Source organism: Lithobates pipiens, unplaced genomic scaffold (assembly GCF_037356315.1).
Source record: "Lithobates pipiens isolate NorthernLeopardFrog02 unplaced genomic scaffold, aLitPip1_a1.2 Scaffold_10, whole genome shotgun sequence".
Lineage (NCBI taxonomy): Eukaryota > Metazoa > Chordata > Amphibia > Anura > Ranidae > Lithobates > Lithobates pipiens.
The window spans coordinates 167,463,700-167,607,878 of record NW_027507686.1 but is presented as its reverse complement, the minus strand read 5'-3'; the positions used below and the strand labels follow the sequence as shown (position 1 = coordinate 167,607,878).

The 144,179-nt window shown below is 45.1% G+C and overlaps 1 protein-coding gene and 1 long non-coding RNA gene across 2 annotated transcripts; both read right to left on the bottom strand.

The window, feature by feature from the left end:
* Positions 1-12,382: 12,382 nt before the first annotated feature.
* Positions 12,383-30,297, bottom strand: LOC143942229 (uncharacterized). Its single transcript, XR_013264732.1, has 3 exons — positions 30,188-30,297; positions 14,641-14,686; positions 12,383-12,461 (listed from the first exon to the last, which is right to left on the bottom strand). It is a non-coding gene; the product is annotated as an uncharacterized LOC143942229 (long non-coding RNA).
* A 44,131-nt stretch (positions 30,298-74,428) lies between these two features.
* Positions 74,429-143,062, bottom strand: BATF2 (basic leucine zipper ATF-like transcription factor 2). Its single transcript, XM_077459481.1, has 3 exons — positions 142,644-143,062; positions 99,355-99,459; positions 74,429-83,032 (listed from the first exon to the last, which is right to left on the bottom strand). Exons 1-3 carry the CDS (start codon positions 142,701-142,703, stop codon positions 82,829-82,831), a joined length of 369 nt encoding a protein of 122 aa, XP_077315607.1. The 5' UTR covers positions 142,704-143,062; the 3' UTR covers positions 74,429-82,828.
* Between the last annotated feature and the right edge of the window lie 1,117 nt (positions 143,063-144,179).

The window sequence follows — 144,179 nt, the reverse complement described above, 5'->3', positions numbered from 1 at the left end:
TTCACAGCCTTTGCATGTGTTTCCTGTCCATGCATTACTAGAACAGCTTATTTATGCTGAATGGGTTCACCAGGATAATCATTTTCTCCCTCCAAAGAGATTCATAGCACTCTATCCCTTGAAGGAGAAATTTGCCAAAAGATGGAACATACCAGCAGTTGACAATGCTATATCCAGTGTGAATAAAATTTTAACTTGTCCAGTAGACAATGCACAAATGCTTAAGGATCCAACAGATAAAAGGTTGGAATTCCTTTTAAAATCCCCTTTTTCCTTGGCAGGTGCCATTACTCAGCCTGCAGTTGCTGCAATAGGCATCTGTCAGTCCCTAAAGGGCCAGTTTAGACAGGCCCTTAAGGAGGTTCCTGTACAACAAGCCCGGGATTTGGCCGAACTACCAAAAGCATTATGTTTTTCCATAGATGCCATGAAAGAATCTATTCACCAGGCGCCCCCCCTTGTGCTTGTGCTAGTACACATGCGCAGGATCCTGTGGTTAAAAAATTGGTCAGCCGAAGCACCATGCAAAAGGCTCCTGACTGGTTTTACTTTTCATGGGGATCGGCTATTTGGGGACGATTTGGACAAATAAACCCAAATGATTTCTAGGGGGAAAAGTACTCTTTTGCCAGTCAAAAGAAAGTATAAACACCCTTCATTTAAGCGGACTCTTCCTCCTACGCCAGGGGCATCCGCCTCTAGGCAGTGGTGACGGCCTCCGCCTTCAGACTCTAGAGGAAATTCTCAGGGTCAGGCCCAGGCACAAAAGAAGTCCTGGGGCGGAAACCTGTAAAACAGAATTCTAAAGCCTCACTATGAAGGGACGCCCCCCCCCCCCCCGCCAGAGTGGGGGGAAGATTTCTGCAATACTCAGAAGAGGAAATTCAGGACGGATGGGTCATCTCCATGGTGTATATAGGGTACAAACTCGAATTTCTGGAGTTTTCACCGTCTCGTTTTCTGAGGTCAAACATTCCCAAAGATCCTGGGAAAAGGCAATCTCTGTTTCGGGCACTAGATTGATTACTGGCTCAGGGTGTGATCATACAAATCCCCACAGAAGAGCAAGGTTTCAGATTTTATTCAAATCTCTTTACGATAGTAAAACTGAATGGAGATGTCAGACCTATTCTAGATCTAAAAAATCTAAATCGGTTCCTGAAGATCCACTCCTTTCGCATGGAGTCGATCAGGTCAGTGGTTTCTATCCTACAAGGAGGAGAACATCTGGCATCTATCGACATCAGGGATGCATATCTGCATGTCCCTATATTTCCCACTCACCAAGGGTTTCTGCTGTTCAAGGTAGAACAGTAGCATTTTCATTTTGTAACCTTGTCGTTCGGGCTAGCTACAACACCCCGGGTGTTTGCAAAAGTTCTGGCCCCACCTCTAGCCAGGCACAGGGCATAACAGTCTTGTCTATGAGTAAGCACTGTTTGTAGTGTGAAACGCATCAGTTCTCTGTCCGTTCTGCTGTGGCATGTATTTTTGATTCTGTGTTTTTTTTTTAAAAAGGCAATTTTTTTCAAAGTGCAGCTGTCCAGAAATACTTCCTATCTATTGGCATAACAGTCTTGGCGTACCTAGACAATCTATTGCTAATAGACCAGTCGGCTTGTTTAGAGCAAAGCGTGCACATTACAACCAAATACCTGAAAAATCTGGGTTGAATTCTCAAACTAGAGAAGTCTTCCTTAAAACCGCTAAAAAGGCTGGAGTGCTTGGGTCTGATCATAGACACACCCCAGAAAAAGGTGTTCTTGTCCCAGGCAAAGATCAACTCCATAAGAGAGCTGGTGCGAATGGTCAGTTCAAAAGGAGATCCCTCCATTCGCCTTTGCACGAGGTTGTTAGGAAAGATGGTGGCTTCATTTGAAGCGGTTCCCTATGCCCAGTTCCATTCGAGACTGTTGCAAAACAGTATCCTGTCTGCTTGAAACAAAATGATTCAAGCTTTAGACTTGCCAATGCGGCTGTCCCCAAAGATGTTCCAGATCCTCAGTTTGTGCTCGGTATCCGGGAATCTGCAGAAGGAAAAAACCTTCATACCAGTTACCTGGAAAGAGGTAACGACAGATGCAAACTTTTCAGGTTGAGGAGCAGTACTGGAAAAGACAACTGTCCAGGGTCAGTGGTCCAGATCCAAAAAATCCTTGCCCATTAACATCCTAGAGATGCGGGCAGCGCGTCTGGCTCTGAAGCCCTGAACATTCAGGTTACGGGATTGTCCTGTAAGGATCCAATCCGACAATGCCACAGCTGTGGCCTATATCAATCGCCAAGGGGAAGCTAAGGGTCAAGCAGCTCAGAGAGTGGTGGACCATATTCTAGCTTAGGCAAGGAGCATCCTTTTCTGCCCATCGGCAGTCTTCATTCCAGAAGGGAATGTAGAACACAGAAGGGAATGTAGAACACAGAAGGGAATGTAGAACACGGAATAAGAAGGAAAGGAAAAAGAAACACTGAAAATCAAATGAGGCAGTAAGAAATAGGGAACAAACAGTGCAGAGTACAACATGAGGCTGTGAGGAATAGGGAGCAGACAGTGCAGAGTTAAGAAAGAGGTATTGTATATTTTGTGTGCCAGATTTACATAAACTTACAGTGCAGATTCAAAAACTAGCATGTCCAATAACTGCTCTTTTCCTCCCAGCCTCCACTTCCTATTGTGCACACAAGTAGTAAAAAGCGAAAGGTGGTGTTACGATTTGGAGACCTGGAAAGTGGTCCTTCCTAAAAGTGCATGGCACTCCTGAAACCAGGCAGCTGTCAGCAACCAGGATTATAGTCTCAGGCCCAGTACCAGCACTGCTGCCAGCAATAGGCCCCGGGAACAAATGCCCAGTACCAGCGCTGCCGCCGGCGATATGCCCCAGGAACAAATGCCCAGGCCCAGTACCAGTGCTGACACATCAGGCCTGAGTACCAGCACAGGGAATTCAAATCCCCTGGAGTGTCATGTCACCCAAGAGCCATGCCCTCTACATACATGCCAGATGGTCTTGCCAACCCAACATGGCTGCCTTCCGACTCGGGATCACCAATTATTCCCCCTTTCACAGCACAGCCAGGTGTGCAGGCCAACACCCAAAATTTCACAGCGATTGATTGTTTTTATGTGTTTTTGCCCGACACTTTGCTGCAATACATTGTGGACCAGACAAATTTATATGCCCAGCAGTATATTGCCAACTACCCCCAATCATCATATGCCCATCCATTTGAGTGGAGAGATCTGAATTTGGAGGAGTTCAAATTGTTTATGGGCTTCACCATAAACATGGGGATTACAAAAAAAAAAATTAAGGACATGCCTATTGGTCCACCAACCCCATCCACCACATGCCAATTTATTCTGCCGTAATGTCCAGATCCCGATACGAGATGATAATGTGTTTTCTTCATTTTAGTGACAACACCCAGTGCCCTCTCCACAATCATCCAAATTACAACAAATTACAGGCAGTCCCCTAGTTACAAAGATCCGACTTACAAACGACTCCTACTTACAAACGGAGGGAGACAACAAGAAGTGAGAGGAAACATACCCCTAGGAAGGGAAATTCACTCCTGTAATGCCCTGTACGCACGATCGGAAATTCGGACAGCAAAAGCCCAATGAGAGATTTGGTCGGAAAATACGACCATGTGTATGCTCCATCGGACTTTTGCTGGCCAAATTCCCGCCAGCAAAATATAGAGAGCAGGTTCTCAATTTTTCGATCGGAAATTCCAATTGTCTGTAGCAATTCCAACGCGCAAAATTTCTACGCATGCTCGGAAACAATTCCACGCATGCTCGGAAGCATTGAACTTAATTTTCTCGGCTCATCGTAGTGTTGTACATCACCGCGTTCTTGACGGTCAAAAGTTCAGCAAACTTTTGTGTGACCGTGTGTATGCAAGCCAAGCTTGAGCGGAATTCTTATGTTATTATGGGAAAAAGGTACCTCCACTGATGCATTATCACCAAGGCTTGTTTTCACAACAACCCAACATTTTCAAAATCAATGAGGTGAAATCTTCTGAATAGTGGCACAAACAGCAAAACAAACATTATAGGAGTGTTAACCCTTCCCTATGATATCCAAAAAGCTTAAAAATTTTCATTTTGGCTGGAGCTACACTTAAAAAATTGATCTGTTCCGACTTACAAACAGATTCAACTTAAGAACAAACCTACAGACCCTATCTTGTTTATAACCTGGGGACCCCCTGTATATAAAATTCGCCCACTGATAAATTTATTTTCCCAACAGTTTGCAGAACTCTATGTCCCCGATCAGAATATATGTGTCGATGAGTCCCTGGTACCCTTTTCAGGCTGGCTAGGAATAAAGCAATACATTCCTAGCAAAAGGGTCAGATATGGAGTAACATTTTACAAGCTCTGTGAGAGAGGCACGGGATATCTGTATGCTTTCCGCATATATGAAGGAAGAGATTCCCAGCTCCAGCCCCCTGAGTGCCCGGCCTACATAGGCACAACTGGAAAGATTGAATGGGACCTGGCATACCCACTTCTGAACAAAGGATATCACATATACCTTGACAACTTCTACACCAGCCTGCCCCTTTTCAAACACGTATACATCGCAAAAACCCTGGCCTGCGGAACCTCCAGAAAGAATAGGAAGGGCTTCCCACAATCTCTAGTGAACAAAAAGCTGCAAAGGGTAAAAGAGCAACACTGAGATGCAACAAAGTGCTGGGCTTGAGGTGGAAGGATAAAAGGGATGTGCACATGATGTCTACCATCCATGATGACACTACAATTGAGGTTCAAAGAAAAGGTCCCATTGAAAAGCCAACATGTGTCCAAGATTATAATCTCTACATGGGGAGGGTGGATTTCAATGATCAAGTGATTTAGCCCTATTTGTCAATAAGGAGGTCCCGATTTTGGTACAAGAAGGTAGCAATTTATCTTATCCATTTGGCCATTTATCATTTCTACATAGTCTACACCAAATCCATGGAAAGCCCCGCCCCTTCCTAAAATTCATGTTGTCACGTCCCTCATCTATCATCAAAGACCCCCCCCCCCCCCCGAAGACCTTCGCTCTGATGCTGTTAGCCGACTTCATAAGAGCCACTTCCCTTTCAATATTCCACCATCTGAAGCAGGCCAAAGACGGCAAAAAAAATCTTGCATGTGCAGCAAAAGAGGATTTCAAAAAGATACCAGCTACCATTGCCCCAGTGTCCCTCCGATCCCTAAAATATTAGCCCAGATTTTTAACCATTTCCCCATTTTCATCATCTGTGCTGACCATTTTTCATGCTTCCCAAAATAACCATGCCACTGCCTTCTACGCAAACTGACCCTGGCCTGTTTTGTGACTATGCCTCTGCCTACCGTTTTAACTGCTTCCTTGTGAAATGACACTGGCCTGTTTTATGAACTATGCTACTGCCTACCGCTTGGACTGCTTGCACGTGAACTGACCCTGGCCTGTTTTATGGACTATGCTTTTGCCTACCGCTTGAACTGATCTGTTGGCCTGCTACTGTAGTACACAGGGTCTCACATATGTGAAGAGCTCCAGAATTGTTTTCCCGGATGGAGAAAACATTTTTTTTTTGTTTTTCTCCGGGTTTCGGAATTTCCGGATTAGGGTCTGGAGTCCGGAGGCTTCATAGAGATTTGGATGGGTTGAAGCCTCTACTGCTGAGCCTCTGTGCACAGGTCTTACCTGTGCCCTCAGCCTGCTGCTGACTTACTGCCATCATGCCTCTGCCTGCCGCATAAACGGACAACACCGCTACCTGGACTATGCAAATAATTAGCTGTAGCAAGAGGCATGTTTATGAAGGGCTGGAGAGTGTCTGCAGGTAACAGTCTACCAGGACCAATATTATGGCTGTGCTGGCTGTCTCTGCCTGCACAATTTTTATGGACTGTGCTGTGCTGACAATATCCTTGTGCTGACTATAGACAATATTCCTGCCTGCTGCCTGGATAATTACTATTGCTGTCGCTAAACACATCCCTGCCTGCTGCCTGGACCAGTGCTCTCCTCTGTGGATACTACTAAAAGCACAGGTAATGCTTTTAATTTTTTTATTTTTTTTACCCTTTCCGCAATAGAATTTATTTTTGATTGTAATTCTTGGTATGTACATGCTATGTGTTAGAAATATGAAGGGCCTTCAAAAATGATAGGTTGCCAGGAAATTATATATGTCATTTGTGCTCCTAGAACACCCGATGGTGCTACTTGGATGTTGGGCCTCTGTATGTGGCCAGGCTGTGTAAAAGTCTCATACATGTGGTATTGCCATGCTCAGAAGGCATAGCAGAATGTATTTTGGGGTGTCATCTTTGCTATGTACATGCTATGCGTTGGAAATATCTGATAAATTGACAGCTTTGTGTAAAAAAAAAAAAATGCGTTTTCATTTTTTTTCCACATTTTCCAAAAACTTCTGGGAAAAAATGAACCATTCAAAAGACAAATTTTCCCTTATAAATTACATGTGGGGTGTTTGCTTTCCAAAATGGGGCAATTTCATTGTCCTGGTACTCCAGGGCCTTCAAAAGTGTAATAGGTGATTGAGAAATGAGCTGTGTCATTTATGTTCGTAGAACGCCTGATGTTGCTACTTCAATGTTGGGCCTTTGTATGTGGCCAGGCTGTGTAAAAGTCTCACACGTGTGGTATCGCCATACTCAGGAGGAGTAGCAGAATGTATTTTGGGGTGTCATTTTTTTGCTATGTACCTGCTGTGTGTTGGAAATATCTGATAAATGGACAACTTTGTGTAAAAAAATGCATTTTAATTTTTTTCCCACATTTTTCAAAAACTTCTGGAAAAAAATGAACTGTTCAAAAGACTCATTATGCCTCATAGATTATATTTTGGGGTATTTTCTTTCCAAAATGGGTCATTTTGGGGGCAATTCCATTGTCCTGGTGCTTATTGCGATTTATTTATTTTTATTCTTCTACATATCAGCCTAAACTGAGGGAAAAAAATGTTTTTTTTCTATATATTTTTGGGGGATATTTATTATGGCAAAAAGTAAAAAATAATGTGTTTTTTTCAAAATCATCGCTCATTTTTATAGGGCAAAAAATAAAAACCGCTGAGGTGATCAAATACCACCAAAAGAAATCTCTATTTGTGGAAAAAGAAAGGACATCAATTTTGTTTGGGAGCACTGTCAATTTTGGCACAGCAGAGGCACCTAAAGGCCTAAGGCCAGCCCTGGGAAGGGCTATACATGTAATATATTACAGAGAGACAACTTGGAGCCGACTGAGTGGGGTGAGAGAGAACGTAAATAAATGCTTCCCCCTAATTCAACACCACAGATACAGAAAACCTCAAATGATGGGCCAAGTCAAGCCAGTGGCAGTGCACAACCACAGCAAACTATTTTAGGTGTTTCAAAATACAAAATTTACTCTATGCCAGGGAAGAGGCCATAGCAAGGTGGATTGGGCGCAGCGGATTAGCAGCCAGGGCGATTGAAGATGAGGACTTTGTTAGCATGATGGAGACAGTAGATAGGAAGCTGACTGTTCCAAAGAAAACTAAAATAAGCAATCTTATTGACAAACAGTATTATGATGAAAAACAACAATTCAAAGAGAGTGGCTGCTGCTCAGAGAGTATTTATTTTCACAAAAAGACAAAAAGGACTCTCAGCTTCATTCCTTGCCATAAGTGCATGCTACTTTTGTGTAGAACAACATAAATCTGAACACATATTGTTGGCCCTTGAACAAGGAGCCCAACCACACACTGCAAAGCCAATCAAATCATGTGTGGACAAATGCTTGCAAGAGTGGGACATACCAAAGAGAAAGATCTTTACAGTGATAACAAATAACGGGAGCAATATGGTGGTGGCATTTAAACAAACCACAGCAGCAGTACTCCTCTCTCTCTCTCTCTCTCTCTTCCCTCTTCTCCCGCTCTCATCTCTCCTCCTCTCTCTTACTTGTAAACTGTTGTAAATTTTATACGTTTTTGATTACTCAGTCAATTGTTAATATGTATCTTCGTGACTGAATGACTTACTTAGATTCATACATATGTTAGGGTCCAATATCAATTACCTTTTGGTATTTTTCTTTCCTTTTTTATGGTCCTCAACTGTCGCTGGTCTTAACCGTTATTTCATGTGGTGATTATATCCAGTGTACTTGGAAAGTCATTACTCCTTTACTAAGTGCTTTATTTTCTGTTTCTACATTCCTTTTTCAATAAAAACATATTAAACAAAACAAAAAAACAAAAAAAAACGCAGCAGCAGAAGAACCACCCAGCTCTAGTGAGGAAGACTCCCCCATGACGGAAAGTGACTCTGAAGCTCAGACCAAAATTGATGATCTGCGGTGAGCAATTTTTAATATTCTTTTACATGATGACATGGTTGACACCAGTCAATTATCACATGGATATGAGGTGATTGATATGGGGACACTATCTGCGCTACTCTACGGGTGCACATTTGTTATTTTTCCACTTTATTTGTAGTCTTGTGTACTGTAAAAGTATTCCCATAAGACCTTGTACACATGGTCGGAGATTCCGACAACCAAATCCGTCGGAGTTATTCTGACGGATTAATTCCGGAAGAGGTCCGGAAGTGATGTTGCATACACACGGTCGGACTAAGTTGTCGGAAAATCCAATTGTACATAACGTGATGACGTTATTTTGTTACGACTGGACTATGTTCAGGCTAGTAGCCAATAGGTTTGGTCTAGGAATTTGATCTGAGCATGCGTGGCACCTTGTCCGTCAGAGTAGGCTACACATAGTCGTGAGTATGTCCGATCGGAGCATTTTGTCTGAAAATTTTACCGCCAAGTTGGAAAAGTTGGTCTGTCGGATATTCCGACGGAAACAGTCCGATGCAGACCACACACAGTCGGAATATCCGACAAAACGGTCCGATAGAAAAGATTCCGACCGCTTCCTCGGGAGGATCTCTGAATGTAAGCTGGTCCTGAACCCCGTTCCCGGGCATGACAGTCTCCCGGACCCTGACCTGGTTATCTAGTCCACCAAATCTCTACACATCCTCTATCATTCGAAGTTGGGCGAATACTAGCCGCTACAGGGCTGACGTATAAGAACGATGGAAATTTTTTTTTCTTTGCTACGGTCAGTTGTTATTATTTTAAAATGTAGTTTGTTATTATGTCAACCTACACAGTTACCTTGGATGCCTTGGCACAGTACTTCTAGAGCTGTTAAGCACAGTCTCATTGCTGGAAATGTATGATAGACCAAAATTTATAGTGCTTTTTTTTGTTTTCTCTTGATACTGTCTTGCTTTACTACGTCTGAGCTTTATTGTAACATTGTACAACGCTACTGCAAGTCGTATATATGTGCACTACTGTGTATTTTGTTTCTCACCTAATAAAAAACGTTTGTATTAAGAAAAGATTCCGACCGTGTGTACAAGGGCTAAGATGTTAAGTGTTAAAATAGAATGGAACTGAAACCTTTTCTATACTTTATGCTTATTTGGCTGTGTGTTCCACTTGTTGTGTACCAACAGATCGACATTGACTGGACACCAGGTGTGGTGCATACCTTGCAACTTGTGGTCCAAATGATGCATAAGGAAGCAAGCGTGAAGAGAATACTGGACAAAGCAAGATCAATAGTAAACCTCTTTCACAAGTCTTCAATTGTAACACAGAAACTATTGGAGCATTGGCCTTATTCTTTTAAATGACTGCCTCACACGCTGGTCAAGTACATTAAACATGATCGCAAGACTCTTCAAACTGAAAGAGTCTGTCTGCCAAATCGAAATAACATGGGATGGGACAGCTTGCTCCCTAGTGAATGGAAAAAGCTCACATCAGTGCATGACCTACTGCTGCCTTTTGTAGAACATACTAAAACCCTCCAGAGTGACACCATGTCCCTGGCTGTCCCTGCCCTCTTTGATCAGCTCAGCCATCTTGAGTACTTTAAACAGAACACTAACTACCAAGACCTTGCCATAATTGCACAGAGAATGAAAGGGAGTGTGAACCAGCGTTTTGCTTCATTCTTATGCCGTGTACACACCACCGGACTTTCTGGCAGACTAGGTCCGACGGTCTTCCCGACGGACTTTCGGCGGACTTCCGACAGACTTTCCAAACGAACGGACTTGGCCACGCACAATCACACCAAAGTCCGATGGATTCTACTGTGATGACGTACGACCGGACTAGAATAAGGAAGTTCATAGCCAGTAGCTGTCAGGGAAGCAATTGCAGAACTGGCGATCCTGCCAGGAACCATTACGGTCGCGCCGGACAAATTCTCGGGCGCATGCGCGCACTCAAGTGCGCAACACCGGCAGGTGCACGCAGATGCGCCAGTGCACATGGACGCGTGCCAACGCGCACGCTAAGGCATGTGCGCACACAGGTGCGCGCACGGTGATGGTAGTTGCCGCCTGCTGGTCTATTTAAGCCTGCTGCAAACTATAGGCAGGTTGCTGGATTATCATCAGCTCCCGTGTTCCCTGTACCCACTGCCTGTATCTGATTGCCTGATTCCCGTTACTACCCGGCTTACCTGACTCTCCCTGCTCTCCGCCTGCACCGACCCCTGGCTTGGACCTGACTACGCACACGCGTGCACTTGTCCACACAGACATTGGCCTGGCTTACAACTCTGCTCCTAATTCATCCTGCTTTACCTCGTATCGGATTGGATCTGCCGTGTATGACCCCTGGCTGCCTTGGCCCTGTACCTGTTTGCTCCACTGGAACCCGTCCACGCACGGTTGCCCAACCTGCTTACCTGCGCTCCCCAGCAGCCCAGCGACCCAGCAACCCCACATGCCAACCCGTGCACCTTTGAGCACCGTATTCCCTGTCCAACTCCCAGGGGTACGCTGCAAGGGGCGCCTTTTCAGCAATCCTGCCTCCCCATCACAGACTTGATAGTAGCCAATAGCTGCCCTAGCCTCGGTACATGGCATTAGATCCAACTTATGAAATGTTTTGTCAACCATATGTTCTGTGAAACCCTTGTTGATGTGGCAGATGAGAATATTCAGGAACTGCTTAAAAAGTCAGAGGAGTATGCCGCAAGAAAATCCACATTTCCACACACACCTTTTTATATTGTAAAGCACTGCGTAAACTGTTGCCGCTATATAAATCCTGTATTATAATAATAATAATATATAGAACCAACAGGACTGGATGTGGCATAATCTACAAAAAAAAAAAAGACTTATTCTTGGATGTTGTTCAGTTGGATGTCTGAATGTTTGGATGTTTGAATGGATCTTGTAATAACTGTCACAGACACGCCATGTAATCTCCTGTCGAGTTACAGAGGATAGATTCACAAGAGGCTTTCCATGTTCAGGAAACTGCCAGCACACAGCGGACACCTCCCCTACTTCTTCTACAGACTGCGACCAGACCACCGCTGAAACTTCCCCATACACTCCGATCCTGGGCACACTCCTCCCACTGGGTGGGCAGACACACAGCGATGTGGACTTCCCTCGGTAATTGACAGGCATGTTAGAGCTTAGCTAGTTGTTAAGGACGCTGGCGTGCCACTGGCTAAAAAGTTTTTTTTTAAAAGCCGGGAACCGGTGCTTAGCAGCGGTTAACAGCGTTAAGAAGCTTCTAGGAACTGTCAGCTTTTTTTCTGCTTTCAAATCGCTCCCAAAAATTGCATGGGGCCTGAATGTTTTGTAAAGGTTTGCTGAATCTAATGTTTTTCAAACTAATATTTACCAGTGAAGCTAAAACAATGACTGGCTGTGTGTATTGTGCCTAACTGCTTAGAATTAGTAAAACAATGTGTAGAAAGTACATTATTCCAGTGATATTTAAGCGCACTTACCATGGAGTATAGAATAAGGCTCTATATACACGGTGAAGACATATGGAAATGGACAGAGGGACTTATGCTTATATTTAAACCTCAGACAACGGGCACTTTCCCATTTGCTCTTATCTAGGAGACATTCAGTTAAGATTAAACAAGACTTGCATGTTTACAGAAGGCAATGCTTTAATATGTAAGTAGTCAGTCAATTAAGTGGTAGAGGCCGTGTCTTTGCACAACAGGTTTCTATGGTGTTTTCTTGTACTGTCCATGTCCTAAGCTCCACAATCCAAACACATCCCAGTTTGTTATGTAGCTTCTATCCAAATAGACCCTGATTTTTTATTAGTGTGTCAAATAGGGAAAGCAAATTAGACTGTATGCCAAAACTCCAAATAACCCTGAATATTATTAGTATGTGAATTGTAGAAGGCATATTAGACTGTATGACAAAATTGTCAGGAACTAATCCAAATAGCCTTATGAATTCAGTATAGTTCTGTATAGCATGTATCCATTACATAAATGTAGGAATAACAAAAAAGAATTCAAAGGATACAAGGAAAAATCAGGAAATGCTTTGTTGAAAATGGATATAAGTTATCGTGGTTGGCAATTATGGCTCTGATGGACTCCTGTAAAATAAGATGTTAGGCAGATGGTGTTTAATGACATCAGCATACAGTAAAGCCGGCCATAGATGAGTCAAAAACTTGAACCTTCTGTCAATTGAAAAACAAAAAAAAATAGCTCATACAATTGTACCATCATTTGTGTAGTTTTTGTGACAAAAATCCAGCATGTTGGATCAGGCAAGCTCGTTTGCGGCACAAAAAATGTGTATCGCAGCTGGCACACTAGTGATGCGAAAAGTGAATGATTTAACAATCGACAAGAATTTTTGTTTGGTTTTCAACTCATCTATAGCCGGCTTAAGGCTCCATTCACACTAATGCATTTTTTGATGCATTTTGCAGAAATGCAGGGAAATTTTTTAGCATGGGTTCCTATGGAACATGTTCACATCAATGCATTTTTGTGCCTCTGCGTTTTTGGAAAGGGTCGGGGACTTTTTTTCATGCAAAATGCTGCATTTGCATGTAATAGAAGTCAATGGACCCGCATCCAAAGCGCAAATACAGCGTTTTTGCGGCGATTCGCAATTTTTTCCCGTTTTTTACACTATATATAGCCGGTTGCTAAGCAACCACAGTGTAAAAAAAAAATCAAAATTTCAGTAAAAACGCGTGTCCAAAAATGTGGCAAGCACTGCAAAAAGCACTGCAGAAACGCTCAAAAGCAACATGCATAGAGGCAAATCGAAAAAAAACCTTAGAAAACAGTGCTGTCCAAAAAAAACTAAAATACTCAAAAATCCTGTGCCAGTGAAACAGAACACTGAAGTGTTTCAGCGGACAGTCCGCTCGTGTGTGGGCTTCAGCGGACAGTTTCAGCGGACAGTCTGACGAACAAAGTTTTTCGGAATTTCCGTAAGACAGTCCGCTGAAACTTGGTTTTGTCCGTCCAAACTTGGTTTCAGCGGACAGTCCGCTCGTGTGTAGGCAAGTTGGACGGACTAAGTATCGCGCATACTCAGAAAGGGTTTACACGGCCGAAGGTTGCATTGCAGTGTATAGGACGTCGTTTTTCTAGTCCCGTCGTACGTGCCGTTCACGTCATCGCGCACGCTTTCAGCGGACTGTTCGTTCATCGTGTGTGGTCAAGTCCGTTCATGCAAATTTTGAGCGGACTGTTTGTCGGATTGTTTGACGAACAAAGTTGGGCGAACAGTCCGCCCGTGTGTACGCGGCCTAAGGCTTACCAGCTGACAAGATCTCTTTTTAGGGAGATCATACGTGCTTGCAAACAAGACTATCACTCCTGGTCCCTTTGACAGGCTCTGCTGGTATCTCCAACTCCTGTATCCCCTTCTCAGAGTGTCAGGTGACCATATACGTAACAATCTGATCAAAAGACTCTTCACAGAATCGTACAATGTGATCGAATCTGGGAAGTTCTGATTTGTGTGAACACTTGGGGAACTATGTCACGCTTTTTCAAGGCAGGAACTGTCAAAGCTGTTGCGTTAGGCTTGTGACAGGTTCACTTTAATGTCTAAAAAAGCATGACGTCATTGAAAACTATATTATAAATCTATGATGTCTGACACTTGTAGTACCGAGACAATGTTCAATTATTAAGATTTGACAGTTCCTGCCTTGAAAAAGCGTGACATAGTTCCCCAAGTGTTCACACAAATCAGCACTTCCCAGATACGATCACATTGTACGATTCTGTGAAGAGTCTTTTGATCAGATTGTTACGTATATGGTCACCTGGCGGTCTGAGAAGGGGATACAGGAGTTGGAGATACCAGCAGAGCCTGTCAAAGGGACCAGGAGTGATAGTCTTGTTTGCAAGCACGTATGATCTCCCTAAAAAGAGATCTTGTCAGCTGGTAAGCCTCACTGAATCTGGTGGTGGAGGAACCTCTTTGGGTGCACCTGCTATATACCTGAAGGGTGTTTTACGGAGTCACTTAAATGGACTGAAATCTCATCTCCTTGTCTCCCTCCCTTTTCTTTGGACTGTTCATGTTTTTCTAATTATTTTATCTGTACTATTTGTGGTTATATCAATTTCTTTTTTGTAAACAGGATATATTATGTTATATTATTATTCTGGCACTATATAAGTTCTAGATGCAAATCGAGCCTAACACTGCAAGCAAGCAAGCAAATACAAACAAAAACAGATAAATACACTTGATTGGAATAATGCAATACATTACATTTTGATTACTAAAATACTCACTACTAATTCTTGTAGAGCCTGCCTTTTGTTCTCTATATGTTGAGAACTAAAAATATAAAAAAATATATATATATATATATTTTTAGAAAGAAAGTATCTAAACACAGCTGATACATACTTTTGGTGGACAGAAACTTTAGAGGAGAATCTAAATCTAATTATATGCAATTAACATGAAGTTCAGTAGCTAACATCCTGCAAATCTCTATCTGTGCCTACTTCCTTTCCACCATAGTAAGTATGCTGGCAATAATGTCTCTGTCTTTCATTTTGTTTCCTAAACTCCACTTGTCTTCTACATCTATTTGAAAGGTCAAGGCTTTTCGTATATATATTAGAATTCTAAACTATCAGGAAACAGGAGGAATTTGTCTACTTTAAAAAGGAATTTAACCCTACCAAAACCTAAAACAAAAAATAAAAACTCCTAACACTTGTCCGGGTCTCAAAAAATAAAAAAATAAAAATTATACTACCCCATGGCACTGTCTTGCTTGAAGCAGAAGTTCTTCCTTATGCCGCGTACACACGTAGCCGACTATCCGACGGACTTAGTCTGGCCCCGCCACCTGGTATGGACTTAAAGGGGAACCCCAACGCAGAAAAAAATCGGCGTGGGGGTCCCCCCCAGGTCCACATCAGACCCTTGTCCGAGCACGCTACCCGGCCGGCCAGGAAAGGGGGGGATGAGCGAGCGCCTCCCCTCCTGAGCCGTACCAGGCCGCGTGCTCTCAACATGGGGGGTGCCTTGGGGACGGGGGGGCCCCACCCCAAAGCACATTGTCCCCATGTTGATGAGGACAAGGGCCTCTTCCCGACAACCCTGGCCATTGGTTGTCGGGGTCTGCAGGCGGGTGGCTTATCGGAATCCGGGAGCCCCCTTTAATAAGGGGGCCCCCGGATACCGGCCCCCCACCCTATGTGAATGAGTATTGGGTACTATGTACCCCTACCCATTAACTTGTAAAATAAAGTACAAAAAAAAACACAACACAGGGTAAAAATAGTTTATTGCACAGCTCCGGGGGTCTTCCGTCTTCGGGGGTCTTCTCGCCGGACTCCTCCGCTATCTTCTTCTAGCTCTTTTACTAGCGGAGGAGCCCGGCTTTCTTCCTCGCCGCCGGCCTCTTCTTCCAACTTCGGGGGTCTTGTCCCCCTCTTCGGTTCTTCTGCCGGGCCATTGCGCCTTCTTATAGCTCTTTTACAGGCGGTGGCCCGGTCTTCTGTCGCCGCTATCGTCGTCGTCGCCGTCTTCTGTTCTTCTCTTCTTCTCATCAGATGTTGACTCGTCGCTCCCTCCGCTCAGAATGGCTCAGACGCGACACGCGGCGACTTATATAGGGACATCACCGGATGATGTCCCCGCCCATTATGGTGTCACAGTCCCAGAGGATGCTGAGACTGTGACACCATAATAGGCGGGGACATCATCCGGTGATGTCCCTATATAAGTCGCCGCGCGCATGGTCCCCGTCATTGTGAGCGGAGTGAGTGACGAGTCAATATCTGAAGAGAAGAAGAGAATAAGAGAAGAACAGAAGGCGGCGACGACGACGACGACAGTGGCGACAGAAGACCGGGCCACCGCCTGTAAAAGAGCTATAAGAAGGCGCGGTGGCCCGGCAGAAGAACCGAAGAGGGGGACAAGACCCCCGAAGTCGGAAGAAGAGGCCTTCGGCGAGGAAGAAAGCCAGGCTCCTCCGCTAGTAAAAGAGCTAGAAGAAGATAGCGGAGGAATCCGGCGAGAAGACCCCGGAAGACGGAAGACCCCCGGAGCTGTGCAATAAACTATTTTTACCCTGTGTTGTGTTTTTTTTTGTACTTTTTTTCACAGGTGAATGGGTAGGGGTACATTGTACCCCATACTCATTCACATAGGGTGGGGGGCCGGTATTAAAGGGGGCTCCCAGATTCCGATAAGCCCCCCACCCGCAGACCCCGACAACCAACGGCTAGGGTTGTCGGGAAGAGGCCCTTGTCCTCATCAACATGGGGACAAGGTGCTTTGGGGTGGGGGGGCCGCGCGGCCCCCCCTTCCCCAAGGCACCCCCCATGTTGAGGGTACCTGGCCTGGTACGACTCAGGAGGGGGGGGCACTCGCTCCTCCCCCCCCCCTTTCCTGGCCGGCCGGGTAGTGTGCTCGGACAAGGGTCTGATGTGGACCTGGGGGGACCCAGGGGGGATTCCCCTTTAAGTCCATACCAGGTAGCGGGGCCAGCGACGTCTCCTTCGCAGGCCCCGCCTACCTGGAGACCCGCTCAAAAGGAGCAGACTTTTCTCCGGGCGGGAAAAGTCAGTTCATTTCAAAAGTACGGCGGACTCGCATACGCACGGCCAGATTGTCCGTTGAAATGCGAGTCCGGCGGGAAGATTGGAGTGCAAAACTACTTTCCTGACGCATCATGGCAGCACACACACTGGGTTGTGACTCCGCCTCCACAACCTGATAGGACTGGTTAGCTATAAGATTTGAAGAGGAGTCCACCGTTGCATTCTCCTTATTTTCCTCACCTGAATGGGACATCACGCTTGCGATCGGTTAGCAATGGAGCCCCTTACCGCACTACCCCAGCTAGGTTCAGCCTCTCCTACCTGGAAGCCCCTGTCCGTACGGTCTCTAAATAAGCTATAATGCAGGGGGCCCCACTCTGGTGGTCTCAGGGGCAAGACAACAAAATCAACATAACAGACCTTTAAAAGACAAAAACCTTAAAAAGGTTTTAATAATTTGCAGCGGTCTCCCCCCTATCTGTTTTGGTTCCCACTTACTTCCCAGGCATGCCTCCCTTTCTGCTTATTTTTCGTTTTTCTCTTTTCTTCCTTTTTTTCCCTTCCCTTTCGCTCTGGGCACGCTGAGCCCTGTAGTTCCACAACGCTGTGACCTCTCCATCATGGCGGCCGCGTTGGGACGCTCGGCGCTCAGGAAGTGACGTTTTCCCCTTGCCCTCTGCATTTGCCAGCATCCAAGATGGCGCAGAGCGGCGCGGCCGGCCAGTGCGCATGCACGGCGGTGACGTCACTCCTCCGGCGACGGCGGGCTATTTAAAAACTGACATTTTTGTTTTGAAGTGCTGCTTGTGCTTTCTACAACATCTACCATCCTGATCTCTGCACACAGCCTGCTGCCTTGCAAGACAAGTCCTCCTGATCTCTGGTAAGCCCTTTTTCTATCATCTTTATGTACTTTACCATTTATTTCTGTGTCAGCACCTTCTGCCCATACTCTGCATTGGCTCTTACACTGAAAACCTCTGGTCACAGGTGTACTCTATTCTTCCCTATGGAGACCGCTGCCCTAGTAGACCATCCCAGAACTACAAGGTAAGGGGACTTATGGATTGGTAAGTAGTGAAGAGGAGAAAAAGAGAGCACTGCCAATTAATATCTTTCATTTTGGTAGCTCTGGCAGGTCATCGGGGTCATCCCATTCTAAAAGAAAGGAACGTTCCCCCTCAAGACACTCTCACTCTCGGCGTAGTTGGTCAAGGTCTTCCCGTCATCGCAGAGAAGCGTCATCCTCACACCGAGAGGAGCACCATACCCGTCCTGCGGTTAATACCTGCTGGGTCTGTGGAGCGCAAGCATTACCTAGTAAGCTTGTTTGCCAAATCTGTCTGGAGGAAGCAACTCGAGACAAGGAAGCTGACGCTAGAGAAGCTTCCAATATTATAAGAGACTCGGTTAAAGAAACAATCTTGCAGGTGACAGCATATGATCCAATCAGGTCATCTAACTCAGCCTCAACTTCACACACCCCTCAGGATCCAGATGACTCCCCAGAGGATGAGGAACCCCTGGCCCCTACAGTTTTCGACTTTGCATTAATAAACCCATTCGCAAAATCAGTTAAGGAGGCGATCGGTTGGGAGGAAGAGAGAGACGTCCCACCTAAGTTACGGAAATATTTCCCTAACCTAAAAAAAAGACCCTGAGGTCTTCCCCTTTATTGAAGAGCTAGAGGAGCTCATAAAAGATGAATGGCAAAAACCAGAAAAGAAGTCCGGCTTGAATAACAGATTAGCAAAGCTCTATCCCCTAAAAGAGCCAGCAGTGAACCCTCTTATCTCCGCTCCCGTGGTAGACTCCTCACTGATGCGTTTAGCGCGCCATGTAACCCTACCAATAGAAGACGCCGTAACCTTTAAGGATGTGATGGATCGCAAGATCGACCTCGACCTTAAGAAAGCCTATTCAGCAGCGGGGGGGGGGGGGGGGGGGGCCTGTAGGCCAGAAATTGCTCTAGCAGCGGTCGGTAGAGCCATCACCTCCTGGACGTCTGGCGTTGAAAAATTTATTGTAGAAGCAGCAGACCAAGACAAGATTATTTCAGCACTGCAGGAACTCAGCCTTGCGGGTGATTTCGTAGCAGAGGCGGCGGTGGACGTTATACGGTCCTCAGCAAGAGCGATGCTAGCCTCAGTAACTTCCAGAAGAGCTCTCTGGCTAAAACCTTGGGTTGCTGACGCAACTTCCAAATCCAGCTGGTGTAAGATCCCTTATGATGGCACTAACCTTTTTGGTTCAAAATTATATTCCGCAATATCAAAGGTCATGGGGGGAAAATCGGGTCTAATACCGTCGGACAGAAGATCCAAACAACAGAAAAATCCGCCCTTCAGACGACAAATGGAATTGGCGAAGCACACAACCCTCTTTTGTGAGAATCCAAAAATCAAAGACAACCGTTCCGGGAGACCAACAAAAATCTTTTTGATGCCACGCATGCCCAGCCCGCAATAGTAGGTGCGAGGCTGAGGCTATTTGCCCAAGTATGGATAGACAAAATAAAGGAACCCTGGACGATATCCACCGTTCAACAAGGTCACAGGTGGAAGTTCAAACGAAAACCGCCAAAAAAACACTACAGACCTACCAAACTACCTTTTTCGCGCCTGAAACGAAAGCTTTTGGTCAGATACATTATGGAGTTGCTCCAAAAGCAAGCAATCATAGAAGTTCCACAGGAGCAGAGAGGAGAGGGTTTTTACTCTCCCCTTTTCTTGGTGTTAAAGAAAACAGGAGACCTGAGGCCTGTGTTGGACTTAAAAAAGTTAAACCAAATGATTCTAGTCGAATCGTTCAGGATGGAGAGTCTCCAATCAATATTACTAACAATAGGAGAGAAAGATTGGATGCTCTCGGTCGATTTGTCCGACGCTTATCTACACATTCCAGTGCATCAAACCTTTCAAAAGTACCTGCGCTTTGCGATAGGCAGGCAACACTTTCAATTCAAAAGCCTCCCATTCGGGATATCGACGGCACCCAGGACCTTCACAAAGGTGTTACTTCCGGTTATAGCACTATTGAGAGAGAGGGGTCTAAGAGTCCTACACTATCTCGACGATATTCTTCTTCTAGCAGACAATCGAGAAACACTTCTACGACATCGTTCAATTCTGATTTCCACACTCCAGCAATTCGGGTGGATAGTGAATTGGAGGAAGAGCAGCCTGGTCCCAGTACAGAAAATGGTCTTCCTAGGAGCCGAATTGGACACCAGATCCAACACAGTAGGGCTTCCCCAGGAAAAACTTTATCCTCTTATCCGCAAAGTAAAAAAGCTACTGTCAGTAGACCACCTGTCTGCAAGAAAATGCTTAAGCGTTCTGGGCTCAATGTCATCAACCTTTCTAATGGTTCAGTGGTCCCAATGGAACTCGAGGGTATTCCAGAATTTGTTCCTAAAACAATGGAATGGGGTGTCAATGTCACAACAAATAACAATCACCAGGACAGTCAAGGAGTCAGTACGATGGTGGACTCAAACCAGCAATTTAGCACGCCGTCGTCCTATCGTTCATCCACTCCCAGAAATAGTAACGTCGGACGCCAGTTATCTTGGGTGGGGAGCGTATCATCTAGACCGGGGAGCACAGGGCCGCTGGCCCTTCTGTCCACAAGGGATAGTCTCAAACGTTCTGGAACTCAGGGCTGCATGGCAAGCACTTCTAACTTTCAGTCCCCTTCTTTCAGGGAAGAGTGTCCTCCTGCGCATGGACAATACAGTGGCTGTGAATTATGTCCACAGGCAAGGGGGCACCAGAAGCAAGGCCCTAATGCAGGAGGTTCGACCTATAATCGAGTGGGCTCAAGTCTACCTGACGGATTTGGAGGCAGTATACGTACCCGCAATTCACAAACAACTCGCGGACGACCTAAGTCGAATATTTATTTCAAACAACGAGTGGTCTCTCAGTCATAAGGCCTTTACTCTTCTGACACGCAAATGGGGCATTCCCGATATGGATCTGGCAGCAACTCCAGCGAACCGCAAATGTACTCACTTCTTAGCAAGGACCGCCTATCCAGCAGCAACAGGGATCGACAGTCTCCACCATCCTTGGAAATTTCGCCTAGGTTACATATTCCCTCCGGTGCCCCTGATAGCCAGGTTTCTGGCCAGACTGAGGAGTTCGTCTTCCACAGTAATAGCAGTGTTGCCCTTCTGGCCCAGAAGACCATGGTTTCCGACCATCCTGCAATTGAACACAGAGGAGCCTCTCCCACTTCCGCTGTTCCCAGACTTGCTCTCACAAGGGAAATTCCTACACCCGTTACCAGAGCGATTACACCTGACGGCTTGGAAACTGAAAGGGAAAGGTTGCTAGATCAGGGTTGTTCATTAAGAGTAATATCCACCTTACAACAAGCAAGGAAGAAATCGACAAACAACATATATAATAAGATTTGGAAGAAATTTTCCGCAATAGCCCAACTACAGTCCTGGAACCCCCTTTCTCCATCAGTCTCTCAGGTGTTAGAATTTCTACAACTAGGTCTAGAGAAAGGATTAAGGTCAAGCACCTTAAAAGTTCACGTCTCTGCCATATCCGCAATGACAGGAATCAAGTGGGCTTTAAACCCCCTCATCATTCAGTTTCAGAAGGCATGCCTAAAAATAAGGCCTCCCAGAAAACCAACTTTTCCGACCTGGGACCTGTCGATCGTTCTGGAAGCTTTAACAAAAGAGCCTTTCTCGCCGGGGGGATCAGTTTCCCTATGGGACTTGACATTAAAACTATCATTTCTAGTTGCAATTACATCGGCCAAGAGGGTCTCTGAGCTGCAAGCTCTATTAATCAAAGAACCACACCTAGTTTTTTTCCCAGACAGGGTCGTACTCAGACCTTCGGAACAGTTCGTGCCAAAGGTAGCATCTAGCTTCCACTTTAATCCGGAGATCAATCTTCCTGTTTTTCTCAACACAGATGGAAATCCACATCTTCTGGACGTGAAGTCTGCAATATCTGCCTACCTGGAGGCTACCGCTCCATTCAGGAAGTCAGAAAACCTCCTGGTCATTCCGCATGGCGCCAAAAAAGGTCAAGCGGCTTCTTCAAGGACAATATCTTCATGGTTGATTAAAGTCATCAAGAAGCATATCTAGTTCAACATCTTCCAATACCGGAAAACCTGAAAGCGCATTCAACGAGGGCGATGGCGGCCTCATGGGCAGCGTACAGTAGAGTATCACCAGAGACTATTTGCAAGGCAGCAACTTGGTCATCAAAAACCACATTCATGTCACACTATAGAATAGACCCGGCTCAATTAACTACGGTTGAGTTCGGGAGATCAATTATTCAATCAAATTCATCCATATCTTGTACCTGAGTAAATAAAAAACTTCTGAAAGGCACCCTCCCATGTAGCGAGTTATTTCCCAGTGTGTGTGCTGCCATGATGCGTCAGGAAAACGGAAAATTGTATACTCACCTTTCCGTAATTTTCCTTTCCTGACGCATTCCATGGCAGCACACAGATCCCACCCCTCTAAGGTGATAGTTACTGAGAATGCAACGGTGGACTCCTCTTCAAATCTTATAGCTAACCAGTCCTATCAGGTTGTGGAGGCGAAGTCACAACCCAGTGTGTGTGCTGCCATGGGATGCGTCAGGAAAGGAAAATTACGGAAAGGTGAGTATACAATTTTCCATTTTCTAAGTCCGCCGTACTTTCGGGTAAAAAAATTCTGCCGGAGGCTACACACAGGGGGATTGTCCGGCGGACTTGAATTTGCCGGACTTTTCCAACCGATTGTTTGATCGTGTGTACGCAGCATAAGTCACTCTTCCCTAGCATCATCTTTAATAGAGGTCCAGTGCATGAGCAAATGTGCAGGGAGTCTCTTTCAGATGATAATCCGTCATGTCTGCACTAGGGCTGAAACAACTAATCGATTAATCGACAACTAATCGATTATGAAATTAATCGAGTACTATTTTCATAATCGATTAATCGGGCAGTAACATAATGGGGTTGAAAAAAATAAACTAAAATGAGCCCTTTATAGTACAAAGAGAGCAAATGATCGCTACTGTAAATATTACTTTCACAGTTCTACAGTAAAAAAAATGAACCCCTTACAGTAGTGATTATCTGCTTTTTTTTGTACTATAAAAGGCTCATTTTAGTTTTTTTTAACCCCATTATGTTACTAAACGTCATAGACCTGGTTCACATCTATGTGTTTTTTGCAGAAATGCACTACAGTTCATTTGCATGATTTCCTTTGAGACACGTTCACGCAAAATGGTGCTTTTTTGGTTCAATATACATCAATAGAGAAGCGGCAGAGAAGCAAGTAATGCGTTTTTGAAGCAATTTGTGTTTTTAATTCTGCCCAACAATAAATTGGCCAAAAAAAATGCAAAAACACAATCGCAGAAAAATCACGTGTGTAAAAATCAAAACGCACAGCAAAAAGCACAGCAGAAACAGATCAAAAGCAAACTGCATAGGTGTGTACCGAGCCTTATGCTGGCCACACGGATCAATTTTCTGACGAGAATATTCAGACAAAAAATCTTTGTACATTCACTGAATGAAAGAATGTTTGAAATTCTCACTTGTTTTTAACATTCTGTTTTTAAAATGAATGTAATTTCTGAATGAAAACCACATACACTGTTTGAAAATTTCTTTGACCAAGCAGTTTTCTATTTCCAAATTTTCCCGTCACTGTGGTTGAAAATGAACGTCGATTTGACCCCACTAACGATAAGAAAATAGAACTAACGTTCTTAAAATTACTTTTTTTTTTGAAGGAAGATTTTGTTTTTAATTAAAAAAAAATTGATCTCTGAGTCTGATATTTACCAGATTCACCCTCTAATAGTGTATACAGTATATCTCCTCTAATATTATATACAGTATATCTCTTCTGTCTGTTATTCTCAGAGTGGATTACATATTTTTTTTCCCTAACCATATAGACGGTTATTTATATTTACCATATTTACATTTATAGAGATATTTAAGAATTAAGTGCCTTTTTTTAAAACTTGACATAGTAACTAAAATGTACACCACACTTTTTTTTTTTTTAAGGTTAGTAACCAATTAATCAAAACAATAATCGGCCAACTAATCGATTATGAAAATAATTGTTAGCTGCAGCCCTAGTCTGCACATGCATGAGATCTTGCAAACTGCATCTTGGGATGTCTATGTCACACATCCTCGGAGGCAATTTGTGAGATCTGAAACCTGCATAGACACACTGATGTAGTCTTTGCCAGAGCAATGGCAGAGCCAGTGACATGTGTGCGCCTGCGTGCAGGCACACAACATCATCCTTGCCTAAGCAAGAATTTAGCAAGTAAAAAAAATAAAGTAAAGTAAATAAATAAGACCTTGTTCAGATGAGTGCTAGCACCTGTACTGCATACAGGAGGCCTTTACATGGTGTTTGTATCTGCCCCCAGTTGCATGGAGACAGCCTGTGGAGGTGGATGTAGATGCAGTGGCTGCATGGACACAACTGCATGTCAAAATTTGACAACGGTGCAGGAGCAGGTCTGTGTTCAGGGCCATTCCCCTGCTCCTGCACAGCTGTCAAATTTTGATGTGCGACTTTGTCTGCATCCACCTAGTTGGGGGCAGATGCAAACACCATACAAAGGCCTCCTGCATGCAGTACAGATGTCAGTGCCCTTCTGAAAGAGGCATAAAAAACGTTTTCTACTTTTTTTACATAAAACATTTTTTTTATATGTGTAAGAAGGAGGGAGAGGAAGCAGGAGAGAAGATCTCATTAAAATGGGTAAAGTTCCATTGAAGGAGCTAAAGAAAGATTCTGCATGTCTTTAGAATTCCTATGCCTATTTCTACATATATATTGTACTGTGTATATACAGGGCTGCTGATAAGGCAGTGCAGCCAGCCCTCCTGTACCAGGCTCCATCAGTTCAAAAGGGTGGCCCGGGCACCTGTTGAGCAGGAGGTCCAGCTGTACTGTCTTATTGCAGACTCCAATCCTCTTCTGACTCGTTTGCTGCACTGCCAGCTTGTCCTCTTCTTTCCCCCTCTGCCTGCACTGCAGGTGGATTGGTTCTAGCACATGCTCTCTTTCCATCTGCTGTCTGGGCCTCCATGTGTGCCCCTTTCCCCTGCAGTGCTGCCAGCTGCCCCCCTCCTCTCCTGCTGGCAGTTGCTGCAGGCACACAAGGTAATGTTTCTAAGATGGAGAGCGGGGGAAGGGCCCAGTAAATATGTAATTTACTGGCCCCTTCCTTTCCTGAATGAACATAGTGAGCGATCAGTACCAATCACTCCTGTGTCCATTCATCACTGAAGCATAGTAAACTGTGTTTACTATGCCTCAGTTTGTGAATGAGTAGAAAGCCTCTGAACACTTTCTATTAACCACTTGCTTACTGGGCACTTAAACCCCCCTCAGTCCCAGACCAATTTTCAGCTTTCAGCGCTGATGCACTTTGAGTGACAATTACGCGGTCATACAACACTGTACCCAAATGAAATTTTTATCATTTTTTTCCCACAAATAGAGCTTTCTTTTGGTGGTATTTAGTTACAGCTCGGAGTTTTATTTTTTGCTAAACAAACAAAAAAAGATGCAAAAAAAAAAAAAAAATCATGTTTTAATAGTTTGTTATAAAATTTTGCAAACGGGTCATTTTTCTCCTTCATTGAAGTGCGCTGATTAGGCGGCACTGATAGGCTGCATTGGTGGGCACTGATGGGCTGCATTGGTGGGCACTGATGGGCTGCATTGGTGGGCACTGATAGGCTGCACTGGTGGGCACTGATAGGCATAGTTAAGGCGGCACTAATAGGCACAGATAAGGCGGCACCGATGGGCACAGATAAGGCGGCACTGATGGGCAAAGATGGGCACAGATAAGATGGCACGGATGGGTGGCACGGATAAGTGGCACGGATGGGTGGCACGGATGGGCACTGATAGGTACCACAGATAGATGGGACTGATGGGCACTGATAGGTGGCACTGATAGGTGGCTCTGATAGGTGGCACTGCTGGGCACTGATGGGCGGCACTGCTGGGCACTGATGGGCGGCACTGCTGGGCACTGATGGGCGGCACTGGGGTGCAGCACCTTTGAGGCAGATTTTGGGTGGCACTGTGGGTGGCACTGCTGGGTGGCACTGTGGGTGGCACTGTGGGCACTGCTGGGTGGCACTGTGGGCACTGCTGGGTGGCACTGTGGGCACTATGGGCACTGCTGGGTGGCACTGACAGGGGGGCACTTACTTTATTTCAGGATGGCACTGCGGGTGGCAGGTGGGCACTGGCAGGGGGCAGGTGTCCGTTTAAATTGCTGGCCGTGATCGGGACTGATGTCCCGAACACGGCCGCCGGCGATCGGCTTTTTTTTTTTCTCCTCGCGCTGTCAGCGCGAGGAGGAATACTAGCCGATTACCGGCTCCGTTTTATCACATGATCAGCTGTCATTGGCTGACAGCTGATCACGTGATAAGGGGTCGGGATCGACCCCTTACACGGATCGGTGATCAGGCGAGTCTCACGGACTCGCCGATCACAGAGCGCGCCGCGCGCGCCCCTCATTTTTTGGTTTAAAAAAATGTGTAAATAAAAAAAATTGTCTTAACAGTTTGAATGTCTAATATGTTGTGTTTCTTGGATCTATAAGATAGATAATCTTTGTGTGCAGATCTTGTTAGACACCACAACACAAACATATTTTTTTTCCACATTTTAGCATCTGGTCATGCATGTCAAAGATTTTAAAACTACTAACTGAAGGGCTGCATGGTGTATGAGACCTAATACCAGTATCATACAGAAAAGTAGAATACAGTAGAAGAACAAGAGTGCACAGGATCCCCTTCAATAAAATTGTTAAGTTTTTTTGCTTTTAAAAAAATAAAGAAAAACTAACACTCTTCTCAATGGTCTAGCAGGCATACCTGGAAGTTGCACCATCACTGGTCCCCAAAGCTTTAGAAGGAAGATTCTAGAATCTAGGTGTTACGCAGGCGGAACGTACGCCAGGTCATAGATACAATCGGCAAGGATTTTAAACAAACCAGGCGATATGCAGTAGGTGCCACTATACAGCACAAGGAAATGTGTTTTTATGGGAAAAGTTTTTAATAAACGAAACGTACTGCACAATCATTTGATATTGTTTTTTTTTTCGTTATTGGGTTATTCCTGCTGGTGACATTAGATGTCTGCTGAGCCAATATCAACACAAAGGAATTTCTTAAACACTATGAGGGTCCTGGTGGCCCAAAGTTATCTGGGTATTCTTGCTGGTGAAACAAGATGTATGCTGAGCCCATCCCAATATAAAGGAATTCCATGTAAGTTGTGAGATTCCTGGTGGCCCATAGATATCTGGTGAGTAGCCCCCTTACCATAGGTGGTGGTGTACATTTGTAAAAAGGAGCACTTTTAAGTAAAAAGAGTACGGATCACATAAGAACATGTAGTGATATAAAGAAATAGCATAAAGGACTAGCATTGCTGTAAATGACGCGTACACACGACCAGACTTTCTGGCCGTCTAGGTCCGACGGGATCAGTGTGGGCTAGTCCGATCGTTTTTCGGGAAAAAAATACGATGGACCTAGAAATAGAACATGTTTCAAATCTATCCGATGGACTCAATTCCAACGGACTAAAATCGGTAAAACTGCTCGTCTGTGTGCTAGTCCAATGGACCAAATATGACGCAAGGGCAGATATTTGCTACTGTCTATTGAACTTCCTTGTTTAGTCCCCTCTTACGTCATCACGTTCAAAACTAACGGACTTTCGAAACGGACTTAGTCCGTTCGTGTGTGGCCAAGTCTATTCGTTTGGAAAGTCCATCGGAACTCCGCTGAAAAGTCAGTCGGACCTAGTAGAAAATCCGGTTGTGTGTACACGGCATAATTCATTACGGGACATTATTTTCACTGCTATCAATAACAGGGAATTATTTATTTATTTTTAATCCATTTTTATTTTCATTCATATTTGTTTCTTTTTTATTGTTGCCGATTTATTTTTTATGTAGATTCATGTATCAGACATATGGTGAACACTTTAATAGCTACCGCCTCAACATTAAAGAATGGCCCTAGGTTTATTTTTCACACTCCAGCATGCACGGTTATGCTAAAATATGTTGCACAAGTTTTGTAGGTAAGAGCACACGAGTGCATTTATGTATGTGTGTGCATTTGGGGGCTTTCAAATGTTTTGTGTCACATTTATTTTTTTACTTAACGTGAGGATGTTATTTCTTTGCGACGGGACTACGTTCAGGCTAGTAACCAATAGCTTTGGTCTAGGAATTTGATCTGAGCATGCGTGGCAGTTTGTCTGATCGGAATTCTCTACAAACGATCGGACAAAGTCCCATCAGATCATGTTGTTGGAAAATTTTATAGACCAGCTCTAAAACTTTGTCGGTCGGATATTCCGAAAGAGTCCGATGGGGCCCACACGCGATCGGATTATCCGACAACACGGTCCGATTGGACATTTTCCATCGGAATATCCGACGGTGTGTACAAGGGCTTAAAGGACACATCAGGGGTCCATAATACCTCAATGAAGCTATAATACCGCAATGAAACTGATCAAACTTGATCAGCTTCATCCCCGGCCAGAGCAGCCAGGGAATGGCAGCACTAAATCCTGAAGTGACATAATACACATTTGAATGTGTGGCCCCCCGCAACTGATGAATGAGCACCCCTGGCTTTGTTCCCTACTCACACTTACACAGTCCACTCTTTTTCACCCTTCAGAAAGCTGAGCCTGCGAGAAAGAGAGTGGACTGCGCATGTGTGGGTAGGGAACAGGGCTGGGAGTGGGCGTTAGTGAACTTATTTGCAAAACAGAGTGTAGCACCCTGATGTTTAGACAGGGCTGCTATTAAATATAGTTGCCAGGCGATAGTTGCCTTGGCCAATTGTTAGGAGATCAATTGATTTCCCCCTAATTCTGGACTTGCTGCACTTTTCTCTTCTGTCACTAGGTGGCACTGTAGCTGGTGACATTGGATAAGACAGGGGCATAGCAAGGGCAGATTAGGACTGAATGGGGTGTCTCAGCTAATGGGCAAGGATTTTCTTGGTCCCTTGGCCTACTGGGAGAGCCTATTTATTTGGAAGGATTCAGGTGATCGGGGTTCTGTGCCACCTGGCTGGCTGTCTGGGTGGACATGTGTCAAGCTGCCCCGGGTTGCTAGGCCGTAAGCCTGAGGCCTATCCCAGGGACATCTGGCTGCTATCCAAAAGCAGGAGAGCAGCGTAGGGTTGGGACTGTGGGCTTGTAGTCCGACCAGAAGAAACGGTTCCGCCAGCCGGGGAACCAGTTGTGGTCAGAGGTGGAGGGGAAGCTGTCGCCACTAAAGGGCCATCCACCTTGTTACCGGAGACCAGTGTGAGTAAGCTGAGGCCAGTACCAGAGCAGACTTCTCGCCAGCTGGAGACAGCAAAGAAGTGGGAAAACTTCAGCAAGTTTAGTTAGGGACCCAGCGGGACAGTAGAGGTGACGTTTATGGAGCATCAGTGAGTGCCAAGTCAGGGACCTAGCGTGTCAGCAGGGGTGACGCTTGAAGAGTATATGTGAGTGCCAAGCCAGGGACCCAGCAGGGAAGCGGGGTGACGCTTGAGGAAGATACTGAGTGCTAACAGTAGAAGAGCTCAGGGGATCCAGTGGCTATTGGATGTGATGTCTAGTGAGAGAGACTGGGAACTCATTGAGTGAAGACCCACAGTGAGTGATTGTCCGGTAAGCTGAGAACTGTTCGTGTTGCAAATAGTTGGATATAATTACAGTTAGTAACTTCTACAAGATTTTTTACCTTAGGAGACAGTGTCCTACCTATACAGAAGTGGTATCCAGCTGTAGGCCTTCACTTGTATGGCTGTCTTCCTATAGAAGTCTCGGAGTCTGCCAATTAACATTGCATCTACCTAAGGGTGTCCTGGCCCTAACCCCCCCCCCCCCTCACCACCACAGTTCTGTTTAAGAGACAATAAATCTCTTTACATTCAAAAAGTGTCTGGCGCCCACCCTTTACATCTTGCATTACACTCACTATGTCTTGTAACCCACTCTACACAGAAGGATGTATAGCTGTCCCTGATGCTGGAGGTCACCATTAGGCATAAAGGTGCTCGGGACTTTGCTACAAGAGCACAGCATTTTAATGTATGAAGGAAACTGCAATACCTAGGTATGTTTTCAGGAAAAATAAGTAAGGTGAACTAACACTTTAAATATGAAAAGCCTTGGAAATAACCATGTGACACTTACCTAAAGCAGACCCCATATCGGATTTTGAACTTGTAAACATATTTTGCAGAGTGAAGAAACCGTGTTTCAGGCACAGCAAATGAGAAAGGTTTTATTGGCATATTACTGCTGACATAGAGAACAAAATTAATGTCATTTTAATAAAAGTACAAATAATAGATCACTGCAGTTTCAATAAAGCCCCATACACACTATCAGATTTTCTGCAGATTTTTTCCTTCAGATTTACCAAAACCATGTAATATGAGGTCAAACCTTAGGAGTTTCAATGTGTATGCAATCAGGCAGGCCCATCTACTACATGGTTTTGGTAAATCTGAAGACAAAAATCAGCAGAAAATCTGATAGTGTGTATGGGGCTTAAGTATGAAGCCGCGTACACACGGGCAGATTGTATGGCCTACTTAGTCCGCCGAAACACATTTCAGCGGACAGTCCGCTCGTGTGTGGGCTTCAGCGGACTTTTTCAGCGTGCAGTCTGGCGTACTAAGTATTTCGGAATTTCCGTAATACTGTCCGTCATACTTTGGTTTCAGCGGACAATCCGCTCGTGAGTAGGCTAGTTCGACGGACTAAGAATGGCGCATGCTCAGAAAGGATTTACACGGCGGAAGGTTGCATTGCTGTGTATTGGACTTCCTATTTCTAGTCCCGTCGTACGTGCTGTACACGTCATCGCGCAAGCTTTCGACGGACTGTTTGTGCATCCGTGTGTGGTCAAGTCCGTTCATTCGAAAGTATGACGGACAGTCCGTCGGATTGTATGACGGACTAAGTAGGCCATACAATCCGCCCGTGTGTACGCGGCCTAAGGCTTCAAACTACCAAACAGCACATAAATGTGGAATAGAAACATGCCAAATGCCATTGTATTAAAGATCGGCTCTACAGGGAAAAAAAATGCTTCCTGATCAAGTAAGGTTTGGATTGAATTGGATATTCACTGAAACAAAAATCTACAGTGTTATTACGTATTCATAATAATATCCAGTTATACTTTGTGAAATTACAAAACACATTTAGACTTTTTTAAAGATTCTACAGAATTGGCTAGAACTAGCTTCTGTTGAAGTCTATTGGGCATTTTCACAGCTTTTACCATAAAGAAGGCTTCCAGTATGTAGAAATTAAACCCCATTTCTACCAGGTGTACAGTGTTTCTTGTCATATTCAATGACCATAAATGAGCAATTTCATCTGCACTCTCTCCAGTTCCTAAGCACCCTTTTTGTAGAAAACTTTTCCAGCAGCCTAATGCCACATACACACGGTCGGAATTTCCGACAACAAATGTTCGATGTGAGCTTGTTGTCTGAAATTCCGACCGTGTGAGGCTCCATCCGACATTTTTTGAGAGCTGGTTCTCAAATGTTCCGATATTTTTTCCGACAACAAAATCCGTTGTCGTAAATTCCGAGCATGTGTACACAATTCCCACGCACAAAATTCCACGCATGCTCGGAATCAAGCAGAAGAGCCGCACTGGCTCGTCGTACATGTTGTACGTCGCTGTGTTCTTGACGTTCGGCATTTCCGACAACATTTGTGCGACCGTGTGTATGGAAAAAAAATTTGAGCCAACATCCGTCGGAAATAAATCCAGGATTTTGTTGTTGGAATGTCCGATCGTCTGTACGCAGCAAAAGTGTTTCAACACCACCACTTCAAGTAATCCTAAAGGCAAAAAGTAAAGGTAAAAAAAATAACAAACATGTTATATTTACCTGCTCTGTGCAATGGTTTTGCACAGAGCAGCCCCAATCCTCCCCTTCTCGGGTTCCCCGCCAACCCTCCTGGCCCCTCCCCCCTGCAATCATGTGTGTTCACTCATAAGCTGGCTCCGTGTGTCTATTGACACACAGAGTGTAGCTCGGCGCATCCCAAACTCCCTCCTCACTGGCAGTGATTGACAGGAGCAGGAGCTAAACGCTCCTTCTGCTACCTGTCTGTCCGGTGAGGAGAGAGAAAGCCGAGAGAGCTTTTTTGTGCTCTTGCACATAGAGCTGGAACTGTATGGAACGGGGATGGAAAGTGATGACACCTTGTGATTTTCTGTAACCGCACTGACTGTGCTGGGGGGAGGGGGGGGTGTCATGTTCTGAAGGCCCTCCTTGGGCATTTAGAGGTAAGCTTACAGGTTGGGCCAGTCGTAGCAGAGAAGTTCAAGGCAGCATCATTTCTGCAGAAAAGAGCTGGTGCTCAAGTCTACCCTCCGTCTATCCCGGGCCCCAGCACGGCAGAACATAATTGCCAACATTTTGGAAAAATTTACAGAAGCGTTTTTTTTTGCTGTGTATCTACAAAGCCACTGTAGGTAGAGAGGCCTTTATTTCAAATAGAATATTGTTAACCACTTCAATACCAGGCACTTAAACACCTTCCTGCCCAGACCAATTTTGAGCTTTCAGCGCTGTCGCACTTTGAATGACAATTGCGCGGTCATGCTACACTGTACCCAAATTACAATTTTATCATTTTTTTCACACAAATAGAGCTTTCTTTTGGTGGTATTTGATCACCTCTACGGTTTTTATTTTTTGCGATACAAATAAAAAAATACCGAAAATTTTGAAAAAAAAATGTTTTTTTTGTTTCAGTTTCAAAACTTTGTAAATAAGTAAGTTTTCTCCTTCACTGATGGGCACTGATGGGGCTACACTGATGGGCACTGATAAGGCGGCACTGATGGGCACCAATGATGTGGCACCAGTGAAGTGGCACTGATGAGGTGGCATTGATGGACACTGATAAGCGGCACTGACAGGCGGCACTGACGGGCGGCACGGATGGACACTGATAGGTGGCACGGATTGGCATGGATGGGCGGCACAGATGGGCATGGATAGGCGGCACAGATGGGCATGGATAGGCGGCACAGATGGGCATGGGTGGGCACTGATAGGCGGCACAGGTGGGCACTGATAGGGGCACAGGTGGGCACTGATAGGTGGCACAGGTGGGCACTCATAGGCAGCATTGGTGTTATACTGTACTAATGGATGCCAATCAGTGCCAAACAATCATGCATGCCAATCAGTGATGCCCATTGTGGGCACTGATTGGCATCCATTATGGGCACTGATTGGCATCCATTGTGCTTACTGGCATCCCTGGTGGTCTAGGGAGGATTACCTTTTGCTTAGCATCCCTGGTGGTCTGGTGGCATCCCTGGTGGTCCAGTGTGGGCATCCTCAGGGGGGCTGTGCTGATAATCGATCAGCACAGACCCCCCCCTGTCAGAGGAGCAGCCGATCGGCTCTCCTCTACTCGCGTCTGACAGACGCAAATGAGGAAAAGCCGATCACCGGCTCTTCCTATTTACACTGTGATCAGCCGTGATTGGACACGGCTGATCACGTGGTAAAGAGTCTTCGTCGGAGACTCTTTACCGAGATCGTAGTTGCCGGGTGTCAGACTGACACCCCGCAACAACGATCGCCGCGATGTGCGCCCCCGGGGGCGCGCAGCGGCTCATAATCCTGATCACGTCATATGACGTCCGATCAGGATTATGAAACCACTTTGCCACCGTCAATTTGTAATAGGGCGGGCGGCAAGTGGTTAAACTTGTTTTATACTATATATACAGGAAAATGTATCATGAGGATCGAAACACAGCCAAAAGGGAGTGTTCAGTATTTAAACCAGGCTAAATAGTGGAACGCAGTCTGGATATGAACCGAGCTACAGTCCCAATTGGACCTGTGGTCGTGCCATTTAGGAGTCACTTCTTTCCCCCTGGCCACCGCCTCTGTCATTTTCAAGGCACTGGGGAGAGCGGGAGGCAGGATAACAATGAACGGAGAGTGGGGGGCACAGCCCCACTGGATGGAGGGCAGGAGCTGCAGGAGTTAACTTTCCAGATTAACTAGCAGGTGATTGGTTGCTAGAATGTCAGGCGGTCCTAGCAACCAATCACCAGCTTGTTAATATGAAAAGTTAACCCTGGGAGCTCCCACCCTCCATTCATTGCTTTTACTGATCAAACCTCCGTGAATTTTAATTCAATAGCCCTGTTGTAGATTGCCTTTTTAAACTATACAGGACATTTAAAGTGCAGTGCCCAACAGCTCTTACAGTGGTTAGACTGCAAACACATTTGGCATAAACTATTTAGAAACATTATTTGACATCCACTGTTCTGCTTGAACTTGCTGGGGTACTAAGGAGAAAGAGGGGGCACTGGTGCTCAGTGGGGGGACAAAAGGTGGGCAGTGGTGCTCAGTGGGGTGATAAGGGGGCACTGTGCTTAGTGGGGGGACAGAGAGCACCGGTGCTCAGCAGGGGACTGGTGTTTAGTGGGGAGACAAGAGGGGGGGGGTACTGGTGCTCATTGGGAAGGCAAGGTTGGCACTGGTGCTCAGTAGGGAGACAAGGGGGGAGTGGTGCTCATTGGGGTGACAAGGGGGGCACTGGTGCTCTGTGGGGAGATAATGGGTGCACTGGTGCTCAGCGGGGAGACAAGGGGGGGTGGTACTCAGTAGGGTGACAAGAAGGGCACTGGTGCTTAGCGGGGAGACAAGGGGGGGTGGTACTCAGTAGGGTGACAAGAGGGGCACTGGCTCTCAGTGGGGAGACCAGGGGGCACTGGTGCTCACTGGAGTGACAAGGAGTGCACTGGTGCTCAGTGGGGAGACAAGGGGGGAGCGGTGCTTAGTGGGGGGACAAACAACATTAGTTTGTGTTTTTTATATACTTTAGTGGGGGGGACAATGGGGGTCACTGGTACTCAGTGGGGAGACAAGGGGGGAGTGGTGCTTAGTGGGGGGACAAGGGGGCACTGGTGCTCAGTAAGAGAACAAGAGGGGAAGTGGTGCTCAGTGGGGAGAGGGGGCACTGGTTCTCAGTGGGGAGATCAGGTGGCACTGGTACTCAGTGGGGTGACAAGGAGTGCACTGGTGCTCAGTGAGGAGAGAAGGGGGGGAGCGGTGCTTAGTGGGGGGCAAACAACACTAGTTTATGTTTTTTATATACTTTAGCGGGGGGACAAGGGGGACACTGGTGCTCAGTGGGGTGACAAGAGGGAGTGGTGCTTAGTAGGGGGGGTCAAGGGGGGCACTGGTGCTCAGTAAGAGAACAAGAGGGAAAGTGGTGCTCAGTGGGGAGACAAAGATAGGGCTGGTGCTCAGTAGGGTGGGCAATGGTGCTTAGTGAGATGTGGAGGACACTGTGCTCAGTGGGGGGAGAGGGGGCACTGCTGGTGAACAGGGGGGCTGGTGCTCAGCAGGGAGACAAGAGGGTACCGGTGCTCAGTGGACTTGCACCTTACAGCAATGTGCAGTAATGAAGGTCACTTGCATTGGTGTCGCACCTGAAGGGTGATTACACGCAGCTGAAGCCAACCGACAGGTACCAGTTACACCCATGTCCGTCGGCACCTGCAGATTGTCAGAGAGACAGAACTGTAATCCGCCTATGTAAACAAGGCAGATTGTCATTCTGACAGGAGGGAAAGGGTGGAGTTTGTGTTCCTGAAAAGCAGGGAATAAAATCAATTTCTTCCCCTAGTAAAAGCACCTCACACAGTACACATAAACGCTGGTTAGGCACACAGTTAACCCTTGTGATTGCCCCTGATGTTAACCCCTTCCCAGCCAGTGTCATTAGTACAGTGACAGTGCATATTTTTTAGCACCGATCACTGTATTAGTGTCACTGGTCCCCAAAAAGTGTCAACATCCGTTGCAACATTTCAGTCTCGCTATAAGTCGCTGATCGCCGCCATTACCAGTAAAATAGAAATAAAAATATCCCAAAGTTTGTAGACGCTATAACCAATCAATATACACCATAATGGAATTTTTGTAACCAAAAATATGTAGCAGAATGCCTACTGACCTAAATTTATGAAGAAATTTGATTCTCTATTTTTTTTTTTATTGGATATGTTTTATAGTGGAATGTTAAAAAAAAGTTTCTTTTTCAAAAATGTCTTTTTATCTACAGCACAAAAAATAAAAGCCACCGAGCTGATCAAATACCACCAAAAGAAAGCTCTATTTGTGAGGAAAAGATATCTATTTTATTTGGGTACAGCGTCGCACGACCGCACAATTGTCAGTTAAAGTAACGTGGTGCCATATCGCAAAAAATGGCCTGGTCAGGAAGAGGGGTAAACCTTTCGGAGGACAAGTGATTAAACTGCACTGGCCTACACAGATAAACAGTATTCTATAGAATGATCACCCTGAGGAATCACCTCTGCCAATTGCTCATTTATAATGATCTGATCTGTAATCAATATCCTCAGCAAAACTCTCTCATTATTCCCTCCCTCACACATTCTTCCCGTCCAGCTGATCTCCACCAATCGTATCCCGCCATAGCGGCAGCTAGCTATCAGGCAGGTGTAGCACGGACACACATCGAGCTCTCCAATCGAGGTGGCTGTATGTGAGCTCTCTTCACCTCAGCCTCCTGTGACAGAGCTCAGCTCCCGCACTCCACACAGTCTACTCTGTACAGTCACCAGAATACTCCCCCGCCAATCGGATTGCTAACACTACGGGAACACACGTGACAGAGCTGAGACACTCTGATTGGCTGTTATGATAACACCTCAGAGTGAAGAGACTGAGTAACACTGGGGATATACCTGTGATTGAGCTTTCATGATGAGAGGAAGGTGGTCACACAGATGGCTTATAATAAGCAGTTCTGTTCTTATTGTTTTTATCTTAAAGTCATTGTAAACCCTTCATTTATTTAACCACTTGACCCCCTAGTCTTTTTTTGTTTGACCACCTCAATACAGGGCACTTTCACCCCTTCCTGCCCAGGCCATCTTCCAGCGCTGTCACACGTTGAATGACAATTTAGCAGTCCTGCAGCACTGTACCCAAATTCGTTTTTAATCATTTTCTTCACACAAACAGAGCTTTCTTTGGTGGTATTTAATCACCGCTGGGTTTTTTAATTTTTACAAAAAAAAAGAACAAACCAAAAATTTTGAAAAATAAAATAGAAAATGTTCTTATTTTTTGTCAGTCAATTTAGTAAATAAGACATTTTTCTCCTTCACTGATATGCGCTGAGGAGGCGGCACTGGTGGGCACTGATAGGCGGCACTGATGGGAATAAATGGGCAGCACTGATGGGCACGAAAAGGCAGAACTGACTGGCACCAGTAATGGGCACTGATTTGTATCAGTGGTGGGCATTGATTGGTGGCACTTCTGGGGCTTTACTGTGATCAGTGTCCTGTTCTCCCCTGCGAGGAGATGCCGCTGATCGGCTCTCCTTGCCGCACACTCTGTCAGCGTGAGGCAATGAGAGCCAATTACAGGCACTTCCTGTATTTACATGTGACCGGCTGTGATTGGACACAGCCGATCACATGGTTAAAGCGGTGCATCAGCCGCTCTTTACAGAGATCGGGGTCGCACCGTGTCCTAGCAACACAGCACCGCCGCGGGCACGTGTGAGCGGCCGTCATATGACGTCCACCCACAACGAGTGCCATGACATCCCTCTGTCATTTGACCGTAGGCGGGCGGCAAGTGGTTAAAAAAGTAAAAATCTGTATTTTTTGCTAGAAAACTTCTTAGAAATCCCAAACATCATATATTTTTTAAGGAGAGGCCCTATAAAATAATTGAGTGGGTTTTGCAATCATTTATGTCACAAGATATTTGTGCAGGGGTTTTTAAAACACAATTTTTTGTTTTAATGTTATTGTACAATTTTATAATATATATATATATATATATATACTGTATATATAGGAAAATTCATCATGAGGACAGAAACACAGCCAAAAGGGAGTGTTCAGTATTAAAATTATTTATGTTTGTATTTAAACCAGGCTAAATGGTGGACTGCGGTCTGGATATGAACTGAGCTACTGTCCCATCTGTAGTTGTGTCATTTAGGAGCCGCTTGTTTCCCCCTGGCCTCCACCACTGTCATACTCAAGGCAGTGGGGAGAGCGAGAGGCAGGATAACAAAGAACGGGCAGGGGGGGGGGGTCACAGCTGCACTGGATGGAGGGTGGGAGCAGGAGTTAACTTTCCAGATTAACTATCAGGTGAATTGTTGCTAGGATGCCGGGCGGTCCTAGCAACCGATCACCAGCTTGTTAATATGAAACGTTAACCCTGGCAGCTCCTACCCTCCATTCAGTGCTTTTACTGATCAGACCTCCATGAATTTTAATGAATACCCCTGTTGTAGACTGCCTTTTTAAACTATACAGGAGATTTAAAGTGCAGTGCCCAATAGCTCTTACAGTGGTTACATGGCAAACACATTTGGCATAAAATATTTAGAAACATCATTTGACATTGACTGCAGGGGTACTAGTAGAAACAGGGGGCACTGATGCTAAGTGGGGGGACAAAAGAGGGTCAGTGGTGCTAAGTGGGGTGCTAATAGGGCACAGTGGTTAGTGGGGGGACAAAGAGAGCACCGGTGCTCAGCATGGGGACAAGGACGGCACTGGTGCTCAGTGAGGGGAGAAGGGGACACTGGTGCTCAGTGGGGAGACAAGAGGGGACTGGTGCTCAGTGGGGAGACAAGGAGGGCACTGGTGCTCAGTGGGGAGACTGGGGGGGGGGGGGGGCACTGATGCTCAGTGCTGAGACAAGGAGGGGGGGCACTGGTGCTTAGTGGGGAAACAAGGGGGGTAGCACTGGTGCTCAGTGGGGAGACAAGGGTTCGTGTTTTTATATACTTTAGTGGGAAGACAAGGGGTGCACTGGTGCTCAGTGGGGAGACAATGGGGGAGTGGTGCTTAGTGGGGGGGCACTGGCGCTCAGTGAAAGAACAAGCGGGGAAGTGATGCTCAGTTGGGGGAGAGGGAGGCACTGGTGCTCAGTGGGGAGACAAAGATAAGGGTGGTGCTCAGTGGGGGGGGGGGGGGGGCAGAGGGGACAATGGTGCCTAGTGGGGAGATGAGGAGGACACTGGTGTTCAGTGAGGGGAGAGGGGGCACTGCTGGTGCTCAGAGGGGGAAGGGGGGGGGGGGCTGGTGCTCAGCAGGGAGGCAAGAGGGTACTGGTGCTCAGTGGTGAGATGAGGGGGTACTGGTGGTCAATGGAATTGCACCTTACAGCAATGTGCAGTAATGAATGTCACTTGCATTGGTGTCTTGCCATTAAGGATGAGCCGAACACCCCCCGGTTCGGTTCGCACCAGAACTTGCGAACGACCCCCGCGTTCAGTACGAACGTTAGAACCCCATTGAAGTCTATGGGACTCGAACGTTCGAATTGGAAAGTGCTAATTTTAACGGCTAGTATGCAAGATAGTGTCCTAAAAAGGGTTTGGGGACCTGCCTCCTGCCTCAGGGGACATGGGTCACTGCAAAAAAAAGTTTTAAAAACGGCCGTTTTGGCGGGAGCACTGATTTTAATGACGATTAAAGTGAAAAAAAAGTGAAATATTCCTTTAAATATGGTGCCTGGGGGGTGTCTGTAGTATGCCTGTGAAGTGCCACGTGTTTCCGGTGTTTAGAACAGTCCCTGCACAATATGACATTAAACGGAAATAACACCATTTAAAACTGCTTGCGGTTTTAATGTTATATCTGGTCCCTGCAATATGGTTGAAAATCATTGAGAAACATGGCATGGGTAGCCCTCCCTGCCCATTACCAGCCTATTTGGGTCTTGTACGCATATTAAGGGGAACCCCGTACCCATATTAAAAAAAGGAAATGCGTGTGGCCCCCAGGCCCTATATACTCAGAACAGCAGTATACAGGCGGTGCAAACAAGACAGGGACTGTGTAGGTTTGTTGTGTTAAGTTGAATCTGTTTGTCATTTTTAACCGGTACATTTTTAAAGTGTAGCTCCAGTCAAAAAAACTATCTTTAAGCTTTTTGGAAAACATAGGGAAGGGTTATCACCCCTGTATAATTTGTTTTGTCGTCCATCTTTTTTCATCTCACTTGCTGCTGTCTCCTTGCGTTTGCAAGTAGGAGATGTTTGTAAGTTGGATGTTTGAAAGTAGGGGCCTGCCCTATATTATAGCGGTATGTACTGGGTACAGAGCACGCAGACAGCACGCAGACAGCACGCACTATCTCCTAACACTACTGACTGCAAGCTCTATTATTAACCACTTGTTAGCCCAATGTTTGCATAAAGTGAAAGATGAAGTTATGCTGAGTAAATAGATATCAAACATGTCACTCTTCAAAATTGCACATGCCCGTGGAATGGCGCCAAACGTCGCTACTTAAAAAATCCCCATAGGCGACGCTTTAATTTTTTTTTTACTGGTTACATGTTTTGAGTTGCAGAGGAGGTCTAGGACTAGAATTATTGCTCTCGCTCTAACATTCTCGGCGATACCTCACATGTGTGGCACATGCGAGCACATGGGGACATGGGCGCTTTAATTTTTATTTTATTTTTTTATTGTTCATTTTACTTTATTTATGTTAGTTTGACATTTTTTTCCCCAAAAATATATTTTTGATCACTTTTATTCCTATTACAAGAAATGTAAACATCCCTTGTAATAGGAATATGGGGTGACAGGTCCTCTTTACAGTGAAATCTGGGGGGTCAATATGACCCCACATCTCACCTCTAGGCTGGGAAGCCTGAAATAAAAAATAAAAAAAAAATTCTGGCTTTGATCGTACTGGCGAGTTGGTAGAAGCACCGGAGGGCGGTGAGGGGTGGGGGGCGTCTATGGCTGGGTATTTCAGGGTATCACCGAGTATGGCTGGGTATCTCTGAGTATGGCTGGGTATGGCAATTTATGGCAGGGTATTACAGAGTATTGGCGGGGTATTGGCGGGGTACTACAGAGTAATAGCAGGGTACTGCAGAGTATTGGGGGGTACTACAGAGTAATGGCAGGGTACTGCAGAGTATTGGGGGTACTGCAGAGTAATGGCGGGTACTGCAGAGTAATGGCGGGTACTGCAGAGTAATGGGGGTTACTGCAGAGTAATGGGGGTTACTGCAGAGTAATGGGGGTTACTGCAGAGTAATGGCAGGGTACTGCACTGCAGAGTAATGGCAGGGTACTGCAGAGTATTGGGGGTACTGCAGAGTAATGGCGGGTACTGCAGAGTAATGGCGGGTACTGCAGAGTATTGGGGGGTACTGCAGAGTAATGGGGGTTACTGCAGAGTAATGGGGGGTACTGCAGAGTAATGGCAGGGTACTGCACTGCAGAGTAATGGCAGGGTACTGCACTGCAGAGTAATGGCGGGGTACTGCAGAGTAATGGCAGGGTACTGCAGAGTATGCACTGGTATTGCAGAGTATTGGCAGGGAATTGAGGGGTTAAATTCGGTGAGCAGCGATGTGGGCACTGCAGATGCAGCCCACATCGCTGCTGACACCGATCTCTTTCCCCTCCGCTGTACCAATCGGTACAGAGAGGGGAGGGAGGAACAGGCGTCATAACATGACGCCGGTTTGTTTCCAAGTGATCACTCCGTCATTTGACGGAGCAATCACGTGGTAAACGGCCGCTATGAGCGGCCGTTTACCGTGATCCGTGATGCCACCCGGCGGTCACGGATGCTCTCGAGTGCGCACACCTCGGGGCACGCGAGAGCAGAATTCTGGGAGGCCGTTAATTAACGGCCTCTCAGAGTTAAACAACTCCCCTGAAGCCGTTAATCGGCAATGAGCAGTTGTTAAGTGGTTAAAGCTAGATCACTAGCTATATAGGTGAGGTGAATATAGTGGTGTATACTGCAGTCAGGGCACAGGCAACAACCACTACACAGCAGCAAGATAGGAAATCAGCCAAAAACGATTGGTGTGTACTGTGTTGAAGGTACACAGAACACCCACTGCTTCAGATGCTAAGTAACACACTACACGAGGCCGCCTCAAAGGCGGCCTTATATAGTGTGGGGCGTGCACTACACAGCCTGAGCTATGATTGGCCACAGGCAGGATGCCTGTGGCCAATCATGGCTCTCCTCGCTGCCGGCGCTGCGACTGGCCAAGCATGCGGGGTCACAGTGCATGCTTGGCCAATCATGGGGCAGCAATGCACTGCGCCACCGCAGTGCATTGTGGTCCGCGCGCGCGTCACTCGAATTTTGACGCGAACGGCCCAAACGTTCGGAATTCGCCGAACGGCCGAACAGCCAATGTTCGAGTCGAACGTACGTTCGACTCGAACACGAAGCTCATCCCTACTTGCCATTCACCCTGAAGGGCACACAATGCACCTTACCGATGGATGTTTGTTGCAGCGCAGCACATGGTAATACCTCAATGTGGGTTGTGTTGCTCTGCCAGAAAAGATGCATTGTTTTTTTCTCTAGGTGCATTCATTTTGAATGGGCTGCCTAACACAGCACAGTATTGTTTTTAATTAACACTGCAGTTTAACTGGTTGCCGTGTGCCCTATAGCAGTCTCACTGCTATGGGTCGGCAGCCATGCACCAGATCAGGTATATATACCCATGACCTCGCACGTCTAGGTAGGGGGGCGCACATGTGTGCCAATCACCAGGTACTCGATGTCCACCAGCACCTACAGATTGTCAGTCAGAGAGACAGAACTGCAATCCGCCTATGTAAACAAGGCAGATTGTCGTTCTGACAAGAGGGAAAGGGTGGAGTTTGTGTTCCTGCAAAGCAGGGAATAAAATCCATCTCTTCCCCTAGTAAAAGCACCTCACACAGTACACCAAAACAATGGTTAGGCACACAGTTAACCCCTTTGCCCGCCCCTGATGTTAACCCCTTCCCAGCCAGTGTCATTAATACAGTGACAGTGCATATTTTTAGCACTAATCACTGTATTAGTCTCACTGGTCCCCAAAAAGTGCCAGAATGTCCGCCGCAATATCGCAGTCCCTCTATAAGTTGCTGTTTGCCACCATTACTAGTAAAAAATAAATACAAATATCTCATTGTTTGAAGACGCTATAACTTTTGTGCTAACCAATCAATATACAGTATCTCACAAAAGTGAGTACACCCCTCACATTTTTGTAAAGAAATTACACTTTGTTACAATGTAAAGGTGTGAGTGTACAGCTTGTATAACAATGTCAATTTTTTGTCCCCCTCAAAATACAGTAAGTCAACACACAGCCATTAATGTCTAAACCGCTCGCAACAAAAGTGAGTACACCCCGTATGCCCTGTACACACGATAGTATTTTTTCCGACGGATGTTGGCTCAAACTTGTCTTGCATACACACGGTCACGTAAATTTGGTCGGAAATTCCGAACGTCAAGAATGCGGTGACGTACAACACGTACAACGAGGCAAGAAAAATTAAGTTCAATAGCCAGTGCTGCTCTTCTGCTTGATTCCAAGGATGCGTGGCACTTTCTGCATTGGAATTGTGTACACACGATCGGAATTTCCGGTTTTTGTTGTCGGAAAATTTAATAACCAGATCTCAAATTTTGGGTGACGGAAATTCCAATGGAAAATGTGTGATGGAGCCTACGCACGGTCAGAATTTCCAACAATTTCCATCGGAAAATCCTAAGTACAGGGCATAAGTGAAAATGTCCAAATTGGGCCCAAAGTGTCAATATTTTGTGTTGCCACCATTATTTTCCAGCACTGCCTTAACCCTCTTGGGCATGAAGTTCACCAGCGCTTCACAGTTTGCCACTGGAGTCCTCTTTCACTCCTCCATGATAACATAATTGAGCTGGTGAATGTTAGAGACCTTGTGCTCCTCCACCTTCCATTTGAGGATGCCCCACAGAGGCTCAATAGGGTTTAGATCAGAGACATGCTTGGCCTGTCCATCACCTTCACCCTCAGCTTCTTTAGCAAGGCAGTGGTTGTCTTGGAGGTGTGTTTGGGGTCGTTATGTGGGTATACTGCCCTGCCGTCCAGTCTCCGAAGGAAGGGGATCATGCTCTGCTACAGTATGTCACAGTACATGTTGGAATTCATCGTTCCCTTAATGAACTGTAGTTCCGCAGTGCCGGTAGCACTCATGCAGCCCCAGACCATGACACTCAGACCCCCATGCTTGAAGTGTAGGCAAAACACACTTGTCTTTGTACTCCTCACCTGGTTCCTGCCAGACACGCTTGACACCACCTGAACCAAATACAATAAGTTTATCTTGGTCTCATCAGACCACAGGACATTCCAGTAATCCATGTCCTTAGTCTGCTTGTCTTCAGCAAACTGTTTGCAGGCTTTCCTGTGCATCATCTTTACAAGAGGCTTCCTTCTTGAATGACAGCCATGCAGACCAACTTGATTCATTGTGCGGCATTTGGTCTGATCACTGACAGGCTGACCCCCAATCCCCTTCATCCTCTGTGGCAATGGTGGCAGCTCTCTTATACGTCTATTTCCCAAAGGCAACCTCTGGATATGACACTGAGCACGTGCACTCAACTTCTTTGGTCGACCATGGCGAGGCCTGTTCTGAGTGGAACCTGTCCTGTTAAACCACTGTAAGGTCTTGGCCACCATGCTGCAGCTCAGTTTCAGAATCTTGGAAATCTTCTTATAGCCATCTTTATGTAGAGTAACAATTCTTTTTTCAGATCCTCAGAGAGTTCTTTGCCATTGGGTACCATGTTGAACTTCTAGTGACCAGTATGAGAGAGTGAGAGCGATAACACCAAATTTAACACACCTGCTCCCCATTCACACCTGAGACCTTGTAACACTAATGAGTCACATGACACTGGGGAGGGAAAATGGCTAATTGGGCCTAATTTGGATATTTTCAGTTAGGGGTTTACTCACTTTTGTTGCCAGCAGTTTAGACATTAATGGCTATGTGATGTTTTGTTTTTGAGGGGACAGCAAATTTACACTGTTATACAAGCGATACAGGCACTACTTTACATTGTTATTAGTTGTTATGGGGTCCCTGTTATTACAACAGGGACCCCTATGGTAATGGTAGGGGACCGGAGAGACCCTATAACCACTATGGGTACAATATGCCACCCAGTCAGGGCCAATATTATGGTCCCCGACCATACTTTGAGGAGGAGCGGGGGGATCGGGACTATGAATATGGAGTGGAGACACAGAACTGGTTTTTCCCTTTGAAAGACAGAGAGGGTCCAGTCAATCAAGGTCCAACTAATTATGGACAGAATGGAGATTCTAGGCCTGATCTATCTAGATCCATAACCAATAGTCAGGACCAGCAAAGTTGGGGTTTTCTCAGGGCCAATCAAGGCGTAAAGAAAGGAATAGAAAACAAAGAGGAACAAAGAGGGGGGAGGAGAGCACAATCTAAAAAAATCAAAGAAGTGAGTGGTGAAGGTATTTTCAATTTAAGCTCTCAGACCCTCACAAAATCTGAGACTGCACTTCTTAATAAAGTTTTGAAATTTGTACCCCGAAGAAACTGAACAAATTCCAGACATACATGGACATCCATAAATATGTAAAAAGTGAAAAAACAGCGCTGTCTATAAATAAATAAATGAATACCAGTGAACAAATTAAAATATTAGAAAACTCCTGCTGCAACTTAATGTGAGATACACACAATAAAACCAATTAAGAAAAAGAAGCTGCGCTGAAGATCATAAAAATATGTGATATATGCTCATATGCCATGAATAGTGCTAAAATGAATCATTACCACCGTGAAAAAAACATATTTCCCACCATATATACAAAGATTATTGATATTAAAAACTTAAGTGAAAATAAAAAGCGATGATAAAAAAGCAAATATATATAGTCCAAAATTGAATGAGAAGCCGATGGTTAAATATAGAGGCAGGAGGATAAGAAAATAAAGCTTCAGTCCACTTAGGTGACCCCGCACACAGCACCCTCAGAATATGAAGCAAGTGCACCAAGGAAAGACTCCTCCACCACTAGATCCAGTGAGGCTTACCAGCTAGCCAGATCTCTTTTTAAGGAGATCAAACGTGCCTGCAAATTTAACCCCCACTTTTGTGAGATATTGTACATGTAGCGCTACCCCCGTAGGAGCCGCTTAAGTATGTGTAGCAAGGTCCCAGGCCTCCTTTGTAGACATGTGCAAAAGGAAAAAATTAGTTTAGTTTAGTTTCTTTTTAATTCGTTAATTAATTAATTTCGTTTAGTTATATTCTTTAAATTCCTTAAAGCGGGAGTCCGCCGGGAGTTCCGCCGTTTTTTTTTTTTTTTAAAAGCCAGCAGCTACAAATACTGCAGCTGCTGACTTTTAAAATAGTGACACTTACTCGCCCAGCGCGCCCGCGATGTCGGCACCCGAAGCCGATCTCTCTCGGGTGCTGCCGCCGCCATCTTGGGTATGGGAATCAGGAAGTGGAGCCTTTCGGCTTCATTTCCCGGTTCCCTACTGCGCATGCGTGAGTCGCGCTGCGCAATAAGGATGGTCCCCGCTGTCTCTGGGATCCGTGTGTTTCCCAGCAGGCAGCGGGGGACTTACGGAAAGGGGCGTAGATTCTGCGGAAAGAGGTGTACCTTCTGCAGAATCTACGCCGGAAGTGGGTGCAGATACCTGTACTGTACAGGTACCTGCACCCCCCTCCCCCCTGAAAGGTGCCAATTGTGGCGCCGGAGGGGGGGAGGATTCCAATGAGCGGAAGGTCCACTTTAGGGTGGACCTCCGCTTTAAATTCATTTTCAGATTTCATTTAGTTTTCTACTGAATTCGAAAAATCGGTTGCATTCGAAAATATTTCAACCAAATTCGAAAATATTTCTACAGATTCGAAATGATTTCAACATGATTAAAAATTATTTCAACTGCATTGGAAACTATTTCTGTTTCAATATGTTTATTGTGAATTTTTGAAGAAGCAGTAATAAACAAAAGAGCATAATCATCTCCTTGTGAGCCCTCGCAGGGGCCACTCATCACAAATATAAATCCAAAGGGCTAACTATCACAATATATTCCTGATAAACACAGGAAAAAAAAAAGGGAGATGAGCAAAAAATGGGATCTAGACTGATTCAGTGTCAAACAACTCGTCTCTTAATCATGGTCTGCAAGTAAGCCCTGTTCCTGCCACCCCCGTCCATGGGAGGTAGCAGTTTTTATTTAGAAATATGAGAGAGTACTAATGAAAGAGAAAAGAAATAGGGAACAGAAGAAAGAAGGGCAGAGAGAAAGAGAAGACAAAAAAAAAAGGGGGGGGAGGTAGGGGGGAAAGCTCGGGCTCGGACGCCCCGCCAGGAGAATTCAGACCAAATCCAGGCATGCCGCTTGGAGCGTGGGGAACTCATAAGAGATCCACGGCTCCCAGATCTTCAGAAATTTAGCATGAGAATCATGGACAATACTGGACATACGTTCTTGAAGTAACATAGCAGTCATACGTGTCTTAACCCCTTGAAAATCTACCCGTGGTGACTTCCAGGCTTGGGCAATGGTCCGCTTGGCCGCTATAAATAGATAGGTAGCCAGCTTCTGTTGAGGGCCGCGCAGGCCAGGGACCGGGCAGTGTAGGAGAGCTACATTGGAAACTATTTCAACTGGATTTGAAAATATTTTGCGACCCAACTTTAGGGCCATGTATCTTGGGGTCACTTGGTGCTAGAAACCCCAAATTTGGCGATGTTGTAGTGCTAGTTCTACTGTGTTTGCATACCTAATTTGGTGCTTCTAGCTATAAGTGGCCCTGAGATACGTGGCCCCAAAGTCAGGTCGCAAAATGTCATTCTCTGCTGCAGAAAAGTACTTGGCATATTGCCCATATCTGGGGTCACTTGGTGGCAGGTGACGTGGCAAGTGGACAATCCCCAACTTGGCCATGTGGCACTCGTGTCAGGTCACGTGGCACTCGTGGCAGGTCATGTGTCACTTGTGGCAGGTTATGTGGCACTCGTGGCCGGCCTCGTGGCAGGTCACGTGGCAATCGTGGCAAGTGGACAATACACAACTTGTGGCAGGTGACGTGGCAAGTGGACAAATACAATACACAACTTGTGGCAAGTGGACAATGACAAGTATGAAAAGTTGATGTGACAGATATATATATAAGTAACTAACCATCTTCCAAAATTTCTAATTCAAATAGAAAAGATTAGAACAGAATAGAAAAAATATATAATTTAATAGAATAAAATAGAAAGAATATACAACCATCTTCTGAAATTCAAATTTGAATAGAATAAATTTGAATTTTGAATAGTATGAATTCAAATTTTTAAATTAATGAATTTTAAATTTGGATATAAAAGATTATAATAAAATAGAAAATAGACTAGAAAAACGATAGAACAGAATAGAATATATTATATTTTATTCTGTTCTGTTCTATTGTTTTTCTAGTCTATTCTTTTATATTCTATTAAAATCTTTTCTATTAAAATCAAATCAAATCAAATCAAAATCAAAATCATTATATACTAAATTCGAATTTCGGAAGATGGATATATATATATATATATATATATATATATATATATATATATATTTTTTTTTTTTTTTTTTTTTCGACATTCGAATTTTGTATAGAATGAATTCGAATAGAAAAGATTAGAATACAAATAGTGAATAGACTAGAACAATAGAACAGAAGAGAATATAGATACTATCTATTTCATTTTACATTTTTTTTTGCAGATTACCATTTTTTTTAATAAGATCTCCTTCAGACTATTAGCATCTATTTCATTTTTTGCAAATCTCCTGCAGACTATTAGTATCTATTTTGTTTTCTCACCAGATCTCCTGTAGACTATTAGCATATATTTCTTTTTTTTAGCAGATCTCCTGTAGACTATTAACAGCCATTTCACTTCTTTTTTTTGCAGATCTCCTGCAGATTACTATTTATTTCCATCAGATCTCCTGCAGTATATTAACATCTATTTCATTTTTTTCCAGATCTCCTGCAGACTATTAGCATTTATATAATTTTTTTGCAGATCTCCTGCAGACTATTAGTATCTATTTAATTTTCTCATCAGATCTGCAGACCATAAGCATCTATTTATTTTTTGCTGGTCTCCTGCAGACTATTAGCAGCCATTTCCCTGTGTATAGAGATATAAGCAGTGATGTCTTTCTTGTTGTCTCTTCCTCATACCTTTCCTCCATTCATAAATGAAATAGATGCTATCAGTCTGCAGGAGATCTGCTGAAATAAAGGAAATGGCTGCTCTAATGCAAAATAAGAAAAGAAAAATGAAATAGATGCTAATAGTCTGCAGGAGATCTGCAAAAATGAAATAGATGTTAATATACTGCAGGAGATCTGATGTAAATAAATAGTAATCTGAAAAAAAAATGAACTTGATTCTAACAGTCTGCAGGAGATCTGCAAAAAAAAAAGAAGTGAAATGGCTGTTAATAGTCTACAGGAGATCTGCTAAAAAAAGAAATAGATGCTAATAGTCTGCAGGAGATCTGGTGAGAAAACAAAATAGATACCAATAATCTGCAGGAGATATGCAAAAAAATGAAATAGATGCTAATAGTCTAATAGTAACAAATAGTAATCTGCAAGAAATTAAAAATGAAATAGATAGTATCTATATTCTATTCTGTTCTACTGTTTTTCTAGTCTATTCTCTATTTCTATTCAAATCTTTTCTATTCAAATTCGAATTCATTCTATACGAAATTCGAATGTCGGAAAGAAATATATATATATATATATATATATATATATATATATATATATATATTATAAAACCACCATCTTCCGAAATTCGAATTTAGTATATAATGATTTCGATTTTGATAGAAAAGATTTTAATAGAATATAAAAGAATAGACTAGAAAAACAATAGAACAGAATAAAATATAATATATTCTATTCTGTTCTGTTCTATCATTTTTCTAGTCTATTTTCTATTTTATTATAATCTTTTCTATCCAAATTTAAAATTAATTAATTAAAAAATTTGAATTCATACTATTCAAAATTCGAATTTATTCTATTTGAAATTTGAATTTCAGAAGATGGTTGTATATTCTTTCTATTTTATTCTATTAAATTATATTTTTTTCTAATCTTTTCTATTTGAATTAGAAATTTTGGAAGATGGTTAGTTACTTACTTATATACATCTGACACATCAACTTCTCATACTTGCAGTGTACCAGTGCAAAAAAACACACACATCTTATTTCATTTATATTTATCACATCAATGAAGTTGTCAGCATGCCTGATTGAAGAAGTCACGGATGTCGATCACAAGGCAAGTACATATGCTGTATCTCTTTGTCCACTTGCCACGTCACCTGCCACAAGTTGTGTGTTGTCCACTTGCTACATCACCTGTCACAAGTTGTGTATTGTCTACTTGCCATGACACCTGCCACGAGTGCCAAGTGACCTGCCACATGACCAAGTTGTGGATTGTCCACTTGCCACGTCACCTGCCACAAGTTGTGAGGTTCCTAGCACCAAGTGACCCCGAGATATGGACAATATGTCAAGTACTTTTCTGCAGAAGAGAATGACCTTTTGCAACCCGACTTTGGGGCCACGTATCTCAAGGCCACTTGTAGCTAGGAACCCCAAATTTGGTATGCAAACACAGTAGAACTAGCACTACAAAATCACCAATTGGGGTTATTTCAACCAAATTCGAAAATATTTCTGCCGGATTCGAAATGATTTCAACATGATTGGAAATTATTTTAACCGCATTTGAAACTATTTCAACTGGATTCGAAAATATTTTGCGACCCGAATTTAGGGCCATGTATCTTGGGGTTACTTGGTGCTAGAAACCAAATTTGGAGATGTTATAGTGCTAGTTCTATTGTGTTTGTATACCAAATTTGGGGTTTCTAGCTACAAGTGGCCCCGAGATACGTGGCCCCAAATTCGGGACGCAAAATGTCATTTTCGAATTTGATCCAAATTTCGTTTGAATTCGTTAGTATTGTAATTCGGTAATTCGGATGCATCCAAATGTCCGAATAATGAAAATTCGTCCGAATTTCAATTCGGAACGAAACGAAATGCACATGTCTACTCCTTTGATCTAATGAGAAACTCCAGGGCCAGGGATAGCTGACATCCTTCTGTATGTAGTGGGTTGTGAGACATGGTGGGTGTATAGTTGTTAAAGTTATTGGGCGCCAGACACTTCTTGGATGCAAAATAACGTTTATTTCTCTTAACAAACCTTTTTGGGGGATAGAGGGTTAGGGCCAGGAAACCCTTAGGAAGTTGCAAGATTAATTGGCAGACTACGAGACTTCAATAGGAGGACAGAAATTGCAGGGAGAGGCAACCAGCAAGATGCCACATCTGCATGTGTAGGAATGTTGTCTCCTATGGCAACAGTCTTTAGCAGTTCCAAACACAAGTCTAACAGCCGGTTCACACAGGGGCGACCTAGAATCCGACTTCAAGTTACCCCAAGTCGCGCAGTTGAGAAAATCAATGGAAGTGAATAGAGCCGTCTTAATGTACACTACTGAAGTCGCTCCAACTTCAGAAAAGGTTCTTGTACGACTTCAATCCGACTTCTAGGCGACTTGTACCCATTGATTTCAATGGAAGTTGCCTCCATGTCGGATCCCCTGTCTTAACTGAAGCAACTTTCCAGGAAGTAAAAATAGTTTTCTATGTAAACCCCTCCCTCCCACAGAGATGTTTATTATGTGATTGGCCACTGGCAAAGTCCCCTGTCCTGGAGGCAACTTCGAGTTGCCTTGTAAGTTGCCTCAAGTCGTGCTGTGATTCATACTCAAGTCGTTCTGTGATTCATACTCAAATCGTGTCCAAGTTGCCTCCCAAAGTCACGCTGGAAGTCTTGTTGCGTCTGTGTGAATTGGTTCTTAAAGTAATTGTAAGGCTTTGTTTTTTATTTTTTTTAAATAACAAACTTATCATACTTACCTCCACTGTGCAGTTTGTTTTGCACAGAGTAGCCCCAATCCTTAACTTCTGAGGTCCCCCGGCGGTGCTGGTAGCTCCTCCCCGTGTCGTATAACCCTCTAGGAGAAGCGCTTTTCCGGGGGGTTACCTTGCGGGCACGCTCCTGAGTCTAGCATCCTTGAGTTCCTCCAATCTTCACAGTGGTATCTTTCTCAAGTGTCTACCCCACACTCTAGATACCCCTGGCACTCTAGATACCTCTCAAGCTTCACCCCCGCTGGCCTGCTCGGTCCCTGGCTTGACACACAAGGCTGCTCTGCAAGTGTCACTTCCACTGGCTGGGTCCCTGGCTTGATTCCCACTGAAGTTTCCAGATTCTTCACCATCCCCGCTTGGTAAGAATACTGCTCTGCTGCTTGCTTCAGTTACTCACTATTGTCCCTGGTCAGGGGCGGACTGACAACTCATGGGGCCCCCGGGCACTAGGGAATCATGGGGCCCCAGGTTTAAAGATGACCACCACACGGCAGCCATCTTTCTGATGCAACATTAATGCGGAAGGGCCTCATGGAGGGGCACCTAGCTTGGTTACATGCAGAGTGGCAGGAGACTGTTATAGGCCTAACTGTAGGTACAAGTGGTAGTACAGAGTTTACTACCACTTTAAGTCAGATTTTTTACAATAGTTTTTTTTAATTCAATTTTTTTTCACAACTCTGTTGGGGGGAGGGGGGATTGGTGAGATATCAGGGGTCTAAACAGACCCCCTGAAGTCTCACTTTTGAGACAGAGATAGGTATTGAGGACATAGATTCCACAGTCCCTTTCTCTGCAGCCTCAGTTGCACTGAAAATGAATGATCAGGAGACAGAGGCTATTGCCCATTCATAAACTGAAGAATAATAAACATAGTTTACTATGCTCAGTTATGAATGAATACAGTATCCATCACTCACTGTGTTCACTTAGAAAAGAAAGGGGCTGGTAAATTACATATTTACAGGCCCCTCCCCCACTCTCCATCCTGACAGATACCCCTATGTGCCTGCAACTACTGCTGATGGGAGAGAAAAGGAGGTACGTAGGCAAGTGCTGCGGGTGGCAGGGTTCAGGTAGTGAGAGAAATCCATCTTTCAGCTGCTGCAGTGAGAGCCACAAAAGATCAGTTTCAGTTATCCCCCCCCCCCCCCCCCCTTTGCTGCAGTGATTACCTGCTCTATCCACACATGATCCTCCTAGTGGGAATAACTGCGGGTGTAGGGGTGCTCCCAAGCACCAGTGGGATGGGGTTGTGATACAGTTGGTGGGGGTGAGTTAGTTGTGGAGGGATTTATTTCAGTGTCTGTGGGGTGACCAGGAAGCGATGTTAGGAAGGTAGAGAATGAAAAGTGACCATGGAATAATGTCCCTGGGGGGTAGGAAGTATCTCAAAGTGATGTCTGTCAGCTGGATGTATGAAGTGGCCTGTGGGTGATGCAAGCTGGGGGGAGGCAGGGGGTGAGAAGTACTCAGATAAAGACGTCTATAATCAAAAAATGTCTGTGCTCATCTGCTAATAGGTAAAACAATAAATAATACAATGGTACTGCTCAAAGAGAACAACCTTCTGTTAGAAGAGATATATGCAACCCCAATCACTCTGTGTATATCTAGATAATGTTTTTTTTTTTTTGACCATTCTATTTAACCCTGTGTTATCCAAACCCTGTACAATCAAAAGTGTAAACTCAACACAAACTAAACACTCCATGATTAAGTTTGCATCTATGCATGTGGGGAATGCATGCAAAAGTGTATGCTTTTCCAACATGCACAGAAATGAGCTGCCCTTTAGCAGATGTACAGCAGTTCTATTATTGTTAATGGCACCACCATGCATCTGCAAACGTGCCCATCAAACTGGACTCTTTCATGACTTTTCCATGTTGCTTGCGTGTAGGGCAGCCCATTGAAATGAATGGGCTGCCCTACACGTGACATGTGAAAAACATGCCCATGCTTGGTTGCACCTGCAGGTGTGAACCAAAACTGTTAGGCCTCTTTCACATGGGGCACATTTGTTTTAACGGGCTCTGCTTTGCTCAGCGGGGGATTGATCTGCTGATCCCCACTGAACAGGTGGATGACAGATCATTCTCCACTCACTGTGCAGAGACGGACCTGTCAGAGCCCCGCTCTCCTCTATGGGGAGATTGGATGAAAACAGGACTGCCTGTCCGATTTCATCTGATCCGCCAAATGGATGGAAAATAGGACCACTGTCCACCATCCATCTGATTTGATGGACAAGATCAGATTGGATAGCAGCGAGTGTAAGCGGACATGTCACCGCTGACATCCGCCGCTCCATATGGGAGACTGGAGGGTCCAATCAGTACCACCTGAAAAACTGACAGGTGGACCTGATCGGAAAGCCCGTGTGAAAGGGGCCTTAGTGCATAAAAAAAAAATCAATCCTCCTTAAACATACATGATTCTCTAAATGATCAGTGTTCATACAGTTGTGGTACCATGCAAATAGCCATGAACATTGTGCTCTGGTATGTTTATTGATGAATGTGGTTTTCTATATAGTGTGTATAGTTTATGTGGTGAGTGTACACTTCATTATACAGGGTGTGCATAACACAGGAGTAAATGGAAAGGTCATAATTTAACTTCTCCTTATCTGGGACATACAGAGTGATGGGGGGATGTTTATGTAGATAGATAGTGAGGAGTCTGTCCCGATGACTGTCAGCTATGGGGAGGGGGTGGAGGGGCTGCAAACTCTGCCAGCTCAGACACACACACACACACAGTTCCCTGCCAAATTAAACCCTCCTTAACACCTTACTTAACCCTTCACATGTTGCCATAAACATTTCCTCCTGAGTCCTGACATGAAAGAGGAAGTAAACCCTTCCAAACAACTTGGACCTATAGGTAAGCCTAGATTAAGGCTTACCTGTAGGTCCAAGCAATATCTCCTAAACCTATATGGTTTAGGAGATATTTGCCCGAAAATGGGCACCGCTGTCTACGGCGCATGCGCCGTAGACAGCGGCGCGCAGGCGCACTAAATGCGGCAAATCCAAGAATGGATTTGCCAAATTTGTCGACTCCCGTGCGCATGCGCGGGAGTGACGTCATCGCGGCTTCGCCGTATGACAGCGGCGGAGCTGCGAGGCGCGACTCCCGTGCGCATGCGCGGGAGTGACGTCATCGCGGTTGCGCCGCTGTCATTGGTCGGAGCTGCGAGACGCCACCAGCAAGATGGACGCGGCGGACTACAGGGATCAGCGGCGACTTCGCTGGCTCCTGTGTCAGGTAAGTGACACATAATGAGCTACTATGCGATGCATAGTAGTCCATTATGCTTTACCTTTGCAGGGAAAAAAAGAGGAAGTAAACCCATCAGGGTTTACTTCCTCTTGAAACCTTCTATTGTGTGCACCGCAGCAGCTTACCTCCATGAATCTTTCCTCACTCGCTCAGCTCCGCTTCCTCTCTACATACAGTGTGCAGTAGTCGCTCCTCCGGGTTCTCCCATCACACTGCACTGAAGGGGAGATCTGACTGAGGGAATGCAGAGCGAGTGTGCAGGAGATCACTGAGGGGTTAGACAGAAAGAACTCAGAACTTCTAAATACATAAACCACCAGGCAGTGTATGTATGTAGAAGCAGTGACACTGCTACTAACAAATCCCGGGATTGAGCTGTAATGGAACACCTATTTACAGAGTGTGACTGTCCCTGCAGATGGGGCCCCCTACTGGCCATGTGGCCCTCGGTCGGTGCCCGAGTGCCCTAATGGTCAGTCCGCCCCTGTCCCTGGTAATAAGTCCCTTACTGGCGACACCTTCCCCTATACCTCTGACAACGAGAGGTTCTCCGGCAGACAGAACTGTCTCTTTTGTTTGGACTGCAAGCTGCAGTCTCAACCCTGCGCTGCTCTCTCGTTTCTGGATAGGCCCTCAGAAAACCTAACAACCCGGAAAATACAATGCACGTCTGCCCAGACAGCCATCCAGGTGGCACAGATCACCTGACCTCACCCGAATATATAGACTCTCCCAGCAGGCTAAGGCCGCGTACACACGGGCGGATTGTCTGTCCAACTTAGTCCGCTGAACCGTGTTTCAGCGGACAATCCGCTTGTGTGTGGGCTTCAGCGGACTTTTTCAGCGGACAATCTGACGAACAAAGTCTTACGGAATTTCCGTAAGACAGTCCGTTCAAACTTGGTTTTGTCCGTCCAAACTTGGTTTCAGCGGACAGTCTGCTCGTGTGTAGGCAAGTTGGACGGACTAAGTATGGCGCATGCTCAGAAAGGATTTACACGGCCGAAGGTTGCATTGCAGTGTATAGGACGTCGTTTTTCTAGTCCCGTCGTACGTGCTGTACACGTCATCACGCACGCTTTCAGCGGACTGTCTTCTCATCGTGTGTGGTCTAGTCCGTTCATGCAAATTTTGAACGGACTGTCTGTCGGATTGTCTGACGAACTTAGTTGGGCAGACAATCCGCCCGTGTGTACGCGGCCTAAGGGATCCAAGAAAACACCTGCCTATTGGCTGAGACACTCCATATACCCATAACCTGACCTTGCGTTGCCCTTCTTGTATCCTGTACCACTAAGTACCCGGCCACCTAGTGGTAGAAGAGAAAAGTGCAACAAGGCCAAACTTAGGGAGAAATCAATAGATTTCTATCAATCAACCAAGATAACTACTGCTGGCATGTACATTTGTGAGGCGAAACCCTGCCTAAACTCCAGGGTGCTACATCTGTTTGGTTCTATACTCTGCCTCTTAACTCCAAGAACAGCCCCAACCCCTCTAGCATACCTAATATGTAGCAAAAACACAGCAGTAGAAAAGAAACACAACCGTGGTAAACCAGAAGGTATGTTTACTGATAAGATAAAAGCATTTAAAGGTGAGCAACACAAACTCTTACAATTTAGAATGGAATCTCTTATAGGAACATAATCAATAATCAAATGCCCATTACATATAAGATATTGGACATTTAGCAGTGAGAACTATAACCTCGGTACACAGCAAGGCACATACAATGCCTATGTGAACAGTTTACAGGACGGCAGAGGAATGGCTCTTATGAGTGTCAGACTTCTCCCTACTGCTCCTCTATACATAAATGCAGAACAGTAAATAACAAGTACAACTTTTAGCAAGGAGAAAACTGTATTAGCAATTCAACCTGCTCTTAAGGCTCATATACACGATCGGACTTCCATCTGACTTTTCCATGGATTTTTGTTAGAATGGGCGTTTGCTGTGAACTTGTTCTGCATACGCACGGCAGAACATTTTCAGCCAACTTTCACCAAATCACGTGCTTTTTCAGCTCTTTTCCGCCACCCTTTGGGCAAATTCTGCTATTGTTGGCTGATGTTTAGCATTGGTTCTGAGCATGCGTGTTTGTACAATGGACTTGTCTACACACGATCAGATTTTCCTCCATCTGACATTTGTTGTCAAAAAGTTTGAGAAAATGCACAGCAAACATTTGTCTGTTGAAAAAGCAACAACAAATGTCCGATGGAGCATACAGACGGTCAGATTGTCGGATAAAACAGGTCCGTCGGACCGCTGTTGTCGAAAAGTCTGATCATGTGTATGGGCCTGTGTTGCTGTGTGGCAATCAGGTAGATCTTCAGCTAGCTTTTAGATGTTTAATTGCATACAAGAAACTTTGGATGGTAAAGTAAAGTAATTGATCCAGTAGATGGTGTATAACAAGCAGACAATATTCATGTGCAAATTGAAACTGTAATTGAATCTACAGTGATCACTCATTTAAAGTGGTTGTATACTCTTTTTTGTAACTTTTACCCACAGGAAAGCCTATAATAAGGCTTACCTGTAGGTAAAAAAAAAATCTCCTAAACCTGTACGGTTTAGGAGATATTCCCCTCGGTATGCGCCGCTGACTGCAGCGGCGCAATGCGCACGAGGGGATTCTCGGCCTGAAAATCCGGCAGTGGCCGGCGGCCGGAAAGAAATCTCCCGCGCGCATGCACGGGAGTGACGCTATCGCGGCTCCGGCCACTCACAGCGCCGGAGCCGCGATACCCGGAAGAAACGCTGAGGGAGCATGTCAGCTCCCTCTGCGTGGATCGTGCCAGATGTCGGGGCCTCGTTCTAAGGTAAGTATTTCATAATGAGCTAGTATGCGGTGCATACTAGCTCATTATGCCTTTTGCTTTGCAGGTGTTAAAAAAAAATAAATAAATAGCGGGTTTACTACCGCTTTAAAGGTGTTAAATTCTGTGAAACTAAAAGCAACAGCAGAGCAATGAACAGCATAGATATCCGTGTATAGAGTCTATGATGTGCTGGAACAGATCCTTGAATTAAAGATGGTAATGTGTCCAGTAAACAATGATGTCTGTATACAGTTTCCACACCACACTGGAACAGAAGAGGATGAGGATGATGACCTCTCAGGAATGTGGCTCAAGGGATGACCTCTCAGGAATGTGGCTCAAGGGATGACATCCAGCCTCCGCCGGATCGCACCATGGCTCATGCAAATCCAATATCTCTGCAGAATGGATGGAACAGGAGCGGCCTCCAGGCTGCTGTCGAACAGTGAAGGGAAACTGTCCGCAGGTGTCCCTCCAGATATCTGCTGGATAACTCTGCTAGAGCATGCTGCGACACAGCTGCAGCTCACCCTGTCACAGATTCCCTGAATGCAGATTCACGCCAGTCCCAAGAGACCACGCAAGGCCTTAATCCATCACTCTTATATTCTCTCCCGCCAGTCTGTTCTGTTTCTGTCAGTCAGCTGGTAGATGTAGTTCCCCTGCAGTTCAATAGAATTTGTCACTTGACCCCTGTGTTCCCTGAATGCTTTGCTTCCTGGTGTTAATCACTCTGTTGGCAGGATGTGATGACACAGTCTTTTCTGCCACTAGAGGGAAACAATGTCACTGCAGCAATGTTAGAGTGTCTTCTGATTGCAGGAATATGTATATATACAGCTCCCTGCTACATCCGCCCCCCACTTAAGAACCTTTGATCCGCCAAAGGAAATAACAGTCCTTGACCTGTTCCATGCTTTTGTCAACAGTAGGGAGGAAATAGGTTAATGCACACATGACAACAAACAATTTGCATTTTCATAAGAAGAGCCCAAACTCAAATAGCTCATATCATGGCACAGAGTTGACAGAGGAAACTCCCATCAATTGTCATAGAAAGGGAGGTTGTTCTGTCAACACGCCTCTGACACTGGAATGTCCTGTATAAATGTTCCGGGGGGGAGTTGGGGTTGTCTCTCCACCAAATCAACGGAGGAAGGACCAGGCATTTCAAGAGTCCTTTTGGAAGTGAGAACAACCTCCTCAGAGCTTTCAACCAGAGTGTCATAGGTATAGTCTCTTGGGTGGGTGAATGTCAGGGCTGGCTTAGCCCTACCTTCTCTGGGCTGGCCGCTCAGCTGTCGACTAATTGCCAGCTCTCTTCTCTCTCCACAGTTACCAGCTGTTCCTGATGATGCTCGTCTGACCTGCCTACTTAAAGCCTTCCAGCTCACTTCACCTCTGCCTTCACCTTGGTCACATCACTAGAAACCATCTCCTGCGGTTTGTTTAAAGACTGGCTTGCTGACATCCCTCCTGGCTCCTTATCCTGCTTGCTGTTGCTCTACTTGGATCCCTGACTTCTGGCCTGGCTGACTACCTGATCTGGTTACTGGACTCTGGCTATTTACCTTTTTATTTTTATTAATAAACAAGTGTTATTTAATTGTACTTCTGTCTCAGTCTGATTCATGGTTTCTGACAGTAGGCGAAGGCCATGAATTCAGAAGTTACAGTCAATCCACTTGTTGGTAATATTTTTTCCAGATTGGATGAGCAAGATCACCGCATGGATCAGTTTGCCATAGCGTTACAAACGCTCCTGAATCGCACGGCTCACCTGGAATCCCCCACGATGGCTGCTCCGGTACAACCTGAGTCGCAGGCCATCCTTGCTGCTGTGCCAGTCTCTGTACAGGCACCCGCCTCGAGTATTACCTCGCTTCCCCAGCGATGGGGGGGATCTAGTTCAATACAGAGGGTTTCTCAATCAGGTTGAGATATACTTCGAATTGCTGCCCCAGGCGTTTCCCACAGACAGAAGCAAAGTAGGTTTCATGATATCTTTGCTTTCTGAGAGAGCCTTGGCCTGGGCTAACCCTCTATGGGAGACGCAAAAACCTGTAGTCTTGAGTTACCCTCAGTTTGTGGCCTCCTTTAAAAGGGTATTTGACGTTCCCACACGCTCTGCTTCTGCTGCCAAGTGCCTCATGTCCATCAAACAGAGTACAAGAACTGTTGCCGACTAGGCCATTGAATTCCGTACTCTGGCAGCAGAGGTTGCTTGGAACAATGAGGCCCTCGTGGCTGCTTTTTCTCATGGTCTCTCGGATTCCATCAAGGATGAGATAGCAGCCCGAGATATACCCACTGAGGTGGAGAGCTTGATCTCGTTTTCCATCCTCATTGACTCCAGACTCAGAGAAAGACTTTCTCTTAAGGAGTGCTTGCGGAAGCCTCCTGTACGTTTGCCTCCGAGCTTTGTAGTCCCACCCATGCCTCCCTCACTTCCCATGCCTCCTGGACCTTAGGTGGCGTTGTTTCATCCCCAGTTATCCAGAAGGATAAGCCCCTGGTTTTGGTCACCCTTTCTTGAGTTGTCCATCGAGATACAGGCTCTTTCTTGGGCTGAGTCGTCCATCGAGATACAGGCTCTAATCGACTCTGGGGCTGCAGGCCTGTTCATTGATGCTGCATTTGTTTCGCAGCACTCGATTCCGCTGCAGCTGCGTGACACTCCACTTGCCATTGAGGCTCTTGATGGGAGACCTTTACAGCCTGCCCATGTGACTCATGAGACGGTTCCGTTGTCCATGGCCGTAGGGGCTCTTCACCATGAGATAATCCAATTCCAAGTTATTTCCTCACCTAGGTTTCCGCTGGTTATTGGTTATCCTTGGTTACAGAGGCACAACCCCTCTTTTGATTGGCTCCGTGCTGAGGTTCTCTCCTGGTCACCACAATGCGATTCCATTGATTACAGAGTTATTTGACCGCCTCAGCGGTTTTCACGAAGCTTGACTTGAGAGGGGCATACAATCTCATGCGCATTAAGGAGGACAACGAGTGGAAAACTGCATTTAATACCAGAACAGGCCATTATGAATACCTGGTAATGCCTTTTGGCCTTTATAAAGCCCTGGCAGTTTTCCAGGAATTTATTAACGATGTCCTCCGAGATTTGTTGCAGTTGTGTGTGGTGGTTTATCTCGATGATATCCTCATATTTTTCAAGTCCCTGGAGAGCCAGCACACAGATGTCTGTCGTGTACTTCAGAAACTAAGAGAGAACAATCTCTATTGTAAACTGGAGAAGTGTGAGTTCCATCGTGAAGAGGTTACATTCCTGTCATTTCCACTGCTGGTTTTTCGATGGACCCAGAGAAACTTTCGGCAGTCCTGCAGTGGCATCAACCCGTGGGTTTACAACCTCTGCAGCATTTCCTGGGCTTTGCCAACTACTATCGGACGTTTATTCATAACTTCTCGTCTCTGGTCAAGCCCCTGACTGATATGACCAGAAAGGACGGTAACCCTAAGAGTTGGTCTCCGGAGTCCATTAAGGCCTTTGAGACTCTCAAGGCTGCCTTTGTTTCTGGTCCTGTGTTAGCACATCCTGATTCTATGTTGCCTTTTATCCTAGCAGTTGATGCTTCTGAGACTGGAGTTGGTGCCCTTCTGTCTCAACGTCCTAACTCTGAGATCGCTATGCATCCATGTGGCTACTTTTCCAAGAAATTGTCACCCGCTGAGTGCAATTATGAGATTGGTGAGATTGGAGAGCTGTTGGCGATCATTTTAGCCCTGAAAGAATGGAGACATCTCCTTGAAGGTACCACTGTGCCTGTTCTTATTCTTACTGACCATGACAATCTTACATTCTTGTCTGAGGCTAAGCGACTCTCTCCCAGAAGGGCACAATGGGCTCTTTTCTTGTTGAGCTTTAATTACATTGTCTCATTCTTACCCGGTACTAAGAATGTAAGGGCTGATGCCTTGTCACGACAATTTTCCTCCACTTCCAATTCGGAGTCGGTTCCGGTTCCTATGATTCCTCCTGATCGTATCTTGGCTACGGTTCGCACCAGTCTTACTTCTCCTTTGGGTGACAAAATTCTTGCTGCTCAGGTCAATGCTCCTCCTGATAAACCTTGTGACCGCTGCTTTGTTCCAGAGAGTCTCCGTACTGCAGTGCTCCAGACTTACCATTCTCCCAAGGCAACTGGCCATCCTGGGAAGAATCAACTCATTTGGGCCATTTCCCAACAATTCTGGTGGCCTAGTCTACGGGCTGATGTTACTGCCTTCGTAGCTGCCTGTCCAGTGTGTGCTCACACGGGCTACCCATGGGCTACCCACAATCTTCTAGCCTGTAGCCCACACATCATACGTACACGTTCACAGTTACACCTTTACTACTACCCACCACGGTCTGTGGGTACCTTAGCCCTGAGTGTTCGTTTTTAATTTCCTGTCTTGGTGCTGCAGGTTGCTCATGCTCACTTCTGCATTTATTATGGTGGTATCATCAGGTTCACATTCATGTGCTGTTGGTCCTGTCATTTCGGCTCCCATGTCCTTACACTTTAGGTCCTACGTCCTGTACTTGTCAGGTACCAGGGGGTTTGTTGTGTCACGAGCGGGTTGTTGTTAGGTTTTCTGGTCGTCTCACACAGCTGGGTTGTCCATGTTCTTCCACCGCGGGTTACCCATCACGCCTATGGGTTTAACAGATTGAGGTGATCGTTTTTAATTGGCTTGGTCGGTGGCAAGTCTTCTCATCTGTTCTTACACCACTCACATTTTGTTCTAACTCACGTTTCTCACGCAGTTAGTTGCTCATACGCTTTGTCCTCGTGCAATTTACGTTTCTCGTGCAATTTACGTTTCTCGTGCAATGTTAGGTTTTCTCATGCAGTGTTACGTTTTCTCATGCAATATTACGTTTTCTCATGCAATGTTATGTTTTCTCATGCAATGTTACGTTTTCTCATGCAATGTTACGTTTTCTCATGCTATGTTACGTTTTCTCATGCTATGTCACGTTTCTCTCGTTTTCCAGGTTTCTCTCGTTTTCCAGGTTTCTCTCGTCTTACAGGTTTCTTTCGTTTGCCAGGTTTCTCTCGTTTGCCAGGGTTTTCTCTTGTAGCCCCAGGGTTTTCTCTTGTAGCCCCAGGGTTTTCTCTTGTACCTAGTTAATTTTCAAAAAGCTGCGCTAAAAATGAGCCAAAAATTATTTGTGAAAAATAAAGTAAAGAGAAACAGTATCAAACAATATTATACCAAACTCTAATTAAAAGAATGTGTATATTCAAAAAATAGTCAAAAAATAGTCCATATCACCATCTACACACAAAAAAATTCATTTCATATAGAAAAATAGATTCTTTTTGATTGTAGTTTCCACCGTGAAAACACACCACACCGGTGTACCCCCAGGGTTTTCTCTGGCACCCCCAGGGTTTTCTCTTGCACCACGGTTCTCTCGCTAGTTGGGTTCCTGTCCAGTTGGGTGTCATTCCTCACTATCTTTAAATTTCCTATCTGCGTCTGGCCAGGAGTTGCTCTAAGGTATAGAACGATTGGTTAGTCAGCCTTTCGCTACTCCGCAGCTTCTACAGGCTCCGGGCTGTCGTGGATCCCAGGGCCCGGGCCAGTATCTGTAGGCTCGGGTCTCGGAAGCAGGTACCAGCGTCGCACTTTCTTTTCAGTTCCAGTTGTGGTAGATTGGTTTTCCATTTGGCTGGCGCAGCAGCCTTGATCATTGGGTTTTGTTTTGCATACCAGGAAGGCTCATGACACTGCTGGGCATGTTTTCTGGGCTTTCCAGGTTAGGTTTCCAGTCCTGATGGTTGACATCCAGTTCCTATTTGCTTTTCTGTTTTTTGTTTTTGTTTCCTTTTTTTGCCTCCTCCAGCTTGTATCGGCCCTCAACACTTTCTGGGCGTATCGAGTTAAGTCTCAGCATTTCATGTTGAATGATCCGTCAGGTTGTTTTATTTTTCTGCACTTTCGTTTGAGTCCGTCCAGGGTTCCAGTCGAGTGGACTCCCTGCTGTGCTCAGCTGACTTTCCATTGTGGGTTTTATTTTCATGTACGTTTTGACGTACTCTCAGGTCTCCTTTTGCGTTGGTTACCGGCTTGGGGCTCAAGGAGGTGCTATAGCTGGCTTTGTGTATCCTAAAGCCAGGGGAGTGGTGCTTCTGGCCCAGGGTCTCACTTACTGTAGCTAATCTACTGATTGGCACCCAGCCCTTTCTGTTACATCTGCATGCTCACAAGACGTAGCATTCGGGGCGGCACTGTTGTCAGGTTCTTGGAATTCAATCCAGGGGAGTCATTAGCTCATTTATAAATGAGCTACCTAGATTAGATAGTCCACAACAATTCAGGCTTCCACCTTAAATTGAACCTCCAACTCCAGACTGATCTCCCAGTCATATTTATATGGTAGCGAAGACAATAGCTACAATTGATGAAAAGAAAAGGTCAAAGGTTCCCAACTTCCCATAGCATAATGAAGCAGATGCCTCATGCATTAAACATGTTGTATATAAATATACGGTAAGTAATCACTCTTAACTATTCTTGTAATTCAATAACTAAAGTTATATATGAATATAGACCCATACTACACCCACCCACCCATTCCCTTTTTCTTTTCATTTCATTCATTACATTTCATACTTCGGTATGCCCCCTTTTAGGCATACTGACCGCGTGACCCTGGCACACTTCAGGTCTTTGTTCTTTGTTGCTCTTTGTTCCTTTCCTTACTATCCACAGAGTGACTCTGAGTACAAACCCAGTGGCTTACTCGTTAGATCCTCCTCCTAGTATGCGCACCTCAAATGTGTTTCATGTCTCCTTATTGAAACCGTTGGTCTGTAACCGATTTACCACCTCGGTGCCACATCCTCACCCTATTCAGGTTGAGAACCATGAGGAGTATGAGGTACAATCTATTGTTGAATTCCATAGGTTCCGTGGGCGCATACAGTACATGGTGCATTGGAAGGGGTATGGTCCGGAAGAACGCTCCTGGGTTTCATCCTCTGACCTACATGCCCCTGTCCTCCTTCGCGAGTTCCATAGACGGTTTCCCCTCAAGCCCGGTGGCCCTCCGAGGGAGAGGGGTCATTGAGGAAGGGGTACTGTCAGGGCTGGTTTAGCCCTTCCTTCTCTGGGCTGGCCACTCAGCTGTCGGCTAATTGCCAGCTCTCTTCTCTCTCTACAGTTACCAGCTGTTCCTGATGATGCTCGTCTGACCTGCCTACTTAAAGCCTTTCAGCTCACTTCACCTCTGCCTTCACCTTGGTCACATCACTAGAAACCATCTCCTGCGGTTTGTTTAAAGACTGGCTTGCTGACATCCCTTCTGGCTCCTTATCCTGCTTGCTGTTGCTCTACTTGGATCCCTGACTTCTGGCCTGGCTGACTACCCGATCTGGTTACTGGACTCTGGCTATGCTTGACTACGCTTTTTCTATTTACCTTTTTATTTTTATTAATAAACAAGTGTGATTTAATTGTACTTCTGTCTCAGTCTGATTCATGGTTTCTGTTAATTGCAATTTCAAACTTAATTGCTTTCTAGTTTATATTGCTGTGCCAAATTTTAGCTCTTTAAAGAATGAGACACAGAAAGACCATGCTCCGTATGCCAGCTTTGAGCTTCAAATGTCCCGTGCTCAGCTTCTTCCTCTTTTTTATTAACTTATATAGGGTGGTTACAAAAGTATAGGTTTTAGCAAAGTTTCCATATAAGGTAACAAGCAGTTAATTTCAACATACATCACGCGATGGTCAGTCGTTTAACAGAAAACCACAAACTACAACCTTGCAACATATTTTGACACGTACACATAGAATGCAGAGAGAGAAATGAAAGAAAATTAAACAAAACTTAAGTAGAACTATAATCCATTAATTTCCAATCTTATCATTTTCCCCCTTTGACATCATACCCTTCACCATTCTGGGTCCTTGCAAACAAGTGAACAGCCGATACTTCAAAGAGTACTATCCCTGACCGCGGGTTGTCAGAGGAGGATAAGTCTTCTCTATTTACCCTCATCCCTCAAATCCATACCAGCATCTTATAAGCAAAGAGAATAGAAAAGGGGTGATGTCAAAATACCCTTTTTATCATTAGAGTTCCTTAATATCTTTCTCTTTCCATTCTATCTGTTCGTGCCTTAATCTTCCTATATAAGCAACAGTTTATTATGGTAAGCAATACAAAAGCTAAAATTAGAATAAGCATCGGATTGAGCATCCAATTGAAAATACCCGTAGCTGTGGGTGACCATCCACTGAAAACATTGTACCAATGGTGGGTAGTTTCAGCTCTTATCTGTGAGGATAAATGTATTAATTTTCCTTTATCTATAACTGCAGATATTAGATTATTTTGAAGGGTATGTTCCTGTGTCTCTATGTGTTTTCTAAGTATTTCGGACTCTCTTAAGATTTGTTGTAAGGGCTCTAATGATATTATGAAAGGTGTAGTATCAGTAAGATTATCTACCGTCCATTCTTGATTGAATATTCTATGTGCATCTGGTTCAAAAAGGAAAGTTTCATTCTGCCATTTAAGCATTTTAACATTCTTTACACATCCTGAATAAGGAGCTGTTTTATTTAAACTTTCCATAGTTTCCTGATCATTTGTAATTAAACAAATATGTTGTGGTCCTATCTCCATAAATCTGTTTCCTACACTTACTGGTAGTCTCTGAAACTTACATATATTAGATTGATGTTTCAATAAGCAAGGTTCATAGACTGGAGAACTTCTTCCACAAACTATTCCCTTATTAGTTTTAGTACATAGACTTAGATCATGAGTCATGTTTTGTGTATCTACATAATGTCCATAGATCTCAGGATACCAAAATTCAGGTAGATCCTTCCCTATCAGGAGTGGCATTACTATTAACTTACACATTACCTCAATCCCTTCTACTTTATAAACATCAAATCTTCCAGCACACCATCTTTCTTCACATTCAACTTCTTTTCCTGGTACTTCAAACCATGTATTTTCTAAATTTAAACCCTTGAAATAGGTCATCCAAGTGTGATAATTCCCCAATCGTAGCTCATCTCGAGCTCTATTAATTTGAATGTGATAAGATAGTGTAGAGAAAGCACATTGAGTAATATTTATGAACTTCTGATTTGCTTTCCACAACTCCAAACTAGCTAGTACTGTGTGATTAACCATAATATTGAGATATTTAGTTAACTGTACCTGGCTAATTTGTGTTTCAAATGTTGTAGGTAACCATTTGCTTGTGATTATTAAACTATCAGCTATGTGACTTCCTGCACGTTTCCACTTATTTTGTATCATTTCCATCTGTATCCCATTCATTACTCCCATTCCAGTTCCTGCAGCTCCCAAAACTGTATCATACCATTCTCGTCGATACCTACACTCTGGTAGCTGGGGAAAAGTTACATTAAATTTGATTTTTGTTTTCTGTTGTGATACCGAAACATTTATGCAAGTTTTAGGAATAGGAGTTAATACAGAGGATTCAAAGATGGTAGGTAGAGTGTCCTCTATCTTTATATCGAAACCATAATGTTGCCATTGTATATATCCTCCTATTTTTTTACCTGATTTCCTTATTGGTACAAAATACCATGCTGCACAAATATAAGTTGCAGATTGATTTGTACTAATAGGACCTGTTAGATTGAATTGTTCACTTCCACTTACTGGTCTGGGACCCTTTCCCCTCTGTTGGTTCCTGTAGATTTGGGAATCTGGGGTAAAAAGTAACATCCGTGTTTTGTCAAATACTTCCCTCCACATTTATGTGGTGTGCTATTAAAGGGCCATGTTAAATTGTCCCTCCAATGGAAAGTTATGTTTACTTGTGCTTGTGACTTTGCTTTTATCCACACTACTGGTGAATCCACATTCTGCATCATGTAAAAAGGACCCTCCTGTCCTGACACTGTGAAATTTTCCTACAGTATACCATTCATAGTAAGGATATTGCGTTATACTCTTATCTTGATTTATCCATCTAAGATCAGTACTGTTTTCATGTACTGTTACATTGATACCGGGAGTCCATGTGTAAACAAACGTTTGAAAACACTCAAGCACTATTATCATAGTTAGAAAGATCGTCATTCTGTTTCTCTCGATTCAGGACTCTTTTTGCAGTGTGATGCGTGGATCCAGGCTGCTTTACCCTCCAACTTGACCGATGTGGGAGTGGTCAGCAGTACTTGATATGGTCCTTCAAACCGTGGCTCTAAAGCTTTTCTGGTATGTTTCTTTACATAGACCCAATCTCCGGGGCTCAGCGAATGAGTACCTGCTATTGAGTTAGGGTCTGGAAGAGAAGAATACACACTTTTGTGGACTTTAGTTAGACGCTGTTGTAATTGTATCACATATGCAGTCAAACTATCACATTGCAATTGCATACTCTGTGGAAAGTATAAACCTAGTCTGGGTGCATTCCCAAAAAGTATTTCATATGGAGACAAGCCTGTCTTCCCTGTTGGAGTGTACCTTATAGAGAACAAAGCTAAGGGTAGGCATTCAGGCCATGGTTTATTTAACTCCTGCATAGCTTTTTGTATTTTTAACTTTATTGTCCCATTTACTCTTTCTACTGATCCTGAACTCTGTGGGTGGTAAGGGGTGTGGAAACTTTGTTGAACCCCTAACATAGCCATTACATTCTGCATGATTTCTCCTGTAAAGTGTGTTCCCCTATCTGATTCTATGGTTTCAGGAAGACCAAACCTAGGTATTAACTCAGTGATCAGTTTCTTGGCTGTGGCTTTTGCTATAGCTGATTTCACTGGATAACTTTCGGGCCAGCCTGAAAATAAGTCGATCACACGAGACAAAATTCAAATGGGCCGCTCTTAGGCATTTGGATATAGTCAATTTGCAGTCTCTGAAAGGGATACTGGGCCCGAACCTGGTGTTTCTGTGGAGTTTTTACTCTCTGTCCTGGATTATTCAGAAGACAGATTTGGCAGGCTGCACAGTAGTTTCTCGCAGTACTACTGAATCCATGAGCGAGCCATCCTTGGTTCACAATCCTATACATGGAATTAGAACTGACATGGGTGGGTAGGTGAACCGCCGCCGCCATTGCTGGATACAGAGAGGCAGGTAGGCATATTCTGCCTCCTTCCCTCCATATATTGTCAAGGCCTGGTGCTGCTCCCATTTTTACCCATCTATCTTTCTCGCTCTCTCCTGCTTGCTCCTGTAGTTTACTCAGCTGCTGCCATGTCGGTTCTGGGATACTCACCTTTACCGTTGCTAAGGTCTCAGGGCTTACTTCCCCTAGAGCTGCTTGTTTTGCAGTTAAATCTGCAAATGCATTTCCTTTTGCCTCAATTGTTTTTGCGCTCGTGTGTGCCGCTATCTTCATAATGGCCACTCGTTTAACCTTTTGGAGATTACTCAGGACTTTCTTGATTCCCTCTCCATGTTTTACAGGTGTACCTGCTGCTGTTAGATAACCTCTAGCTTTCCATATGTGACCATAATCATGTGTAACACCATAAGCATAGGCAGAGTCAGTGTAAATATTCCCTTCTCGTCCTTCTAAGTATTCTAGGGCTTTTTCTAAGGCCGTGAGTTCCGCTTCTTGTGCCGACATGTGTGCAGGTAGGGGCTTAGCCTCAATAATCTGTGTATCTGTAACTACAGCATATCCCGTGTGATATTTTCCCTTATCATCAGCAAACCTGCTACCATCTATGTACAAAGTGTGTTCAGCATTCAGAATTGGTATATCTGTGACATGTGGGAACCCCATTGTCTCTTGTTCCATGAGTTGAAAACAATCATGTTCATCTATCTCTTGAAACAAAAGAGTGTCAGTTTCCTCATTACCTTCCTTATTGGTTCTAGCTCCTCCATTATTCCCCCTTGCCAAATCTGATGACTGAAGAGGCAGAAAGGTAGCTAGATTCAAAGTTGTACAGCGCTGAAAGGTGACGTTCGGAGGTAAGAGTAGAGTACACTGGAGCCTTAATTGCCTAGCCATGGAAATATGCTTAGGTTGTACTTGAGACAGGATGGCATGTATGTCATGTGTGGTATGCACTACAACTGGATTGTCTAGAACAATCTCGGATGATTTATCTATAATGATTGATACTGCAGCTACTGCCCGTACACAGGACGGCGAACCTCTAGATACTGGATCTAGGGCTGCTGAGAAATATGCAACGGGTCTTTGTTTTATATGTGTCTGAGTCAAGACCCCCGTGGCATGTCCAGTGATCTCAGCAATGTACAGATGAAATGTCTTTGTGTAGTCTGGTATACCAATAGCCGGGGCCGATATCAGTAACTTTTTCAAAGTGACAAAAGACTCATGTGCTACTTCAGTGAGCACATACGGTACGATTTTTAAACAATCGTATAATGGCTGCATCAAGGCGCTAGCGTGTGGTATCCACTGTCTACAGTATGATATAATACCTAAAAACATGCGCAATTGCTTGAAATTCCGTGGGGGTAACATTCCCTTTATTACCTGAACTCTTTCCTCGGTGAGGTGTCTCGTACCCTGTGATATACAATGTCCCAGAAAGGTGACCTGTGTCTGGCATTTGTTTCATGGGTGATATGGACCCCCTCTCCTGTTGTTTTGCCTGACAGAAAGCTTCTAATCTAGCAATAAAAGGGGCCCTTGAGTCTATGTGTCTCACATGCCCTCCCAACAGGTTACCATCCGCATCAGTCTGTCCTGCCGGCCGATATGGACCTATCTCATTCATAAATTGGTTGAATAATGTCAAAGTAATTTTATGTCTACATAAGTCCTCTCCGTCCTGCTAGGCCGCTTCATGCGTATTCATTAATTGGGTTACAAATCTGCAGAAAGCAGCTGGTTTTGCTACTGGGTCAGGGGCGCTCTGTATTAATGCCATAAGGGTGTCTGCTGACCAAGGCGCCCAAGTCCTTATCTGCATTCTACGGGTGACAGTTGGTGGGGCATTTGGGTTGGCTGGTCCAAAATCTGGGTTATTCACTTGCACTATACGCGTGTCAGTTCGTACGGGAGCTACCGTTTCTGGGTGAGGTTTTTGTGCCCCACAATGCACACATTCTATTGCCCATTCTGGGTTCTGTGCTCCACAGACCTGACAAACCCATCCTCTCCCCTCAAGTACAGGATGTATCTTGTTTGTCTTACGCTCTATGTCAGCATATGGGGGTGGGGTGGATGGTTTGGGGTTAACTTTAGGCTCAACCAGTTTCATTCGTCGGTCTTTCATATCCCATCCGTCACACTCTGGATTATATTTCCACCCTTCATCCTGTGCTCGATTTGAGACCTTAATTAAGCATTCAATCTGATACGTCCATTGTTTCTCTAACACCTCTCCCTGTCTGTCCTTTCTTATTTCATCCCATACTTCTGGGTCTAAACCCGCTGCTCCTTTCACTTTGAATTTACGGAGGACATTTTTCAAATCCCTCGCTCCATCTTTACCATAGATGTTTTTAACTATCTGTTGCACAGTATAGTGTGCCACAGTTCCCTGTCGGGGCTTTGTATTCAGCTGGCCCATTTTGGCAGTCTGTGCCTAGGTAGCGTGTGGGACACTTAATGTACCGATATATATATAATTCAAAAAGTTACAAAAAGCACCTCGTTACTTTCCTCCTAGGGTGCCAAAAAATACTAAAAACCTCTCCTGGATGAGATTTCTGAAATCGAATTACCTTATATGCTAGCCAACTGACAAATATTATAACCAGACTGACGGCTACAACATATACAAGCATTCCTTTAAGTGGCCAGGTATCCCCTCTAGATCTCCGGGCTTGTGGAGACCTTATTCCCCTTTGTATCTGGGATCCCTCTCGTGCACTCTTATCCCTGCTTTATGGAGCAGACAGGGCTTATACTCTCAACCCGCCTATGGTTTATGAATTAGATGTGAGGTTAAGCATAAGCGTCAGACCCCCCCGAAAGGGCGCATTCCGTTGCTTAGTTCGGCAATCCCCTTCCAACTCATACCATCCTTGACAAGGCTCATTCACTTTCTCAACAAGACAGACAGACAACAAACAACAAATAATTCCAGCAATATAAACCAAATATACAGTAATTGAAGACCCGCCACTACAGAGGCTGATGCTCTGCACCAGGAGGACAGTAACTGACAGAACGGATAGGCACAAATCAGGGGAGCACAGAATATAAGAAAAATAAAGCTTTTTCTTACCTGCGCAGGTTTTGGTCTGTGGTTCCCAGAATGCCTGATCCGATTGTTCCGTCGGTCCCGTTCGTCCACCTCTTGTAGTTTCATTGGCCGGGTCCCTGTTCGGGCGCCAGCTGTTAATTGCAATTTCAAACTTAATTGCTTTCTAGTTTATATTGCTGTGCCAAATTTTAGCTCTTTAAAGAATGAGACACAGAAAGACCATGCTCCGTATGCCAGCTTTGAGCTTCAAATGTCCCGTGCTCAGCTTCTTCCTCTTTTTTATTAACTTATATAGGGTGGTTACAAAAGTATAGGTTTTAGCAAAGTTTCCATATAAGGTAACAAGCAGTTAATTTCAACATACATCACGCGATGGTCAGTCGTTTAACAGAAAACCACAAACTACAACCTTGCAACATATTTTGACACGTACACATAGAATGCAGAGAGAGAAATGAAAGAAAATTAAACAAAACTTAAGTAGAACTATAATCCATTAATTTCCAATCTTATCAGTTTCTGACAGTAAATAACCCTCCGCTCTCTCCTTTCTTTAGGCTCTGGTGTTATAGGCACACTGGTTTTGTCTTTATATACAGCCACTTCTTCCTCCTGCACATCCGCTTCAGCTTCCTGCATTTCAGCTTCAATGGGGGAGAAAATTTATTGGAATCTGCTCCCAGCAAGGAAGGTTGGGGATCTTCCAGAGATTTTTTCTGAGGCACAAATTCAGGAGCCTCTGGTCTGAGAATCCCAATGCCTGTCACCTTGGAAAGAGGAAGAAGGGAGGGGGTAGCAGACCCTGGCCTTTGAGATGGCTACAACCAATCTGTTCTCTTCATCTTCACTGTCATCATCTACAGCAAGGGGTACAGACTGAGATCTAGTCACTAGTCAACAGTTGATTGTGATGCCAAGTCTGTAGCAGGCCTGTGCTTCCCTCTGGCATACTGGGAGTCCTGGGAGCTGCTTGCAGATGACATAGGGCTGTGATTTCCAGTGATCAGTCAGTTTGTGCTTCCCAGGATCAACCAGATTCCTCAGCAGCACTCTGTTGTCCGGTTGCAAGTCCTGCACTCGTACACTGAGGTTGAAGTTTCTCTTATTCCTCTGTCCTTGGGCATCTGAGGCAGCTTGAGCCTTATCATAGGCAGTCGTCAGGCAGGCGATCCACATACCCTCTGTGGGATGTTACTAAGGTATGGTCCAGGGACATGCCGAAAGCCAAGTCTACTGGCAGCCGGACCTCCCATCCAAACATCAAACGATAGGGAGAGTATGCCCTTTTAGTTGCTCCCCCTCTGCATGGTGCGCCATATTTATCTATAGCTATGAACACCATTCCTCTCGGGTCCTTATTGTGACAATATGCATAGTGTTTGGGAACACTATGCTCTCTCATTCCTTTTTGGATGTTTTTATTATGTTTATTTACACGTACCGAGAATATGCAAATAGTTCTCCCCACATACTGCTTGCCACAAGGACAACAGATAAGACACACATGATAAATGACTTAATGGTGTATGATTTAGAGATAGTCGTAGAAGTAAATGCATTTATCTTTCTACCTTGAATTAGTTAACTTGACATACTTGGCACTTCCTGCATGGGAAGTAACCTGTTAAGTCCTGAAAAAAATATTTTTTCTTCAGTCATACATTTGGAGCTAATTTTAGTTGTAAAGAGGTTACACCCTTATAGACAACTTTCAGTTTATCGGACAGGAGGGAGCCCAAAATACGATAGATTTTAAGTACTGCCCAATGTTTACTCATAATGTTTTTGATTTGTTTGTGTTGCACCGAATAAGAGGTAACAAAAGACCACTTAAAATGATCAGAATTGTTAGTGCTCTTAATTTTACCTCTAAGTAACTCATCCCTGCTTAAATTCTTGACTTGCTCCATCTCCTCCTCAAGTTCTTGTTGGACATAACCTTTTTAAAGGAAACAATCCCTGAGTAGTAGAGCTTGTCTTTCATAGTCCCTGGTCTCCATACAATTGACTGCAAGGTGCTGAACATAGCCAGGCCCTATGGTGGCAACTAGGTACCCACTCCCCCCCACCAGCACCCCCCCTAAAAAAATAAGGTGCCAAAACGTAAAGAGGTGAGAGGGTGGCAGACAAGCAGAACTTCCCCTTTTGTGTGAAGTTCTGCTTTAAGCACTGTGTCAAAAGGTCTTATTGACAGCAGCACCTTCTACAGCTTTTGTAATTACACAGCAACTCCCTGCTATCATATGACAGTGAGGAATTGACAGCTAGTGTGAGGGAGGAGCGACAGCAGGGGAAAAAGACATGGCATACTTCAAACACCCTTTGTATTTCAATGACCTTTTTTTTGCCATGTGTACTACGTCCATAACTGGTGAAAAGTTGTTTCATGCCACGATATTTTAGCATGTTTCCCTTATCATCTTTTCTTATACCAGCCCCAGCACACCACACCTAGGTTTGTCCACAATGCAATCTCTTCAGAATTTCTACCTTGATACCATATAATCAGGGCCGTCTTTAATATTGATTGGACCCTGGGCAAAAAAAAATGTTGGGCCCCCACCCCCCCATGCAATTTCACTCTCCACCTGCTCTGAGACATACAATAAATATCAGCTAGACTTAAAATCAGTTTACTGTATCAGATCAGGCAGCTATTGCGATTGGTTGCCATTGGTTACAGCATATCATTATTGCTTAATGACTGGTTGCTAGAGGTTACAGCACACATTACGGCTCACTGATTAGTTGCTAGAGGTTACAGCAAATGAGTTCTGCTTGTTAATTGGTTGCTAGAGATTACTGTTAAGCTCACTGATTGGTTTCTAGAGTTTACAGCACATCATCTCCTCACTTCAGGGGAGCGTGATACACATATGAATGCTACCTTAATTTACATATCAATGCTGCCAGCCGCATTTATTTACTTAGTAATGCTGCCAATATTTACATATGAATGCCGGTTATTTACATGTAAACACAGGGTCTGCAGGTGTGTCATCTGTATACAACAATAAGGCAGAGCTGGGCAGCATTAGTACCAGCACTTCACACTGATTTGTTTGTTGATGAATTTATTTATTACTTTTTTTTAACAGAACAGGTACATACAAGACCCAATGGGCCACACAAAAGAAACTATTTACATCTCTTCAGCAATGACTCTTCCTCCTCCTCCCAGACCCCCGCTCAGTAAAAAAATCAAGATAATAATAATAAGGCCACCTTTTCTCAATAACAGTCAATGGTACATTTCAATTTTGGCAGATAATTACATACATGCTGAAAAGCCCATCACAGGTGCATACTATTAAGTATCACTCAATCCGCCACTGTGGTTTCACTATTCATCCAACTGCCCCACACCTTATCAAATGTTTGTGGTATGCCCCTGCTAATGTTTTCTAGCCTTTTATAAGGGTGCAGCCCTATTTACCAAACTCTTCCACGCTGATATAGCTGGAGGATTAGCCTTTTTCCATGACAACACTATCATTTTTGTAGCGTAATAGATTAGGATCGTCAGCAACTTACAAGTTACTCTTTTTGGGGCTAAATTGTCCACCAGTCCCAAAAGGCACACCTCTATTGTAGGCTGTATAGGAATGGCTGTTACTTCTGCTATACATTCTGTGACCTCCTTCCAAAATACTTGAATGTTCGAGCAACTCCAAAAGATGTGCATGAAATCGGCAGTGAGGCAACTGCACTACCAGCAACCAGGTGACTGGGTGGGGAACATCTTTGCCAATCTAGCTGCAGTAAGATATATTCGATGCAGGAATTTAAATTGTATGAGTTGGTCCCTAGCAGAAACCAACTAGTAAAATTAATGTCCCACACATCGTCCCATCGTTTTCTGACCTTCTCGACCTCATGGGCATAGAGGCCTTTTTATATATATTTACTGGCAGCCTCCAGCGAGAGACCATAGCCCTCTTTGGCTCTGAAGAAAGGGGGTCACCCCCGAAACGCGTTAGCCATTTCCGTAGAGGTACTCATCAAATTCCTCGGACATCTGGTCTGGAGTCGCCAAACGTTTGGTGCATGGATTTATTTGTATTGATTTTGCCTGTGATCAATACTCGTTTGTGAGTAGCCATTTTGCTATTTGATTCAATTTTAAATAAAGCTGTTTTATGGTAATGCACTAGGTCAGTGCGCCTTCCCCTTCTTTGTATTCTCCACACATCGTCCCAGTCATCCTCATCCATCTGGGGAAACACTTCACCCCACACCGCCCTACACTTCGCAAGGAGATCTCCTCCCTCACCAAACATTTGTTTATATCATGTAGAAAAGGCCTTGTCCAAAGTATCCTCCCTCAGCAGATACTCAACATCACATTTTCAGGGTAATACCATTATCTCCAAATTGGGCACCGTAAGCATGTCTGAGCTGAAGATAACAAAACAAATGAGTGTTGGGAAGATTAAACTTAGTTTTCAGGGCGTCAAACTGTAGAAGTTTCCCACCACCCACTATGTCTTTCAGCGTCTTAATACCAAATTTAGTCCAGATGATTGGATCAGGGTACTCGTAGAAGTGTGTTAATGTAGGATTCTTCCAAAGTGGTGTGTGAGGAGAGATCTCAGAAGCGCTACCCATCTTGGTCGCTGCTCCCCATGCCCTACTGTTTGCACGCATGGCTATGGTGAGTCTATACTGAGCCTTGACACCCCAATATGGGAGATGTGTCAGTGCCTCATATGAACCAACAACAGCTGCCTCTAGCGTATTGGCAGTGTCATCCTCAGATATAGTAAACCACCTATGTATGAATACTAGCTGACCCGCTAAGAAATATCTGTGGAAATCTGGGACCGCCAATCCCCCTTGTTTCCAGTAGTTGTAGCACCCGGAGTTTAATTCGGGGGTGCCTCCCCTTTCACAGAAAACTTGTTATGAGCTGATCAATTATTTTGAACACATATCTCGGTATCCAAACAAGGGAATTCCGAAATATATATAAAAACAGAGGTAAAATTTTCCTTTTCACCAAGGTCACTCTACCTGTGAGTGTCAGATGTAGATTCTGGCATGCCTGCAGTCTGGACTTCAGTGTAGTCAAAAGTGGATCGACATTCAAAGCAATAAAGTCTGATATGGAGTTGTAGATACGCAAGCCCAGATATTTGATCACCTCTACCCTCTGCAAGGGACAATCCGCGGGTATTACACATCTGGGGGATGGCGTCCTGAGTGAGAGAATCTGGGATTTTCCCCAGTTGACTTTCAGACCCGAAAAGTGCGAAAAGGAATCTAGGATGTCCAAAGCTGGGGATAGGGAATTCTTGGAGTAAAAAAAAAAGGGCTTAGCCAATAATACAATATGAACCTCATAAAAGGAGGGGGGCTACCCTTTTGAAAACAGTCATTGCTTAATTGCAACAGTCTGGGTGTCAGGGTCTCTGAATAGTGGCGGTACCACTCAATTGGCAGACCGTCGGGTCCGGGAGCCTTACCACTAGGAAATGACCCTATTGCAGAGACTACCTCCTCTTCCCTGAACGTGGCATCCAGAAAAGTGCTAGATTCCTCTGGCAACTGGGGCAACTGTAGAGTCTCTAATGTATCTCTGAGGTCCTCATTGTCTTATGAAGCTATACGGGAATACAGAGACCTATAGAAGGATACAAACTCCCGTACTACGTCCTGCCCGTCTCTCAATAATTGTCTGGACCGAGACAGTATGCAGGGAACTACAATCAGGGACGTGTCCCCTGCCGTCAGGAGAGCCAATAGTTTCCCATTTTTATCTCCTTTTTCAAAAACTCTACTGCACTCTTTTGCATCTGGCAAGTAGTCATGTCCTGATAATGGAGAGACATATTCGTCCTTGCGAACTGCAACTGAGTCAACGTGTCAGTAGGGGATTCAGCTTGTGCCTTAGCGCATTCTTGTTCCTTGTCATGGAGTTGTTTTTCCACACTATTTTGCTCTGTTCTCAGTGCTTTTATGGCTGATATGTATACCCCCCGAGTGGTGGCCTTGAAGTCCTCCCACTCAGTGTGTACTGTTGCTGATCCTTTGTTAAGCTACCAAAATGTATCAATGTGCGGTTTTAGCATTTCCTCCAAAGTGGGTTCCCCAACCCACCTAGGAGACCAAGCCAAACTCTCCTTGAGCTCTGGGAACCTAATTGCAAGGTAATCTGAAGTGGTGTGTGATCCGATAAGCCCCCCGGAAGATAGGACGCCCTAGCCACCAGAGCAATAATGTCCCATTGGCGAACACCAAGTCTATTCTGGGGGACAAAGCATGCACTGAGGACAGATACGAGCAGCATCTGTCTGTGGGATGCTTCCACCGCCAGATCTCAGTGAGACCCGCAGCTTCCACCCAATGCGACAAGTCATGTTTTGGAGCTCTGTGTGGATTGGACATGTCCAATGTGTAATTAAGAATATTATTGAAATCTCCAGCCACTAGTAACTGAAATGGAGCATGAGATGCCAATTTCTCCAACATCTCATACAGGATAATCCCTGTAAAAGGGGGGGGGGGACATATATATTTACCAGGGCTAACCTGCAGGAATAAACTTCAATTATTACAACTAGGTATCTGCCGCCAGGATCTGTAATCACTGTTTCTATGGAGCAAGGTAAGGACTTGTACACACGGTCGGAGATTCCGACGCAATGTGTCCGATCGGACCGTATTGTCGGATAATCCCACTGTGTGTGGTCTCCATCGGACTGTTTCCATCGGAATATCCGACGGACCAAGTTTTCCAACTTGTCTATAACATTTTCCGACAACATGCTCCGATCGGACATACTCCGATCATGTGTAGCCTACTCCGACAGACAAAGTGCCACGCATGCTCAGATCAAATTCCTAGACCAAAGCTATTGGCTACTAGCCTGAACGTAGTCCCGTCGTAACTAAATAATGTCATCACGTTATGTACAATCGGATTTTCCGACAACTTTGTCCGACCGTGTGTATGCAACAGTTTCGGACAAAATCCGTCGGACAAAATCTGTCGGATAAAATCCAACGGATTTGGTTGTCAGAATGTCCGACCATGTGTACAAGGGCTTAGAGGCTAATACCCGGTCAATTGCAGGTACTTACACTGCTTGCAACTAAAAAAATAAATAAAATGAATTATTAGGGCTGCAACTAACAATTATTTTCATAATCGATTAGTTGACCGATTATCGTTTAGATTAATCGGTTAATAACCTTAAGAAAAAAAAAAGTGGGTCAAATTGACGTTCATTTTCAACCACAGTTACGGTAAAATTTGGAAATAATAGAAAACTGCTTGGTCAAAGGAATTTTCAGACAGTGTTTGTGGTTTTCATTCAGAAATTAAATTAATTTTAAAAACAGAATGTTAAAAACAAGTGAAAATTTCAAACAAAATTATTTCATTTACCGAATGTACAAAGATATTTCGTATGAATATTCTCATCTGAAAATTGATCTGCGTGGCCAGTGCTTTTTGCTGTGTGTTTTTGATTTCTGCGCACGTGATTTTACTGCAATTTGCGTTTTTGCATTTTTTTTGGGCAAATTAAAAAACACAAATTGCTTCAAAAACACTTTACATGCCTTTCTGCAGCTTCTCCATTGAAGTATATTGAACCAAAGAAGCACCATTTTGCGTTTAAAAGCCCCTGACCCTTTCCAAATATGCACTGGCTGAAAAAAAGATTTGAACGTGTCCCATAGGAAACCATGTAAATGAACTGTAGTGCGTTTCTGCAAAAAGCACCAAAAAACATATAGATGTGAACCAGGTCTAAGACATTTAGTGGGGTTAAAAAGACTAAAATGAGCCCTTTATAGTATAAAAAAAGCAAATAATCACTACTTTAAGGGGTTCATTTTTTTTTTTACTGTAGAACAGTGAAAGTAATATTTACAATAGTGATTATTTGCTCTTTTTGTACTATAAAGGGCTCATTTTCTTTTTTTTTTATTGTTGTTGTTTTACAGTATACAGATAGTGATCAGCTAAAAAACAAGGTTGCAAGATATAACAGAATTCGGAAACAAAAACAGTATATAACAGTACAGTTTCCTAACACAGCGATATGATAAATCGTAGTGTAGAAGAATAAATGGAATTCACTGATAAAGTCCACATATGTTGAAAACTTACAATTCCACAACTCTAGCAAACCCTGGTTGAAATACTCCCTAGTCTTCCAAAGGCTGATGTACAAAGAAACGAAAATAAAGGACAAGCTATGTGTGTAAGGCAAAAAAAAGTAGGAGTCCCCTTATAGGGTCATGCGGTAACAAGTATGCGGAAAATGGAAATAGGGTACGGAAGAATTCCAAATGATGGTCTTCCAAAATGACCTTGACCAATTGGAGAGAAATACACGGAGCTGAAAGTGTCATATATTTCATTTTTGTAGGCATCAATTACACCTTTATTTATGGGAGGATGTGGGATAATTGGTGAAAGGTAAAGGAATAGTGATCCACATGACTCAGGAATCAGGCAAGGAACAAAAAGAGGACAGGAAATAATAAGGGGATCTCTGATCAGCTCTGCCCCCCCAGTCCCACTGAGTGGTAAATATTTTTATAGTCCCGGGTAGTAATAAAGTGAAACCAGCATGCCCAAATCGCGGTGAATTTGGCCGGGCAATCATGTGCTTGATGTATAACGTTTTCCATGTCTGCTATCTTACCAACCCTATCCAACCAGTCTCTGGTAGAAGGGGGTTCGGGTGTCCGCCATTTGGTCGGAATACATAACTTGGCTGCGTTCACCATGTGCATAGCCTAATTTTAGTTTTTTTAACCCCATTATGTTACTGGTCGATTAATCGATTATGAAAATAGTAATCATTAATTTCATAATCGATTAATTGTCGATTAATCGATCAGTTGTTTCAGCCCTATGAAGTTTTAATAAATACTGAGCTGGATTAATGTGTCTTTCGGATCTGTCTAGAACTCAGCTTTAATAATGATATAGATTTAGCTCTTATTCTTTGCTATTGATCTTAAAGGGGTTGTAAACCCTTGTGTTTTTTCATCTTAATGCATCCTATGCATTACAGTGAAAAGACACCTGGCAGTCACCAGCCTTCCAGCCCCCCCCCCCCCGTTTTACTTACCCCAGCCCCTTCATCTGTTCATTGGGGGACGCACTGTCCTCCTCTCCATGGGGTCCTGGCTCATAATTAGATAGATTGATAGCAACGCAGCCATTGGCTCCCGCTGCTGTCAATCGAATCCAATGACCCGGGGGGCAGGGCAGAGCCCAGCATTGGTGTATGTGGATGCAAATGCTGGACTCGGGAGCGCACCTGCAAAGTAACCCCCTTGGGAAAGCGCTTCTCCTAGGGGGTTATCTGATGCGGGGAGGAGCAATGAGAGCCGGCGAGGGACTCTAGAAGAGGATGTAATATTTACAATAGCGATTATTTGCTCTTTTTGTACTATAAAGGGCTCATTTTAGTTTTTTTAACCCCATTATGTTACTGGCTGATTAATCGATTATGAAAATAGTAATCGATTAATTTCATAATCGATTAATTGTCGATTAATCGATTAGTTGTTTCAGCCCTATGAAGTTTTAATAAATACTGAGCTGGATTAATGTGTCTTTTGTATCTGTCTAGAACTCAGCTTTAATAATGATATAGATTTAGCTCTTATTCTCTGCTATTGATCTTAAAGGGGTTGTAAACCCTTGTGTTTTTTCATCTTAAGGCATCCTATGCATTACAGTGAAAAGACACCTGGCAGTCACCAGCCTCCCACCCCCCCCCCCCATTTTACTTACCCCAGCCCCTTCATCTGTTCATTGGGGGACGCACTGTCCTCCTCTCCATGGGGTCCTGGCTCATAATTGGATAGATTGATAGCAGCGCAGCCATTGGCTCCCGCTGCTGTCAATCGAATCCAATGACCCGGGGGGCAGGACAGAGCCCAGCATTCGTGTATATGGATGCAAATGCTGGACTCGGGAGCGCACCTGCAAGGTAACTCCCTTGGGAAAGCGCTTCTCCTAGGGGGTTATCTGATGCGGGGAGGAGCAGTGAGAGCCGGCGAGGGACCCTAGAAGAGGATGTTCGGGCCACTCTGTGCAAAACGAGCTGCACAGTGGAGGTAAGTATGACTTGTTTGTTATTTAAAAAACAAAAAAAACAATGATCCTTTATATACCTTCACCTTGACCTTTTTACCTGAGATTATGACAGTCAAGGAGCAAGGTTTCCAAAATGATCATGCAGGTAGATAGGGGTGTATAAATCACAAGAGAGACTAAAGAGGTTTACAAATCATTTTCAGACAAAATCGTTCACATAAATGTTTTCAACTGTGAACTTCTTTCTCTAAAATCCCTTTTTAATCTATCACAGTACAGGCAACTTTCAAGCTTGTTCAAGTACTATACGGTGAATCTCTGTTAACATCAAGAGGTGGACAACTGACCGTCCCCTGGTAATCTGTACACAACAAGGCTATTGACTTCCTGATGATGGAGAAATCCTTGCTTTCTTCTAAATCTGTACAGAATTTGGACCGTTTTAGATTTTTGCAAGCTCACCCTTTTTCCTTGTTTTATTGTTATATATTTCAATTTTCTTTTTGTGTTTTTTCAGCTTTTTTTGTATTGTATGTTTTTTATATTGCAGCACAATAATAATGAAACTATATCTAAAAATCAAAAGACATTTGGTTTATTTCTTTGGGAGAAACCAGAGGTGCTGGCTTTTGGAGTTCCAAAATTATATCAGGAGAAAGAAGTAAGCAAGTATCCTCATGTTGTTGTAAGATTTTGGACCAGTATGCTTGTTCTTGTTGTAGTTTCTGAATCTCCTTACGCAGTGCAGTATTACTTTTCTCTAGACTCTCAAATTCCTGCAGGGACATAATAGTAAAACTTTTAAGATATAAAATGTAAAATAGACTTTAACCCTTCTCTCTGTTTAATCATACATATGCACTCTTGTGATTAAACTACTTAGACAAACAACTTTTATATGTAAATATATGCATAAATAGAAGATTGTTTCCTGTATTTGCACTTCAAAAAATTCAAAAAGTCTTGTTTTTTCTTGTTTAAAAATAACAAACATGGTTATGCTTATCTGCTCTGTGTAGTGGTTTGTGGTTGGATTTATGGGCACTATGGGGCGGTGCTGCGAAATATAAAAAATTTGTGATGGGCGGATTTCTACTTTTCTTGTGGGCGCCATTTGTGCCAATCAAATGCAGCCACTTGTGTCCGTCATATACAGCCATTTGTGTCTGTTAAATGCAGCCACTTGTGCCAATCATATGCAGCCATTTGTGCCAATCAAATGCAGGCACTTGTGCCTGTCAAATGCAGCCACTTCATATGCAGCCATTTGTGCCCATCATATGCAGCCATTGTGCCCATCATATGCAGCCACTTGTTCCCCGTCCACTGTGCCCATCATATTCAGCCACTGTGCCAATCATATGCAGCCACTTGTACCAATCAAATGCAGCCACTTGTGCCCGTCATATGCAGCCACTTGTGCCCGTCCATTGTGCCCATCATATGCAGCCACTGTGCCCTTCATATGCAGCCACTTGTGCCCCTCTTATGCAACCACTTGTGCCCGTCCACTGTGCCCATCATATGTAGCCATTTGTGCCCATCAAATGCAGCCAGGCGTGTCCCCCGGCTCGGCTGTCACTTCACTAACCCCCTCGCGCAGGCAGTCTGGTGGCACTTACCGAGTCACGGGGCTTACTCCTCTTCTGTAGTGAGGACTGCGGCTCTTGTCTCCGCTCGGTTCCTCAAGCTTCCTCCGCTGTGTCTCCTTTTCCGCCAAAGCATTAGGCATCCAATAGGATTGCCTAATGCTTTGGTCTCACTGACCTGCCTTCTAAATGGCAGGGAGGAACGTTAGTGTGAAAATGGCGAAAATTACCCACTGTCCTGGAATGCCATGATGATGGAGTATAAGTCTCCAGTGTGAGGGCTACCGGTTAACTTGCACTCAGCTTCTATGGCCCCTGATTGGAGGAAAACCAGTGCAGGCGATCCAGCCCCCAGCAATTGACAGAGATCAAAGACCAGTAGCGACCTGTGCATTGTGGGTGCACGGGCGCCGCCCCCCCAACGCCATTCATGTGCCCCGGGCCCCTTTCAGGACACTGGACACATGAATTATTATAGGATAGGTGGGGTGTGTATTTTGAAGCATTTGATTAGAGCCAGAGGCTCTAATAGACTTCAAAATTGGGTGGGCTTGGGGCGCAGAGCACTGTGTCCCCGATCCCACCCTGTTGTGTGGAATAGCGAATTAGTTTTCGTTATTTTCACACTAATGTTCCTTCCTGTAAATCAAAAGGCAGGTCAGTGAGACCTCTCTCCTGATTGGCCAAAGCATTAGGCGATCCTTTTGGATGGCTAATGCTTTGGCGGAAGAGGAGACACAGCGGAGAAAGCCTGAGGAGCCGAGCGGAAACAGGAGCCACAGCTGTGGCTACAGAAAAGGAGGAGGAAGCCCCGTGACTCGGTAAGTGCCACCGGACCGGCTGCGCGGGGGGGTTAGTGAAGTAACAGCTGAGCCTGGGGACGCGTGTCAGTGGAAAGAGAAGAGATCTGGCAATTATCTGACAGCTGAGCGGCCAGCCCAGAGGAGGAAGGGCTAAGCCAGCCCTGACAGTACCACCCCCCAATGACCCCTCTCCCTCGGAGGGCCACCAGGCGTGAGGGGAAACTGTCTATGGAACTCGCGGAGGAGAACAGGGGCATGTACGTCAGAAGATGAAACCCAGGAGCGTTCCTCTGGACCGTACCCCTTCCAATGCACCAGGTACTGTATGCGCCCACGAAACATACGGGAGTCAACAATGGATTGTACCTCATACTCCTCATGGTTCTCAACCAGAATGGGGTGAGGACATGGCACCGAGGTGGTAAATCGGTTACAGACCAACGGTTTCAATAAGGAGACATGAAACACATTAGAGATGTGCATACTAGGAGGAAGGTCCAACGCGTAAGCTACTGGGTTAATCCTGCAAAGGATACGGAAAGGCCCAATAAACCGAGGTGCAAACTCCAGTGAGGGAACACAAAGCCGGAGGTTGCGAGATGACAGCCAGACCCTGTCCCCAACCTGGTAGGAAGGCACAGGCAGGCGTCAGCGGTCAGCATGGAGTCTGTACCTATCATTAGCATGAAGCAAAGCCTCCTGGACTTGTACCCAAGTGGAACGAAGACCACAGAGATGCTCCTCTAACGCAGGAATACTCTGCGGAACAAACGAGTCAGGCAACATGGAAGGTTGGAAACCATAATTCTCCATAAATGGAGACAATCGGGAGGCAGAATTCAAGGCACTGTTGTGAGCAAACTCTGCCCAAGGTAATGGGTCAGACCAGTTGTTATGATGGTCAGAAATATAGCAACGTAGGAATTGCTCCAAGGACTGATTGGCTCGTTCTTTGCCCCATTCGACTGCTGGTGATACGCAGAAGAGAATGCAAGCTGGATTCCCAACTGTGCACAAAAGGCTCGCCAGAACCGGGAGACAAACTGACTGCCCCTATCCGAGACAATCACCTTGGGTAGCCCATGTAAGCGAAAGATCTCCCGAGCAAAAATGGAAGCCAGTTCCTTAGAGGTGGGCAACTTCTTAAGTGGAATACAATGATACATCTTTGAGAACTGGTCAACCAACATAAGGATAATAGTGTTGCCTTGGGAGTTAGGCAATTCCACAATGAAATCCATAGGCAGGTGAGTCCAGGGCCTCTCTCCATTGGGTATGGGTTGTAGGAGGCCCACTGGAAGGTGTCATGGAGTCTTACTCTGAGCACACACGGGACAGGCAGCTACGAAGGCAGTAACATCAGTCCGTAGAACAGGCCACCAGAATTGTTGGGAGAAGGCCCAAATGAGTTGATTCTTCCCAGGATGGCCAGCTGCCTTGGGAGAATGGTAAGTCTGGAGCACTGCAGTAAGGAGACTCTCTGGGACAAAGCAGCGGTCACAAGGTTTATCAGGAGGAGCATGGACCTGAGCAGCAAGAATTTTGTCACCCAAAGGAGAAGACTGGTGCGAACCGTAGCCAAGATACGATCAGGAGGAATCATAGGAACCGGAAACCGACTCCGACTTGGAAGTGGAGGAAAATTGTCGTGACAAGGCATCAGCCCTTACATTCTTAGTACGTGGTAAGAATGAGACAATGTAATTAAAGCTTGACAAGAAAAGAGCCCATCATGCCCTTCTGGGAGAGAGTCGCTTAGCCTCAGACAAGAATGTAAGATTCTTATGGTCAGTAAGAATAAGAACGGGCACAGTGGTACCTTCAAGGAGATGTCTCCATTCTTTCAGGGCTAAAATGATCGCCAACAGCTCTCTGTCACCAATCTCATAATTGCACTCAGCAGGTGACAATTTCTTGGAAAAGTAGCCACATGGATGCATAGCGCTCTCAGAGTTAGGACGTTGAGACAGAAGGGTGCCAACTCTCGTCTCAGAAGCATCAACTTCTAGGATAAAAGGCAACGTAGGATCAGTATGTGCCAACACAGGAGCAGAAACAAAGGCAGCCTTGAGAGTCTCAAAGGCCTTAATGGACTCCGGAGTCCAACTCTGTGGGTTATCGTCCTTTCTGGTCATATCAGTCAGAGGCTTGACCAGAGACGAGAAGTTATGAATAAACTTCCGATAGTAGTTGGCAAAGCCCAGGAAACGCTGCAGAGGATGTAAACCCACGGGTCGAGGCCACTGTAGGACTGCCGACAGTTTCTCTGGGTCCATCGAAAAACCAGCAGTGGAAATGACATAACCCAGGAATGTAACCTGTTCACGATGGAACTCGCACTTCTCCAGTTTACAATAGAGATTGTTCTCTCTTAGTTTCTGAAGTACACGACAGACATCTGTGTGGTGGCTCTCCAGGCACTTGGAAAATATGAGGATATCATCGAGATAAACCACCACACTCAATTGCAACAAATCTCGGAGGACATCATTAATAAATTCCTGGAAAACTGCCAGGGCATTACAAAGGCCAAAAGGCATTACCAGGTATTCATAATGGCCTGTTCTGGTATTAAACGCAGTCTTCCACTCGTCGCCCTCCTTAATGTGCACGAGATTGTATGCCTCTCTCAGGTCAAGCTTTGTGAAAACAGTTGCTCCCTTGAGGCGGTGAAATAACTCCCTAATCAATGGAATTGGGTAGGCATTCTTAATCGTGACATGATTGAAAACCCTATAATCTATACAAGGTCTCAATTCACCGCTCTTCTTTTTCACAAAGAAGAAACCAGCACCAGCAGGAGATGAGGACTTGCGGATGAAACCTCGAGAAAGTGCGTCAGCAACATACTCCTCCATGGCCTTATCATCCAAGACTGACAAAAGGTAAACCTGGCCACGAGGAGGAATGGCACCAGGTTGAAGGTCAATTGCGCAATCATAAGGCTGGTGTAGAGGCAAACTACCAGCTTGATCTTTATCAAAGACATCGCCAAAATCACGGTACTCCTCCGGCAAGGAGGGGAGTGAAGTGGTGCACAGGACCTTGGATACCTTCAGGAAGCATGTCTCACTGCATTGTGGTGACCAGGAGAGAACCTCAGCACGGAGCCAATCAAAAGAGGGGTTGTGCCTCTGTAACCAAGGATAACCAATAACCAGAGGAAATCTGGGTTTGGAAATAACTTGGAATTAGATTATGTCATGGTGAAGAGCCCCGAAGGCCATGGACAACGGAACCGTCTCATGAGTCACATGGGCAGGCTGTAAAGGTCTCCCGTCAAGAGCCTCAATGGCAAGTGGAGTGTCACGCAGCTGCAGCGGAATCGAGTACTGCGAAACAAATGCAGCATCAATGAATAGGCCTGCAGCCCCAGAGTCCATTAGAGCAGTGGCGGAATTATCAGGGTCGCAACAGTCGCAGTTGCGACTGGGCCCTGGAATTCCATCACTGTGGGGGGGCCCCGGCGTGGTTGCTATCCACAGGGCTGTGAGTGGAGAGCGTGTCTCATGTAAACAGCAGCACAGAGACACCGGGACTTGGGAGTGAAGTTTCGTCCGCTCTCGCAAAGCACACAGCTGATCCTGCTCCCCCTTCGGCCCCCCCCCCTCCCCTCCTCTCCTCTCCTCTCCTCTCTCCTGTGTTCTCTGCGGGAAATGTGAGCTTGTTCGCTTCACACCTGAATGCCCGCAGAGAGCAGAGATCACAGGAGAGAGGAGAGGAGAGGAGGGGAGGGGGGGGCCGAAGGGGGAGCAGGATCAGCTGTGTGCTTTGCGAGAGCGGACGAAACTTCACTCCCAAGTCCCGGTGTCTCTGTGCTGCTGTTTACATGAGACACGCTCTCCACTCACAGCCATGCTGACCCCTCTCCAGTGTGTGTGTGTAGACTCAGGAAGATCCCGCCGTCCATCAACATCATAGAGCTGCTGATCGCTGCCTCCCCCCAGGTGGGGGGGGGGGTACAGAGATCTGCTGGGGGCCAAGGTGCACAGCAGAGTCCAGCAAGGTACAGAGAAACCTCTTTAAGGGGGGTGACTGTCTAGGGACCCTAAAGTAAGGGGGGGTATCTGGGGATCCTGATGTCCAGTACCACCGCCACCCCTCCTCCAGTACCACCACCCCCGTGCCACCCACCTCCAGGACCACCACCCCCGTGCCACCCACCTCCAGTACCACCGCCACCCCCTCTCCAGTACCACCACCATGCCACCCACCTCCAGTACCACCGCCACCCCTCTCCAGGACCACCATGCCTCTCTAGTACCACCACCCACCTCCAGAACCACCATGCCGCTCCAGTACCACCGCCACCCCTCTCCAGTACCGCCACCCCTCTCCAGGACCACCATGCCTCTCCAGTACCACCACCCACCTCCAGAACCACGCCGCTCCAGTACCATCGCCACCCACCTCCAGTACCACCGCCACCCCTCTCCAGGACCACCATGCCTCTCTAGTACCACCACCCACCTCCAGAACCACCATGCCGCTCCAGTACCATTGCCACCCACCTCCAGTACCACCGCCACCCCTCTCCAGTACCGCCACCCCTCTCCAGGACCACCATGCCTCTCCAGTACCACCACCCACCTCCAGAACCACCATGCCGCTCCAGTACCATCGCCACCCACCTCCAGTACCACCGCCACCCCTCTCCAGTACCGCCACCCCTCTCCAGGACCGCCACCCCTCTCCAGTACCACCACCCCCCCTTCAGTACCACCACTGCCACCCACCTCCAGTCCCACCGCCACCCACCTCCAGTACCACCGCCACCCCTCTCCAGGACCACCATCCCCCTCCAGTACCACCACCACCCCTCTCCGGGACCACTATTCCCTCCAGTACCACTACCACCCACCTCCAGTACCACCACCACCCCTCTCCAGGACCACCATCCCCCTCCAGTACCACCACCGCCACCCACCTCCAGTACCACCACCCCTCTCCACGGCCACCACTGCACTGGTGACACAAGTTCCACTCGGGACACAGGCTGCACAGAAATGTTTTACTTTGTTGTACAGTGGAAAAAAAATATAGTATCAAAATCATGCTTTTCGGGGGGGGGGCCCTTCCTGATTTCTTGCACCGGGGCCCTGAGGTTTCTAGTTACGCCTCTGCATTAGAGCCTGTATCTCGATGGACGACTCAGCCCAAGAAAGGGTGACCAAAACCAGGGGCTTATCCTTCTTGATAACTGGGGACGAAACAACGCCACCTAAGGTCTGTCCATGACAGGACCTCAAGGTTCGGGCGTTCCCTGGACGGGTAAGAGAAGACTTCAAAAAGTGACCTGCCTGGCCACAATAAAGGGACAATCTCTCCCTCCTCCTAAAGGCTCTCTCATCCGCAGAGAGACACGTGAAGCCCAGGTGCATGGGTACATCTTCACCGACCAACTCGGTACCAGGAGGCATGGGAGGTGAGGGAGGCATGGGTGGGACTACAAAGCTCGGAGGCAAACATACAGGAGGCTTTCGCAAGCGCTCCTTAAGAGAAAGTCTTTCTCTGAGTCTGGAGTCAATAAGGATGGCAAACGAGATCAAGCTCTCTAGCTCAGTGGGTATATCTCGGGCTGCTATCTCATTCTTGATGGAATCATGAGAAAAAGCAGCCACGAGGGCCTCATTGTTCCTCCAACCATCCTTGATGGAACCATGAGAAAAAGGAGCCACGAGGGCCTCATTCTTCCAAGCAACCTCTGCTGCCAGAGTATGGAATTCAATGGCGTAGTCGGCAACAGTTCTCATACTCTTAGTGTATAAAGTACCTCTGCGCCAACCACCTTGACAAGGGGAATAGAGGGATGCTGCAAACACTGAAGGGAGCTTCACCTGCTCCCTGGGCAATATCGATTAAGTGGTTTTAGTGTTGCGCAAATGGGGGAATACAAGAAAGGAGGGGCGATTGATTGATTGATTGATTGATTGATATCTGTGCTTTTTCCACTTGGCATGTCACATGGGATTGTGCTTATGTGATTATTCTCACTGTACACTTTTAGTCATATATTTTGGACTATCACCTTAAGTTATATACTCATTTATTGTCAGCATATTTTATTGCAGTTTTGCACAGCACCCACGATTTGTATGTCTATTGTTTCAGGCATTCATCCATTACTGTGAGTTTTTTGTATGGCACTCTATCAGAATCTATATTTGATTGCCACTCTCTAACATTTATTTTAGTTTAGCACGTACCGAACAAGGATTTGTGCACACCCAGACACATATAATTTTACACTAGCACTTTTTGACCTTTACCCTTTTATCCTTTACCTGCATACTCATCTGTTCCCCTTCCCCCTCCCTGCCCTTTCTTCCCCTTCCCCTTTTTCTTTTCTCCTTCCCTCTCTTTCTCCCCCTTCCCCCCCCCCTCCCTCTCCCCTCCTTTCTTGTATTCCCCCATTTGCGCAACACTAAAACCACTTAATCGAGTTCTCATACTCTGTTTGATGGACATGAGGCACTTGGCAGCAAAAGCAGAGCGTGCAGGAACGTCAAAAACCCTTTTAAAGGAGGCCACAAACTGAGGGTAACTCAAGACAATAGGTTTTTGCGTCTCCCATAGAGGGTTAGCCCAGGCCAAGGCTCTCTCAAAACCTACTTTGCTTCTGTCCGTGGGAAACGCCTGGGGCAGCATTTCAAAATATCTCAACCTGATTGAGAAACCCTCTGCATTGAACTGGATCGCCCCCAAATCGCTGGGGAAGCGGAGCAGAACCAGACATACCCCTTATAGAGGTAATACTCGCAGCAGCAGGGACGGCCTATGACTCAGGTTGTACCGGAGCAGCCACCGTGGGGGATTCCAGGTGAGCCGTGCGATTTAGGAGCGTTTGTAACGGCAAGGCAAACTGCGGTGATCTTGCTCATCCAATCTGGAAAAAATATTACCAACAAGTGGATTGACTGTATCTTCTGAATTCATAGCCTTTGCGTACTGTCAGAAACCATGAAACAGACTGAGACAGAAGTACAATCAAATAACACTTGTTTATTAATAAAAATAAAAAGGTAAATAGAGTCCTGTAGCCAGATCGGGTAGTCAGCCAGTCCAAAGTTCATTAACCAGATCGGGTAATCAGCCAGGCCAGAAGTCAGGGATCCAAGGAGAGCAACCGCAAGCAGGATAAGAAGCCAGCTGGGATGTCAGCAAGCCAGTCTTGAAACAAACAGCAGGAGATGGTTCCCTGTGATGTGACCAACGCGAAGGCAAATGAAAAAGTGAATAGGAAGGCTTTAAATAGGCAGGTCAGATGAGCATCATCGGGAACAGCTGGTAACTGTGGAAAGAGAAGAGAGCTGGCAATTAGCCGACAGCTGAGCGGTTAGCCCAGAGGAGGAAGGGCTAAGCCAGCCCTGACAACGCGCTTGGCTGCATTTGACGGGCACAGTGGCTGCATATGATGGGGACAGGCACAAGTGGCTGCATTTGATTGGCACAAGTGGCTGCATGTGATTGGCACAAGTGGCTGCATATGATGGGCACAGTGGCTGCATATGATGGGCACAGGGGACAGGCACAAGTGGCTACATATGATGGGCACAAGTGGGTGCATTTGATTGGCACAAGTGGCTGCATTTGATTGGCACAAGTGGCTGCATATGATGGGCACAAGTGGCTGCATTTGACGGGCACAAATGGCTGCATATGACAGGCACAAGTGGCTAAATATCCATCAGAGTCACAATAAATATGACGCGTTTCAGCAATAGCCTTAGTCGTTGCTAGTTTGAAAGCAATATGGCAAAATATATATATACACTCACATACACATATGCAAACACCATCTCTACATAATTGGCCAATCAGGTTATAGTCACAGAAAATTAACATATTTAATTGATACCACCAATTATCCAAGTGCTTAGTGACTACACCTGTTTTTAGCCAGCATTAGAAGAGGGAGAAGAAACAAAGGCAATATAAAAAAAGTTATTTTGTTGAGCCAAAAAGAAGTGTGTAGAAAAAATGCTACACAAGATATCAGGACCTTATTGCTCCAAGGGAGAAATGCATTTCTTAGAAGAAAGTGATAATGCAGACTCATGTGCAAGTAAAATACTTTGTGGTAGCAAAAAAAAAGAGGGGGATTCACTTTATGGCAGGATCAGAAAAAGGGGGAATTAAATTTATGGCAGATCAAAAAAGAGGGATTTAATTGATGGTAGGATCAAAAAAGGAGGGGGATTAAATTAATGGCAGGATCAAAAAAAAAAGGGAGGATTAAAGGCAGGATTACATTTATGGCAGGATCAAAGGGAGGATTACATTTATGGCAGGATCAAAAAAGGAGGGATGAAATTTATGGCACAATCAAAAAAGGAGGGATGCAATTTATGGCAGGATCAAAAAAGAGGGATGCAATTTATGGCAGGATCAAAAAAGGAGGGATGCAATTTATGGCAGGCTCAAAAAAGAGGGATGCAATTTATAGCAGGATCAAAAAAGAGGGATTAAAAATGGCGCCCACAAGAAAAGTAGAAATCCGCCCATCACAAATTTTTCATATTTTCCAGCACTGCCCTTAAATCCGCAGTGCCCATAAACCCGCCCACAAGAAATGTAAAAATCCACCCATCACAAAGTTTTATTGTCCGCCCATCACAAAGTTTTTTATTTTTTTGGTGAACTGGCCAGCTAATTCCGCCCACAAAGTGTAGAAAACCGCCCCTCATGCACATGAAGTCGCTGTGGAGCGCGGTGGAGAGCGAGGCACAATCTGAGAGAAAAGAAAAAATCTTCCCGACTCTTCTGCGCCTGCGCCCGTCTCGCCGTAAGAACAGCTGATGTTAAAATCAGCGGTTCTGCTGTTACGTACAGTGCATGCATTGCGCATCCGCAGTTCAACTGGGCACTATCCGACGGAGGGCACTTCTCAACAGAACACCGGCGATTCTGGCCCCTCCCTCCTGCCTAATGCCCCAAGGAAACCCGAGCCAAGCTGCTGCTCCATGTCCATTTAGACACAGAGCCGTGGCTCTGCCCTGCCCCCTCTCCTCATTGGCTCACTGACTTTTATTGACAGCGGAAGCCAGTGGTGCCCACTGCTGTGTCTTAGCCAATCAGGAGGGAGAGTCCCGGACAGCCGAGGCATTCGTGCAACATCGCTAGATCAAGAAGGAGCTCAGGTAAGTATTAGGGGGGCTGCTACACCAGGTTTTTTATCTTAATGCAAAGAATGCATTAAGATAAAAAACCTTCTGCCTTTAGAACCACTAACTTTATACAACAAGTTTCAGGCTTCTGGCCCCTCTCTATTGAATCAAGAGCAACTTAAGATGATACATGTGTTTGTATTTCACAATAGTGTGAAGGGAAACCAAGAATGAATCCCTTAGACTAGTTAACAGAGGTAACACACTAGAATACAGAATTTTATTTGAATAAAAGTTGTTATTTTCAGTCCAGTGAGCTTTGACTTTACAGTCACATGACTAAAGATACTTATCAAGTACATACAATTTCTAAGCACTATGATTGCTCACAAAATGCATATATAATTTAACCACTTAACAACCGTCCCATAGCCGAATGATGGCTACAGGGCGGTTGCTTAACTCTGGGAGGGCGTACAGTGGCGTCCTCCCAGAATCCCGATCTCGTGCGCCCCTTGGGGCACGCACCAGAGAACATCCATGACCACTGGGTCCACAGGACCTGGCGCATCACAGATCACGGTAAACGGGCATTCATCGCGGCTGTTTACCACGTGAATGCTCTGTCAAATGACAGAGCAATCACTTGTAAACAAACCGGCATCATGTCATGATGCCGGTTCCTCCCTCCCCTCTCTGTACCAATTGGTACAGTGTGAGAGGGGAGAGATCGGTGGCAGCATAGCTGTGGGCTAGATCTGTAGTGCCCACAGCGCTGCTCCGTAACAATTGACACTTCAATACCCTGCCAATATTCTGCAATACCCTGCCATACCCTGCCAATACTCTGCAATACCCAGCCAATACTCTGCCATACCCTGACATACCTTGCAATACTCTGCCATACCCTCTATACACTGCAATAATCTGCCATACCCAGCAATACCCTGCAATACCCTGCCATACCCTGCAATACCCTACCATACTCTGCCAATACCCTGCCATACCCTGCAATACCCTGCCATACCCTGCAATACCCTACCATACTCTGCCATACCCTCCATACCCTGCAATACCCTGCCATACCCATCAATACCCTGCCATACCCTGGCAATACTCTGCCATACCCAGCAATACTCTGCCATACCCAGCAATACCCTGCCATACCCAGCCATACCCTGCAATACCCAGCCATACTCGGTGATACCCTGCAATACCCAGCCATACTGGGTGATACCCTGCAATGCCCAGCCATACTCTGCAATACTCGGTGGTACCCAGCCATACTTGGCCATGCTCAGCCATGCACAGCCATGCTCAGCCATACTCGGCTGTACTCAGCCTCTGTATGTGGCCAGGCTGTGGAAGTCTCACACATGTGGTATCGCCCTACTCAGGAGGAGTAGGAGAATCAATTTTGGGGTGTCATTTTTGGTATGTACATGCTATGTGTTGGAAATATTGTATAAATGGACAACTTTGTGTTAAAAAAGAAAATGCATTTTAATCACTTCCAGCCCGCGGCCGTCATATGACATCCTTGAATTTGTGTGGGGATATCTCAGTGATGCTTGCAGCTACAGGCATCATTCAGATATCAGCTTTTTCAGACGGCGATTCCCTACACCATAAGAATGATCATAGCGGTTGTTCTACTGCTTGATCGTTCTTACAGGAGGCAAGAGGGGACATCCCCTCCCTCCCGCCACCCTCTGGTGCTTCTACCGACTCACTGCTACGATCGAAGCCAGGATAGTTTTTTTTATTTCAGGCTTCTCAGTAAGTCCCGCCCACATATGAAAACGGTGTTCAAACGACACGTGTGAGGTATCGCTGAAAACGTTAGAGCGAGAGCAATAATTTTGGCCCCAGACCTCCTCTGTAACTCAAAACATGTAACAAGTAAAAAAAATTGAATGCGTCACCTATGGGGATTTTTAAGTAGCGAAGTTTGGCGCCATTCCACGAGCGTGTGCAGTTTTGAAGGGTGACATGTTGGGTATCTATTTACTCGGCGTAACTTCATCTTTCACATTATGCAAAAAGATTGGGTTAACTTTACTGTTTTTTTTTTTTAAAGCACAAAACTGTTTTTTTCCCCCAAAAAAACGCATTAGAAAAATTGCTGTGCAAATACCGTGCCAGATAAAAATTTGCAACGACCACCATTGTATTCTATAGGGTCTTTGCTAAAAAAAATATATATATAATGTTTTGGGATTCTATGTAATTTTCCAGCAAAGAAATGATGATTTTTACATGTAGGAGAGAAATGTCAGAATTGGCCTGGGTGCTCCAGAACGCCTGACGGTGCTCCCTGCATGTTGGGCCTCTGTATGTGGCCAGGCTGTGTAAAAGTCTCACACATGTGGTATCGCCATACTCGGGAGTAATAGCAGAATGTGTTTTGGGGTGTAATTTGTGGTATGCATATGCTGTGTGTGTAAAATAACCTACACACAATAACTGCAAGTGCACATAGAAAACAATTTTCTATGTGCTCTGTTCCCACTGCAATGCAACCCCAGAGGTGCAGTGCAGTGCAGTGAGCTGCAGTAATGAAGGACTCACCACTCCAGGTGGATTGATTAGTGTATGATAGGAATATCCAATCAAGTGTTAACACAGGCCCACCTCTGTGGGTATATGGGTAAAAGAAGAAATGGCTGCACATCAATTGAAATCCAAAATGTAGTTTATTGATCCCCAGGATGACATCAAAGGACACAAACACACAAGTCTTGTAGTACAGTATTACTTTGATGTCATCTTGGTGACAACATTTTGGATTTCAATCGATGTGCAATAATTTCTTCTTTTACTCAGTGAGCTGCAGTAAATGGAAGACATATAGGATTTTACCACAGTGCACAGGTGGGCATGCATGTCACTGCACAGCAGCACAGTGCCCCATATTGCTTTGTGGAGACATAAATAAAGTGTCACTTTGTGTGCTTCAAATAAAGTTTAAAAAATAACTAAAGTAAACACTGAAATGTAATGAAAAAGGAATCTCACCGCAGAATAACTGCCACTGAAAATGTAAAAAAAAAAAAAGCTTTTAGATTTCGGGCAGTTTAACTGAGCCCTTAGTCATTAGCCACAAAATAGGAGGCTATGCACTGAAGTATATTTTGTTGGTGGTGGGGCTGTTTTTATAGTGTTAAGAGTGCCTCTAGTGGCTGCTCCTGAATTGTACAAAACTTTATTTCAGGTACTTTTTTATTTAGAGGAAAAATTTATGGCACGAGAGTATATTAGTATATTAGTATAAAATAATTGTTTAGATAAACTATTGTATACATCAAGGATCTCCAACCACCGAGCCGCAGACCACTACCAGGCCATAGCGTCTCTGCAGCCAGGCCGCAGCGGGCGGCATAAAATTGCAAGACTGCAAGGCAAGAGGGCGGGTGAGAAAGCCCGGTGGATCAGAGATGCAGGCGGGCGGGCGGATGAGAGAAGCAGGCTGGCGAGCAGAGATTACATCATCTCTCTCCGCCCGCCTAGCATCAACGCTCTTCTGTCCTCATAGCGTGCAGAATTTTGGAGGTGCAGCGGGGAGCAGAGAGATGGCATCATATCTCACCGCCCACCCCACATCACCGATCTCCTGCCCTCACTCAAGAACGATCAGTACCAGAAATGCAGTGACAATCTACATCTGGTGGTACTGGCAGGTGATGTGGCAAGTGGCATTCCTCATCTGGTGGCAGGCAGTGTGGCAAGTGGCATTCCTCATCTGGTGGCAGGCAGCGTTGCAAGTGGCATTCCTCAACTGGTGGCAGGCAGCATGGCAAGTGGCATTCCTCATCTGGTGGCAAGCAGCGTGGCAAGTGGCATTCCTTCTCTGGTGGCATTATTAATGATAGTGTTTTCAAGGTTTATGTTTATCAGCCTTGATAATAGCTGCCCATACACAGTTTTCTTCTAGTGTTGACTTTGTTAACTTATACTCTGCTTTAGCCTGCTATGTTGCCCATCCACCAGTTGGACTCCTTATGGATGTCCGGATAGTGTAGGACTTCTTTTGTCCCACAATGGAGAAGAAAGAAAACCAATTATACCTTCACCTCATTTCTTATTGTGGAACTTTAGTCAGAAAAATAAGTACTACTAGATCACTTTAGGCTGCCCTCTTTTGCAGGTATGGCTATGTAAAACATTAAAAATAAGCGCCTATACTGTTTAAAATTCAGTAATACACTGTGTCACCCTGCTCTGCACATGCTCAGTTGCTCTCCATTTTTAGGCACTGCTGAGTTTGCAGAAGACATCTGCTGACAGGCTTGAGATAAGTGAAAATTTAATTTGCAAAGTGAAAATGTACCTTGCACAATACTCCATTGGTAAATCAACCCCATTGTGCAGAGTTGTATATAATGTCATTGGCAACAACTTTCAGAAAAGTGTGCCTTTATTTTTATTGTTTCTAAGCCACGAACAACAGTAGCAAGCATGTTAAAATAATGCAAGTAAATTCTAGTATTATCTTTATGAAGCTATTATCCTGATTAGGATACATATGCCCCCAGTTTTAAAACCAGCCAATCAAGAATTTGCACTGTTGTTTATTGCCTGTACAGATACCAAGTGTTGTCACAAACTGTTAGAACTGCAGGTTCAGGACAATTGGCATTTCAGTTTACTGGGTGCTTTTCTCTTGAAACATTTCTCTTGAAAGATTTCTTATCTCTCTTTGGAATTATGATAGCAGTTCTTCATTACAATAACAAATGTGGGCATCTTTTTATGTTGAACTGCACTGTTATGATGCGGGTAGGGTTAAAGCGGGAGTCCGCCGGGAGTCCGCCGGGACTCCGCGTTTTTTTTTTTTTTTTAAGCCAGCAGCTACAAATACTGCAGCTGCTGACTTTTAAAATAGTGACACTTACCTGTCCAGCGCGCCCGCGATGTCGGCACCCGAAGCCGATCTCTAGATCGTCTCTCGGGTCCTGCCGCCGCCATCTTGGGTATGGGAATCAGGAAATTGAGCCTTTCGGCTTCATTTCCCGGTTCCCTACTGCGCATGCGCGAGTCGCGCTGCGCAATAAGGACGGTCCCCGCTGCCTCTGGGATCTGTGTGTTTCCCAGCAGGCAGCGGGGCACTTGCGGAAAGGGGCGGGCACTTGCGGAAAGGGGCGTAATCTACGCCCCTTTCCGCAGAGAGCTATCCCGGAAGTGGGTGCAGATACCTGTACTCTACAGGTATCTGCACCCCCCTCCCCCCTGAAAGGTGCCAATTGTGGCGCCGGAGGGGGGGAGGGTTCCGATGAGCGGAAGGTCCACTTTAGGGTGGACCTCCCACACTTATTTTTTGTTAATGCAGTCTGACTTCATTCCAGTGAAAAAACAAAACTAAACTTTAATTGGCAGATATACAAAGCCACTGGGTAAGTGACTTGAATCCATTGCCCGCTCATGTTAGTTCTTTGGGAGAAATAACTTTTAATAATCTTAAGAGACTGACATGGTAATGATAGCTCTATTTGTATTACCTTTTTCAGCATTAGCATGTTATAAATTACTTGGTTGTGAAGATATGCTTGTTAACCTGAGCAGATTAGGTTACTAGCTAATTGCTGTAGCTGTCTTGTACCTGGTGAAGATTGTCAGCATACTGTGTGTGCTTTTGTCGACTCTTGTAGGCTGCTTCTCGATTTCTCTCTCTCTTTTTTAATTTGCCAATTTCTGCTGTCAAGTCCTGATGAAATAATACACATTAACAAAAATTACCTGTTAGGCCTTCTTGGAATGGTTTTCTCTATAAATACTTTCATACAGGTAAAACATCATAGTCACCTATCCCTGACACAGAAGTTAATCTATACTCACATAAAAGAGGAACCTATCGTAGTGTTTCCTTGTGGTGCGGCAGCAAAAGGACAAAAATCTGGCATGCGCTAACTCCAGTATACAGAGAGAGAGTACAGCTCGCAACTCCTCCTCCCAACTCTATCTCCTCTCTGCCAGTATCTATACTACTGTCAGCAATACAGCATGTAGTCTGGGCCACCCAGCCACGTCCTGCCAACTGATGACCTCATCAGTTGCTAAGGACTGGTTGGGCAGGAAGCACAGCTTTCTGTATTGCCAGGTACCGCAGAGGGGAAAAGAGCCAAGAGGAGGAGTTGTGGGCTGTGCTCTCTCTTTCTATACTGGAGTAAGAAACACTACCTTAGACTTCTGGGGAAATCTAATATGCTGTCTGACTATGACCGGAAAAAGATAAAGTCAAATGAATGACTGGAGGCATCAAAAAGAGACTCAGCCACCACAGAACAGGTTTGCAAAGCAGGAAAATAAAGCAGCTGGCAAATATGCAGAGCCCGCAAAGATCAGACAGTATAGGATGTGATTACAGCCTCCCCAAATTGTTGGGTGGGTGGACACAGCTCACAACTTCTCACAGCTCTTTCTCACTCCTCCTGTAGTGATAAGATGGATGGGAGCTTTTATGTTAGAAGGGGACATTTGGAGAGGGGAGGAGGAATATATTTTGTGCTGGGGTGGGGATATTTTCTAGGAGAGGGGGGTTGGGCGGGGGGGATTTCTGCTAAGAGAGGGGATTTGGGGGGTAGTGTGCAAGAACAGGGGATATGTGGGGGGGGGTGGGAGTTTGCATTGTGCTAAAAGAGGAGGTTCGGAGGGAATTTGTGATAGGAGAGGGGATTTGAGGGGGGGATTTGTGTTAGGAGAATGGATTTGGGGGAGGGGGATTTGTGCTATAAGAGGCAATTCGTGCTAGGAGAGGCTATTGGGCTGGGAGGTTGTTCTAGAAGAGGTGATGGGGGGTGTGCTAGGAGTGGCAATTGGGGGGTATTTGTGGTAGGGGAGGGCATTTGGGGGGGATTTGTGCTAGGAAAAGGGATTAGTGGGGGGCGATTTGTGCTAGGAAAGGGGATGGGGGTGGATTTGTGCTAATAGGGAGAAGGATTTACAAACTGCATCAGGCCGTTAGGGCTTGCAACACGTGCAAAATCACACAAAAAATGTGCTGCCTTTTGCATTTTTTTTGGGCACCACCAAATAGCTAGCAAATGTGTGTGCATTCACTATAGGGGTGTTGAATTTAATTGCAGCATCTATGCATCATGATTCGGCATCAATGCTGCAACCAAAATAATAGATTTTTGGATGACGTCATCCGCGCCGTGCCCTGCCACTCCAAACGGACCCAAAATGAGCCGTCGGCGTTAGCCGCGAAAGCAGCCAGAAAGCGCTGTGCCCTGCCTCTGCAAACTGGAGCCAAAGTGAACTGTGGGCGCTAACCGCTCCCCTTTCCTGCCTCCTGCTGATGCCATCCTCAGCTGCCTGGCCTCGCTGTGTGTTGAGCTGGCTGCTACAGGAGAGGAGACATGTGGAGCAAGTGTCCCCGCCTCCCGGTCTCCAGAGAGTCCTCCTCCTAGGCTTACTGTCACACAGGCTGCTGCAGAAGACCTCAGCCAATGTCCCGTGCTTGTCCTCCTCACAACAGGCTGCTGTGGGCAGCGGGAAACCAGTGCACACTCTGTCTTCATCATCATTAGGTACTTAAGTCATGCACTAAGCCCTTGTACACACGGTCGGACATTCCGATCACCAAATCCGTCGGATAATTTTCGACGGATTTAGTCCGGAACTGGTGTTGCATTCACGTGGTCGGACAAAGTTGTCGGAATTTCCAGTCGACAAGAACGCAGTGACGTAAACCACGTACGATGGGACTAGAAAAGGAAAGTTCAGCACCACGTGTGGCACCCTTTGGGGTCCTTCTGCTGATCTCGTGTTTATCGCGTGTTAGTAGAAGTTTGGTTAGAGATGATTCACGCTTTTCAGATTTGTGCTTCAGATCGTTACTGCTCTTCAGTTTGTGCTTGTGGGTGCGTATCTGATAATCAGTGCATGTAGTCAGTTCGCATTTGTTGGTCATTGCGGACTATATCTTGGTATAATACGCTTCGATCCTCAGTGCTTATTGTCCGCTCGTTTCTGGTTTTCAGTTCGTTCTTTCAGGCCTTGCTTTATATCGGTGCTTTCTGTTGTCCGTTCTGACCAGCCGACCGTTTTGAAGCCATGTTTCGTGTACATACTCGTCGTGGAGTTCGTGCTGTGCAGGGGCTTGGCGTTGGGCTTTTAGCTTTGACACAAGCCCAGTCCACGAACAGGGAGAGGAGGACTTCATGGAGCAAGAATTGGTTGCTCCAGCGTGACCAATTCCCACACATGCCTTTGCTTCGTGAGATCCGGTAGAATAATCCTGATGACTTCAGGAATTATCTCCGGATGACGGACCCCATTTTTCACCGTCTACTGGCTTTGCTGTCCCCTTATATCAGTAGGCATGATACCTGCATGCGGCAAGCCATCACTCCGGAGCAGAAGCTAGTTGCCACGTTGCGGTACTTGGCAAAGTCTTCAGGACCTGAAGTTCTCGACAGGCATCTCCCCCCAGGCTCTGGGAATCATTATTCCAGAGACCTGTTCTGTCATCATACAGGTCCTGCAGAAGGACTATATTAAGGTAAGATTTCTCCTTTAACATCACATTCGGGTATTTAATGTTTGCTAATGTATTGTATTTATTTCCTCATTCCCTAATTACCATGATTGCATTATAGAAGAAGCAAAACATAGGGAAGGGGCGTATACATGGATTACTCTAACCATGGAACAGCCATACATCCCCTAATGGAATTAAGGACTATCTTGATACCCAGAGATATACAGCATATATAATAAAAGATAATATTTATTGAAAAAAAGAAATTAAATTTAACATTTAAAAAGGACACAATTGTTGACAGACAGCATATTACATAGTTGCACAATTAGATAGTGCCCGGCCTTCTGCGGTAAGGAAGTGCAGGGTACAGTAACTGTTATCCAAGTTGATCGTATATTTCAACTAGTTTCGTGACTTTTTGTCGCTTCTTCAGGAAAATAAATCTTGGTACAGATCTATAATTAAATGCATAATGTCAACATTATTAATATAATACAATAAACATCACAAGAAGAGTATTTTTTATATATAAATTTTGTGCATATAAACACCTTTAGTATTGCAGAGCATGCGGCCTGTCTCCGGGAGCTCCAAAAAGTGGACCAAAAATAGAGCATGGGTGGCTCCCACCATCTGGGGTTTACCACCCACGGGGCGGACACGGGGGGTTAGATACTAAGCCAACTAAAAAGGAAAAAATAAAAAATTATAATAGTAATAATGATGGTGGTACCATCATTCTAGTTATATAAATTAGTCAGAGTACTATAGATAAGCAGTTGGTATACCCACATGATCGAGCTGGTATCTACGTTAACCACAGGCAGTGTAGTGAAGGAGTTTGTTTGCAACGTAGTGGTGTATAAATACCCTGATCAAGGTCCTCAGTGTCAAAGATGTACACCGGCTCAATCAGGTCTGACCTCCGTTGTATTCCTGATAGGACAGATACGGTCAGCACCTTCCTTATGGAACAGGATCAAACCACCTGGCCATTCAATAACTTTATACTACAACTCTTAGATTTCATCCTCAATAAAAATTTCTTTATTTTTTAGGGATCAGATTTACTTCCAAACCCAGGGTGTAGCAATGGGGACGTCTTGCGCACCGTCCTACGTGAACTTGTATTTGGGGGGCTGGGAGCGATCAATCTTTGGCAACGAATCTTTACAACCTTACATCGATTGTATACTTTGTTGGCACAGATTTATAGACGATATTTTCATCATTTGGACGGGTACTGTTCAGGACCTTGAGAATTTTGTCAAGACCCACTTACCATCCAAAAAACATAGCCTTTCTGGACCTAAATATTATCAAAGATGACTCCGGTGGATTGACTACCAATCTCTACCGGAAATCAACGGCAGGAAATACATTGCTACATGCCACAAGCTCACATCCCCGCCCCCTAGTGCGTAGCATACCCTACGCCCAATACCTAAGAATAAGACGGAACTGTACCACACACCAGGATTTCTTAACCCAAGCTGGAGTCTTACGTAAACGCTTACTGAGTCGAGGTTACACATGGTCTAACCTAAGATAAGCCTTTAACAAGGCCTGTAACCGTACAGGAGAATCCTTACTATATGGCCCCCCTAGACCTGACCATCCCTCCACAGTTAAAATTATCACAAAATACTCAATGCATCACAATATACTTAGAAAGATATTGTCAGATCATTGGCACCTTTTATCGGACCACCACACCTTAGGGAAATACGTTAAACCGACCCCGGAATTGGTTTTTAGAAGGGCTACAACTCTAGGAGACAAATTGACTAGAAGCCACTATAGAGCAACCACACAAAAATCGGAAGGTCCGCGTGGAACTTTCCAGTGTGGGGATTGCCCCAAATGTCCCTGGATCTTGGAAGGAACTACCTTTAATCTCCCTAATGGAGAATGTTTTACCTCACCCTTCTACGCCAATTGTGGCACCAAAGGCGTAGTTTACCTGATGGTCTGTGCCTGCAAGGCTTTCTATGTGGGAAAGACCATAAGGGAACTACGCCAGAGGATGGGCGATCACCTTTACTATTCCTCCGGTGGTAAACTAACTGTGGTGGGCCGCCATATTGACATCCACCACCGATACTAACCCGAGGTGGTAAAGTTTTTCGTCCTAGAAGTGGTCCCTGAGGATAAACGTGGAGGTGATTGGGATAGAGAAATCCTAAGACGTGAAACTTACTGGATAGAACGCCTAGACGCCCTAGTACCCCCTGGATTGAATGAAACAAAGACTTATAAATATTTTCTTAAATTATGAAATCAGTTCAAATCTTGTCCTTCTCCCTCCCTTTTTTCCTGATCCCTCTTTCTTTCTCCTTTCCCTCCCCCTTTCCCCCCTCCTTTGTTCCCCCTCTTCTCTGCCTTTTTCCCCCTTATTCTTTTCCGGGGTTTTCCTTTTTCCCCCTCTTTCTCCCCCCTCTTTGTGCTCTTTTCCTCCTTTCCCCTTTTACTAGACTCCTCTTGGTCTTACTTCTCCATCTTTGCATTTACCCATTGGAGCCCTGTTATCTGTATATGTTAATATTTCTGTTTTCTACTACATCTTATATTTGTAGAAAAACACTTTTTTCAAGACTCTATACAGATACTATTGCAGTGGCTCCGTGACAGAGCAGGCTACCCGCCGGAACCGATTGACGAGGCAATAGATGGCAACAGAGACTTCAGAGTACATATAGACGCTACAGGTACCATAGCTTTGGACATGGCTTTTAATCACATCTGGCATCCTGTAGGGCATTCCTCTTGGGTTAACCACAATTCCTATTGACCAATACAATTCGTATCTGTCCTATCAGGAATACAACGGAGGTCAGATATGACTGAGCCGGTGTACATCTTTGACACTGAGGACCTTGATCAGGGGATTTATACACCACTACGTTGCAAACAAACTCCTTCACTACACTGCCTGTGGTTAATGTAGATACCAGCTCGATCATGTGGGTATACCAACTGCTTATCTATAGTACTCTGACTAATTTATATAACTAGAATGATTGATGGTACCACCATTATTATTACTATTATCATTTTTTATTTTTTCCTTTTTAGTTGGCTTAGTCTATCTAACCCCCCGTGTCTCCCCCTGAAGGTGGTAAACCCCAGATGGTGGGAGCCACCCGTGCTCTATTTTTGGTCCACTTTTTGGAGCTCCCAGAGACAGGCTGCATGCTCTGCAATACTAAAGGTGTTTATATGCACAACATTTACAGTGGTGTGAAAAAGTGTTTGCCCCCTTCCTCATTTCCTGTTCCTTTGCATGTTTGTCACACTTAAGTGTTTCGGAACATCAAACCAATTTAAACAATAGTCAAGGACAACACAAGTAAACACAAAATGCAATTTGTAAATTAAGGTGTTTATTATTAAAGGTGAAAAAAAATCCAAACCATCATGGCCCTGTGTGAAAAAGTGATTGCCCCCCTTGTTAAAACATACTATAACTGTGGTTGTCCACACCTGAGTTCAATTTCTCTAGCCACACCCAGGCCTGATTATTGCCACACCTGTTCACAATCAAGGCATCATTTAAATAGGAGCTGCTTGACACAGTAAGGTCCACCAGAAGATCCTTAAAAGCTACACATCATGCCGAGAACCAAAGAAAATCAGGAACAATTGAGAAAGAAAGTAATTGAGATCTATCAGTCTGGAAAGGGTTATAAAGCCATTTCCAAAGCTTTGGGAATCCAGCGAACCACAGTGAGAGCCATTATCCACAAATGGCGAAGACATGGAACAGTGGTGAACCTTCCCAGGAGTGGCCGGCCACCCAAAATTACCCCAAGAGCGCAGAGACGACTCATCCAAGAGGTCACAAAAGACCCCACAACAACGTCCAAGGAACTGCAGGCCTCACTTGCCTCAGTTAAGGTCAGCGTTCATGCCTCCACCATCAGGAAAAGACTGGGCAAAAATGGCATGCATGGCAGAGTTCCAAGGAGAAAACCACTGCTGAGCAAAAAGAACATCAAAGCTCGTCTCAATTTCTCCACAACACATCTTGATGATCCCCAAGACTTTTGGGACAACATTCTGTGGACCGATGAGACAAAAGTGGAACTCTTTGGAAGGTGTGTGTCCAAGTATATCTGGCGTAGAAGGAACACTGCATTTCATAAAAAGAACATTATACCAACAGTAAAATATGGTGGTGGTAGTAGTGTGATGGTCTGGGGCTGTTTTGCTGCTTCAGGACCTGGAAGACTTGCCGTGATAAAAGGAACTATGAATTCTGCTGTCTACCAAGAGATCCTGAAGGAGAATGTCCGACCATCTGTTCGTGTACTCAAGCTGAAACGAACTTGGGTTCTGCAGCAGGACAATGATCCTAAACACACCAGCAAGTCCACCACCGAATGGCTGAAGAAAAACAAAATGAAGACTTTGGAGTGGCCTAGCCAAAGTCCTGACCTGAATCCTATTGAGATGTTGTGGTATGACCTTAAAAAGGCTGTTCATGCTCGAAAACCCTCTAATGTAACTGAATTAGGACAATTCTGCAAAGATGAGTGGGCCAAAATTCCTCCAGGACGCTGTGAAAGCCTCATTGCACGTTATCGCAAACGCTTGGTTGCAGTTGTTGCTGCTAAGGGTGGCCCAACCAGTTATTAGGTTTAGGGGGCAATCACTTTTTCACACAGGGCCATAATGGTTTGGATTTTTTTTCACCTTTAATAATAAACACCTTCATTTACAAATTGCATTTTGTGTTTACTTGTGTTGTCCTTGACTATTGTTTAAATTGGTTTGATGTTCCGAAAACACTTAAGTGTGACAAACATGCAAAGGAACAGGAAATGAGGAAGGGGGCAAACACTTTTTCATAACCACTGTATATATAAAAAATACTCTTCTTGTGATGTTTATTGTATTATATTAATAATGTTGACATTATGTATTTAATTATAGATCTGTACCAAGATTTCTTTTTCTGAAGAAGCGACAATAAGTCACGAAACTAGTTGAAATATACGATCAACTTGGATAACAGTTACTGTACCCTGCACTTTCTTATCGCAGAATGCCGGGCACTGTCTAATTGTGCAACTATGTAATATGCTGTCTGTCAACAATTGTTTCCTTTTTAAATGTTAAATTTAATTTCTTTTTTTCAATAAATATTATCTTTTATTATATATGCTGTATATCTCTGGGTATCAAGATAGTCCTTAATTCCATTAGGGGATGTTTGGCTGTTCCATGGTTAGAGTAATCCATGTATAAGCCCCTTCCCTATGTTTTGCTTCTTCTATATGATTTGTGAGGATGAGGATACCAACCATACAATCACTATCACTACCTCTTAATATTATATTTAGGCACGATAAATAACCATTCATGATTGCAATATGCTGTAATTGACATGCTGTGCCCCTTTGTCCTCATGCATGCTGGAAGCTTTTAAAGTCCCTTTTTTTTCCTTCATGCTTATTTTCCTTCACTAACCTCTCCAGCATGCTCTTCTGGACCCATACACCTCTAGCCTAGTCACTTAGCAATGTATTTTGTCAGCTCCATAGTATTGCTTTCCCCTAAACACCCTCTAAAATGTGTACAAAAGTTATGTGTGTGCTTAAATTCATGCAGAGTGCCAGAGGGTTTTTTTGGTGGGCCAAACTCATTAGGAACTCCCCTTCCCCCAACTGCTAGGTCAGCTGATAGCAATCCTCTATCTGCTGACTTTGCCAAACCCAATACACACTATACTTACCTCTTTTGTGGTCAGATTTATAGATGAATTCACCAAAGCATGTAGTACAAGGGCCTGCCTCAATACTTTCAAATGCTACTGTTGAAAGTTTTTTTCTCCTATTATTATCTTGATAGGTAATAGCAGAATGTAAAAATGTGCTTCCATTTGTTCATTATTTTTAGTTTTTTTTGTATTATGACACTTCTTACCTGTCTGGTGGGCTGCCAATCGTGTAAGTAAAGAGGGTCTAGCCAAAGTATTACACATTATTTATGAATTCAGCTCTCAATGAAGTGAAGAGGAATCTAATAAGGGGACCTTATAGTTTTGGCTTTAAATACTCATTTCTAAAAAAGTTATACTGATCTTGGCCAAAAATGTTTGTGTCTTATCTGCTTGCAATGTTGATGTGTAAAATGACAATTTTTTTTTCTTGTTTGACTCCACAGTTTCCTTCAACGCCACAGGAATGGCAGACTGTGGCCTCCCACTTTCCCAATTGTGGAGGTGCAATTGATGGGAAACATGTCCGCATTGTCCCACCCCCCAACTCGGGGTCCTACTATTATAATTACAAGGGGTATAATAGTATTGTGATGTTGGCAGTGGTGTCAGCTACCTACGAGTTCCTGTATGTGGACATGGGGAAAAATGGTCTGATGTCGGATGGTGGAGTGATTGCGCAGATGGAGTTCTACTGGCGTCTCCAGAGTGGCAGTCTGGGCTTGCCACCTCCAGAGGAGAATGTCATAGGACTCCCGTTTGTCTTCATCGCGGATGAAGTGTTTGCTCTGGGGAAACCATCTAATGCAGCCTTTCCCGATGAGGACCCTCACCCCGGACCAGAGGGTCTTTAATTTCCGGCTGGCCAGAGCCAGAAGAGTAGTGGAGAACACTTTTGGGATAATGGCCAGCCAGTTCCACCTATTTTTGACTCCAATCCAATATATGGGTCTGCTACACACACACACCTTGTTTTTGTTGTTAATGTATGTAGTGCATTACTGACAAAAATATTGCTCATTTTCAGCACCATGGCAGAAATATGTGGGGTCACGAAAATTGGCGTGATTGGGGAAATTTAAAAAGCACTGTGGGTGTTATTTACTAAAGGGAAATCCACTATGCACTACAAGTACACTGCAAAAGTGCACCTGAAACTGCACTTGGAGTGCAAAGTGGATGTGCCTTTAGTAAATAACACCCATTGTCACAGAAAACAACAACTTTACTACAAATACTGCTTTTGCGCATTGAAAAAGGAAGCCACACATTGTTGATAATTAAACTTTTTACTCAAAGCACATTCACATGTGCGTTTAGAAAAGGGTTTTACAACAAACCAACATATTTGGTGTATTTAAAACATTATTTTTGGTAACATTTATCTAACTTGGCGTTTTTGTGTAAACAGGCATGTATCAAAGCATAACATACAGAACACAGGAACTTACAAAGTTCAACTTTGAAAAGTGAAGACAGTATCAGGCATGAGTATGGACAAACTTTGTTGATATTGCCTTCATCACATGGTGTGTCACCCCTGTAAAAGCTAAATTTGGAAGCTGCACACAAAATGTGAATCAAAAAGTGGCCATTTTCCTCCTGATCCCATGCCTAATGTCAACATGTACCCCATCATGGGGTATCAATGTATGTGTTTTGGGGGTGCAACCCCTTCATCTCAGCCACTTTAGTAGCAAGGGATGGCACCCACAAAACGCGTACATTGATCCCCCCAAGATGGGAGATAGCACATGTTGACACACTGTGTGCATCTTCCAGATTTGGCTTTTCTAAAAATATAAAAGTGTTTTTGAAAAATTAAAATGGATGCTAGCTAGTTTTGGGTGTTTCAGATTCTCCCTAAAACATCAATAATGTTCTTCAATTTTTGTTGAACATCATTGATGTTTTTCTTGATATTGTCTAAATCGCGATTGCACCCCATTATTTCCCCTATGAGGATCTGGGTACTTTCACTTCACTTCTTCCACAACATCCACATCACCTAAAAATAAACAAAAAAAACACAGTATATTATAAATATGCAGGCATACATTGATTAGCTTACCTGAAGCTGTGGTCTCAGACACTCCCCTGTTGTGGTGCCAATTTCGGCAATCTCTACAATCTCTCCTTCCTCCTCCTCCTCTGCTTCTGGTGTTGGTATTTCCCCTACTTTGGGAGGTGTGGGGTCCCTGGTGTCCTCAGACGTCCCGTGTCTTCTCTCCCCTATGAGAATGTAAAAAAGGAATACTTAGCACACAGATATTTGAGGGCAGAAATAGGAATATGAAACATTGCTTGGAAGTGTCGTACAATTGTGTTTTTTTGAGTTCAAAGCTGAAAACATTATTTTTGACACTTTCTAAAGCTGTAATAATTACCTGTTGTGTGAACAAATGTAGTCAAGTGCAACTTGCCAAAACATTGTTTTTAGAGTGGGCTAACGAACAATGTTTATTACGAACAATTGAACCCATGAACATGAAAGTGGGCATTTTAAACTGTACAACATTAAATCAAAGCACATGGAACAGTATGCAAGCAATAATAATAATATGAACACACAACTGCTTACTTTTTTAAGAACTCACTTGATCCTTCTGTACTGATCGTGCTCCCTCAGTTTCAGGTCTGACCAGCGTTTTCTCAGTTGATCCTTGGATCGTCGTACCCCAAAATTCTTTTGAAGACTCTTCACAACTTTAGTCATGATCTTGGCCTTTCTGACATTTGGGCTTGAGTAAGGTCCATGCTTCCCATCATAGTTGTTCCTCTTCAATATGTCCACCATCTCCAACATCTCTCCAAAAGATATATTTGAGGCCTTTAATCTTCTCCTCCGGAATCAGGACTTTCCTCATTCTCCTCCTCGTTAGTGGAATTATAATTGCCCCTGCTGTGTCTCCGCCATGTGCTCTCCCCACTGCACCAAAAGAGAAGGGGCAGGGAATAGACTAGAAAGAACGCCAGGGGCGGGTGGATTTTCACACATGCGCACTGTATATAAAATGCAACACGCGTGCGTCATACGTACGATCTGTGAGCGGAGGAAGGAGCTGAAGCACCGATCGTTCGAACTAAGGTACAATTTGAACTTGGTACATCACTAGCCTATACTGTTTCTAGATTGAGGTGTATATTGGGACAAGATTAGGAGAGTTTAGCCTGACATTATTAGGGTTTGTCTTGTGTTGTGTCTTGCAGAGAAGATGGATCCCTTCAAGGAACCACATTTTCTGGAGCTAATCATTGATATGCTCAGGGAGCTGCCCTGCCTGTGGCAGATGAACAACCTCCTTTCTAAGGGCCTAAGAAAGAGGAAGGCAGCGCTGGAGAAACTGCTTGGTTTGGTGAAGATCATGCTCCCCACGGCAGACATGACCTTTGTGATGGCCCAAATTGGTGCCCTGAGGTGTACATATCTGAGGGAAGTTCCAGGATTCCCTGAGATCAAGAGATCCAGATGACATTTATGTCCCCAGAATGTTGTACTATGAGAGGCTGCTTTTGCTGGCAGACCAGAGGGAACCCAGGCCAGCACTCTACAGTCTTCCTTCAAGGCTTCCATCACCCCTAGCTGAGGCTTCCAATGTCCAACCTGGGCCTTCCAGGCAGCAACATGTGGAGGGGCCCAGCTTGAGACAGGTATAGCATTGTTCAACATATTTATTGTCGTACATTTAATGATGTTAACTAGATGTTATTATTGATCAGTAAGTTGTGATTTAACAAAGTGGTTTATTTATCAATAGACAGTAGTGATCAAAAATGATTGGGACAAGAATGAAAAATGCTGGGCTCAGAATGATAGTCTGTTCTATTTGGTAATATTCAATTTGCAACAGTCATGAGCACAAAATTGTGTGATTGATGACCAAAAAACTAAAACTATGTCCCATTTTCATACACAGGAAGACCTCAGCCGGGAGGAGGCTGTGGCAAGTGGCAGCCGGGAGGAGGCTGTGGCAAGTGGCAGCCGGGAGGTCGATCATTGAGAAAAATGTCATAAAAGGAGATCTTGATTAAAAAAACAACCACAAAATTTACATAAAAAAAAAAATCAAAAATGATTGGGGAGATGTGATGAATTAAAATATTGTATTCATGAAATCAGGAAAAAGAATAAAGAAATAAGTTTTGGAGAAGTTTGTGTGTGAATATGAGCAGCAAAACAACTGGATTCTTGTAGCATTATAAAGAAAAAGAGAATGCGCTCCTTTAAACAATTTTTAACATTGCAGCGTGACGAATGTGCTATATCGATTATGAACGGTAGTTTTACCTGACTGAGCGCTTCTGTCTCAGAATTTATTCTGAGCATGCGTGGCACTTTGTCCGTTGGACTAGGCTACACACGATCGGAATTGACGCGCATCGGATCATGTTGTCGGAAAATGTTATATCCAGCTCTCAAACTTTGTTGGTCGGACATTCCGACAGAAAAAGTCAGATGGAGCCCACACACGGTCAGATTATCCGACAAGGCGGTCCAAACGGACATTTTCCGTAGAAATTTCCGACCATGTGTACAAGAGCGAACAGTTTATATCTGATGCACCATTATGTGCAAATTTGCCAAATTATGACCAATTGCCCGTAATAAAAATAATAAATAAACTTGATGGTGGACCTAAACATTAAAGTGACCATACTATTTCATTAATTATGGTTTATGTATGTCTTATTGTCTTGGTGATTGATTCACATCACAACTTCATTGATACTTTTTTTTTGTATGATTTATGGTTTTGCTCATTACTGCCCCACACATGCAGCCAGTGATTAGCAAAACCATAAATCATACAAAAAAAAAAAAAAAGTATCAATGAAGTTGTAATATGAATCAACCACCAAGACAATAAGACATACATAAATTATAATTCATGAAATGGCATACATTGTCGTTTGGGGGGCCTTTATGGGGACATTGTCCGCAGTCTCTGTCCTTCTCTTGTATCATGTCTGCAGTCTCTATCCATCTCTTGTACCATGTCTGCAGTCCCTGGCCATCTCTTGTACCATGTCTGCAGTCTCTGACCATCTCCTCTAGCATTTTGGGGGAGCATGGAGCTCCTCAAGTTGTCTGCTGTGTTTAGACTTTGCTACATGCAGAGAGTGTTGTCTTTTTTTTTTTTATTCAATCTTATTTTATTGAGATATAAAAGCAAGGTAAGAGAAAAAAAAAGGTACAGAATAATACAAAATATTCGTTTTACATTAATACATAAACAGAAAAAAAAATCAAAAATAAATCCAACTCTACTACAGTGGTGTCAAACTATCACAAGATTAAAATGATTTTTGAGCTTCGAATCGTGTAGTATGGTAGAAGAGCCTGTAGTCCTACAATGTTTAGTCCAAGGTAAAGTGGGTGTGTGCGCAAACACTTTCCTCTCAATGAGTGATGCCCACTCATTACAGGTAGGCTAGGGCTATTGTTCCTATTCTGGCTACGTTCTCTGTATGTGCCACCATTCCTGTCTAATGAGACTGGAGGTCATGAATTAAATAATCGGGTATTACTGCAACATGTATAAGGGAGGGAAGTAAGGGGGAGGAGAGTAAGAAAAGAGGGGTCAGGACAGTACAGAGTTTAGGGATCAAGAGGTAGACATTCCACCCTGATCACACAGGTGTATCGGTAGAGTCCTCTGTGGCCCATGAGATAAACTCTGAGGAATATCGAAACATAGATCACGTTCTCCAGGTCTTGGAGAATTGTTCCTCCCTACCCGTTTCCTGCGACAAAATTCTTTCCAAACTATTAATTCGGTCCACTTCAATTGCCCAATCCCCCAGGGAAGGCATGTTTGTCGACTTCCAATGTCTGGGCAACACCGTTCTAGCAGCCGCCAAAAAGTGACGCAGAATGTCTTTCTTGACTGAGTTAAGTAGTCCCGGGAGCAGAGATAGCAGAGCCACCTCAGGAGAGGGTGTGATTGAGGTCGCCATGAGTCTGCAGTACAAGTCGAGGATCTTTTGCCAGAACTTCCTCACAGGGGGGCATTCCCACCAAATGTGAAGTAAGGTTCCCTTAGATGACAAGCAACGCCAGCAAGTATCCGGAAGCGCCGAGTTTATTCGGTGCAAAATCGAAGGGCATCTGTACCAACGGGTCAACAGCTTGAACCCCTTTTCTTGAGAATTGGAGGCTAGGGACATTTTGTGAGTCAGTATGAAGCACTTTTGCCAGTCTACAGGCGAGATGGAGTGGCCCAGGTCTTCCTTCCATGCCTGTGTGTATGGGGGATGGTCAGGATTATAAGCCATATGTAAGAGAGAATATAATTGAGAGACTACATGTGTAGGAGGGGCGGCCTGGAGCAGCATGCTCTCCAAGTCTGTTAAGTCACTGAGTACATTAGGTAACGATGGGAAAGTGCGAATGAAGGAAATCACCTGTTACCTCTGCAGCCAATGCGTCGAGGCATGAGAAGATGGGTCAGAGGGAACGTCATGAGTCAGAGAGGGGTCTGAACGTAGGACTTGGGCAAGTCGTCTGTGGTCCTCCTTACACCAAGGTCCAAAACTCACTCCCTGAGATAGGGTCTTGGAGGAATTCATTCGGGTCCAGATTTTTATGGTTTGTCGGGTGAGGTCGCTCAGGGGTATCTCTCCTTTCAGGAATTCAGTAGGTGTTCACGGCAACGCACAGAGAGCTATTGGGTTAATATGGCTCTCTATTTGTACCCACAATTTGGAGGAGGACTGATGGAACCAGTTAAGTATGCGCGTGAGCACAGCTGCTCTATAGTATAAGGAGGCATCCGAGGCTCCTGCTCCGCCACAAATCTTGGGGAGCGATAAGGTCTCATAGCGTATCCGGGGAGGAGCCCCTACCCAAATAAATAAGGATGTCCATTTTTAGGGCATTTACTCTGCCTAGCCATGATAGTCATTTCTTTGCGTAGTTTGAGAGATCCGTCTTGGTTCTAAGCAGTAGAGGTGCATAATTCAAAGATAATAAATGGGATCTTTCCATGGGTATTTGGATTCAAAGGTAGCGGATGGAGGTAGAGCCTGTTTTAAATGGGTACCTAGCGGAGATCTGGTGGAGGACCTCCTGGGACAGTGAGATGTTCAGGATTTCTGATTTAGTATGGTTTACATTGAAATTGCTCAGCATGCCAAACCTCGTGAATGCCTGCATTATATGTAGTAAAGATAGGTGGGGTTGGGTTACAAACAATAGCAGGTCATCCGCAAAGAGCACCAGCTTAGAATGAGTGGGGCCTATCGATACACCTGAGATGTTGGGGTTATTGCGTAAGACTATTGCTAGGTGTTCCATGACAAGGACATATAGAAGGGGAGATAAAGGGCAGCCCTGTCGTGTCCCATTATGAATGGCAAATGTAGGTGACAGTGAACCATTTACCCGAATTCAGGCGGAAGGTGAGGAGTAAAGGGACATAATTCGGGATAGCATTTTGGGACCCAGGCCTATCTGTTGCAGAGACATCTGAAGGTATTGCCAACCCAGTCGAATGCCTTTTCGGCGTTGGCCGTCAAAAGGCATAGAGGGATTTCATGGGTGCGGGCATAGTCGGTAAGAATCAGGGTTTTCAGGGTGTTGTCCCTTGCCTCGCGGCCACTTACAAAACCCACCTGGTCCAGATGTATAAGGCGGGGGAGTAGCGGTTGCATTCTAGTAGCTAATATTTTGGCATATATTTTCAGGTCCACTCCAATTAATGATATGGGCCTATAATTTGCACACAAGGTAGGGTCTTTGTCTGGTTTCGGGATAATGGTAATGTGGGCTTCAAGCGTTTGTGGAGGAAACGCTGAGCCTTCCGATAGAGAGTTAAACACCTTAGCCATAAAGGGGGCCAGTAGATGAGCAAATGTTTTGTAGAATTTAGGGGTAAAACCGTTGGGTCCTGGGCTTTTACCGGAAGGGGTAGCCGCTATCGCTCCCACTACCTTGTGCGCTGTGATTACTTGCTCTAGCTCTTCTACAGTATCGCCATCTAGTATAGGGAGCTCAGTTTCCACGATATAGGACTGTCCGTCGGGCGCAGGAGTGTGGGATGGGCTAGAGGTAATGCCGGTCTGTAGGTTGTACAGTGTTTGGTAGAAATCTCTGAATGTTTGTGATATCTTGGAGGGCTCGTTAAGCATTTCTCCAGAAGGGGCCCGAATATGAGGTATAAATGTGGAAGATGTGTTTGAATGGAGGGTGCGGGCCAACGGTCTACCACATTTATCTCGAAATCGGTACTGATGTAAAGCAAGTCTGTCCGCATAAGTACGAGCTGAGGCCTTGTGCAGGTCCTTGAGTTGGGATCGGACCAATGAGACCTCTGTCAGAGTCACCAGCGTAGGGGCTCATTTATGCTGGGTCTCAAGGTCCCGAAGCTTTTGTGTTGCTGAGGTTATTGCAGCTGAACGAGTCTTTTTCAAGCGGGTTCCCACCTGAATGAAGATCCCTCGCAGGACAGCTTTAAGCGCCTCCCATTGGAAGGTTAGCGAGGTGGTGTCTGTGGCATGATCTATTAAGAAATTATAGATAGTTTCTGAGACCTTGTGGGAACACTCAGGGTTCGCGAGAAGGGAATCATTCAGCCTCCATGTCCTTTCCCTCACCGGTGTGGAAGGGATAGATAGTGTCAGATATATAGGCGAGTGATCAGACCAGACCATTGAGTCTATGTCACATTCAGGTGACCAATCTAAGCAGCTATGGTAAGAAGGAAGTAGTCGATACGACTATAGAAGTGATGGACCTGTGAGAAATGGGTATAATTGCGATTTGTTGGAAAAAGAACCCGCCAGATGTCGATTAGACAGAGGTCGTATATAGCCCATTTAAAAGCCCTCAACTTAGTAAAGGAGATGGATGAGCGAGAGGTGAACGAGTCTAAGAGTGGGTCTAGGGGGGCATTAAAATCCCCGCCTATGATTAGTTTACCTCCCGCAAATTCTGACAAGATCTTCATGTATCGCAGAGCAGTCGAGATTTGGTTAGTGTTTGGTAGGTAGAGGTTGGCTATAGTGAATTTGGTGCACCATAGGGAGAACTTTACGAACACATACCTTCCCTGAGGGTCCGATAGCTGGTCTATCAGGTCAATCGGGAGCGTTTTGTGGAAGGCAATAGAAACGCCTTTAGTTTTCTGAGAGGGGTTTGTACTATGGAACCATCTGTTAAAGTACCTGTTGGAGCAGGAAGGGGTGGAGTTTATGTGGAAATGTGTTTCCTGTAACAGTAATACGTTGACCTGCTGTTTATGCATTTGGTAAAGGATTTGTCCTCTCTTGGATGCAATATTGAGGCCATTTACATTGTACGAGCAACACTTCAGGCGAGGACGAGATAGTACTGTGTGGGCCATAGTGGAATGCAGATAAGAAAATCAGGTTATAGGCAGTGGGGGGGGAGGAGGAGAAGGAAAGGGGGAACTTATAAGGTAGCATAAAGTGTACTAGTACAAAACTAAAGAAGGAGGGCACCTAGGTAAGGAGCCTGGCAAATCTAAGGGGTCTACGAGAACGGGACACCACGTGAAAGTTCGCGTAAACAGGCACTATTCGTGCCCGGCCTATTGAGGGTGGAGGGTCGAAGCGGAGAACCTGAGCCGTGAGCCCAGTAGCATGACAGGCATGTAAAACTTCACTGAGGCACATTAGTATAACAAGATATTAATACAGAGCACACATCAGATTGTCAGGTCACCTAGAGCCCAGGTGACAGATGCACACCGTAGGGATTAGGAGTGCACCGCAAGGTTGTGGACCCTACGGCTGACTGCGGCGGACGGGGGTCAAGGTGATAGGAAGGCAGGGCCGCCAGAACACCAAGATGGATCCCACCGGGGTTACAGCGTAAGATTCCCTGGGGCGCGGAGTCTAAGAGCCAGCAGGTGTTCACCAGAGCCTCGAGTGGTGAGGATGGACTTGGGCTGGGAGCCAGTTGGGATGGGCTGCAACTGGCTCCAGGTCGCGACCCCCAGGGTCCCCCAGCTCATACCCACAGTAGGCAACAGGAGGATAGGGATGGTGAGGGACAAAGCCAAGGTCGGGCCACAAGCAGACAGGAATAGTCGGGAACACGCCAAAAGGTCATTATCACAGGCAAACAGGGGTAGTCAAGGACACGCCAAAGTCGGTAACGGGAAACAGTAGAAGAGCACACGGCAGGTAACAGGAAGCTAATACACAAAGGTTGATCAGCAGGATTGGCTAGCAGTGCACAGGTTAATATAGAGTTGTCTGATAGGAGCTAGGGTGGAGCCATGCCAGAGGATGGATTATAAAAGCAGTCAGGTGAGGGTCGGCTGGTCTCTAGAAATGAACACATGGAGACAGGTAAGCAGACGAACTCTATTGCATAACCATGACACAGATCCTGCATGAGGGGGGCGACGGTCCGCATGGGCAAATAGCTCCATACCAGCCCAGTCTCCCCCCTCCACAGAGGAGACATCAGTCCGTGAGACACCACACGGGAAGGGAGCAAACATTTTCAACATATGTTATCCACATACCCCAACATTGGGCCCGAGATCAATCCATGTAATAATACAGAGAGCACGTTAGGGTGAAACTATCCGGTGTGTAAGAAACCATGAGTAGATAACTAAGGAAGCCCACGTGGATAGTGGTAAGGGACTGTGGACCCAACCGGTCCATCAGTCGCCCCTCCATCTATATCCAGGTGGGTCATTACCGCTAAACATCTAGAGAGTAGACCTGTACAGTAAAGTATATTAGAAACTCAACATTTACATAACTAGATCAAGCATTAGCAACCTGCTGTTCCATTGCCTCTCCCGAACCCCAGCCAGTGACAATACACTAGCAAAGGGCAGGGAGAAGGTCCATCATTTTGGTGCACCAGCTGTATTGAGGCATTAGTATGCAGCCGACCACCCCATCTCCCATCGTGGCATAACCAACAGAATATATGGAGGGACAAGTAAGATGAAAGGAGGGGAAAAACCACAAAAAAGAAAAACTACCCCAAAAAAGAAAAAATGCAGCCTGTCCAGGAGACAAGGGATAGGTATAATACTGAGATGGTGCTAGTCATACAATGAGCATTGAGATAAGTCCAAAAGTTTTCTCGGAGTTACTTTAATCTTCCGGAGAGGTAGGTTGACGTGGTCCAGGATCAACAGAGTGTGATGCATACCTCAGATGTCTGCGGCGTTGTGGGAGAGGGTCACGTGTTTGTATCCTAGCGCGGTCGTCTGGCGGGTCCAGCCAGTTAGGTACATCAGTTGGATCTTGCTCCAAAAAGCTGAAAAAGGCTGTAAGTTGATATGGATCAGAGAGGACAAATTTATGCTCAGCCCTGGTCAGCTTGATGCTGAAGGGGTGCCCCCAAGTGTAGGTTGCTCCGGCTTAGCGTATCAGGTCTAGCAGTGGGCGGACCATTCAGCGCATGTGGAGAGTGTTGCGAGAAAGGTCTGGGTATAGGTGGATAGTTGAACCGTCAAAGTCCACAGGACCCAAACGCCATGCTTTGCGCATCATTTCTTCTTTAAGGGTGAAATAGTGAACCCTGCATAGGACGTCACGTGGGCAGTCACTATGTTCCCTCCTAGGCCCCCCCACTCTGTGCACCCGGTCTATCCCAATAGGGGACAAAGTCTCTTCCCAGGACTAGGTTGAGGGTGGCAGTGACAGATGGTTTCAAGTCTGTACCCGCCGTGGCCTCCGGTATGCCTTGTAGTCGTATATTATTCCTGCGGCTCCTATTCTCCCCGTCTTCTATGCGCAGTTGATGTTGATGTATACATTGCAGGTGTTCCTTGGAGGCCTGCTCAAGGGATGTGATGCGGGCTGCATGGTCATATTGAGTATCAGTTAGGGCAGAGATTGCAGTCTGATTGGTAGAGACCTGCTGTTGGATGGCCTGAAGGTCTTTGTGGAGTGAGGACTCCAATTTGACTGCCCAGGACTCAATCTCCGCTCGGAAGGCCGCTAGAGGAGTCGAGGCTTCAGACCGAGGTAATTCTCCTGATGTTGGAGGGGCCACAGCTCCAGGGCCTGCATCTGGAAGTGGGACAATAGAGGTGCCAGATCTGGATGCTACACTTGAAAGGTCCGAGTGCTGGGTCGGGGGGTCATCTGATTCCTCGCCGCTGTCCGTTGTCGGCTGAGTAGGAGGAGGAAGTTTGCTCTTCCCTGGATTACGTGCTGGTGCCATCTTGTCTCTGGAAGTGCGGGGATCGGACTGAGATGTGCGGAGCAGGTATCGCTGGATTGTACCCTGTTGGAGATCTGCTGACTCAGGAGATCGAGAGCTGTGCGTGGACATGCTTTTCAGGGATGTGCAATGTCTGAGGTATAGCCTACCCGCTACGGGCAGTCACGGGGCTCAGCCGGACATTTCTTTAGCCAGACATGATCGTTCCATTTCTCTGCAGAGTTGAGGTGGGCACCCCAGGTGGGCACTTATCTGATTGGACTGCTTTTGTGGCTGTGTATGTAGAGATCCAGGTTCGTAGGAATGAGGGAGCTCAGGAGTGTGTGTGCATACAGCAGCCTGGGTGAACCAAGATGGCCGCTCCGGTGGACGGGAAGGCTCTGGGTGTGCGCTCTAATAGCCGGAACTCACCCCAGGCACGTCCACTCGGGTCTCCACTCTGCCACGCCCCCCCCCGTCTTTTTTTTAAGAACAGATAAAATAAAATAAAAAATAAAAATAAAATGGCACATGGGTAAGGATGAGCTTCGTGTTCGAGTCGAACATACGTTCGACTCGAACATCGGCTGTTCGCCCGTTTGGCGAATTCCGAAAGTTATGGGCCGTTCGCGCCAAATTCGTGTGGCGCTCGCGGCCCACAATGCACTGCGTCATCGCAGTGCATTGCTGGCTCATGATTGGCCAAGCATGCACTGTGACCCCGCATGCTTGGCCAATCACAGCGCCAGCAGCGAGGAGAGCCATGATTGGCCACAGGCAGGATGCCTGTTGCCAATCATAGCTCAGGCTGTGTAGTACACGCCGCACACTATATAAGGCCGCCAGCGCGGTGGCCTTGTGTAGTGTGTTGGCGTCTGAAGCAGTTAGTGGGTGTTCTGTGTACCTTCAACACAGCATACACCGATCGTTATCGTCCAATTTTAGATCTTGCTGTTGTGTAGTGGTTGTTGTCTGCGTGCCCTGACCACAGTATACACCGCTATATTCACCTCACCTATATAGCTAGTGATCTATCTTTTATAATAGAGCTTGCAGTCAGTAGTGTTAGGAGCTTGTGCGTGCTGTCTGCGTGCTCTGTACCCAGTACACACCGCTATATCCACCTACATAGCTCTTCTCTATTTGAGCCCACTTGCCATCTGCAGGAGTTATTGGAAGTTGTGTGTGCCTCCAGCACAGCACAGTATACATCTGTATATACCCCTTTATCTCTGGTGTTCTATAATAAAGGCATCTGCAGGAGTTAGTGGGTGTTTTGTGCCTCCAGCACAATATACACCTGTATCTACCCTTTATTGCTGTTCTCTAATAGAGCCATCTGCAGGGCTTAGTGGGTGTTGTGTGACTCCATTACAGTATACCCCTTTATCTCTGGTGTTCTATACTAAAGGCATCTGCAGGAGTTAGTGGGTGTTGTGTGCCTCCAGCACAATATACACTACCCAACTGCTGTTTTACCCAACTCCCTTCAGGCCATTACCATATCCGGAAGGCCAGCAAGGAGAGGCAGACAGGCGCGAGCCGATAAAAGAGGGCAAGCAGGCTCTGTGTCTAGAGACAACAGTGCTGGTCGTGGACGCGGTGCATTGTCATCAGCACGTGGCCATGGGACACGCTTGTCCTTCTTTTTGGCAGCTGGACATGTTGAACCACAACATGCCAACGACTTGGTAGAGTGGATGACCAAGCCCTCTTCATCCTCCTCATCCTCTCTCACCCAGTCTCAGGGTACTAGCAAAGCAGCTGCCAACGCATCGTCTTCCCTCATCTCAATGTCATCATCAGTGACTCCTTCCCTAGACCCACCACGTCCTCCTGAGGAGTCTCCAGAACTCCTTGAGCACAGTGTTGGGTACATGCTCCAGGAGGATGCCCAGTGTTTTGTAAGCTCTGATGATGACACTCAGCTAGAGGAAGGCAGTAGCGTGAATGCAGAGAGAGGGGATGCTCAAGAAGGACAGCAATCTGGCAGTCATGTTCCACAAGCTGCAGCATATTGCCAGGTTTGCTACAGCGATGAAGAGGGAGGGGATGATGAGGACACTGACTCCACGTGGGTGCCTGGTAGGAGAGAGGAGGAGGAGGAGGCACATGTCCAAAGAGGCAGGATGCCCTCCGGGGGCCAGCTTAGGGGCAGCACACCGACTGAATCACACCGCAGAGCTCCGCCTGTGCAGGGCGCTGCCTCTGCGTGTTATTCTAAAAGTTCTTTGGTGTGGGCCTTTTTTGAGACGAGTGCATCAGATCGCACCGCTGCTATTTGCAACATATGTCTCAAGCGTATCTCGCGTGGCCAAAACATCAGCCGCTTGGGCACCACATGCTTGACCAGACATATGTTGACCTGCCATGCAGCTCGTTGGCAAGCGTACCTCAAAGACCCACACCAAAGAACAAAGCGGACCTCTCCTTGCTCCTCATCAGCTGGCATCTCCAACCCCACTAGACCGTCAGTCCTCTCTGAAACCTGCTCTGAGAGGAATGAAGGTGTAGAATTAGGTGTGTCACAGCCAAGTGCTTCCGGGCACACTGCTAGCAGTACACCCACGTCCGATTATAGCAGGCAAATGTCCCTGCCCCAGCTGCTGGACTGGCGAAAGAAGTTCACTCCCAGCCATCCACATGCCCAGCAGTTGAATGCTAGCTTGGCTAAATTGCTAGCACTTCAACTGCTGCCTTTTCAGTTGGTAGACTCGGCCCCCTTCCGTGAGTTTGTACAATGTGCGGTTCCTCAGTGGCAGGTCCCCAAACGCCACTTTTTCTCACGGAAGGCGATTCCGGCTCTCTACCGACATGTGGAAGGCAATGTCCTTGCCTCGCTGGACAGGGCGGTCGGCGGTAAGGTGCATATTACCGCTGACTCATGGTCCAGCAGGCATGGACAGGGACGTTACCTGTCTTTCACAGCCCATTGGGTCACTCTTCTGGCAGCTGGGAAGGATGCAGGACAAGGTGCAGTAGTGTTGGAGGTTGTTCCGCCACCACGCCTCCAAAATGCTACTATTGGTTGTGACACACCTCTCTCCTCCACCCCCTCCTCTTCTTCTTCCTCCATGGCCTCTTCCAGTGCTCTGTCCTCAGAACCAGCGGTGCTCCGTAGGCGTTCCAGGGGCTACGTAAGTACGCAGGCAAAACGATGCCATGCCGTGCTTGCGCTGGTTTGTTTGGGGGACAGGAGCCACACTGGGGCGGATGTTTTGTCAGCTCTGCAGGGGCAGGCCGAGAGGTGGTTGACGCCACGCCAGCTTAAGACAGGAATGGTGGTTTGTGACAATGGCACCAACCTCCTCTCCGCCCTCCGACAGGGACAACTGACCCATGTGCCCTGTGTAGCTCACGTCCTTAACCTGGTGGTGCAGCGGTTCTTGGGCAGGTACCCCGGCTTAAAGGATGTCCTGAAGCAGGCAAGGAAAGTCTGTGTGCATTTCCGCCAATCATTTAATGCCTGTGCTCGGCTGGCTGAGCTCCAAAAGGAGTTGAACCTGCCCAAGAACCGCCTTATATGTGACATGCCCACCAGATGGAACTCAACGTTGGCCATGCTGCAGCGGCTGCACACGCAGCAGAGGGCCATCAATGAGTACCTGTGCGACTACGGCACCAGGACAGGGTCAGGGGAGCTCGGTTTTTTCTCTCTACGCCAGTGGGGCATGATCAGGGATGCATGCACTGTCCTGTCACCGTTTGAGGAGGCCACAAGGATGGTGAGCAGTGACAGTGCATGCATCAGTGACACTGTACCTCTTGTCCACCTCTTGGAGCATACGCTGCGTGGAATAATGGACAGGGCACTTGAGGCAGAACAGAGGCAGGAAGAGGAGGACTTCCTTGCCTCTCAAGGCCCCCTTTATCCAGACAGTGTTCCCGCTGTGCCACCCATCACACAGGAAGAGGATGAGGAGGAGGAAGAGGAGGAGGAAGAGGAGGAGGAGGATGTTTGTGTCAGCATGGAGGTGGAGGCTGGCACTCAGCATCAGCAGCAGCAGTCTTGTAGGGATGATTTACAGTCCCAAGAAACACGTGGACTTGTACGTGGCTGGGAGGAGGTAGCTGCGGATCAGGTTGCCCTTAGTGAACCAGAGGACTCCGGACCGAATGCCTCAGCTAACCTACGCTGCATGGCCTCCCTGATCCTGCAAAGCCTGCGGAAGGATCCTCGTATTCTTCGGATCAAGAAGTGGGATCATTACTGGCTGGCCACTCTCCTTGATCCACCGTACAAGGGTAAGGTTGCCGACCTTATCTTGCCATCGCAGAGGGAGCAGACGATGAGACATCTCCGGGAGGCCTTGCAGAAAGGTCTGAGCAATGCGTTCTCAGAGACTGGGAGGTTAAAAACTCCTGGTCCTGGACAACGTGTTGCTGAGGCATCGGTCAGTAGGAGCGGTGGAGAAGGTGGCCGTCTGACTGATGCTTTCAGACAATTTTTTAGTCCGCAGCCCCAAGGTATGATCGGTTCCAGCAACCATCGCCAGCGTCTGATTTACATGGTGCAGGAATACCTAGGGGCAAGGTCAGACTTGGACACCTTTCCCACCAAAAATCCTCTGGCTTACTGGGTCTTGAGGATGGATCACTGGCCAGAGCTTGCACAGTATGCAATTGAGCTACTGGCCTGTCCTGCATCCAGTGTTCTTTCGGAACGCACCTTCAGTGCTGCTGGTGGCTTTGTTACCGATCACAGGGTGCGCCTGTCCACCGAATCAGTTGATCGACTGACCTTCATCAAGATGAATCAGTCTTGGATCACCCACAGCTACCAAGCACCTGAAGGTGATGTAACCGAATAATTTTTTTTTGAAATATCACATCCCTTCAAGACTGCCTATGCTGATGCTGAGTGACTGTCCTGTTATGTTGATTGTCTATCCTCTTCCTCCTCCGCTGATATGTTGGAAGAACATTTCTGGTTCTGGGTGATGCCATCAGCCCAATTTTTCTGCCCCTGTTTAACAGGGGCGTTTAATTACAATTTTTGATGCAATGCTTTGCAGCAGGGCTAATTCCTGCAATAAAAATAGAGTATATGGGAGAGGTTGCAGTGTGGTGGCACCAGCACCAGTGCCTAAGGCCCAATTTTTCTGCCCCTGTTTAACAGGGGCGTTTAAGTACAATTTTTGATGCAATGCTTTGCAGCAGGGCTAATTCCTGCAATAAAACTAGAGTATATGGGAGAGGTTGCAGTGTCGTGGCACCAGCACCAGTGCCTAAGGCCCAATTTTTCTGCCCCTGTTTAACAGGGGCGTTTAATTACAATTTTTGATGCAATGCTTTGCAGCAGGGCTAATTCCTGCAATAAAACTAGAGTATATGGGAGAGGTTGCAGTGTCGTGGCACCAGCACCAGTGCCTAAGGCCCAATTTTTCTGCCCCTGTTTAACAGGGACATGTAATTACAATTCTTGATATAATATTTCACAGGAGGGCCCGTTCCTGTGCCCACCCAGAGTAACTGTGAGGACTTATAGTGTTGTGGCACCAGCACCACAACCACCAAAGGTCAATTTTTCTACCACTGTTCAACAATGGCATGTAATTACAATTCTTGATATAATTGTTCACAGCAGGGCGCTCCAGCGCCCACCAAGAGTCACTTTGAGGGCTTACAATGTTGTGGCAAAACCAACACCTTGTTCCGCCATTTCTGCAGAGCATATAGGGCAGGCCCCTACTTTCAAACATCCAACTTACAAACATCTCCTACTTGCAAACGGAAGGAGACAACAGCAAGTGAGATGAAAAAAGATGGACGACAAAACAAATTATACAGGGGTGATAACCCTTCCCTATGTTTTCCAAAAAGCTTAAAAATAGTTTTTTTGACTGGAGCTACACTTTAAAAATGTACCAGTTGAAAATTACAAACAGATTCAACTTAACACAACAAACCTACACAGTCCCTGTCTTGTTTGCACCGTCTGTATACTGCTGTTCTGAGTATATAGGGCCTGGGGGCCACACGCATTTCCTTTTTTTAATATAGGTACGGGGTTCCCCTTAATATGCGTACAAGACCCAAAGCGGCTGGTAATGGGCAGGGAGGGCTACCCATGCCATTTTTCTCAATGATTTTCAACCATATTGCAGGAACCAGATAAAACATTAAAATCGCAAGCAGTTTTAAATGATGTTATTTCCGTTTAATGTCATTTTGTGCAGGGACTGTTCTAAACAGGGGAAACACGTGGCACTTCACAGGCATACTACAGACACCCCCCAGGTACCATATTTAAAGGAATATTTCACTTTTTTTTTTCACTTTAATCATCATTAAAATCAGTGCTCCCGCCAAAACGGCCATTTTTAAAAACATTTTAGGCATTGACCCATGTCCCCTGGGGCAGGAGCCAGGTCCCCAAACCCTTTTTAGGACAGTATCTTGCATATTAGCTGTTAAAATTAGCACTTTTAATTTCGAACGTTCGAGTCCCATAGACTTCAATGGGGTTCTAAAGTTCGTACGAATTTGGGGTCCGTTCAAAAGTTCTGGTGCGAACCGAACCGGTGGGTGTTCAGCTCATCCCTACTCCCAACCCTCCTTTTTTTCCTTTTTATCACTGTAAAGGATTTTTTTTAATTTCTTTTAAATTACATTTTTTTAACCTATTTTTCTGTCTGTTTATAACTAGACCATCACCGAGCGCCAGTACAAAGATTAATATAAAGATACTTAATGTATTATGTTTCTAGATTGTAAGCTCTAACGAGCAGGGCCCTCTGATCCCTCCTGTATTGATTTGTATTGTAAGTGTACTGTCTGCCCTCATATTGTAAAGCGCTGCGCAAACTGTTGGCGCTATATAAATCCTGAATAATAATTACAAGAGGACATAGATATATAATGTACACCGCTGTATAGCTGTATTGGCTGCCTGGGAAATCACTGTATAACCTATAACATGGCGGCGTCAATACTGGCGACATATAAGGAGTTAGTCAGCCCTGTAGGGGGAATATAACCAATAAAATGGCGGCGTCCCGTAGGACGCGACGTGAAATTCTGTAAGTGGTGGTGGATGCCAAGACCAGCGACGCATGGTTCTTTGTGTACTGTGCATGCCGCTGGTCTGGTCTTCATAAACATGGCGGCTGTATGGTCCTCTATGGGAACAACGAGAAAATGGCCGTTCGAAGCTAATGCCATCCGGAGACTATATATATTCTGATAGCATCCTTTCCCAGCATTCCCTGATGAAGTCACGTGGTGTGACATCACACTCATTGCTGTTGTACATAGACACGAGTTCGCTGCTCGTTGGATACAGGCTGATTTTTAATGAATTAATATTTGAGTACCCTGTGTGAAGTTTTTTCTAATAAACTTGATATATGTATGAAAATACTACACTATGGTACCCCCTCTTTATTGATCCATTGGGTTCCACAGAGTAATAAGAAATTAAAAGGAGAAGTTTGTGGATCTGGACAGAAGAGCCTTAAAGGGACCTCCACTTATATGCAATTATCTCCTTACCATAAGGTAAAGGGCCATTGCCCACCTGAGTGTACGTTCACAGTGGAGAGAACACTGGGAAGTGGTCACTTGATTGGAATGCACATAACCTGTCACAGAAAAGCACTGGCACCTTAAAAGAGATATATATAATATTTTCGTTGAAGAATTTATTTATATATATATATATATATATATATATATATATATATATATATATACCCACAATTTGAAATACTCCAATTAAGGGTGAACACCTTATTAGACACAGTTTGGAGTGTTTTTTGTTTTAACGCACGTGTTTTACAGTAATAACTTATGGGTATCAATAGATGATTGTATTTTTAACGTTTAGTCCTTTTATTATCTGGGACCTTTCCCTTGAGCTAGGCAGATAAGGAAGAAGAATAGAGATTTCTTTGAATAATAATTTTAAACGAGAACAGCACAAAACCAACATACCCCTTATCTTTGCACTAAGTGGATACGGTTTGATCCATCTCGGTGGACACAGCAGTTCCTCGATCTAGTGTATACCAGTGTTAGCGCAGGAATAAATGTTTTATTAAAAAACATATTAATTAGGTTTGAAAAGGCTGATGCAGATGCACGTAATCAGATTGAACAATTAGTGACTGAGAAATGTGTATTGCAACAGAGATTAGATGAATTAGAACAAACGTGTAAATTAAGAGAAAGTTGCATTGCCTCTTTGAATCAAAGGGAGGCCGAGAATTTGCAGGTTATCACACTGCTTAACCAGTTGCCGACCGCCGCACGACGATGTACGTCGACAGCATGGCACGGGCAGGCATATTGGCGTACATGTACGTCCCTTGCCTCCCGCGGGTCGGGGGCCCGATCGGGCCCCCGCCCGGTGCCTGCGGCGGTCGGTTTTCGTCCGGGAGCGATCCGGGACGAGGGGGCAGCCATTCATTCATGGCCACCCCCATGCGATCGCTCCCGACGAATAGGAATCCCCCGTGACATCACTTCCTCTCCTGTAATGTAAACACAGGAGAGGAAGTGATGTATTCTCTCCTCCGTGTCGGTATTTTTCGTTCCGACACGGAGGAGAGCGGATCGGTGAGTTGCACCAACACTCTACACACACAGTAGAACATGCCAGGCACACTCACACCCCCCCGATCACCCCCTCCAATTACCCCTGCCCCCCAGTCACAGTGACACCAATGTCATTTTTTTTTTTTTTTTTTTTTTTGCATTGGTGTCATTTGTGACTGTAATAACTGTTAGGGCAGTTAGGGTTAGCCCCCTTTAGTTCTAATGTACCCCCCTAACCCCCCCAATAAAGGTTTAACCCCGTGATCACCCCCCGTCGCCAGTGTCACTAAGGCTGGGTTCACATTGCAGCGGTTTATGAGAACGAATGTGATTCGCACCGCACTGCAGTGCAAATCACATCCGATCTCTGTGCGATTCGAGTTCAGCCATTCGCCGCACCCGCCACACCCGCCGCACCCGCCGCAAATTCGCACGGGACCCTTTTTTTGGCCCGCAGCAGAATCGGATCGCATGGGTGTTCACACCATGCGATCCGAGTTTGCAGATCGCACTGCGATATGCGAACTGATCTGGGGGTGTCAGTAACATTTCACTGACACTCCCAGCAGTCCGCATAGGGCAGTGTGAACTGCCGCCGGGAGGCATGCGATGCGGGAACCCGCCGCGGATTCGCGGCGTTTCCGCATCGCTCCAGTGTGAACCCAGCCTAATAAGCGATCATTTTTCTGATCGCCGTATTAGTGTCACAGGTGACGCTAGTTAGGCAGGTAGGTATTTAGGTTCGCCGCAGCTTTTTATAGCGCCAGGGACCCCCATATACTACCGCATAAAGCCCCCTGATTGCCCCCTAGTTAACCCTTTCACCAGTGATCACCATATAACTGTTACAGGTGACGCTGGTTGGTTAGTTATTTTTTTATAGTTTCAGGGCACCCGCCATTTATTACCTAATAAAGGTTTAACCCCCTGATCACCCGGCAGGTGTCATTTGTGACTAATAACTGTTAGGGCAGTTAGGGTTAGCCCCCTTTAGTTCTAAGGTACCCCCCTAACCCCCCCAATAAAGGTTTAACCCCGTGATCACCCCCCGTCGCCAGTGTCACTAAGGCTGGGTTCACATTGCAGCGGTTTATGAGAACGGATGTGATTCGCACCGCACTGCAGTGCAAATCACATCCGATCTCTGTGCGATTCGAGTTCAGCTATACAGATAGTATGGCTGAATTCGTGTCGCACCCGCCGCACCCGCCGCAAACTCGCACGGGACCCTTTTTTTGGTCCGCAGCAGAATCGGATCGCATGGGTGTTCACACCATGCGATCCAAGTTTGCAGATAGCACTGCGATATGCGAACTGATCTGGGGGTGTCATTAACATTTCACTGACACTCCCAGCAGTTCGCATAGGGCAGTGTGAACTGCCGCCGGGAGGCATGCGATGCGGGAACCCGCCGCGCATTCGTGGCGTTCCCGCATCGCTCCAGTGTGAACCCAGCCTAATAAGCGATCGTTTTTCTGATCGCTGTATTAGTGTCACAGGTGACGCTAGTTAGGCAGGTAGGTATTTAGGTTCGCCGCAGCTTTTTATAGTGCCAGGGACCCCCATATATTACCGCATAAAGCCCCCTGATTGCCCCCTAGTTAACCCTTTCACCAGTGATCACCATATAACTGTTACAGGTGACGCTGGTTGGTTAGTTATTTTTTTATAGTTTCAGGGCACCCGCCATTTATTACCTAGTCTCACTAGTGTACCCCTAAATTTAGGGGTGTCTACTTTCCAAAATGGGGTCATTTGGGGGGGGTTTGTGCCATCTTGGCATTTTATGGCCTTCAAAACTGTAACGCCCTTAGAAAGCCTGAAGGCGGTGCTTGGTTTTCGGGGCCCCGTACGCGGCTAGGCTCCCAAAAAGTCCCACATATGTGGTATCCCCGTACTCAGGAGAAGCAGCAGAATTTATTTTGGGGTGTCATTTCACATATGCCCATGGCATGCGTGAGCAATATATCATTTAGTGACAACTTTGTGAAAAAAAAAAAAAAAAAAAAAAAGTTTGTAATTTTCCCGCAACTTGTGGCAAAATATAAAATATTCCATGGACTCAACATGCCTCTCAGCAAATAGCTTGGGGTGTCTACTTTCTAAAATGGGGTCATTTGTGGGGGTTTTGTGCCATCTTGGCATTTTATGGCCTTCAAAACTGTAATAGGTAGTGAGAAGTGAACTCAAAAGTTTACGCCCTTAGAAAGCCTGAAGGCGGTGCTTGGTTTTCGGGGCCCCGTACGCGGCTAGGCTCCCAAAAAGTCCCACATATGTGGTATCCCCGTACTCAGGAGAAGCAGCAGAATTTATTTTGGGGTGTCATTTCACATATGCCCATAGCATGTGTGAGCAATATATCATTTAGTGACAACTTTGTGTAAAAAAAAAAAAAAAATTTTTTTTTTGTCATTATTCAATCGCTTGAGGCAAAAAAATAAAATATTCAATGGGCTCAACATGCCTCTTATCAATTTCCTTAGGGGGTCTACTTTCCAAAATGGGGTCATTTGGGGGGGTTTTGTACTGCCCTGCCAATTTAGCACCTCAAGAAATGAGATAGGCAGTCGTAAACTAAAAGCTGTGTAAATTCCAGAAAACGTACCTTAGTTTGTAGATGTGACAACTTTTGCGCAAACCAATAAATATACAATTATTGACTTTTTTTTTACCAAAGACATGTGGCTGAATACATTTTGGCCTAAATGTATGACTAAAATTGAGTTTATTGGATTTTTCTAATAACAAAAAGTAGAAAATATCATTTTTTTTCAAAATTTGCGGTCTTTTTACGTTTATATCGCAAAAAATAAAAATCGCAGAGGCAATCAAATACCATCAAAAGAAAGCTCTATTTGTGGGAAGAAAAGGACGCAAATTTTGTTTGGGTACAACATTGCATGACCGCGCAATTACCAGTTAAAGCAGCGCAGTGCCAAAGTGTAAAAAGACCTCTGGTCATTTACCAGCAAAATGGTCCGGTCTGAAAGTGGTTAAAGAGGGATTCCACCAAAAAAAAATATTAAAAGCCAGCAGCTATAAATACTACAGCTGCTGACTTTTAATAAATGGACACTCACCTGTCCCGGGTTCCAGCGATGCCGGCAGTCGAGGCCGATCGATCGCTCGGCTCTCGGCTGCTGCCGCCACCATTCTAGGTGAGGGAATCAGGAAGTGAAGCGAATCGGCTTCACTTCCCGGTTCCCTACTGCGCATGCACGAGTCGCGTTGCGCAATAGGAAATCTCCGCGCTGTCACTGAGACCCGTGTGTGTCCCAGCAGACAGCGCGGCAGGGCAGGAAATGGCGTAGACTCCCACGGGAGTCTATGCCCGGAAGTGGGTATAAATACCTGTCTTTGACAGGTATCCCCACCCCCCTCCCCCCTGAAAGGTGTCAATTGTGACACCGGAGGGGGGGAGGGATCCGATCAGCGGAGGTTCCACTTTAGGGTGGAATCCCGCTTTAAGGAGGAATTACAGGGTTCTCAAGCAGTCATAATGGAGTTATCCTCCGAATGTGCAATGGTGGAGGTACCCTCCGCACATACTTGGTGTAGAGAAAATATAGAAGTGGAACATGAAGAAAACCCGTATGCTATTGTTGCTGCAAATGATATTACTATGATGGGAATCAATGTGGGAGAGGTAAATAAAGGTGTGATAACTGCACTTGAAATTGATTCAGGAGTTGAGACAATGGAAACTTCTGATGACTCCTCAGACGATGAAAGTGTAAAGTCTGTTCATTCCAATCGTAGTAATATTATCAAGCAATGTGAGTTTCCAGCGCCATATGCTCAAAGAAGGGCATATGCAGGGAAACCAGAGCTAAAATGTTTTTTGTGTAAAGGGGGGGGCGGGGGGGTAACATTGCAAAATATTGTTGGGCGGTGAATAATGATATCAAAAGAAGATCATACCCAAAAACGACCCCAAGGCATTATGAATGTTATTCGGCCAGGTGGGGTAGCAATCCAAAGCATGGAGCCCATAGTAATCAAACCCATTTCCCGGTTAAGACCCAAATGCGGAGTCTACAAACTGAAAAGCAATATGTAGGACAGTTGCGTAAAATCAAAATGGAGGTAGCCGCATGGTTATTCAAATATAGCACTGGGGGAAACAATGTTAGCAGCACTTAGTGAGCTGCAGGTATGGTGAGAATATTCTGGTCAATTTGTTTTTGTGGTTAAAACTTTTTTTCTGTTATGATTATTGTTTTTTTTTTTCTTCTTCTTCTCTTATTTTCAATTTTTGTAAAAAAAAAAATTAAAATATATATTTTTTATTTTATTCTTTTTTATGTTTTTATTTTTATTTTTTGTAAATTTTTCCTGAGTATTTTCTTTAGTAGTATACTGCTGCTTAATATAAGAATTGTGTGTAATCACCGTCTGTATGTTCCTTTTCCAGAGACCAGGGAGGAAGTTAAACTGGTTGGGATATGTTTGTGTTTTGTTTGCAGGTGAGAACAACAGTGCGAGCAGAGCAGGGGTTAGGTTATTGCAAATGCATAATCCATTATCACGTGGTACCATGAGCTCATTAGTTAGTAATTGTTTGCAAACAATGAAAAATAAACAATAGTACTAAAGAGTTACAAATTAAGCTACAATGTTGTGATGAGATACATATGCTTTGTTTGTTTTTGTTTTTTTGTTTTTCCCTAACTAATTGTCTTTCAGATCGGAATGAGCACTCTTCTCAGGAGAAAAGTCCATGGATGTCGTTAATTAAAAGTTGAGTGTTTGTCATTGTTTTATGGTGGTTGTCTTGTCATGTTTTTTGTGTGATAATGGCCAGATTTTTAATTTTTTTTTCAAATTTTTGTTTTTGGTATTTGTTTAGTCATCTATTTTATTTTTATTTCTGTTCAGGTGGAAAAATTTGTTTAGTCCACCTGAAAGGGGGATAATTGACGATGCCCTCAGTTAGCAGCTGGATACATTTTGTGTAAGACAAAAAATTGGTAGGAAACCATTTTAGCCGCAGGAGTTTTGTGTTTTTTCTTTGTTTTTATTTTCATTCAGGTGGAAAAGAGGTCCAAAAGTTTTAGGCTTTGTCCACCTGAAAGGGGGTAGTGCATAGAATGTAAAGATACAGATAAATGTAGTGTCTTTTTAGCTTGGAAATGTATAATTTTTTGAGGAGCAACATTGACGTTCATTTTAAATTTTTGATCATACCATGGGGATCCATTTTAGAGTGGGTTCAGCCTAAAGAGGTCATGGTTGTTTGGATAGTTTGGTCAGAGTTGCAGAAGCCAGGAATATGAAGCTCCTGGGTTCCAAGGGGGTAGCTATAAGTAAACATGGTAAGCAAGCAGATGTTATGGATAAGAATTTGATGCTGCTCTTGTTTTTCACTTCCAGAATCCTGGTGGAGCGAGATTGGAGAGGATTCAGGAACATCAATGATAGATGATCATCTGGTTGGCAGTTTGTCTGTGCCACACCACAAATTTGTTCTGATAAACATCAGTAGAGGAAAAATAACTGAAACATTCAGTTTAATACTTGTTTTTTTCTTATGGACAATTTGGTGCTAATGCTGAATCTGAAAGACTGTGCCTATCAACAGAACTTGTGAAATATTTTTGCCAGAGTCTCTCCTGATGAATGCAAACATGTTATTAATACGTGTGCAATGGGTTGGAAGTTGGGGAAGGAATATGACGCATCCAATCCGTCAGAACATGAAAATGTAAAATATGTGTTTTTTTTTTGTTGAAGGGAGGAGTTGAAAGAAAGGTTTTTTAATGTATGACATGTATTGACGTAACGGAGTTAATATGGTGCAGGTACCCAGGAGGCTGGCACTTTTGCATAATAAGGTGTCCGTGGGCCAGACTAGAGGTTGGCCAGTTGACACATCAATGGGGTGAAAATTTCCTTGTGTGGGGGAGATACGCCTGGTTGATGTCTCACCTGAGAGGTTGAAACCCTGCACAGATAATGCCAATGAATACACATGGGAGCATGCTCCGTTAGATAAAGGGAACAAACGCTGGCTACCAGGGTACAGTATGCCTTCGCCACATGGCGCTGCAACATATCACAGTGGTTGATAAAGACCTATTACCCTATATGCGCTGAGTATACACTGAATCAAGTGAGGTCATTGTACCAGTGACTTACTCCCAGAAATGTGCGGACACAGAATGAGGTTCGGGCAGGGAGCTTATTTCTGAGGAGTAACCCAAAAGAGGAGGGATATATTCAGCACTATATTAGGGGGAATAGTTGCTGGGATGGGTGTTGTTAATGGAGTGGACATTGGCCTCCTGAGGAACAAACTCACTGCCATAGCTTCAGAGAATGAGCGGGGCTTTGTTGCTCAGAGAGATTGGTGACATCCTTGATAACATTCAACAAAGTCACAGAAACACCCAGGTTAAAGTGGTTCTGGATTTTGGTAAACCATGTTGAGAGGTTGGTAGAGAATGTGATGGTACAGGACAGAAATCTGTTAGTGGCTCTGGTGTGCACATAGTGGCAGGTGGAATTATCAACCAACATTAAGCTGATTGTACCTTCTCTGTATGAGTGGCGGTGGCCTGATGAGTTAGCATCACCGGTCAATAAGATTTTGCCAAAACACATTGCTTACACTAATCCAAAGTAGTGGTCGAATGCCTGGATGGGCTGTACTAATTTGGATTGTGAAAGGTGTTATGCTGTACGTTCCCATATACAGAAGTGCAGACTCGGTCATTATATTTGGTGGCATCAATGGGCTTACTGACTGGGGATTCTATCTTGTTGCATTTGAGGCTAAATCACCCACATGTGATCAGAGAAGATGGAAGCTGGAGGCAGATTGATATTTCCCTTGGTCGGAAGCATGACCATGATGTCCTTTGTATGCCAGGTCAAAACATGGGGAGGATCAAAAAATGTTGGGAAGTTATTTCACTCTGTGTTCTGGATGGAGAGATCATTGCTGGGAAGGAAGCACCCGGGTATTATTTTGGACATAGACGAGTTTGTTTCTTTATCCTAAAGAATAGTGGTGTAGTGTTAGTCATGGAACTAGAGGGTTCCTTGAACCTAACCATAGGTAGAGGTGCATGGTATACCCTGGGCATGATCTCTGAAATCCAGGCACAGAGGTAGAATTCTGTGGATTTTGTCATTGTTGTAGATTTATATGTGTGGTTAAACTCGATATTTATATAGAAGGGTCTCCCATTTGTCTATGCAAGTTGAGGGACGAATAGACCGTAAGGTCTCTGTGTACGAGTTAGAGACTTTGCTGCCAAGTCAGAGCCCTGCAATACTGTTGTGAGCAAGACCGCCTAATCCCGACCCATATTTACAGTAAAGGATTATAGGAGGTTGGGAGCGGGGTGCATAATTGGATGGGACACATATATGTACATAGATATTATGGTAATAAGTTGATTCATGTTATGGTATAGTGTGACCTATGTGTATCGTAGGCTAGTAATGTGGGCAAGAAAGGCCCTCATGGAAACTCTGTATTTGAGAGCTTTTTGACATGTTGCTCTGAATGTGTGCTGGTGAATGGTGAGTGAATGGACATCCCTTGCCTGTACTGCATCCCGTCCTGAAGATACCGGAAGGGAGAAGATACCAAAGATACAGAAGGGTGACATGGAAGCTGTCGCTGAAGAATGATGGTGATGTGTCATTCAGTGGCAAAGTGGCACGTGTTGGGAAGCCCAATGCGGTAAGACCCTTATGGACTGTTCCATAGGAGCTGTTGCTGCACATGTTGAAAACCACAACACGTTAAGACAGTTAAGGACTGTTCAATAGGTACTTGTTCGAGAACGCATGTTGGGGAGAAAACAGTTATGGACTGTTCAATAGGAGCCGTGTCTGAAGAAGGGTGGTATGCGCCTTTTTAGGCGCAAAGAGGTGAATGTTGGATTCAATATGAACTCATGTAGTGTCTTCTGGGATACATGCATTGATTCCCATTCCCAATATGTGCAGTGTCCTGAAGAACAGGATGCCCTCCCCCGGTTGGAATGTAACCAGTTAAACCTCTATTGTGACTTTAGATTAGAGGCTCCCATCTATCTATGAGAGCTACTCTGCATGACAATGCTTACTCCGATCTGTCTGTGAGAATCAAAGACGAACCTAATGGACTGAGGCGGGGCACAGGAGATTGAAACCCAAGATTTGACCCCAGTCAGAGTAGTTACAATTCATGGACAGACACGGCCCCCCAGAGGCCAATTATGGCAGGATGGTCAGAGATATTTAGCCTGGGGGAGGAGACGCCCCAGAGACACTGATTCGTCCACAAGCAAAGGGGGGGGGGGGGGGCAGGCAATGGGATGCGGTGAGGGTGAGGTGTGTTTGTCAAAAGGGAATTTTTGAAATAGAGCTCTCTCTCATTCCATCATGAGGACAGCCAGAGGACGTGTTAAGTATATTACTTGTATTGTGTTCTGATTGTATGCTATGTAATTTTGTAACTACTATAACAAACAAATTACCTGCTCTGTGCAATAATATTTCACAGAGCAGCCCTGATCTTCCTCTTTTTAGGTCCCCTGTCAGTGCTTCTGGCTCCTTCCCCTGCCCAAAGCCCTTGCTATGGGGGCACTTGTGCTGACTCATTCCTGAACCACACTCAGCATGGCTCACCCTCACCCCCACTCTCTCCTTACTGGCTGTAAATATGACAGCAGCAGGAGCCAATGGCCTTGTTCCTCTGCTATCTACATGAGTCGCTTTTGACAGGTTTTCCTGACACCAAGAGAAAAAAGGTGCTGGGGAGTGATCCTGTGTGCTGTGTAAATGGGGGGGGGGGGGGGGGTTCATTCCCTCCAATTAGCTCTCAGAGCTCTTTTCACTGAGCTCTGCAGGGTGTAACTTCAACTCTCCACCACCTGTTTCTGACAGCTCAGACAAGCTTTATTAATTCTGGAATTCGAACGAATGTTCAGAAGAAAAGACTGCAGATAAACAGATACAAGATATGTAGGAGGGTTTGTTTTATCTCTGGGTATCATCTGAGGCCAATCACTTCATTGGGTATAAGTAAGGGTTTACAATCACTTTAAAACCCAACTCCAGCTGTCTCTCATCCCCTATGTATAAAGCTAAAGTTGGCCTTTAAGAATGTGCTGATGCCAATCAGCGCCCATCAGTGATGCTTGTCAGTACTTATATAGCGTCAACAATATGCACCGTACGTTACAATATAAACAGAGACAGTACAGTTACAATACAATACAGTGCAAGAGGGTTAGGAGGGCCCTGCTCATAAGAGCTTAGGGTTGGGCAAGCGGTACATGGTCGCTGAAGGCAGCATCAAAGAGCAGAGGTAAGGAGGAGGATGGATCCTCCCCGATCTACATTGAGCTGTATGGAGGGGGTTTGTGTGTGAGTAATGCAGGAAATAGGAGTCAGGTAGGTCAGTGTGATGTGTGTCAGTGTGATGTGTGTCAGTGTGATGTGTGTCAGTGTATGTGCCAGTGTATGTGTCAGTGTATGTGTCAGTGTATGTGTCAGTGTATGTGTATGTGTCAGTGCTATTGTATGTGCCAGTGTCTGTGTCAGTGTATGTGTCATGCCAGTGTATGTGTCAGTGTGATGTGTCAGTGTATGCATCAGTGTATGCGTCAGTGTGATGGTCAGTGTATGTGTCAGTGTGATGGTCAGTGTATGCGTCAGTGTGATGGTCAGTGTAATGTTCAGTGTATGCGTCAGTGTATGTGTCAGTGTATGCGTCAGTGTGATGGTCATTGTATGCGTCAGTGTGATGGTCAGTGTGATGGTCAGTATATGCGTCAGTGTATGTGTCAGTGTGATGGTCAGTGTATGTGTCAGTGTGATGGTCAGTGTATGCGTCAGTGTGATGGTCAGTGTAATGTTCAGTGTATGCGTCAGTGTATGCGTCAGTGTATGCGTCAGTGTGATGGTCAGTGTATGCGTCAGTGTGATGGTCAGTATATGCGTCAGTGTATGTGTCAGTGTGATGGTCAGTGTATGCGTCAGTGTATGCGTCAGTGTGATGGTCAGTGTATGTGTCAGTGCCATTGTATGTGTTAGTGCCAGTGTATGTGTCAGTGCCAGTGTATGTGTCTGTGTCAGTGTGATGTGTCAGTGTGATGTGTCAGGGTATGTGTCAGTGTCAGGGTATGTGTATGTGTCAGTGTGATGTGTCAGTGTGATGCGTCAGTGTGATGCGTCAGTTGATGCGTCAGTGTGATGGCCAGTGTATGTGTCAGTGTGATGGTCAGTGCATGTGTCAGTGTGATGGTCAGTGTGATGGTCAGTGTGATGGTCAGTGTATGCATCAGTGTGATGGTCAGTGTGATGGTCAGTGTATGTGTCAGTGTGATGGTCAGTGTATGTGTCAGTGCCATTGTGTCAGTGTATGTGTCAGTGCCATTGTATGTGTTAGTGTATGTGTCAGTGTGTTGTGTCAGGGTATGTGTATGTCTCAGTGTGATGTGTCAGTGTATGCGTCAGTGTATGCGTCAGTGTGATGGTCAGTGTATGCGTCAGTGTGATGGTCAGTGTATGCGTCAGTATGATGGTCAGTGTATGCGTCAGTGTGATGGTCAGTGTAGGTGTCAGTGTGATGGTCAGTGTATGCGTCAGTGTGATGGTCAGTGTATGCGTCAGTGTGATGGTCAGTGTAGGTGTCAGTGTGATGGGTCAGTGTATGCGTCAGTGTGATGGTCAGTGTAGGTGTCAGTGTGATGGTCAGTGTATGCGTCAGTGTGATGGTCAGTGTATGCGTCAGTGTGATGGTCAGTGTAGGTGTCAGTGTGATGGTCAGTGAAGGTGTCAGTGTGATGGTCAGTGTATGTGTCAGTGTCATTGTATGTGCCAGTGTATGTGTATGTGTCAGTGTATGTGTCATGCCAGTGTACGTGTATGTGTCAGTGTGATGTGTCAGTGTATGTGTCATGCCAGTGTCATGCCAGTGTACGTGTACGTGTATGTGTCAGTGTCAGTGTGATGTGTCAGTGTATGTGTCATGCCAGTGTACGTTTATGTGTCAGTGTGATGTGTCAGAGTCAGGGTATGTGTCAGTGTATGTGTTTTCAGTGTGATGTGTCAGTGTATGTGTTTTCAGGGTATGTGTCAGTGTATGTGTTTTCAGTGTATGTGTTTTCAGGGTATGTGTCAGTGTATGTGTTTTCAGTGTATGTGTTTTCAGGGTATGTGTCAGGGTATGTGTCAGGGTATGTGTCAGTGTGATGTGTCAGTGTGATGTGTCAGTGTGATGTGTCCGTGTTTTCAGTGTATGTGTTTTCAGTGTATGTGTCAGGGTATGTGTCAGGGTATGTGTCAGGGTATGTGTCAGGGTGATGGTCAGTGTATGCGTCAGTGTGATGGTCAGTGTAATGTTCAGTGTATGCGTCAGTGTATGTGTCAGTGTATGCGTCAGTGTGATGGTCATTGTATGCGTCAGTGTGATGGTCAGTGTGATGGTCAGTGTGATGGTCAGTATATGCGTCAGTGTATGTGTCAGTGTGATGGTCAGTGTATGTGTCAGTGTGATGGTCAGTGTATGCGTCAGTGTGATGGTCAGTGTAATGTTCAGTGTATGCGTCAGTGTATGCGTCAGTGTATGCGTCAGTGTATGCGTCAGTGTGATGGTCAGTGTATGCGTCAGTGTGATGGTCAGTGTGATGGTCAGTATATGCGTCAGTGTATGTGTCAGTGTGATGGTCAGTGTATGCGTCAGTGTATGCGTCAGTGTGATGGTCAGTGTATGTGTCAGTGCCATTGTATGTGTTAGTGCCAGTGTATGTGTCAGTGCCAGTGTATGTGTCTGTGTCAGTGTGATGTGTCAGTGTGATGTGTCAGGGTATGTGTCAGTGTCAGGGTATGTGTATGTGTCAGTGTGATGTGTCAGTGTGATGCGTCAGTGTGATGCGTCAGTTGATGCGTCAGTGTGATGGCCAGTGTATGTGTCAGTGTGATGGTCAGTGCATGTGTCAGTGTGATGGTCAGTGTGATGGTCAGTGTGATGGTCAGTGTCTGCATCAGTGTGATGGTCAGTGTGATGGTCAGTGTATGTGTCAGTGTGATGGTCAGTGTATGTGTCAGTGCCATTGTGTCAGTGTATGTGTCAGTGCCATTGTATGTGTTAGTGTATGTGTCAGTGTGTTGTGTCAGGGTATGTGTATGTCTCAGTGTGATGTGTCAGTGTATGCGTCAGTGTATGCGTCAGTGTGATGGTCAGTGTATGCGTCAGTGTGATGGTCAGTGTATGCGTCAGTATGATGGTCAGTGTATGCGTCAGTGTGATGGTCAGTGTAGGTGTCAGTGTGATGGTCAGTGTATGCGTCAGTGTGATGGTCAGTGTATGCGTCAGTGTGATGGTCAGTGTAGGTGTCAGTGTGATGGGTCAGTGTATGCGTCAGTGTGATGGTCAGTGTAGGTGTCAGTGTGATGGTCAGTGTATGCGTCAGTGTGATGGTCAGTGTATGCGTCAGTGTGATGGTCAGTGTAGGTGTCAGTGTGATGGTCAGTGAAGGTGTCAGTGTGATGGTCAGTGTATGTGTCAGTGTCAGTGTCATTGTATGTGCCAGTGTATGTGTATGTGTCAGTGTATGTGTCATGCCAGTGTACGTGTATGTGTCAGTGTGATGTGTCAGTGTATGTGTCAGTGTATGTGTCATGCCAGTGTACGTGTACGTGTATGTGTCAGTGTCAGTGTGATGTGTCAGTGTATGTGTCATGCCAGTGTACGTTTATGTGTCAGTGTGATGTGTCAGAGTCAGGGTATGTGTCAGTGTATGTGTTTTCAGTGTGATGTGTCAGTGTATGTGTTTTCAGGGTATGTGTCAGTGTATGTGTTTTCAGTGTATGTGTTTTCAGGGTATGTGTCAGTGTATGTGTTTTCAGTGTATGTGTTTTCAGGGTATGTGTCAGGGTATGTGTCAGTGTCAGGGTATGTGTCAGTGTGATGTGTCAGTGTGATGTGTCAGTGTGATGTGTCCGTGTTTTCAGTGTATGTGTTTTCAGTGTATGTGTCAGGGTATGTGTCAGGGTATGTGTCAGGGTATGTGTCAGGGTGATGGTCAGTGTATGTGTCAGCGTGATGGTCAGTGTAGGTGTCAGCGTGATGGTCAGTTTAGGTGTCAGCGTGATGGTCAGTGTAGGTGTCAGCGTGATGGTCAGTGTAGGTGTCAGCGTGATGGTCAGTGTAGGTGTCAGCGTGATGGTCAGTGTATGTGTCAGTGTAGGTGTCAGTGTGATGGTCAGTGTCAGTGTAATTGGCAGTGTAGGTGCCAGGTGGGTTAGTGTAGGTGCCAGGTGGGTTAGTGTAGGTGCCAGGTTGGTCGGTGTAATTATCAGGTAGGTCAGTGTAGGGGTCAGTGTGATGTGAGTAATGCGGGAAGTAGGAGTCAGGTGGATTAGTTTATGTGTCAAGGGGTCAGTGTAGGGGTCAGATAGGTCATGTGTAGCAAGGGCAGGGTAAGGTGGAGTCATAGGCGCAGCCGGGGGGTGACAAAATTAGGTTTCGACTAGGGTGTCAACGATCCTTGCACTAGCCCTGGTCATTAGTGAGTTTTAGTAGGGCAGTTTCTGTGAGGGAAAGCCTGACTGTAGGGGGTCAGGATGTTTGTTTTCCATGAAGTAGGAATTCAGATGGTTTTAGACAAAATACTCTAAAAGTCTAGAAGTAAATGGGAGCGAGGGGGGTCGTCTTAAGCTGTTCTGGCTGGTGGGGTCCAGTGAGGGCTTTTGAGTATCGAGGTGATTTGTGCATGCTGAGGAGAAGATGCCAGTAGAGAGGAAGACATTTAAAATTTGAGTGAGAGAGCATAGGATAGAGAAAGAGGGTGACCGTGGTTGTTGTGAAGGAAGGGTCCAGGAGATAGGTGGTTAGGTGAGTGTCTGAGAGAAGTTTGGTAACCTCTTCTGTAGTAGCCGGGTCAAAAGAGAAAGGTATTGAATGTGCTGTTAGACAGGATGTGTTAATTGGGTAAGATATCTACACAGTGGAGATACAGAACAATCTCTACCTAAAGGAGCCAACGTTTCACTTACCTTATTTTGCATCTTGCATGTTATCTTCATTTCACAGAAATCTTTTTCTTCTTTTTTCATATTTCTAGATGTTTGTTTAAGCTTGCGTATGCAGAATGTAAAAAAAAAACAATTCCCTGGAGATAGTTTGCTATAAAGCAGTCACATAGTTTTCCTCATTGCTTTAAGAATAACATAACTTCTTATATTCCTGCCACTTGCAGCTTTGCATAATTTAAAAATATTTCAATGTTTCCTGCATGTTTTATAAATCGAACAAATTTGGGTTTTAACTATTTTACATATCTTCTATAAAACAGCAGCATGGACTAATACTATCAGAGTGAGAAATTAGCTGGTACTGTTTTTGCCTTCCACTAAGAAAAAGTATGTTGCACAGATCCTAGTAGCTGCTTTCCCTGGTTTCGCTTTACCCTAACTGCAATTCTTCTGTCAGAAAGTCACATGGAGTATAGTTTTCACTAATGATTGGTTGACTAGAATTGTGGAATGCAAAGGGAAGGACGGATACACTGTTACTATACTGATACTATCAAGAAAGAGCTCTACAGTTTTTATTTGGAGGAAAATAATGTAAAATAGTTTAGATCAAAGAGCCATTGTCATATTGGAGCAGTTACATTTGCAATCAAAACAACTTCTCACCATATTAAAGCTAGTACATTTTTACTCAAGTTAGCTAATGTCCACATAATTTCCTAATGTCAAGTATTAATGCTATAATATTTATAAATGTATTATTATACACAGGTTCCTCAAAAAGTGTCTGCACTTTTTAACTATTAAATATGTATAAAAGTGCAGAAACTTTTTGAAGACCCCTCGTACATTATATTTATTATTAATATTGTGTTTTATATTAAATCCCAATTGAAGCCCCATTTTTTTTATTTTTTTTACTTTTTATGCAGTCAGGCTGTATAACATGTAAAGAATGTGACATTTTTTTTAATCTAATCTGTTAGAGAGTACAGAGGTTAACATTAACATGAGGCCATCAATGTTTCTATACATATGCAGCTCATTTATATATGCATCTACTTTATAAAAGCTTTGACGTGTTGATAGATTCAAACACACAGTCACTAAAGGCAAAACTTTTTTTTTAGTTTTGAATAGAGTGGAAAGGGATTAGAACCCCTGTCAGGTTTTTTTGCTTTTTGTGCCTGCGTTAAGGAGATTTATCATCTCTGTTTGTCCTGTTTACTGCTACCACTGACAGTAAAAGCTAAATCAAATCCCACATTTTGGGTTGACATCAGAACAGTAGTAGAGAGGAAATCTTCCCACGGGGACGCTAGTTCTGGTGACACCCCCGGGACTCCCTCACTTTGGAGGGATTTTATCTCATTCCTTGTTTTTGCTGTGGGACAGGAAGTGAAGGGAAATCTTCCCAGTGGGACACAGATGGCAAAAACAACTGACAGGGGTTATAACCCTCCCTTACTCTATCCAAAAATGAAAGAAAGGTTTTGGCTTTAGTGACACCTTAAGTATCCCTTCTTCCTTGTTACATACCAAGATAGCAGGATATCT

What these genes read in the sequence shown, in the direction of transcription:
- BATF2 (XM_077459481.1), bottom strand. Translation starts at nt 142,703, where the DNA reads ATGAAAAAAGAAGAAAAAGATTTCTGTGAAATGAAGATAACATGCAAG. An exon ending in CATGCAAGATGCAAAATAAG is followed by an intron (nt 99,460 to 142,643) that starts GTAAGTGAAACG and finishes TTATTTCATCAG; the next exon opens with GACTTGACAGCAGAAATTGG. An exon ending in ATGCTGACAATCTTCACCAG is followed by an intron (nt 83,033 to 99,354) that starts GTACAAGACAGC and finishes ATGTCCCTGCAG; the next exon opens with GAATTTGAGAGTCTAGAGAA.